Below are 144,179 nucleotides of genomic sequence, written 5' to 3'. Positions count from 1 at the left end.
TTGAAGAAAAAAATCATTATGAATACATTGTAGCTTTGAAAGTTTCTGGAGTAATTATGTTTGTTTAATGTATTAACATAATGCTTCCTAAATGAGTTTATGTACAAGAAACTCCCCCCACCCATTCTGAGCCTCCATGTGGAATACATTTTGGGAAATTCTATCTTAGAACAAGAAAAGACAGCTCATTAGAGGTTGAGATTTTTATCTTGTTGTGGATGATGATTGTGCAAATCATTTATCCTTTGCCTTTCCCCAAATCCATATACTCCTTTATTCCTCTATAGGCTATATCATCTGGGCCCCACCACCCTCTGGTTGGATTTTGATAAAATGGCAGTGTACGAGATCATACAGTCAGAGTATGTCTTCCCCACTGTCTTTGTTTCGACATTTAGGGTGATCTAGAAGTGAATGCATCCTTCCAGGATGATTGTTCCCCCACTGTGAGCACCCTCCCACTCTTTCAGCTCTCCCAGGTTCCAACAACATGTACCTTCCCTTCTCCTGTCAGGTCTCAGGGTGGTGATGACTTCCCCTGGTACTGTCCCCGGGATCCTCAACTTTGCCTATAGGTTTCTTTGATCAAAACCAAGTCTCTGCAGAGTCCTTTAATTTGCCAGAAACATGCCTTCTGTTTTCTGTGAGCCCTCTGACTACTTCATTGTTGGCTTCCCCAGTCTGGAATGTGCAAGATGAAATGGAGCCCCTTCCTGGTAGAGTCAAAACCTCACACGGTGGTGAATTTCCTGAATTCCATCAACATCTATGCCAGTTAGTGCAAAAATAAACCCCAGAACCAATGTCAAGTGCTCTTAAAAGCTATCCATCTTTCTAGCTCTCAGTTGGGAGTTGAACTATATACAAGATAGTTTTAATTTACTCCTCACACAGATTTTGAGCTCCAAGGAAAATGCAAACTTATTCCTCAGGGCCATCAATCCTCATTTTAATACAGTTTAGGACATGGTGGGCACTCATTGTACGTTAATGCAATTCATGCCTTCATTTAGATGATGGCCGCAGCTGTGGAGAGCAGAGGAAGTAGAGGTACTATCCATTATCATCAGACTGAAGGATAGCATTAGGCGGCACTGTGAACAAAGGCAAAGAGAGATGCATTTGTGAAAAGAAAATACCAAAACCCAGATGGAATGTTTAGCATCCTTCTGTGATATAAAGTTCAGACTAACATATTTACTTTTTATTATGCCAAAATTTAGGATCTGTTCAGTGTTGGTAGAATAATACCTAATATTACCTAGAAGCATATGCCCTGTAAGTAGGGATGATGATGTACTGCATGGATGGGTGGTTTTCTAACTAGCTTTTGTAAGTTTATTTGCCTTGGAAATCAATGGAGATGGGACACAGCAAATCAAAAAATGTTACAAAATAAAATTACCTAAAATGCATTGAGAGAAAACTTCCCACTTTAATGATGAAATTTTTTAAAAAATCCAGTGTGTTTGTGGAGGTCTGCAGTGAACACCATGAGCTGTAAGAGGTCATAACAAGGGGAAGAGCAGACTGTGGTCTCTCCATAGCGTTGGTTCTTAGGATTTCAGGCTAAACCAATTTCGACAGGTAAACTTGTAATGAAAATAACGATAAACTAGTTCTTCTGTTCCTTTTAATAATTATTTATTTCAGTAATCATTTGTTTAGCTGACCGTCTCCTCACAGTATCAGTTCCTTGAAAGCTTGTCTCTGATCTTTTATCTTGTCTTATGAGCTAACTTTTCTCTGGATGACTGAGAGTGGAAACAACTAATCTTCCTGGGAAAGCCCAGCCCCAGCTTTTCATCTCCTTCAGAAAAATGATATCAGGACACACAAGACATTCCCCGGTGTAGGTGTCTTGAGTTATGCAGTCTGTAGGAAATCAACAATCAAGGTTTGGCAGTACGCAGCCTGGTCTGCAGGTGGCCATCCCTCCAGGGGTTCCTACTCCAGAGTGAGCTTGGATCTAGGCTCACACCATTCTCAAGTCACACTTTGAGGTCCAGTCCCATTATCTCTTCAGTGTTGTCTACTTTTTAACATAGGTAGCTTTTGAACTGTTTGGCAATGAATAGTCACAGAATCTCAAAACTCTTTATTTGCTTGAATCAGTGGTCAATTCTGGTGGTTTTCTCAGAGTAAACTGTGAAAGTCTCCAAGTCTCCAACTCTTGCCAGTTGGAAGATGCCGCAGTCTGGCTGGGCAAAATAAGTGTGTGTGTGGGGGGGGGGGCGGGGGGTGACAAGCAACTTGTGAAGTTGAAACAGGGGAGCCGCCTCTCTGCCGGACCGCAGAGGTATATATGCTTAACTAATTACACACAGCTTAACTTAATTAACATCATCTAGATACAGCAGTCAGCCAATAAGGAATCCTCATCATCTTAATGGCTTGCTGGCATTACTTCTCAAACCACTCCTCCTGGCAAAGTGTAAGGCGCCATCTTGACTTTTCTGTGGCCCTCAACATCTCCCCCCTTTTATTTTTAAACAACAAGTATGTGGCTTAGGGACCATGCCTGTTTTAGGTTGTCTAATCCTACATATGGTCCTTACCTGTCATTGGATGATCTGACCTCAAATTGTCAGCCTCCTGTCTTAGGTTGATACCATTGTAATTGGATCTTGCCCGTCATTGACTACTGGCCAAACACACTCAGCCACACTTGTGAATAATGACCATAGTGGTTTTTACACCATAAACAATCTGCTACAAGCAGAAGGGGAGGACACAAAATGCCACGATATCAAGCCAATTGATGGCTCCAAGTAAGAAGCCCTTGGAAAAACTGTACCACAGATGACACCATCAGCAAAGATACCCTGGCACCATTACAATTTGTTGTCTCAATAGATTACATCACAGTCCAGGTAAGTTCACAGTCCAGGTAAGTTCAAAGCTCAATAGATTAATTAAATCACAGTCCAGGTAAGTTCTGCAGGCAACTAGCTTAAGCTGTAGCAACAGAAACAGCAACAGCTATGATGATCCGACGTCTCTTCCGGTTCTCAGCAACACTGGAAATCCCTCCACCCTCGTCCTCACCGGCACTGGGACGAAGGCAGGAACTCCAGCAATGATGCAAATAGGGAAAAACTGACAACTCATTAGTTATTAGCATTGGAAATGACCAAACTTCAGGGATGCTGGGCGTGTCCTCTGCTGCTGGCTGCAGTGTCCCCTGGCAGCCCCATGGCGGGGGGCGGGGAAAAGCCCGGTGGTCATGGCCACTGCCACTTGGAAAGTCCCCATTGTGCTGTGAACAGCTCGTGCACGCTGCAACCGCCGCGCCACTTCATGCACCCTCCAGTGATGAAAAGGGATTAATAGCAGCCTCCAGTTGTAATTCCTTCCCTGATAATCTTTCCTCCTCTGAACTTTCTTCCTTTTTCTGACTAGAGTTCCTGGGCTTTTGTCAACGTATGCCCCAACTGTTCTTGGCTTTACTGGGGTGCCTCCTTCCCTCAGCAATTTACCTAACACTCCTTCCATATTTCCGTAACAAAGATAAGACAATAACACACCAAGACAAAACAAGACACAAACATACTATATCAATCTTCTCCATTTTCCTGAGATGGCCATCCTTCCTCTCGCCCTAAGTGCTTCCAGGAACCAGCAGCTTTGCTCCTGTCCCATCTATCTCCAGGGACAGGCAGCCTACCTTGTCACTCACCCCCGAGCATCCCTGGGCTCCCCATATGGGCCACCATCTGCCGCAGTCTGGCTGGGCAAAATAACTGGGGCGGGGGGGGGGTGACAAGCAACTTGTGAAGATTGAAACAGTGGGAGCCGCCTCTCTGCTGGACTGCAGAGGTATATATGCTTAACTAATTACACACAGCTTAACTTAATTAACATCATCTGGATACAGCAGTCAGCCAATAAGGAATTCTCGTCACCTTAATGGCTTGCTGGAGTTACTTCTCAAACCACTCCTCTTGGCAAAGTGCCAGGCGCCATCTTGACTTGTCCGTGGCCCTCAACAGAAAGAAGATTTGCTTTTATTTCTAGTATCTCTATTAAGAATTAAAAAATTCATTCGACAAGCTTCAGGCAGAATATAAATCAAGGGTACTTTGAGTTTCCTATACTGGTTTCTGCATTTGATACATCAAAGGAGTTAATGAGAAAGCTAAGTAGATCATGGAAAATCATGGTGGACTAACATCTTTAGTCACAGCAATGTCTTTACTAGAACACATCAACATAGCCACTTGTACTTGGGTACCAGTTATATGATTATTTATTGGGTTCATATGCCCTTCAGGCTGCATTGGAAAGTAGGGTCAAAACTAATTTACATTCACTGGGGATGAGTAGTTGTATTCAATCAGAGTCTTGCCCAAGGGCTATGTTAATTGCTGTTTGGCAGACTATAATCCATAGGATTTTAGTTATCTTGATATTGCACAGAACATCACACAAATTCACTTCAGCCTCATTATTTTGGGTCCTCATATCAGATACAGAAAGTGCTTACTTGAATTACTTGCTGACACTGACAGATCCAATACAGAGCTAGGAAGGGTGGTGAGTATCAGAAGCATGAAAGTTTCCCTGGGGAAGCCCTTAGTGTTTCCTTACACTGGAACATCTTGAAAGGATGACTCTTCCATACCTTGGGCATGCCCTACCAATCTTGCAGCTTTATACTGCAAGATCTGTTACCTTCTGAGGGCTGCCCTGGCTGAAAGCATCCTTGGTCCAGCTTGGGGCAAGTCAAAATGCCAGAAAGCCAATGGTCCTGGAAGCAACTCTTAACTAGAGATGGATGGGAGTGAGTGGATAAATGCCTCTAGATTCCTTTCCTTTGGAGGGAACCAGGTATTGTTGTAGACTGACCATTGCTGCAGAAGTATAGAAAGCAAATACCCACCACGGCTAGATAAAGAAGTATTGATGGAAGAGATAGAGAAATCTCTTGAAAGTTTAGATTTTGGCAAGGACAAAGAGAAGGGCAGGCATTAGAAAGGGGGAATGTTGTAAGCAAGGATCTAGAGGTATAATAGCTTTATTTTATTCCAAGCAGGATAATTCATCCTTCTTATTTCTTATGTTTGCCAGGGGTTTGATGGGTTATTTGCCTACTTTATAAAGGGAGAAGTAGAAGATTACTTTGAATGAGGCAGAAGCATTTGAGAAGAGGAACATTCAGAACGTATTAGAAACAAAGCCCAGAAAAATGAAATCCAGAAATAAGAGTTCAAAATATATTGGTGGGATTTGAATAGTGGGAATGAGAAATACAAGATCTTAGAAGCTGATTTGAAAGACTGACTAGCAAAGGCTGGAGTGCAAAGACTTTATAAGGTCAAAGACCAGTTGAGAAATCCTTGCAAATAAGTCAGATAAGGTACAATATGACATGGCCCCACCAGGATGAAGGCCACGTGGGACAGGGAGGAATGCTTAGACAGAAAAATGTCAAGAATATGCAGAGGGAAGAGGGATAAATCAAGGGTGATCTCAAGGTTTCCTTCCTGGTGATAGATGAGTGGGAAGACATCCAAAGAAAGAAGGAATGGCTAGTCGGGAAGATGGAAGAAATTATCATCTCCCACCATATCTCTTTTCCTTTTTTGGTAAACCATTGCAGACTTAGAGCTTCTGAAACTGAGTTTTTTGTGGACTGGATTTGCTAAGGGACAAAAACGTTGAACCAGATTTTATGCTGTCCGAAGCTCTTGCCTTTTTCAGTCCTCTTGTATCATACTATTTAATTGAGGGGAGACCATATTCTCCAATCCTCTTTCCAATTTGCTTTTCTTTTGGAGCATCTTTTTCTTACAACACCAGAGATTGTAGACATGCTAAACTTGGAATTTCCCAACTTCCATCAGAGTAAGTCATATCTTTAATGTTTCTTAACTATAGTGTTGGGGCATTTAATTATATTATGCAAAATTAGTAAACAGTTATTTTAAGATGGGGTTAATTAGAGTGACTCTGAAAAGTGTGGTATTTATTGGTATTTATTTCAGAGCCAAGGGAGACAGTGTGCTAGTTTTTCAGGTTAAAAGAGGAGTGGCACCTAGAAAATGACATAACAGGGAGGACAGATGGTGTTTAAGTTTCAGTAAGATAGTTTCACTGATTTCTCATGGAACTGATTGATGTCCCAACTGAGAGATAAACATGTATACTCTCCTTTTTCCTTTATCTATCACAGAGTCCTATTCCTGCTCCTCACCTCTTCTAGACTTTTTGCTCTTGCTCACATGGTCAGAGGTCTACTGAAAGAGGAGCTGATCAGTCCCAACCTGGTGAAAATGACTGTGGATAAGGAGCTGGGGAGTATAGAGAGATGACCACTGGAAAAGTCCAGAACAAGATTCATCTCTCTGTGTTTCCTCTGGCTAAAACCCTCTGAGATGTGATCACCATGTGCCAGGGGTCTCGTGGTTACTGTGTGCTTTGTGGAATGCAATACGTGTTACTCTCTTAAATTGTGCAAGTGTCTCTGTAGAAGTAAGGTACCAGTTGTAACATATTTTAAAATCTTTCTCTCATTCTTTATTTCAGTGTAACTCTCTCTTTATATGTCCTTTCTTATTTTTTTAAGAGAGAGAGAGAGAGAGAGAGAGAGAGAGAGAGAGAGAGAAAATTTTAATATTTATTTTTTAGTTTTTTAGTTTTCGGCGGACACAACATCTTTGTTTGTGTGTGGTGCTTAGGATTGACCCCGGGCCGCACGCATGCCAGGCGAGCGGGCTGCCGCTTGAGCCACATCCCCAGCCTGACCTTTCTTATTTTTAAGGAATTCCGAAGTGAAGATATTTAAATGCTTGATACGAGGTGGTTTATGGTCTATGAAATCTGCCTGAATTCTAGATATTCATCTTTAACAGCCAGGCTGTTGTTCCAGAGACCACTTGGCAGAGATGTCAGCTGGGTCTGATTAAACAGTCTGGAGTCGGGTTGCATCTCAAGAGCATCACCAGCATGGAGTTTCTTTTTTTCTCTCTTTGGCCACTGTAGGTATTCATGAAAGGCTTATATTGGTTTAGTCATGTACGGTTCCCCTGGTAATTTGCTTCAGAGAAAGTGGTTACTGTTGGTTCAGAACTCTTGTGACTATTTTAAAATATGGATCCCCATCATAAATATTTAATTTACAGGGAATAATGGAAGACAAAAGCCGTAATTCCTCATGGACACCTTCCCCTCTCCACTTCCCTCCCCCTGCCCCAGTACTTTGGATCAAACCCAGAGACTCTCTGCCACTATGCCACATCTTTAGCACTTTTTATTATTTTTTAAATTTTGAGACAGGGTCTCACTAAATTGCCCAGGCTGGCCTCAAACTTGTCTTCCTTCTGCCTCAGCCTCCTGAATGACTAGGATTGCAAGTTTATGTCACTGAGTCTGGACACCTTTCCCTTCTTTATCCTCAATTCCAGCTTATGATTGGCCTTTCTTCCTCCCTTAAGACTGAGGGGATGACATCATATTGGGTTGTATATCCTCCCTCGGATCTTCACTCTAGGAATCATTTCTCTACCTTCCAGAAACTATATGTACTCCTATTGTCTGATATATTTTTGATTGTGAGCTGGCTTCTCAGTTATTTTGAAATCTACACATATTTATCATTTATCTGCTTCTTGTCCTCCTTTTTCTTTTTAATCCACAGGATTTATTCTTGCTTCCAAGTCATTCCTCTGGGTTTGCACATACACATATCATCTCCATTGCCCACTGTTAGTGGCCTTTTGTCAAGTTGTCAACTGACTATTTGCAGTTCATTAAAAGGGATATCAGTTACTTTTTGTGAGTTCAGCATCTCCTCACTTCAGTTGCCACCTGCCTGGTAGAGCTGTCTAATCCCATTATCTCTTCTCCTTGGTACCCAGCTCCCAGCAATAGAGTTGGAACCCCTGTTGGTTCAGATGAGGGCATGTGAACAAAGCCACGCCAATCATAAATCCTTTTGGGGATTTTTGTGGGGACTTTCGGGAAAGTGGCTCTTTTAGATTTCTTCTGGGATTTTTTTGTGTAAACAGGGAAAAACTTGGGACTGACAAGGGCTATCTTTGCCATCACATGGGAGTGTTTCCTAAGAATGAAGCCAGCACACAAAAAAGCAGAGCCGGGAGAGAGAGCACAAGAGTAGACATGTGCTTGTGCCACGTTGAGTCCTTGAGGTGTTTGCACCAGGCTTCTAGCTTTTTCAGATATGTGGGCCAATATATTTCCTATCTGCGTTTCAGATTGAGTTGAGTTTTGTTCACAGGATCTGAAAGTTATCAAACTAAAACACCAACCCCAAATGCCATTTGTAAGTCAAGAATATCACCTTCAATAAGAGAAGTTCTTACCAGATTATGACTGGAAAATATAATGTCAAAAATGTGATCGACATCCTTATCCAAAGTACATGTATGAGGACACAAATTGGGTGTCAAAATACTTTATATACAGAGATATGAAAAATTGTGGTGTATATGTGTAATAAGAATTGAAATGCATTCCGCTGTCATTTATTTTTTTTTAAATCAATAAAAAAAATCAATTAATGAACTATGAATGAGAGAGGCTAGATTCTGATCATCTGGAAAGTGAGGAAAAGAAACAAAATGGCCTCAGTTATATTATGTCTGTCCCTGGTTGTATCATGTCTCATGGTGTCTCCTTCAAAGAGGTCCCTCGCATTCCTCTTTTTTGGTCATGTTACCTCACCACTTTTTCTAAAGCTCTGGGACTGCCCCCTTCAGACCTCTTTATCACCACCAATCTGGCAGAGCAAGACAGGCTGTTCTTTCTTTATATTTCTTCCAAACCCTAAAAGAATATCCTTCTCCAAGTTTGGACACCACTACAGATAATAGAACCTAACTTAACTAACTGAGCTTAGTCGGCTGTTCTCATAGTCCACAAGCCCAGACCCTCCCTCTTGGCCCCCAGGGGGAGACGAAGCTTGACCTCTCCAAGCATGTCCTTCTATCAGGGGCCAAGCGAAGAGATGCAATTTCTAGCTCCTTCAGTCTAAGGCTCACCTTATGTTCTATTCCAGAACTAACCTGTTTTCAAGCTAGTGAATGGTGAAGATGCGTTCTCCATGTGAGGAAAGCACAATTCGCTCACAAGAATATGGTGCTGCTTGCTGGCTCCAATGGAATAATGACAGCATACATTGCCAGCAATTCGGTCAGCCTTCAACAACACCTCGTGTAGGACAGAGCTGGTCCAGTCCTGTTTTATCCATGCCTCTCTTCCAGCAAGAGAAGTTCACCACTTAAACCTGAGTCTGCCTAGTTAGCACATACTCATTAACATTGCCTAGAATTCTCTTTCAATCCTGGCTCTGCTGCTAAAGAAGTGAATCACTTTTCAAAAGTAGCTTAACCACTTGAAGACCTGTTTTCTTCAAATCTAAAATGGTAAAAAGGATAGTAGCGCTCTCCTCAAAGACATGCCCAAAGATGGACCAAGGCACCAAATGTCAGGTTGTTAGCCCAATATCTAACTTGCAGGTTCCTGGTAATGGCAGCCTCTGCTGTTGGCTTGATTATCACTTCAGTAAGCTTTTTCTTACCAAAGAATGAATCCAGATCTTTCAAAAAACAAGAGACAATTGCAGGCAAAGTGCAATAGACAGTCTTCCTGAAAACACGTCTCTTAACCCGTAAAAGGGGGAGAACACTAGTGTTTGCAAAGACTTCTAATTATACTCAGTGGTTTATATTGCCTGGAGTATTTAGCATCCAGGCTAAAATATCTGTGTTTAGTTAGTTCAATGAGGACTTCAAAGTTTACCCAAGAAAAATTTGGTAGGAACTTGCTTTATTTTCTGAGAGTAAGGGATCCTTCTAAAAACAAGAAAACTACCTTCTTTAAAGACTAAAACAACCTTCTACCACTTGAGAAACAGATTGCTTCTTGCAATTTTTAAGGCATTTCTCCAGCTTCTATCCATCCCAGATTCAAAAGTCTTTCCTAAGGTAGTCTATCCCATTAAATTTAAATAATTATTGGCATGGAAACATAATGGCAAACAGTCATTTTATGTTGGAAGGCTGGAGATAGTTTTCAGGGAGAGCCTGTTTATTACTCACTGATTCTGCACTTTGTGAAGTGGTTTACAGTTTATATGGGAAATAAAGGAAGCACTATCAGTGCACTTGTGAAGCTCATGGTCTAGCTGGCAGGCAAGTGTCAAGTAAATAAGTATGTGCATATGAATTGCTGTGAAGTGACAGAGAATCCCAGGGAATGCTGGGGTGGGGTATTTAATATGGTAGACAAGGAAAAGTTCTCTAAGGAAGACACATTTAATGTGGTCCCTGAAGGAGTAAAAGGAGCTGGGAAAAAAATACAGCAGGTTCCCAGATGTGGAAGAGATTCAGCCCTTTCAAGGAGGTGAAGGGAAACTGCTTATGGAGAGAGAGTCAAAGTGGCAGGGAGGTAGTCAGGAGTCAAATCATACACTCTCGGATGACTGAATTTTTTTTTTTTCTAAATCCATTTAGAAGCCATTGAAGAATTTTACACAGTTCAGATACTTCATCAGTGTAATGTTTTAAAAAGACTACTCTGGATTCTGCATGGAGAATAGATTGCAGGAGTTAAAATTGTAAAGGAGGCCAGACAAGAGGATTTTATAAGAGGTTCTTGGTTCAAGTAAAAGATGATGGTGACTTGAATGGGGTGGTAAAATGTGGACCAATCTGAGAAACGTAGGAGTGAAAACAGACAATTCTTATTAACTGATATGCTCAGAGAGTGAGGGAAGGGGGTTGTGAATGATGCCTAAGTCTCTGGCCTATGCCACTGGGTGAGTGATGATACCATCTACTGAGAAGATGGGGAGGAAGTGATTTTAAGTAAGTAGCATGGAAATCAAGCATTTAGTTTACAACATGACAACTTTGTGGTGCTAGGAGGATTTCTACACAGAGATAACACAGAAGCAAGCGAATGTATCAGGAAGATACACAACCAACATATGGGTTGTATTTGAAGCCATGCAGCTAGATGAGATGAACTACAAGGTAGAGAAGAGGCCTGGGATCAAGCTTGGGAAATACAATAACCAAGGAAGAGGGAAGAGAAGAGAACTGGCAAAAGATTGTGAAGGAGCCAACAAAGAGGAGGGAGAAAAAACTTGGGAAAAGTGGGTTCAGTAAGGCCAGGAAGGGCATATCTACAGGAGGAGGGCTTCCCTCTGAGAGACCTAGAAGTAGACCAGAGAACTTTAGGATTGCTACATAGGAGAGAAGTAATATCTTTTCCTTAATCATTACTAAGTTCATCACTGAGACCCCTATAACGAAAGATGGATTAATAAGAGGAAAACATACAGATTTGTATAAGTTTTCCATGACAAGGGAACCTTCAGAAATAAATACCTAAAGAAACAGGAAAGCCACATATTAATACTGGGTTGGATGAAGAGTGGGCAGTCATGCAGAAGTATGGACAAACAGGATGTGATCTAATGTTAATAAACTGGAGGGAACCTAGCAAAATCTCTGTCCCTGTGTCTTCAGAGATACAGATGTTAATGAAGACTGTGTGACCTACTTTAGGGAGAAGAGCAGGAGAAGCTCAAAAGGTCATCTCTCTGATTCTATGGATTTCTCAGGATCCTTCAGCTTTCCAAAATGCCATATTTTGGAGTATCTTGTTCTGAGTTCTGTCAGCTACATGGAGGGGATGGCTTATCTTGAAAGGAGTCCTTTTGGTGGAATAGAGGGGTTGGCTGTTAGATTGGGCTCTGAGTGGATGAGAGAGGAGGGAGTGGAGACAGCATACATGAAGAACTGTTTCAGGGACTTGGTCATGGAAAGTGGGGTAAAACAGTAGCCACTGGGAAGGAATATGGACCCTGGAGTTTCTGGTTTTCTCAGATAGGAAGTACTAGGCAATATTTATTTACTGATGGAAATTAACTGTTGTATCAGTAGGGAAAAGGAAGATGATGAATCAGGAGCATGGGGACAACCAAAGGCTCTAAGTTCAGAAGAAAGAATAGACTCAAGGGTTGTGTTTTTCAATGTTCACGTGCACATGCATATAAACCCTGGAAAGCTTGTGAAATGAACTTCCGGACTCCGTAGTTCTGGAAATTATTTAGTTTCTGAGGTGATGCTTCTGCTGCTGCTGCTGATCCATGGACCATGTTGAGTTGCAAGGATAGAGCAAATGAACATTGCTCTAACTGAAGAAATGGCAATTCTCCATTTACAAGAGGAGGAAGCCAAAGATGGGCAGCCGCAGAAGCAGGGAGGTACAGCTAGCTCATAATTTCTAGTAAACCAGGAGAGGGAGGAAGGAGGAAGAGAGAAGAGAAAAAGAAAAGGGACATGAAAGCCATCTCAGAGCATGGATAAGTAATCCCTAAAGAAACGGCTAGATTTGTGAACAGAGTTGAGAACTCATTGGAGGTTCACAAATATGACTTAGTGTGAAATCAGTCTACAATGTTTAGCAGTTTGGGTGCCTTCAGAAAGTAAAACGATGGTTGGATTTCTCTATTGTTGAAGTTCTGCCAATTGTGCATTGACAGAGGCAGCAAGGGATTAAAGAAGGGAAGGTCTTTTAAAAATTTATTGTAATGGTGACAATGGAATCTAAGCTGGACAAGAGTGGAAGTGAATTTATTGTTCTTGCCAAAAATGTGTCAGTTTTGAGATAGGAATGTTAATTTTTTTGAGGAGGCATATCAAGGTCATTTTTTTGAAAAAAAAAACTGGTTCATTATATCATGCTATTATCTTCAGAAAGCACTCACCTAATTAAAAAAAAATGAGAGGTGTAGAATGGCTGTAGTATTTCTGTTAATACACATGGGTGTATTAGTTAAGAATATATTTAGCTATAAGAACAGGTTACTCAACGAAGAGTAGCCCAAATAGCCTTAACTGTTTTTGTTTTTTTTTTTAAGAGAGAGAGAAGAGAGAAGGAATTTTTTTAATATTTATTTTTCAGTTTCCGGTGGACTCAACATCTTTATTTTTTATTTTTATGTGGTGCTGAGGATCGAACCCAGCGCCCTGTGCGTGCCAGGTGAGTGCGCTACTGCTTGAGCCACATCCCCAGCCCTAGCCTTAGCTATTAACAATGGCATCTTGGGCCTGATCTCTTTGCATCCTTTCTTGTCCTCAGACTTATTGCCTTCTGTTTATAATATGGCTGCTGCTGCTCCAGATAGCCCTTTTACATTCAAGTAAGAGCAGAAGGTAAGGGGAATGTTGCTAACCATGATTGTCCCTTTTTATCATAAATGCAAAAGCTTTCCCAGAAATCACTAGCAGACTTACATTTACATTTCATTGGCCAGAATTTCATCACTTGTTCATTCTGTTATGGAGGTGGGTGAAGTGAATATTAATTTTTTTCCATTCTTAATGATAGGGAAGGACAAAGGAGAAAGGGGGTGGGAGAAAGGGGTAAGTATGAGTAGGCCCCCCTGTAATATCCATTTTAGTCAGAGCTGACCAAAGAGTTTAAGAATCTTTGTTTTAGAGCAATCAGTTCACCAACAACATGCTCTTATAATAAATGTATGTGCTTAATCACAAAGAACTGTCTTCTCTTCCAGTAGTTCTCCCACTCTCTGCTAGCATGAAGGCCTGCGTTTGAGAAGGCAGGTGGAATATACTGAGAACTCTAGTCCCTTAGCTTATATGACTTTCACCTGGCTCATGCTCCCAGGTTAATCTAGTGGTTGGGGGAAAGATAAACTGCAGAGAAATAACTATGTTTAATTCTAGGAGAGTAGGTCAACTCTGGATTATCTATGGATGGACAATTAGTTTAAAGTGCATCCATATTGAGAGGGGAAACCACTTCCTTCAGCTAAGTTCTGTGTTTTCATCCCCAAGAGTACTTCACGGGGGGGCGGGGGGTTCAGCAGAAGACAGAGGAAGTTCTATTACAGCTTGACGAGGCTACTTCAAAGCTCTATTCTGTAATTCAGAGGCAGACAAATGCCCTTAATCCAAAGTCATGAATCATATAAAATTCTAAGGAAATCACCAGAAAAGTCCAATACACAAACCCCATGGTAGTATTAGCAGGCTTTTGGTCTAAATTCTCTTACAGGCAGAACATGAGGCTCATTGCAAACTGGGCCCTGACAGCCTCCCTTGCTGCACCTCTGCTTCCTGAGCTCTGCCTCCAGCAGTTCCTGAAATGAACTGTGTCACTTCACTGCGACACAGTATCTCCTCTGCATACACTATTATGCTTGGATGCTATATCATGCAGGGTCCCAACAGCAAACAGACAGTGCACCCAGGAAGGTGGTAGAAGACAGCTGAATGAAGGGACTCCTCATAGAGCTGTGGGCAGGAGTGAGGAAGCCAAAATGGGAAGTAACTACCTTGGGGCCAGAAACAGCAGGAAGCTACGGAACCTTCCGATAAATTTTCTTCTCCTGCTGGAAGTTGGGGAGGGAATCATAGTCTTGGAGAAGAAAACAGAGAAAAAGCCAGAGAATAGGGAGGATATAATCCATAAATCTAAACTCTCAGGACACAGAGCAGGTATTGTAGCAGAACACCTCCAGATCCAAATGCCTGCCTCCCAGTTGTTGGCTACGCAAACTTGCTTCACCTATGAGACCTGTGGAGTTTGTTCACCAGGCTCCCTTCTTCAGTAGTCTTCAAGCCCTCTTTCATATCTGCCTACACTTGGCCACATTCCTGCACACTTACCACTTAACATGATGTTCATTACTTAATAGGTCAGAGTCCCACTAAGTTGTAAGATTGTTAAGGTCAGAGATGACACCATTATTTTTGGGGGGGAGGGGGTGGTACCAGGGATTGAACTCAGGGGCACACTACCACTGAGCCACATCCCCAGCCCTGTCTTGTCTCTTATTTAGAGACAGGGTACCACTGAGTTGCTTAGTGCCTTGCTTTTGCTGAGGCTGGCTTTGAACTCTCCATCCTCCTTCCTCAGCCTCCTGAGCCACTGGGATTACAGGATTGAGCCACTGTAACCGGCCATTATTCAGTTTTGAGTATTCATTTTTGTCTTTTCAACCCCTGGCCTATTGTCTGGTTTAATAGATATTTGATAAAAGTTTGCTGAATTAGGAAAGATGGAAGACTACTTCCATGAAAGAGGCTTACCAATTAAAACTTCACTGTTAGCACTGCTTTCCAAAGAACAGATTTCACATGTGTTTAGACTACAATTCAAACATCATGCATGTAATTTGTAAATCCCAGGCTTCACACAGTGGCATGTGCCATAGTTGTAGTAACAGCTCAAATCTCAATACTCCAAGGTCCCTGGCTAGCTAACTGATCTCCTTCTATGACCCTCTCTCCTCTGACAGTAGAGACTCTCCAGGTGTGCCTTCAGGGATACTCTGAATGTTCCCAGTTCCTCCTTGCTCCTTCTCTAGGCTTCAAGGGTCCAAAATGGAGTCACCATCCCACCCTAGAAGTCCCAGGTTGGGATACTGCCTTGTAGATGACACAGCTCGGCTGGACCTCTGCTCCTGCCTCCTCTACTGTTTTGATCTTTCTTCTGTCCCTTGGCCACCCACTGGATACTGCCCTTGCTGCTGCCATTTTCCTCTAGACTGACTATATTGCAGCATTGCAAGAAGCTAATCAAGCTTCATCCTGCTGCTGTACTGCTGGCCCTTCTCAGCCTGCCCTAGAGACCACTGGTCTGCATCTGTCTCCAGGCTGCTGTTCACACAGCTGCTGACTTCTAACCCACCAGTTATCATTGCTCCCCGGGCACTGTGCAGCAAGTGATGGAACTCTCTAGAGAAGTGCTTTTCAGCTTTGCCTGACCATCCCTTCAGAAGGGCTTCCCATGTCAGAGCTTTGGAACCTCCAAGGACTATGTTCCTCATCCTTCTCCTTTGCAAAGCTCCTAGGCATTCTGGGGTCATGATGGCTGTATCTGCTCTGAATCCCCACCCAGAACTAAAGTGTCAGCCTCAGTTGCTCAGTTGGCCACACCTGACAGGGTTTTTTTCTTCATGGTTATTTTTCTCCAAGGTTCAGGTTCCATTTCTGATTGGTTCTTTCTTCTTTTTGTGATATCTCGTCCATCCACAGGGTTGGTAATGTCTGAAGCCACGTCGTACAGAGGACTCAAGTTTGATGTAGGTCTACAATGTTCTGTAGAAACCAAGGGAAATTAGTGGTCATGTATTTTTAAATATCTTTGAATACCCTAGGATAAATGAACAGGCTCATTGGATATCCAGAACAGGAGGCTTTCTGCTTAGAAAATCTAAAACACTTTTACAAAGTGGTGTTGTTTAACCTCACACTGGACTGGACCAGTCTCATACCCAGTCCAGACAAGATACCCAGTGACCTCTGGCAGGGATAGCACATTTTAATCCTACACATGTAAGATTAGTGATTTTATTTTGTCAGCACAGTGGGCCATTGCCAGGCCTGCTGTAGATTCAGTGATGCAGCAAGTTGATGGGACTCAGAAGTGGGTCTAGTGCTGCCAGCAATTCCTTATATGGTAATTTCATTGCATTTGCCTGTGTCCCTGACTCATCCCAGGGCACTCCTGTGTAATAGCTGAAGAGCCTGTGGGTCTAGGGCCTCCAACGTGGCTGAGGCCTTCCTCCAGCAGACCACTGAATATTGTGGAAGGAACCAGAGAATGACAACCTCTCATTTTGCTCTTTAATCTCATGAATGTTGTTCACAATGCTTGTTTGCAGATTTGAAAGGAAATGGAAATGAAAACCAAGTTAAACTGAGACAGATTTGTCTTTTTTTTGCCCCTCTTCAAAACCAGCTCAGCCTTTCTGGTCTGACTTGACTTTGTCAGTTCCAATTAACTTCCATAAGGTTCCCTAAGCTCTGGGGTGCGTTATCAATATGAAAGAGATCATAAATATTCAGATATTTGGGTGCTTCTGAGAAAGACAGGGTTCAGGGTTCAGCATGAAGCAGTAGAGACCACAGGACCTGGAGTGGCCAAGTCCCAAACCTCACCACATTTCATTTCCGTGACATGGAATGGGGAGCAGCATCTGCCCTTGTTCCACATTTCTGGCTTAGGATGACTGGTGGTCAATAAGGGAAAGGCGAGGCTTTGCAAAATACAGACACAGTGTAATGATTATGCGAGGACATAAACAGCAAAAGAAAAAAACTTTGGGGCCTTAATAGAGGCATTAATGAGCAACAGTGACCACCTCTCAGTCTTAGCCAAGATTGACAACTTAGGGGAGGAGCTAAGGAGGTGGGCTTGGTAGTGAGAAGGGTGAGTCAGAATCCAGCATGGATACTTCTTAGTTATAGGTCTATGGGTAAATGAATGAAGTCCTCAAATCCTCTGTTTTTTCATTAATTAAAAAAAAAAATCTCTGCCTGGAAATATTCATGTTTAATTAATTATACTGATGACAGAAAATACTCAAGAAATAACAGGTATCCAATGAACGATTTGGGAGGGGAAATACGCAGTCAGCAGCATTTCCCATGTACACATTGTCCATAATCCTTAATGACGGGAAGAAGGACTTAAAAGGTCTGTGAAGTAGAAACTTCTCTTTTGCGGCAAGATAAGATGAATAAACACATACTGATGACTCCCAAAGAAAATGCACATAAAGCAAACGTGCTGTAAGCACAGGTTCAGGAGCTACACCATCCAGATTCAAATCTCAGCCCTTTCTCCTGCTGCATGTACAATTTTGAGCAAATTACTTACCCTTCTGTATGTTTATCTCTAAATTGGAAATGATAATCATATCTTTTCTAGGGTGTCATTTATGTGATTGCATGATTTATTACAACCAAGAGGGGGCTGGGGTTATGGCTCTGCGGTAGAGCGCTGGCCTCGCACGTGCAAGGCCCTGGATTCAATCCTCAGCACCACATAAAAATAAATAAATAAATAAATAAATTTTAAAATTAAAAAAATACAATCAAGAAACTTTGAACAGTACCTGGCATTTACTAAATGCTATGTATGTGTTTGCTATTATTGTTGCTATTACAACTGTTGTCACCATTATCAAACTTACTTATCTCTCTCCATGACCAGACAGTGCCTTGAACATATGGGGCATGCAATAAACATCTGTTGAACTGTTTTTTGAAAGAAGGAAGATGAGTGTGGTGAGCCGCTTCTGCAGATTATGGTCGCCATTGCAGGATGGCGCTGGCTCCACTGTGGTCTGTAACAAACAACTCCTTGTTTGTGAGAGTTGGTGCATGGTTTTTCAGCACCCTGTGAGAAAGTTCCACGTGGCAGCTTCGCATTGGGGCTTGGGATGCTTTATTAAGGCTGGGAGGGGCATCCTACCAGGAATTAGAAGAAATATCAAGGGCCTGAATAAACTGCTGAAAGAAGATTCCTGAGTTGCGTCTTCCTTGCGGGCAAGGGGTCGCGACAGATGAGCAGAGTAAGATGGTAAATGATGGTTTCTATTATATATGAGACTAATTTTGACCTCAAGAACTAGAGCAAATGGGGGCAGAAGTTGTGGGAAGAGGAGACCCCACTGCTGAGACCCTTAACTCAGCCAGTTACCTCCACTTCCAGCTGCTTTTTATGTCACGGTGTCACTTTGAACATTTTTTTTTTTTTTTTAAATCACTGAACCAGACGAATCAAGAAAGCAATACGCACTTACTTACTGTCTAGTTCGGGGGGGAGCCAGACCCATCATATGCTGCCCTTTCCCAGCAGGTGTGGGGGGAGTGATGTGTGAATTGCCCTCTGAGCTGAAAACCAAGCAATCTACATGCTGTCTAGAGACCTTTCTTCTGTCCCTCTCCCTACTTTTTATTTCCTACTGTCCCTTTGTGCACCGATTATGCTATGCATTTTCTTTTTATGTTTTTATGGCTGCCGAGGTTACTTTCAGAGGGATACCATAAGACAGCGGAGAAATGAATGCATCAAGGGACGTCAAGCAGAAAAATCCATCTGACCTGGTGACAGTTGGTAAGCATTAGAGAAAAATCTCATCTACTTGAGAACCATAACTTTGGCAATTTCATTTCGGCTTACTTCACTGCCCTTCCCAAAGCTCCGGTTCAATCAGAGAGAGAGGTGGAAAAAGCAACTTCACTGAATTTGGCCAGAATGAGAACTTTGAAGCCCACTGCTAGGCCGTCCAGAGGAAAGCAACTGTGAGAAGAAGATCTTATTGTTGTTGCTCCAAATCCGACTTCCTGACACTCTATTCCATTTTAATGAAAACTTGAAGCCTCGTCTTACATTTTCCTTTTTAGTTGGTGGATGGAAAGCATTGCTCCATAAGAGGGCACACATTTATTTTTGCCTTTTTGTACTTCCAGATACTTGGCTAGGTGCTTCATCTCAATCACTGACCATTGTTTTATGATGGACGCTATACCCCAGCTCATCTTGAGATGGAATGTGCTCTTCCAAATGGGCAGGGCTGGAGAGGAAAATCTTGAGAGAGGAAAAGTGGAATTTGTCAGTGATGTAAAGCAGACAGGAAAGGGAGGGAGAAACTCTGGTCATTCACAAGAGGATACTAGGATGATGAAAAGCAAGCCCGACAGCTTCAGTCAGCGACGGGGGTCATCAGCCTGCAATTCAGTGATCTTGTCTCTAATCTTGGGCAGATAGAACCAGCAGGCTGCTCTGGGCTGTGCATTATCCTGTGCTTTGAAGGTTGTGATAGACACTGGGAATTTCATCAGATAGCCACAAAGCCTCTCCCTCGGGAAGATCTTTGGCATGGGGTTTTTGTTCTTTATATCTTCAGCCTTCCACCTGCCCTAAATTTAACCCTTCCAAACAGGCTTGAAGAATGGTTCTACCCTTCTTAATCTAATCAAGCCAACTTAAGACTCAAATTTAGAATAAAATAATTCCATTTGTAAGAGAAATTCCATATTAACTTCACTCTCCTATGAGGTCACCATAATTCTGAGGTATTGCACTTTTCTAACTGGACTGCATGTTAGTCTGTTTTAAGTTCTTATAACACAATACCTGAGGCTAGGAGCTTTGTAAAAAAAAAAAGAAAAAAAAAGTTCTGGAAGTTCTCCCACATTTGGTGATGGGCTTTGTACTCGCAGAGTCCTGAGGCAAATGAGGACCAGAGGCACAGTGTATTCATCAGTTTTATTGTCCTACAACAAAATATCTGAGGCAAGTGATTTTATAAGAGAAGAGGTTTACTTAGCTCACACTTTTGGAGGCTGAAAGTCCAAAGAGATGCAGACTGTGGCTCTGGCAAGAGCCTCATGGTAAATGGTGGATGGTGCAGTGTGTGTGTAGCTTCTTCATATCGTGTCCAGGAAGCCAAGAGAATGGGAGGGGTCAGTTTTGATTTTCCATCGCAGCCCTCTCTTGAGAACTCAAAGGGTCACAGTAGAACTACCTCCAAGGACTTAAGGACTGACCACTGGAGTCCACCTCTTCAAGTTACCATAGCACTTCCCACTCAGACCCTACCTCTAATGCTAATGGATACCTGGGGGACACTCCAATCATGCCAAACCATAGCACATGACAAGAGACAAGGTGAACACGTGTGTGTCTTTTCTGGTCTCTTTTCCTCTCCTGATAAAGCCACTAGTATTCAGTCATGGGGGCTCTGCCCCATGACCTCAGGTAATTCACCTCCCCAAAGCACCACAGTTGGGACAAGTTTCCACCCTCTTAGTACCTCTCAATAGGGATGAAATTTCAACCCATGAACCCTTGAGCTACACACTCAAACCATTCCAAACCATAGTGGGTTTCTAAAAGGGACTTTAAAATTTTTTTTAAAAAATATTTCAAATAATCTGTGAAGCAACATCTAATTTTGGGGGGGGGGGGGAACTAAGACATAATCCAGTTGTTTTATTTTATAAAAATATGCTTTAGTTGTAGAAGATCGAACCCAGTGTCTCACCCATGCTGTACCACCGAGCCACAACCCCAGCCCCCAGTACTGTTTCATTTTTCATGTGTGGTTTCAACCTAAAAGTTAGTCAATTACTGATCATGGAGTTGTGTACCCATTAGGTGCTTGGGCCTATTTTAGTTATTTTGTTATGCCAAAGAGTTTCAATATTTTTTCTTCACAAGAAGTTTAAAACTTAGTTGAGGAAACAATATAATCTCAAATGGCAATTAGTGAGAAGACAATGTGATAATTAACTATATTTTATGGTGACAAAACAAAGTGCTAAAGAGTCAGTTTCAGAGAAGAGAGTAGGGTAGAATGAGGTGTTAATTGCATGGTATAATTAGAAAGGCAGAAGCACTTACGGATGATTATGGTACAACTTTGTTGATAATGACTGAGGAGGCAGCTCTTAGGCAACATTTAAAAATCTTGTTCTTGGTTGTATTGCACTGCTCTGGGATTCATTTATGATGGTTGACATCAGATCTATTGGTTACTCTAGTGTCTGGGGAGAAAAGTACCCGCAGAGTGCTGCTGTACTGTGTTGGGCTTGATTTCAGGTTTACCCACAGGAAGAGGCGTTCTAATTTAAGCTTTTACCAGGCAGTATTTACCCTGCTGACTGAACTCATTCTTTTCTCTTAAAAATGTTTCCTAGTTTTTCCTAAAATGTCTAACAAGGTTCATAAAGACTAATGACAGAAGGATTTTAGAGTGTAGACTTCATTCTGTGATTTCACTTACCGTCCACCATATTCTTACTGTATGTGGCATGAAGCTGAGCTCTCCATCTCACACACTCCAAAGCCCTGAGGGGTGTTAACATTTCCTTATGAGTAGTGAGAACCCTCTTTGGGTCTTTTTTGCCTTCTGTTTAATGGGGAAGCTAAAGAAAACAAAGACAGCACTATGAGTGGCATTGTGTGAGCAGCTGTTTTTGGACCTCCTGCAGAATTCACATTAGTAAATGCCTAACCCACCCACACCGCCACCAAGGACTTATCTCACACTCCTACTTTCTTAGATGGGAGAAATTCTCTGAAGCATCCAATGGGGTTTCTGTAAAAGTCATAGTTAATATTTAATTACCAATTTGTAAACTGATTAGAAACAGATGCTTGCATACTTTTCATTAATTAAAAAATTCAGTGCATTGTAGTGATACATAATGGTGGGGTTCATCTTGACATATTCATAAATGCAAATAACATAGTTTTCTCCATTTCAACCCCCAATACTATCTCCTTTCCTCCTTTCCTACTTCCCCTGATCCTGTTCCTCTACTCTATTGCTCTTCCTTCTATTTATTTTTTAATTGGTACATTATAGGTACATATAAAATTGTAACGCATTGTGATACATTAATACATGTACACAGCATAATTTGGTCAAGTTTACGCCCCAGTTTTTGCCCTTTCTCTGCCCTCTTCCCTCCTTCTTTTTCCCTTATATTTTTTATAAGATCCCCCTTTTTTTGTTGTTGTTGTTCCTTTTTTTCCCCTCTAGCTTTCACATATAAAGGAAAAAATTCAACCCTTGACTTTGTGAGTCTGGTTATTTCACTTAGCATGATGTTCTCCAGTTTTATCCATTTACTGGCAAATGACATAATTTCATTCTTCCTAGGACCGAGTAGAACTCCATCATCTATCTATATCACATTTTCCTTATACATTCTTCTATAAATGGGCGCCTTGGTTGGTTCCTTACTTGATTATGGTGGATTGTGCTGCTATAAACATAGGTATGCATGTATCACTACCTCATGCTGATTTTAGTTCTTTAGCATAAATATCAAGGAATGGGATAACTGGGTGATATGGTGGTTCCATTCCTACTCTTTTAAGGAATTTCCATACTATTTTCCAAAGTGGTTGTATTAGTTTTCAGTCCCCACAACAATGTGTAAGCATACCTTTGACCCCACATCCTCACCAGCAATTATCATTATTTGTTTTCTTCATGATTGCCATTCTGACTGGAGTGAAATAGAATCTCACCATAGTTTTGATTTGCATCTCCCTGATTGCTAAGGATGTTGAACAGTTTTTCATACTTTTGTTAACCACTTGTATTTCTTCTTTTGAGAAATATCTCTTTAGATATTTTACCTATTTATTAAGTGGATTGTTAGGGGTTTTTAGTGTGAAGTGTTTTGGGATCTTTATATATTCTGATCAATCTCTTGACTGAGGAGTAGCAGGCAAAGACTTTCTCCCATTCTGTAGGTTCAATCTTCACATTCTTGATTATTTGCTTTGCTGTGCAGGAGCTTTTTAATTTAATGCTTGCTATTCCACTTATTGATTTTTGATTTTATTTTTTGAGCCTCAGGAGTCTTATTAAAGAAGTTAGAGTTTGTCCCAATATGTTAGAACATTGCCCTTACATTTTCTTCTAGCAGTTTCAGTGTTTCTGGTCTAATTCCTAGATTTGGATCCACTTTGGGTTGATTTGTGTGTAAGATGAGTGGTAAAGATTTAGTTTCTTTCTTCTACATATGGCTACCCAGATTTCCCAAAGCCATTTGTTAAAGAAGTTATTTTTACTCCAACTCATGCTTTTGTCAACTTTATCAAGGATGAGTTCACTGTATTTATGTGAATTTCTCTCCACATCTTCTAATCTGTTCCTTTGGTCTTCACATCTATTTTTTATGCCAATACTATGCTGATAATCCATTTGGTTCTGAGCGTTTCTTTGTTGAAATGTTTTTTATTACTATTTTAATCTCATTGCTTGATATAAGTCTGTTTAGGTTTTCTGTATTATCCTGGTTCCATTTGAGTAGGTCATAATTGTCTAAAAATTGTCAATATTGCCTAGACTTTTCAATTTATTGTAATATAAGTCTTCAAAATCATCCTTTTTGACCTTCTAGACTTGATCAATGCCTGTGGTGATATCTCCTTTTTCATCTCTAATTTTGTTGATTTGGTCTTTTTTTAAATTCTTAATTTCTTGAATTTTGGCTCTGATCTTAATTATTTCCTGTTCTCTGCTGGTTTGAGGATTAGTTTGTTTCTGCTTTTCTGGGGCCTTGAGATACTGCATTGGGTTATTTATTTGTGATCTTCCTGTTTTTTTTTTTTTTAAATATAGGCACTTAATGCAATTAACCTTCTGCTCAGAACTGCTTCATTGTGTCTCAGAGATTTTGAAATGTTATATTACTATTCTTGTTTGATTCTAGGAAAATTTTAAGTTTCTTATCTCTTTATTCTATAATCCATTCCTCATTGAAAAGAGTATTTTTCAATTGCCATGTGTTTTATGGCTTCTATAATTTTTCTTGCTATTGATTCCTAATTCCATTCCATTATAAGATGCACAGGAGCATATCTTTTTAAATATTTGCTAAAAACTTACTTTATGGCCTATAATATGGTCTATTCTGGAACATTTTCCATGAGCTGAGGAGAAGAAAGTAAATTCAGTTGTTTTTGGATTAAATATTCTATAGCTGTCCGTTGGGTCCACTTGATTTATAGTATTATTTAGGCTTAAAGTGTCTTTATTGATTTTATGTCTGAATTACCTGCCTATTGGTGAGAGAAGTATGTTAAAATAACCCACTATTATTATATTAGACTCTATCTATGATTTAATGTGAAGAAGTGTTTATTTTTGTATAATAAGCTATAGCAATATTTGGGGCATAAATATTTACTATCATTATATCTTCTTGTTGGATTGTTTTTTTTTTCAGCATGAAGTGATCTTTTTAAAATTTTTGCTTGAAATAACTATTACTGCTTGTTTTTGGACTTCATTTGCATAGAATATCTTTTTCTGTCATTTAATTTTCAGCCTGTGCATGTATCTGCATATAAGATGGGGCTCCTGGAAACAGCATATAGTTGGATCTTGTTTCTAAAATTCATTCTGATGATCTGTGCTTTTTAATTGAACAGTTGAGACCATTTACATCCAGTGTAGATAGATGTTTGTTATTTATTTATTTTTTGCCAGTTTGGTTTGTTTCCTATCTTTAATTTGACCTTAATTATCATTTACTTGACTTGCCTTTCCAGAGAACTTTATTCATTTGAGAGCTTTGTGGTTTGTTTTGGGTTCCTCTATGTGCAGTGTATTTTTAAGTATTTTTTTATAGTGCTGGCTTAGTGATCATGAATTCTTTTGGTTTATCTTCATAATAGAAAGTTTTTATTTCTTCAATTTTGAAAGATAGCTTTTCTAGATATAGCAATCTTAGCTGGCAATTGTATTGTTTCAGACTTGGAATATCTTATTCCCAGTCCTCCTTGATTTTAGAGTGTGATTTGAAAAGTCAGAAGTGAGCCTTATTGATTTACTTTTAAATGTGACCTGACATGTTTCTCTTTCAGTTTTTAATAATTTCTTATTTTTTATATTAGGCATATTGGTAATGATGTGTCTTGGGCAGATTCTTTTTAAAAATTTTATCCATTTGGGTTTCTATAGCTTATATGGTTTTATTCCTTGGAAACTTTAAAACATACAGATTATTTGATGGGCATCCATGGAACATCAGCATTTTTTGAACCATGTGATGGGAACCCTGCTTTAGGTTCATTGAGGGAATGTCTGCATTGTCTGAAAAGAGAAAAAAATGAGACTTATTCCTATGTGGGAAGAAGAGAAAGTGAGCCTAAATAGGAAAATCAGACAAATTTCCTCTATTCTCACAACATTTATGACACCAAAGTTATGTTTTTGGAGGGGAAGCAGACCCACTCCAATGAGTTCTCCAGTTCTCCAGTCAACATTTGTGCCCTACAATTCAAAGATGACTCTATCTACCTGAAGTTAGTGTATACTTCACAGGTCAAGTGCTTAGTACCACCTCATATGTCAATTGTATATTGGTAACCTCAGGTTATCTACAATTCTTTCCCACTTGAATGAATTGGGTGACTAACTACTTTATATACAAACAGAGATATGAAAAATTGGAGTATATATGTGTAATAAGAATTGTAATGCAAAGAAACAAAACAAATAAAATAAAATAAAATACATGTATAAAGACATGAATAGGCATGAAAAAATTGAGGGTTTCCATGACCATCTCCTGAAGCTTAATAATTTGCTATAGCAACTCATAAAATTCAGGGACACATACAAAGCACACACTTATGTTTGCTGGTTTATTATAAAGGGATACAAATGAACAATCATATGAACAGAAGGGTTCTGAGCACAGGAGCTTCTCTCCCTGTTGAGTTGGAGTGTATTACCTTCCCAACACATGGATTTGTCCATTAACATGGAAGCTCTTTGAACCCCACAGGTTGGGAGTTTTTGTGCAGGCTTCATCACAAGGCCTGGCCAATGTTACCTGAGTCCCCAGCTATTCTCTCCTTCATGGAGAATTGGGGTGGAAACTGAAAGTTAGGAGTTTCTAATCATAGTTTTTTAATCTTTCTGGTTGTAAGCCCCCAACCTGAAGCTACCAAGAGGCCCATTCAGAATTCCCCAAATAGAACAAAAAATGGCCTTGGAACAAAAAATTCCAAGGAGTTTAAGATCTCTGTGTTTGTGACCAGGGTCAAAGACCGAATATTAACACAAAAGATGCTCCTAGCATCTCTCTCACTACTATAACAAGGATTGTAAGAATTCTGTGTCAGGAACCTAGAGCAGAAAGCAAATGTATATTTTTAATTATGTCATTGGGCCTGAGATGACAGAATCTCAAATAGAAATAACTCTGGAATTGGGAGCGAAACATAGGCTTGAGGGTCTTGGCCAAAGCCCCCTAACTAAGTGTGGTGGGATATGGAGGAGAGGTTTAAGGGACTTTCTTTGGTACCAGTTGTTTTGTATATCCTTAAAGGCCTGTGAAAGAAGGAAAGAAAACCATCCCTACTAGGTTTAACTACCATTTTTCTTGGCAATATCAACCTGGGGGTCTTCTAAGAACATTGATGAAGCTCTGATAACCAAACTTCTCATCAACCTTGGTGGACTGGTGTTGAAAGATTTATTTGATTTAGAAAAACTGAAAAATACAACTGGCATTGTATTCCAGAATCCCCAGGACAATTATACCTCTTAAAATTCCAAAAGAAGAGGACTGAGAGACAGACCTATTTCAATCTGGATGTGGATATCTCTGATCCTATTTGAGTACTGGCTTTACTGGCAAAGAAAATTCAAGAGATAAAAATGCAAACGACGTATTATGTAAGCAACATTTCCATTTGGTAAATTGGAAAAAAAGAAGTATCTTAACTAAACAGGTATTTATTGAAATCAATCACTATTTCTAAATAAAAGCAACCAGCAACATTCTGATTACTCTCTGAAATTTCAGTCATTGAATATGGGCATTTACAAGTCTTTAAAGTGGCCCCGAGCTCTCTTACTTGTAGTCAATGCTCTCATGGCAAGCATCTTAGAATGAACTGACAACCCATTTCAATAATTGAATAATCAAATAAATACAGAAATAGAAGAGTTGAGTTGTAATTACAGGTACCATGTTTTATATTTAGAAACAAAATCAAGTTCTAATTTTATGATTTAGAAAAAATATTTGGAAACAATTTCTTTTTGCATATTTCAAACATTTTAACAGGCCCTTGGAAATCTAGAAGACCCCAGGTGATCATACTTATGGTACCTAGTGGATTAAAGTACCTATCCAAATGGAGAGCTAGTCATCCTCCTGCTCTTTATAAAAATAGCAGAGTTTATAAGGTGAGCTGACCTTAAACCAGTGTTAAATTCCATAACTCAACATTAAACAACCCTTTCATTTCCAGATAAAATGAAAATGTATTCTATTTCAGTGGGAGGAATGTGGATGATTTTGTCTCTAACGTGTTCATAAGGAGGTAGAAAAAATGTTTTTATCCTGGCACAAATTAAGTCAAACCAGTGGCTGGTTATTTATGGCTTTCAAATGTAAATGCATTATTTTTTGACCAGGCATATTTTATAAGAGTATGAAATCTATCCTTTTTAATTGGAAAGTTTAAGGTAGTTTAAAACAGTGAAAGACTAGTAAGAATACTGATCACACTGAAAAACAAAATGAACTTGTTTTATTCCTCTCACTAAGAAATTGTGTGTCATTGCATCTCCTTCCCCATCTAAGTCTTCTATTTTGCTTGTATATGAATGATTTGGAGAAGATAGATTTTCCTTCAATTTTGTCTTTTTCAAAGCACTTCTGTGATTTTTGCTATATTCACATGACATTAGGCCAGGACATTAGTAATATTTTCCTTTACACAAATTAAATTCTTTTTTATGCATTTTTAAAATTTGTTTTAATTAGTTACACATGATAGTACAATGACCTTGACATATCATACATTTGAATCAGATGGGATATAATTTCTCATTTTTCTGAGTATACAGGTTGCAGAATCACATTGGTCATGCAGTCACATATATACACACAGTAATAATAATGTCTGTCTCATTCTACTATCCTTCCTATCTCCCTAACCCCTCCCCTCTCCTCTCATCACTTCTTTCTACCTAATCTAGGGTAACACTATTCTTTTTTTTCCCTCACATCTTCATACATGTATTTTGTATAACAATGAGGGTCTCCTTCCACCATCCATGCAATTCCCTTTCTCCATCCCTTTCCTTTCCACCCCTCTTCCCTATGTAGAGGTAATCTTCTTCCCATGCTCTTCCTCTCTTCCCCATTTTGAGCCACCCCCTTATATCATAGAAGACATTCAGCATTTGTTTTTTGGGGATTGGCTAACTTCACTTAGCATAATCTGCTCTAATGCCACCCATTTCCCTGCAAATGCCATGATCTTATTATTTTTTAGTGCTGAGTAATATTCCATTGTGTATATATGCTACATTTTTTTTTATCCATTCATCTATTGAAGGTCATCTAGTTTGGCTCTACAGAATTAAATTCTTTACTTCATAAATATACTGAAGGGGATTCTGCTTCTGATCAAAATGGAATAACAGGGAACAGATTAACTCTTCAAATGGAAAGAACTGAAACCATGAACAAAATATAGGAAGTAAGCATTTTTAAGACATTGGACACCAGGTATGAAGGTTAGTGAATACCTGAAAGAGAAAAACAAAAAACCAATAATCAAATGAGGTGAACCCTACAGTATCTCTAGTTTATTGTATAGAAATAGTTTCCATGTGTGACCCAGGGAGAGGTAACTCCAGCAAAGCTTGGCAATCTCCCTGAGTTGAGAAAATGAAACTTGGAGTCAGGACAGTCCAAAGTTCTGGAGAGGAAACAGATAAACAGTGAGAAAACTCTAGAGACCTGAAGAGGACTTTCAGCTGAGTATTGGTCAGTGTATGCACTGAAGGAAACTCCTTGGTGTGGTTTGAATGTATCCCTCGACCCCCACCAAAAAGGGTTGTGTCTTAGTGACTTAATTCCCCAATTCATATATGGATATTTGAAGATGAGCCCTTTAAGAGATAATTAGAATTAAGGAAGGCCATGAGAATGGGCACCATGATGACATTCGTGGCTTTATAAAAAGAAATGAGAGCCAAGCTAGGACAGTTGCTCTGACTCAGCATGTGATTTCTTATGCCATGTCATCATGCAGAAAAAAGGCCATCACTAGGTGCTGAGCAGGTGCCAGTACCATGCTCTTGGACTTTCTAAACATTAGAACTGCATAACAAATAAACTTCTTTATAAATTATCTATTTCCATGTATTGTTATAGTAATAGAAAATGATAGAATACACTACTCAAGGATAAGGAAAGAACCACCTAAAAATATTAGAGATCACAAAGGAATGGGAATAGTGACTATTCCCACCAGCCAGATCTCACAATATATAAAGCACCAGATATATAGAAGGGTTTTGCCAAAACAGTAGGGCAGAATTAGCCTTTGACTAAATTCTGCTCTTATCTCTCACCTAACAAAAGTTCTAGCTTGAAGGTAACACCCAGCAGGATTAAACTGTTTCCAAGAAATTTAACTGCATCCAGGAAGATAGCTAGAGAATATTTATTTGACTCTCAAAATATCCACCACCCAACAAAGTAAAATCTGACTTTCTGGTACCTAATCAGGACTTACCAGAAGCATGAGGAGAAAAATGAATCAACTAAAACTTACCTAGAACTGACACAAATTATAGAATTTGTCACAAAGGGCATTAAATCAGTTGTTATAATCCTATTATAGATATTCACAATTCCAGAGGAAAGAATAAAGATTGTTAGTACAGAAATGCAAGATGAAAAGATGCAAATAAAATCTGAGAGATTAAAAACTGCAAAGTTTGAGGTGAAAGCACATTGGATATTATCATTGTCAGATTACACACTACCAAAGAAATGGTAAATGAGCCCGAAGACAGAGAAATAGAAACTATCCAAAATGAAGCACATAGAAAAAAAATAAGAATTAAAATAATCAACAAATCTTCAGTGAATTGTGGGGAAACTTCAGGCAGTCTAAGAAACACGTAACTGTAGTCGTCAAAGGGGCAAGAAAGGAGACAAAAAAAATATTTCAAAGAACAATGGCTGAAATGTGTCCAAATTATATGAAAACTATAAAGCCACACATGCAAGGAGCCCAAAGAATCCAAAGAAGGTGAAATTACACCAAGATACATATTAGTCAAAATGTTCAAAACCAGTGATAAAGTAAAATCTTCTGAAAAGTCAGGGAATTAAAACACACTACATACAGAGGAACCAGGATAAGGATGACTACAGATTTCTCATAGAAAGTAGTGCAAGTGAGAAGACAGTGGAGAAAAATCCTTTAAATACTAAAAGAAAGACTGCCTACTTAGAATTCTATACACGACAAAACTGTCTTTTAAAAACAAGGGCAATATAAAGACCTTTTTTCCAAAGGTGGAAAGAATTCATCACCAGTAGACTCACACACTACAAAACATACTAAAGGATGTCTCTTAGATAGAAGGAAAAGATGTCAGACACAAATGTGGATCTACACAAAGTAATGAAATGCATAAGAAACGGTAATTACATAGAGAGAGATAAAATTCTTAATATTTAAATAGGTTTAATAAATAATTGACTAAACAAAATAGTGTTGTATGAGATTTTTAATACAAATAGAGGTACAATATATGATAACAGAAAGTTTTGGTTAGTGATATGGTGCATATAGAATGATAGTCCCATATGATCATATCAGCTAGGGCATTGAAGCCATCTTACTTTATGTAAGTACACTTTGGTGTTTGCAAAATGACAAAATTGCCTACATTTCTGTAGGCATTCAATACATTTGAATATACATTCATACATATCACAGGACATATTAAGTGATGCATGACTGCATGTCAATTTTAAACATTCATACAAGGAAGTAACAGAGCTTCAAAGTTATGAAACCCAAATTGATGGAACTACAAAGAAAAATAGACAAACTCACAATATGGATATTTCACCATTCTTCTTTCAATAATGATAGGTCAAGCAGGTAGAAAGTCAGCAAGAAAATTTGAACACCACCCTTAAACTACTTGACCAGATCATTCTACCATCTATAGCAGAATACATATTCTTCCCAAGGGTATATAGAACATTTGCTAAGATAAACCATATTCTGGGCTATGAAACAAGTCTCAATAAATTTTAAAAAACCACACATGATATTTTCTCTGGTTACAAAGAATTAAAGACAAAATACAATCTTCAAATATTTGGAAATTAACACCTATGCATTAGCCATGGGTCAAAGCAGAATTTAAAAAGGAAATTGAAAGAGTAATTTGAATTGAATAAAAATGAAAACACAGCTATCAAAATTTTGGGGATTCCACTAAAGCACCAAACCCTTCTGTCAAACCAATGACTTTAACTTGCATCTAAGAAACTAGAAAAAATAAAGTTAAAAAAAAAATAAGAGAATTAGGGCGGGGCTATGGCTCAGCAGTAGTGTGCTTGCCTGGCATGTGTGAGGCACTGGGTTCAATTCTCAGCACCACAAATAAGTAAATAAAATAAAGGTCTATCAACAACTAAAAAAATATTTTTTTTTTTAAAAAGAGAGGAATTAAAACTGATATATATGCAGAAGATAGGGTTGGACTTTATTTAGTCAACAATTAGCTGTGTGACCTGGGCAAGGGCTGTTTTCTCTGGTCTTGCCTTGACAGATGATTATAAGAAATAATTGCTAGGATTACTACAAGGGGTTATGACTCAGTGGTAGGGCACTGGCCTAGCATGTGTGAGGCACTGGGTTGAATCCCAGCACCACACACACAAAATAAATAAAAATAGATTTATTATGTCCATCTACAACTAAAAGTATTTTTAAAAAATCACAAGGGGGGTGCTGGGGATGTGGCTCAAGCGGTACCTTGCTTACCTGGCATGCGCGGGGTGCTGGGTTCGATCCTCAGCACCACATTTTTTTTAATTTAAAAATAAAAAATAAAGATGTTGTGTCCTCCGAAAAACTAAAAAATAAATATTAAAAAATTCTCTCTCTCTCTCTTTTAAAAAAAAAATCACAAGGGGAGCTTCTCAGAAATACTAAATTTCCAAGCTCTGTCCCAGATCAAGAGAATCAAAATTTATGGATAGAGCCTGAGAACTTGTCTATTTCAACACAAAAGTGATGGAAATGTCCTAAGAGAGGTAGTACCAGTGTCCCTCCTGGAAACATCCTGTTCATTGAAATAACTACTGAGAGGATGCAAGTGGGAAGTCTCAGTGCTGGGTGGAAAGGCTCTCAGCTTCAGAATAATCCCTGCACCCCTCTCACTCGAGCTGCACAGGGTCTAGGGATAGTAGCAATAGCAATGATGAGGATGGATTAATGATAGCCATCTTGCATTCCCCTTATAGAGCAATTTACACTCACAGATTTATCATCCCTTCCTGGGTAGGTGAAGGAGTCTGACTGTGACCTGAAGGTTGGTGTGCAGCCCTTCCAGAACTGTGGGAAATGAAGATGTGATTTAATTTGTCTCATTTGCATTTCATTGCTGCCTATTTCTGTTCCATAATTTATTTCTTTAATGTGTAAATGGCTTTATTTATGTCTCTGAACCACCCCCAACAAATTTATTCTGATGTCTTTTCAGACTATTCTCTAAAATAAATTTCATTTGAAAATAAGTACTCTTCCAAGTCTTCTGTTTTAGGCCTATCCTCTCCTTGTAGAAATTAGACTTCTTTAAGTGTTTTAGAATTTCAGTTTGCAAGTACATTTTGAGCATCCCTTTCAAAGATTTCCCTCCCTAAGAGTTTGATGGTGTCTCTACCTGGTCAGCTCTCCTACTCCTAACCCCGGACTAGGTTTACAACTGGACTTGGGACTTACTGCCCCTAGGAGACACTGAAGGGTATAACAGATCCATTGTGGTGTCTACACACAGTTGGCTCAGTTCCTAGGAATCTTTGTTCTTGTTTCCCCAGGCTCCCAGCTTCCTCTGAAGTCGTCGTAATCCCAGTAAAGTGGACGGCCCGGTTGGCCTCTGGCATCAAACAGGGGCTTGGCTCTACTTTAAGGCTCACTACATCTAGAATTCCTTGTCCCACAGGGAACAAGCTCTCAGTCACCACTGCCTACTTTCAGAGCCCAGAAAACCTACAGTTTATATTTTCCTTTGTTTCTGGTCCACAGAGATATTTCTCTTGTACTGGAGCCTCATTAGATCTTCCTGCTTTTCTGTTTTTAATATCTCATCTGTCATTTCTATGTGTTCAGAGCAGAAAGGTAAACACACCACCTTTTGGTTATTAGAAAAGTCTGAATTAATTAATTCATTTGAAACTGGTAAATAAGTGACATTTCTTCCAGGTCCAAGTCTCCAGGGTAGGATTCACATCCCCTATAATAATATAAGAAATTCTTCTGAAAAACACTTACAGTTGACTCTTATTTATTCTTCCACTTGACAGATCCTAAGCATTGATATCATCTACTAATACTTGTAGTATGTTATACAAGTTTATACTTATTGATTTGTTAGAAATGCTTTATTTGTACATGTCCAGTTCTCCAAATAATCTGCTAACTACTGCAGGAACAATGACTTGTCATTAAAATATTCCCCAAATCATATGTTCTCTGGTAGCCACACACAATAAACCTCAATAGAAGTATCAATTATCTGACTGATTTGCTCAGTGTATCCGAATTTCCTTAATTACTCAAGTGCATGATAATACTTAATAAAAATATTTATATATTCAAAGGTAATGTTGAAATACAAGAGTGAACAGCTATACACAACATACAAATATGTAGATATTTGACATTTTCAGGGGTTATTGTTTTCCTTGTACGTGCTTTGAGAGTTAGTGCCAATTGACCTTTCAACTTGGAAAACACGGTACACTTGTCTACTGTCCGTTTCTTGTTAATATGGAGACACAAATATTCCCCTGAATGGGCCTCCAGCCTGCCCATCAGGAAATCAGCTCCCTGTGACCAGAGAGCATGAGTACATTCTTCCTGGGAGCAGGTGTTAACCCACCCCAGTTTGTTAAGAGCCTGCAGGGCCCCTACCTTTGGGAGATAAAGAGGCAGGCTGTGTGGGGTCCCCTCTTCTCCCCCACAGAGCCATTTGTTGCTGAAGATACACCCCCTCTAGGAATCTTTCAATGCTCTTTAAATTGTGGGCATGCACAATGCACCTGACCTTGTTCAAAGACAGGGGCTGCACTGCCCCCAGGCAAAGAGTAAAGAAATACAGAAAAATACATCTCTTTCCAGCTCTTTTGCTCTGTTGTATGGAAAGGCTCCTGTGTCTGTCAACCAAAACACTTATTAGTTCTCCTTTTTTTTTCTTCTTTTCACTCTGGTAAATTAACTAATGCACACCATCAGTTGTTCACGATTTGGCAATTGGAATCTTTCCTTTGATAAGATGCAACCAGTGGGAAAAATGCAAAACTTTGTAACCTCTACATTTTAGATCATCTGTTCTCTCCCGAGAAGAATGTTCTTTGTGCCCCTCATTGAATCAGGAATGGACTTTGTGCAAAGCATGTTTTATCCTGTAGAAAGGATAAAACCCTTTGGAGGGTGGCATTTACTCAAAGGGAACAGATGTCTGCAGGGTGTTCTCACTGTGGTGGGGATAGCTGATGACAAGGTGTGACATCTGCAGAAGAAATACAGGCAAGCACTTTCGACACCCAGTAATGCCCAACAGAAGGCAGGCTCACCCACAACACAATGGTAGGTATCTGACTCATGCCTGCAAGGCAGTTTACTCAGAACTCTCCCTACCCAATGGCACCAGCATTTTAATTAGCAGATGAGAATGGGGAAGCGAAATCTGTGTGAGGTCATCACTGCCCCCATGCACTCACACTTACATGTGCAATTCCTGGCTTGGAGTGGCCAAGGCTGAAATAAAAGGAACCCACGGTAAGAAATGTGTGCCCATGGATCTGTGTAGAAAATGAGGGAGACTTAACAAAAATGTAATTTGCTAAACGATTGAAAGGTTATCCCTATACTTTGGTTTTCCTTTCAAGTTTTAGATTGAGGCTTACAAAGACAAACTAGATAGCAACCACATTCCTAAATCCCTGAGAAATGGACTTAAAACTAATTGGCAGATTTTAAAAACATGTCTGAGTCAGGCGTTGAACACTAGGAAAATGCTTTTAATGTTTTTTCTTCTTAAGTGAGCACTCAAAGGTAGAATCTATTAACAAGAGTAGTCAATATTGTTAAATTTGTTTGCCAAAAGGATTAGATTCTAAAAAGAGGGACATCCTGAAAGGTAGAGGAACCAGGGTGGGGCCTGACTTGGGGAAAAAGAGGGCTTGGAAGAGTTTAGCAAAAACTGTCATCCAGTCTCTCAAGGTGGGAAGCAGAGAGTAGGAGATTTATTAGAGTCTGAATTACATTTTCCCCCTCCAAAGGTATGTTGAAGTCTGAACCCTGGTACTCCTGAATGTAAGATGGGGTGGTTATTTGAAGATAAGGTGTTTGTGTTCAATTATGATGAGGTCATATGAAATTAGGGTGGGCTCTAATCAAATGATAATTGTCCTTATAAGAGGAGAAAATAGGAGGAGACAAAAGACATTCAAGGAGAATCCTATTGAACAATGAGGCAGAGAGAGGAGTGATACATCTGTGTTGAGAACCACAGCCGAAGGGGCCCCAGCAAACTTTCAGACTGCCAGCTGATGATTGGCTCACAGCGGCCCCAGCAACATCTAGCTGATTGGCTCCTCTGCGGTGATGCTCAATGGGCTGTTTCCCTGCCCTTTCAGGCCACGAAGCTGCTCATTGGGAGACTTTTTTGGCTCCGCCCATGAGACCCAGCCAATCAGCCTCAAGAGCAGGAGGATTGTGGGAGGTGGAGAGGCTGGTGGTGGAGGGAGTGGTTTGTGGGAAGCCAGTGGTGGCAGTTGGGCTCTGAGGGTTTTTTCCTGAGGAGTTGTTTTGTTTGGCGTGTGTGGTTCTAAAAATAAAGTTAGTTTCTTTTGACAAGTGGCTCCTGAATTGTGCCCAGCCAGACTGCAGCACATCTGTAAGCTGAGAGCAACAAGAATTGTGGGCATCTGGAGTCTGGAACTATGTATGGAGTGGACCCTCCTCAGAGCCCACAGGACACCTTGATTGAGAAAAAATCAATTTCTGCCATTTTAAGCTTCCAAATTTGTGGCCAGCCCTAGGACACAGTACACAGACTTGGTTTCTGATAGCTGAGCAAGGAATAAGAACTGAGACCTCAGCTTTGGAATATAGATTTTCACATATCCTCTTGTTATTCTGCCTGGTGGTCTTCACCTACCTTTTATTTCTTCAGAGAAGCCAAGTGATGAGTACATGGAATGGGTGGTCCTCATATTATTCTAAGTTTGTGTATTCTGAATTTTTAAGATGTAAAGGTAAATATCCTTAGAGAAATGAGAATCATTGTATTCATGCAACAAGAACAGACTGTTAGAAAATCAGAGGACTAAAAAGAGCTCTTGGGAATAAAAACTAGGTTGGCAGGAATTTTTAAAATCCTTGTAATGATTAAAAGATCGAGTTGAAGGAGTCTCCTGGAAATTAATATGAAGAGAGAAGTTCCAGCTTCTCTAGTGGACACAATCAAATCAATATGAGAGAAGCTCATTGAGATTGGTGACTAAAGGAGGGTGCTAAAGGAAAAGAGGGGTGAAAGAAGACAGGACAGAAAAGATAAGAAAATTAGTTTCAAAAGTTCAGTTGGCAAACCATAAAGGAAGAATATAGATGATAGGAAAAATTTAAATCAACAACCAAATTAAGGAAAGTGGATTTCCATACTGAGAACCTCCGCATTGCCACAAGACAGAGTTCAATGAGTGGAAAAAGATAAATAACAAAGCATCATTATGATGATGGTTTTAAAATATGTTCTTGATTCTTTGACAATTCTATCAAAGAAGGAATCTCATAATTTCCCTTGAATTTGTAAGTTTTAGCAAAAATGATAATACACGACTCCTAAAGCTAGGTCACAAAAAGTAATATGACACAGATGTCTTCTACCTCACATGTTTTTCTCTGCTCACCTTGGTAGCCATCCATTATGCTGAAGAAGCTGTAAGAGAGGAAGGAGGTGATTTCTTCTCTTACCCATTCTAAGGGTCATTTCTAACAAATCCTACAATAAAGGGAGGTCAACCAAGAGATAATCATAACAAATTTATCTTATCACAGTTTTGTGTGACATGACCCAAAGACCCAGGGCAAGCTGTCTGTTTTATGCTTAGATTCAAATTAAGAATGAACAGCTCCTCCATAAATAAATGGGCAAAGGAACTGAACAAACACGTCACAGAAGAAGAAACATAAATGGTCAACAAGTAAATGAAAAAAAATGTTCAACATCTCTAGCAATTAGAGAAATGCAAATCAAAACTACACTATGATTTAATCTCATTCCAGTTAGAATGGCAATCATCAAGAATATAAGCAACAATAAATGTTGGCAAGAATGTGGGGGAAAAGGTACACTCATACATTGCTGGTGGGACTGCAAATTGGTACAACCACTCTGGAAAGCAGTATGGAGATTCCTAAGAAAACTTGGAATGGAACCATCATTTGACCCAGTCATCTCACTCCTAGGTTTATACCCAAAGGATTTAAAATCAGCATACTACAATGAAACAGGCATAATCAATGTTTATAGCAGCTCAATTCACAACAGCTAAACTATGGAACCAACATAGATGCCCTTTAACAGAGGAATAGATAAAGAAAATGGAATATTACTCAGCCTTAAAGAAGAATGGCATTTGCCAGTAAATGGATGGAACTGGAGAATATTATGCTAAGCAAAAGAAGCCAATCCCAAAGAACCAAAGGTCAAATATTTTCTCTGATACACAGATGCTAATTCATAATAAAGTGGGGGCAGGGGAGGATAGAGGTATTTTGGACTAAACAGAGGGAAGTGAGTGGAGGGGAGGGGGCATGGAATGATAGTAGAATGAATTGGACATTATTACCCTATTTGCATACATGATCATATGACCTGTGTAACTCTATATCATGTACAACCAGCCGAATGAGAAGTTATACCACATTTATGTATAATGTGCCCAAATGCATTCTACTGTCATGTATAAATAATTAGAACAAATAAAAAAATATATTTAAAAAGAAAAGAATTGATAGCTATGGGGAACTGATTGAACAAAAAGGGTAGGCTGAGGGGAGGGGGGAACACAGATTCTTCTTGGCTTTTCTGGTATTGGGCTCAGAACCTTTCTGGAATGAGGGTCTTCTTGTTATGGAGCCAGGGCCTTTCAAGAAACTGAAGTAGCCTGAAGACCCCCTATTCAAACCCTGAGTCTTTTGGTCAAGTCAGAAAGATTTCAGACATGTACTCAGAGTAACAGGAATGAGTTTATTGAAAAGATAGGAACGGGAGTGAGGACACTCCCAGAGGAGAGAGTGGGTCCTCTCAGAGAGGAGAGGGACAGTGTACCTTCCCTGCACTCCAGTTTTATTGGGAATCCCAGAGAAATTTCTAGAGAGTCCTGCCCAGGTCCGCTTCTTAACTTTCGACTGACAGCAGGGTGACATCAGACTTTCCAGTCTCCATTGTCTTGGCAATTCTAGGTTACCTTGGCCCATGCTGGTTCCAGTTAGATTCTTAGTCATGTATTTTTATAGATTTTATGGTTAGAAGGAACTTTCCTTATCTTTCAGAGTTTCAGGATCTGGTCATAAAAGTCTCCTGGGTTCCTCCCATCCACATCATTTAGGCCTACATTTCTCCTGCAGTTAACAGGTAATTTCCTGAGGAATGTGACGTGACGTATCCTGTCCACTGAGGCCAGGCAGGGCTGCAGGTAAATTGCTTCTTGGAAAAGAAAGTATGTGGGGGTCAGCAGAGTGGGCCTATTTTACAGAATTCTTTTCTTTTTTTAAAAATTAATTTCTTAAATTTACATATGACAGCAGAACACATTACAATTCATATTATACATATAGAGCACAATTTTTCCCATCTCTGGTTGTATGCAAAGTATATTCGCACCAATTCATGTCTTCATACATGTACTTTGGATAATGATGTCCATCTCATTCCACCATCATTTCTAACCCCATGCCCCCTCCCTTCCTCTCCCACCCCTCTGCCCTATCTAAAGTTCGTCTATTCCTCCCATGTTCCCCCTCCCTAATCCACTATGAATCAGCCTCCTTATATCAGAGAAAACATCCGGCATTATTTTCTTAGCCTTATGTTCCTGCTATCCTCATCTGTCTATTCCCTAACATTTGACCTATCACGTAAGGTAGGACAGAGAATATCTTAATGGCCAGTCATTGCACAGAGAGGCAGGGGAAAGATAGAGTAATTATTTTAGGCTTTATGGCTTGCTTTGGGGAAAAGAGATTCTAGTTTCTATGATCTGCTTTGGGAAGAGGAATTATGGATTCTAGGACTCAGTTTGGAGGAAAATGAGGGGTGAGAGACAGGAGGGAAGAGGGAGGGCAGACAGACCTTTGTTCTGAGGCTGCCTCTGAGGCCTTCCTATGTCATTTAGAGCCACATAGCCACATGGAAAGAGCCGGTGAGGTATTCTGGCTGTATTCCCCACTGAGGTGGCAGCAGGCATCCAGCATCGCTGAGTGAATGGGAACAAGCAGGCCTTCAGAGGATTCTAGCCCCTAGTCCTCTTTCCAGATGCCCCAACTAATGCCAAGAGGAGCAGAGACATGTTTTCATCCCTTAGCCTTGCTCTGGTATCAGATTATTTTTGCATAGATTCCAATGGAAAAAAGTGCAAAATTGGGGAAAAGAGAGGAATAGGGGACACCCTGAAAGGTTTCTACCTGTTCCAAAAAAATAGAATAAATAGGTCCTATAGAAAGCCCAGCAATATCTGCTACTTTGTCCCTTTAGCCTTTGTACTTAATATTGGGTCCCTGTATGGAGACTTATTTGAAGAACTTTGAGGATAATGGTCAACTTGTAATTTTTCTAAGAACTGATGTTTAAATTTCTGAATTTTTCTAGGTCTTGTTTTTAAAAATCCATCTGCCATTTTGGTATTTTTTATTTCTCCCCAGAAAGTGAACTATTATTTTTTTTCTCCTTATATTGCTTTATTTCAAAACCACTGGGGATTTCCTTTGGTTTGTAAAAATATTTGCTTTGTACTTTGTGACTTAAGCAAACTGATGAAATAAGTACTTTGCCTGTTTCTATATTCTTCCCAAATTATGATTTTTAAAACATGTTCAACCGCAGATTTCTTGGCTCCTTTCTGCCCCTCAGATTAGGTAAAGTTTTGTCTAAACTTGAGTTTTAAGAATGTGCCCTTTCTGAGAGAAGCTGACTGCTTCTGAGGAAACCTAGCGATTCTGTGGTGGGAAGAATAGATAGTGTCAAAATACTCCCTTTCTCATGGGATTGCCACGCATCTCCTTCCCCCAGAGGTATCACAAATATTATCTAAAATCTGTCAATAAGGGAAAAAACTGGACAACATATCATTGTAGTGCCATACAGGAGCAAAACTACAGGAGGGTTATCCCAGGAATTGTACTTGGTTTCCTTTAGTATTATTGATTAAAGTTCCCATGTTAACCAGTAGTAATAATAATTGTAATGCAAAAAAATGTACTTGGTTTCATTTAATATTATTGATTAAAGTCCCTATGTTAACCAGTAGATTCTTGTCAAGTAGAGCTGGGAATAACTTATGTTCATTAGAAATGATAACTCTTAACTGTAAGGTTTATAATTTATGAATCAGTTTTGTACCCAGCATTCTTATCTTGGTGTTTCTTCATTAAATATATATATATATATATATATATATATATATATATATATATATATATATATATATATACACACACACACACACACACACACACACACTCCCACTACTCTTGGGGTTGTTTTTGTTTTATTTTTAAATTTTTTAAATGTATTTTTATATTGTTTTCTTATGAGCTAATGAATTAAATAAGATCTTTGACACAATTTCATTTTACATTGCATAAGGGTCGTGATTTTTAGCCCTTTGTGAATTATAGTTTAGCAAGAACCTGCAATAATCAAGTCCAAGAAAGATCAATGAACTATCATTGGGAGGCCGAACACACAAGTTTGCTGGGTACAGCAAGTATTTGATAAAATAAACATTTTCCTTTTAAGGGAACTTCAGGGGAAGAGTAGCTTTAAGAAGAGAGATAAAGAAGACATCCATAGAGGTTATCATCATCATTTTAAGAGCTCAGTCTTAAAGTACCTCCATATGTGGGACCAGGGATTGAATTTATGTTGACATCTCAAATTCCAATTGATTCACTCGGAGTTTGATCCCCTCTTCCCTCATTTTCATATTTGTAAGTCCCCTCCCCCCAGATGAAAAATCTGGCCAATAAATAAGCATATGTTGTTTAATGTTTCCTTGTCTCCCAGGATTGTGTCTTTTGTAGTCCAACGTTGTATCTGTCTTATACAGATATTGTCCAGTTTGGGGATGCTTCAATTCAGAAGGTAAATTCAGTCTCAGCTACTCCATCTTAGCTGGAGGCAGAAATCTACTAATGCTATTTTGATGAATTATTTAATGTGTTGTTATGAATATCTTTTACATGAGCATATTATGTAATAAAGTAATTTTAATGTTTACTCCCTCAAGCATACCTTCTGAAACCTCTCAAATTCCCCTGTTAACACTTTCTATTTCATATTCATTCGTTAGATTATTTGATTAATGATTTTTTTCTCTCACTGCACTGATATCTCAGTGAGATATGGCATCAACTATGTCTTTGCTTTCCTCGCCATTGTCTTTCCAGCTTGTAGTATGTACTTTTTGTTCAATAGATATTAAATAAACAAATGAATTTGTGCTGTTGGCAAAACTCACCACTATTCTGTTAACATAGAATTCTTGGGAACTTCAACACTTCCAGATTTGATTATTCTATGTACTTTCACAGTATCAGTCCAGGGCTGCCCTACATTTGCCTGATCTACCAGTTAGGCAAAATGTCAGCAAAGAGGCACTTTTGTATTGGATTGGCCAGACTATGCCTTATGCCCTCTGACCAGAGAAAGGATTGATTGTGGGATCCTGGAAGATGGACCCTAGAGGCCTGTGATATTCATGAACTTCTCAAGATAGGGGAGCCAGACCCTGCAGAGAAGTCACCAAGAAGAGATATATTGCTAGATAACTGTACAATCTTAAGAGAAATCAGGGTGGTTTTTTTTCTTTGACATAATCTCTCATTGAGAAAAATGGGAAGGAGCATGTAGTTATGATTAGACCCAGTGTGTGGTATAAGGTAAGGCTTATTTAAGTCCTTAAAAGACCACCAGAGACACCAATGGATCAAGTAAAGCTAAACCTGTTAGGTCTACTGCAATATGAAAACCAGCATAGTCTCGCCATCTCAAAATTGAAAAATTAAGGAAGGATACAGAGACTGAACATACAACAAACACTGGCCAGATCATAGGTGACCTAATATGACCCACAACTTCCTTAGCAAGCAGACTCTGAGGCCAAGCCCCAATTTTTATAGCAATTGATCCAAAATATCCAGGACTTAGTCAATGGCTGCTAACTCCCCCATTTCCCCCACTTCTAACACAGAACCAAACAAAGAAAATCAAATAAGTTCCCCAACTCAATCACATATATGTCTTCCTTCTAGTGAGTCCAGTCCTTTTAGTTAGTCTAGTTGGTTACTTTCACTCCCCATGCCAACAACTTCCAACCAGAACATATTTAAAGTCCCCCAGCCTCACTTAAAACAAAACCAAAAACAAAACCAAAACCAAAACATTGTCCACCTTTGCCACTCCCTGCCAGCCTTTAGTTTCTGCCAAATGTCAGTGATGGTGGCTGACATCCTTATCCTGAATTGAAAGCTGTGAATGAACAACCTCTTTTTGTCTGAGTTGTTTACATTTATTTCTATAAGTATTTATAATAAAGTTTTTAGATCCAGGACAGGTGATTTCAGGCAGGTGTTACAAAGCAGGGGCTGTTTGGCCAGTTGATGACCTACTACTTTTAGATCGGAAGGCACTGCAAGACAAGAACCTTGAAGTCTCACTTGAGGAGTTGCTAGCCTTAAATGCAAGGAGTTAATGGGTGCACAGTTTTATTTTCAAGAGCAGGTACTTCGTGGAGCAAAAGAAACCCTAGTCTCTCGGTTTCAGTCTTATTTAACGTAAGAAGAGGAAAACGTGTGCCTAGTCCCAAAATTGATAATACAAGGACAGGGAATTATGTTGGTTTTAACTCATCAGATTGGAGTAGATGTCAGCAAGATGGTTAGTAGGATAGGATTCTCCAAGGCTCATTCCCCACTCAGAAACATTAATTTAAATACAAAAAATTACCTTCACAGAAACTAAGTGAACCAGGTGAGAGATTACAGCACCTAGATGTCACAAATCTTGGAACTGATAAGAAGAAAAAAAATCATTTCTAATCTATCTTGATTTTTTTCTTTTTTTAATTCAACCTAGACAACATGATCAGTCATTTGAATAATGCTCTCATTATCACAAACAACTTTACTAGCTACCATCTTTTTGTACTAACTCAAAGTGCTAAGCCTGAATTAATTGTATGATTTGTGATAAAAGTCATTTTTTTGTTTCTTGTCTCAACTATTGTTGTTGATGGTTATGAAGATCATTGAGGAGGGGGTAGTAGTCAAGTTAGGTTCAAAAAAATCAAGCCCATGATCCCATGATTGGTTTACAGTGTTTATTACGACACAGCAGACAACAGTGAGAATTTAAATTTTATTCTTAAATTCAAATTTTATACAAGACACAAAAATTTGTATTTCTGGGACACTTTGGACCTGTATAACCAACTATAGACTGAGTAATCTTGCCTGGACACCCAAAATCCTCAATCTGCACTTGTCTAAAATTGAAAATTTAAAATTGAAATTACAATTGTCTTAAAATTGAAATTACAATTACCCTGCTTCACCAAAGGTTAATCAAACAATTATTCAGATTGGCCTCATGTTTCTTGTCAGCACAATGTCCCAGGCAATGCTTTCCATGATTCAGAATAAACCCTATGTCTTAGTCTGTTTTTGGTGCTATAACAGAACACCTGAGACTGAGTAATTGACAAAACAGAGATTTCTTACTGTTCGAGAAGCCTGGAAGTTTCAGATCAAGGGACTGACATTTGGTGAGGGCCTTCATGTTATGTCATCCCATGGCAGGAGGCAGAAGGGAAAGAGAGAGAGAGAGAGAGAGAGAGAGAGAGAGAGAGAGAGAGAGAGAGAGAGAGGAAGGGAGCCAGACTCCCCCATTATAACAAACCATTTTCCAACAGAATGGCATTAATCTGTTTATGTGGGCAGTGTCCACACTGCCTTTTTACCTCTTAAAGATATTGATTCTTTTAATTTTGCTACACTAGGGATGATGTTTTCAACTCAAACTTTTGGGGACACATTCCAGCCATAGCACCTCCTTTGCCTTCTGACTGAGGAAATTTATTCTGATGGTGGAATTATCAGCATCAGCAGTGGGGACGAAGAGAGAAATGATGAAATGATGGAAATCCAGGGTTTTGTAATGGACTTCCATCCCAACTTTCTTGGCCCTGAGTACAGAAATAAATCATAGGGAAAATCCACCCAGCACTTGATTATTTCAGATACAGTGACAGAAACTGGGAAAAATAAAGACAGTAAGACTCTTGGACCTCCTGGGAGCCATTCTTTATGTCCTATTTAGTTTACATATTTCTTCCCATCTTCTCAATTTTCTTCTCCTTAAGTCCCAATATTTTCATTGTCAGTGATCATTAGGAGACAAGCTCATTTATTGGAAGTGTTACTATGACAAACTCATGGTATCTGTGTTTATGCAAAGGGTGCTCCCCATTAGAAACAAGGTATAAAACTGATGTCTTAAAGCAACTGAGGGGTCTTTGCTGGCAGTCAGGGTTACTGTTTTCTAGCAGAAAAGCTGGTAGAGAAAATTGAGTTCTTATAATAAATTCCATAACAGCAGCTTAGCCGTAAATGATTTTTTAAAAGTCACTTGACTGTGCAAACTGGTTAGAGCAGAAATATTTTAATGATATTTCAAGAGCTTAATGTCAACCATCAGTGTCCAATAAATGAAAATTACTTTAAGTGATACATCTGGAAATATGATATTTTTTTGAGCCCAAATCTCTCAAGCTTTGCATAAAATCTGGATTTTTATTTTTACTCTGTGTCTGTTATATAAACTTCTTGTATTTATTAGAGATAAAGAAGATAAATTAGATGCTACTTAAAATATTGAAAAATGAGTAAAATGTTAAGACATGTTAAATTTATTGTTTGATCATTGAGGGAGAGCAAGCAAGCAAATAATTTATTTAAAAGAAACAATTTTACCTAAAGAAAGGATAATATTTTAATAAGCAGAAGGGGGAGAGGGAATACATTATGAGATGGAAGCAATGTTATTGGGATGAAAAATGTAATGTGCCAAAGTCACTACTTTGAAGGGGAACACACTGATCCGAATATAAAATTTTGTTACATTCCTGCAAAATCCTAACTTTATCTTCATTCTTATCTGTTCATGTACGTAACTGATATTTATTGAGTATCCACTCTGTGTATCAGCATCATAGGAGGAGCATTGGTGATATTTCAGTAAATAAGACAAGCCTACACTGAGTGGAATTTTCATTAATTAACTTATGCATTCATATGTTAGGTAAAATGAGGTTTAGCCTTGTGTGCCAGAAAACTTGAAATAACAAGGTTTAACAATTGTCTCATGGAAATAGAGATTTTTCAGACCTGAAAGAGTGACTCGATTATCATGAAAAACTTCAAGTTCTTTGTCTTTTTGCTCTGCCATTCTTAATCTTTGTATATATTTAGGCTTTTGAATCTCTTTCTTTCACTTGTTATAATGTGTTGAGATGTAGACTGTTGTTTGGATCAACAATGCACCCTTTTTATTATTGAGCAGTATTCCATTCTATGGATGCTACACTTTGTTTATTCCCCAGCTAAAGAAGTTTCAGGTTGTTTCAAGACTTTGGTAAAATTGTTATAAGAATTTGTTTATAGCTTTCTGTGTGAACATAAGCTTTTCATTTCACTTGGGTAAATATCTAGGAGTGAGATTAATACATTATATGATTAGGTGTATATTGAACTTTATAAAAGCTACAAAACAATTTTTATCATGGCCATACCATTTTGTGTCCCTCCAGCAATGTACAAAAATTTTAGTTGCTCTTTATCCTCAATAGCACCTGATATCACTGTTGCTTTATTATTTTTAAAATATATTATTATTTTTTCCTAAAGTAACGATTGTATAGTAGTATCTCATGGTGGTTTTAATTAGCGTTTCACTAATGACTAAAGATACTGAGCATCATCATTTTGTGTGCTATTTATCATCTCTGTGTCTTTTATGGAGAAGTATCTGTTCAATTCTTTTGTCACTTAAAAAAATTTTGTTGTTTTCTTATTGTTAAGATTTGAGAGTTCTTTGAATATATTAGCTACAAGTCCTATGCCAGATATATGATTTACAAATACTTTGTCCCAGTCTGTGCCTGTCTTTTCATTTTCTTAACAGTGTTATTTGCAGAGAAAATAGTTTAATTCTTTAATTTTGACAAAGCCTAATTTTATTTATTTTTTTCTTGCAGGTTGTGATTTTTTACTTTGTGTATTAAAATTATCAGTCCTGGAATTTTAAGTGTTAAAAGTTGCTTTAAAAATAAAAACAATAAATTCCTCCTATCAATAACAGATTATCTACACATAATACATTAGCTTTATCTCCTAAATGTGAAATCAAGTAGAAAGATATTAGATGATTTTTGCAGGAAGAACCAAAATAGAGTTAAGAAACAATGAAACAAGTATCTAATGATGATAATTTTTACAACAGAGAAATAATTTTTTTTTTTTTGGATCTTGTTCAATAGAAACGTGTAAACACATGAAACCCCTATGCTTTGTGAGGGTTTGAAATACCCATTCATTTATTCACCCATGCATTTACTATAAAATTTTTACAGAGTGCCTACTATGAGCCTGTTACTATGTTCTATATGAGAATACATAGATGAATATGATGGGAGATAAAACTTCCAATAAATAAATCAAAAGATCATAACAATTCAGTAAGAATTAGGATTGACATATGTTCAAAGTAAACTCTGCTTCTTTTTGTACATATAATGGTTCTATGACACTTATCTCAGTTTGAAATTTTTTTTCTTTGCATGACTACTTGATTTAATGTCTGTCTCTCTCAGGGTGCACTCCGGGAGAACAAATACAATATATGTTTTCATCACTGTGCCTGGTACATAGAAGAAGCTGGATTAACATTCAATGAATAGATATAGTGCCTGCTCTTGAAGTACAGCTCCGAGGAACTGATAATTCGACCCCTGGCAGTTTTGAAGACTTCATTATAATGGTGACATTTGAAGTGATTCTTGAAGCTGAAGTAGGAACTTGCCTTTGAGGGGAGGGGAGAGTTGAGGGGGAAGAGAAGGCAACATTCCAACACTGGGAGGTCTTAGACACAGACTGCGAAGGTCCACCTCCCTGGTAAAAGCTGCCTATGAGGACAGGGGCAGGATGAGGCCCACAGGGAAGGCTGAACTCAGACCAGGAAGGAAAGGCCTTCGGTTTCAACTTCATTATGTGGGGGACTGACAGATTTTAATGATGTAATCACATTAGCAATTCTCAAATAGAGATGGCAGTATGGAGAGAAGAATGTAGCTGTTGCTACAGCTCTGATAACACAGGATAAGTCAACAGAGATGTTGAGGGATAGACCTGAAAGCTATTCCAGAAGATAGAATTATGGGACTTAGTGATTAATAAGATATGAAGGGTAAAGTAGAAGGATGACTTAACACCTTAGCTTTACTGATGATGCCTGAGGAATACTCTATGGTAATTAACATTGTTTATGATATCACATGTTCTTTAGAAAATTCAACAAAATATAAAGAAGAAAACAGGATGCTACTAATTATCCCAACACACAGAGTAACCACTGTTGATATTTCATATGCATATCATTCTATCTTTTTAAAATACATTTTTTGGAGAGAGAGAGAGAGAGAGAGAGAGAGAGAGAGAGTCTAAGGATTCCATTTCTACCCAGCACTATGGTCTTGTGAACTGCTTTAATATGCTGAACTTCATTTTGAATTCAAATATTAAGTTTTAACTAAACTATGCACGAAATCATTCTTTTTTAAAAAAATCAAATGAAGTAGGTTCGTGGTGGAGAACTGAAGAAGGCAATTTCTTCTCTGGAAAGGAAGCTAAATGAGTGGCAGCCATGACACCCTGGACATGCCCTCATTAGTAACAGATACTAACCTGCAGAGGTTATCTACCCAGATACTGGGGGACACAGCCAGGGTCAGTTTGATTAATTCATATTTAATCTATTAAAAGTGCTGAGCCCGGTAGGAAGACAAACACCAGAGCATCTCCATCTTGTTTGTCCAAAGGTCCTAAAGGAGTGCTAATTATTTTTGTTCACTTGAACCCTGAGCTTGTGTAAATTTGTGCGCATAAACAAACTGGGAGGAAAAAAACTCGAAGGTTCAGGAGCTGTTGATTCAAATTACCTTATTCTAACCCCTTCCAAATAAAAGGATGCTTTAGGGGGGAAAAATAAAGAATGGTTTGATGTTGAAATAGATTTTAATAGATTGAAGAGGATAGGCAGGGAGATTCAAAGAGGCCTGGAGAAGAGGGGTGGGGGTTGGGGGGAGACCTCTAAGACCCATGTAGCCATTGGGGCGGGCATAGCTAAGGTAGCCTAGCAAGCCAGTTACTAGGCTAAGGGTTGTGGGGCGGCTAATCCCGAGCTCCCCCGTGGAGTCCTTCCTTCAGATTTCCTGGGAGACCCTCCCTTGTCACCCCAGCTCCCCATCAACTTCTGGCTTAGCTCAGATGGACGAAGACAGAGATGAATTCTGCTTGCACTTCATGGCTCCCAATTGAAAACTCCAAGAGCATCAAACATGATTTACAAGGAAGAGAAAAATCAGTATCCTGAGAAGGGTGGGCTGGGTTGGGGGCGTTACTTGGGGAAAGGGCTTGGCAGAACGCAGGAGAATTATTCCCTGGGCGATTCCCACCAAAAACCATAATTAAATTCCCATTTCCAAACAAACATCTGCCTCCCCATCCCTGTATCCACTGTCCCTCAGTCTGGGTCCTCAATTGTAAATGTCAAGCAGCTTCTGCACGCCCTGGCGTTTGAAACTCCACTTGCTCTTCAATTCCAGCTCAAGTTCAGCGGGTGTCGAAGGGGAAGGGTAGAGCGTGAGATTTGGCTTGGTCCCTTCGGTTTTACCAGGCTTCCCGACCCGCAGCTGCTGGGCAGGGTGAGTTGGGCGGCTCAGAGAGAGGCACCTGGGAGCGGGTGTCGCGCACAGGAAGGAATCTGCAACCTGAGCAAACACTGCTGGCTCTGGACGCTCACTGTGAACAGGCTTCCCGGGCAGGTCCCAAATCCCACACCTTTTCCGTTCACCCAATCTGCCAGAGAGCGGCGCCGGGGCGCCCCACCTGCGCGGGGCGGACGTCTCCTGCTGGCGGGGAGTTTACAGACTTGGCGCTTAGGCTGACTCTCTCGGAGTTGGGGCGCGCGCGCCAGACCAATGAGCGCGCACCGCGGAGGGCTCGGCTCCTCCTGCGCGCACTGATTGGCTCCACGACCCGAGAGGCCGGGCTGGCCGGCCGCAGCAGCGGGCGCCCGCGAGTGCGGGGCGCGAGTGGGAGTGGCGCGCGCGCCCCCCGTCGGCCCCCGCCCCCTGTCCCTCCCCGCCGCGATCTCTCCTTCCCTCCTCCTTCCCTCCCTCCCTCGCTCCCTCCCTGCGCTCCCGGGCTCCGGCCGCGCGCTGGCGGGGCTCCGCATTGCACACTCTGGGGGCGCCGCAGTGTTCGTGGGATGGGGCAGCTGGCTGCCGCTGGCGCCCGGAATCCGCGCGCAGCCCGGGTGAGTAGAGACGGGCTTCCCCGAGGAGCACAAAAGGAGACGCAGTTGGTGGTAGCGGGCCCCCAGCTGATGCCTGGCCTGGGCCAAGCCTGGGAGTGGGCTGAGTCGCTGGAACTACCTAGCGCTAGGACAGCCTTCACCCCCGCCCCAAGGCCAGCGGAGCTGTGGTGACGGCCTCTACACCCAGCTCTCATGCTTTCCTTCGGAGTGGGCAGAAAGCGCTGCGCGTGTGTCTAGAGGGGCGTGTGTGTGCCTGTGTTTTGTGCTGGAGCGCGGTGGGGTAAGATGGAAACGTCAGGAGCTGCCAAGTTCAAGGCTGGAGGAATCTTCTCCAGGAGTAATTCAGTACCTTCTCAGGGCCAAGCGTGCCTACACCAGGAACTCCAGCTGGAGAGAGTTCCCTGGTAGCTAGCGAAGTGGCAGCACCCCACATGTTGCTGCGGGGGGTGGTGTTAGTGGGTGGGAGAGAAGCCGGCTGCGGGGACGTGCACTGTGCTGGGCCACCTCCCAGTTGCTGTGAAAGGGTGCTAGGCCCTTGGACAACCCACTCCTAGGATCCTGGGCGGAGACTGTCCACCTAAAGTAGGGACTTCATCTGGGCTTCACTTGGTGACCGGTTTTCTCTTGGTAACAGCAGTTCGGTTGATTCATTTTTGACCAAGCCATCAATTTCAACACAAAACTCTCTATTTTCCATCTAACTCATTCTGACCCCCCACTGCAGTCTCACCACTTCTGCCAGCAACCCCTCCAGACCCTTAACCCCCATAGAACCTACTCTTTACTGCGTGATTCAAACTTGATATTTGGACACGATTGTATCTTGCATGGTCCCAGGTATCTTTAAGTGTCACAATCACTTGCCATCCTAATGTACTCCAGAGACTTGTTTTAATTTCGGGGCATTGGGGAGGTGGAAATAGATCTTTGATAGCGACTTGTTGGTGGAACAGCATTGACCTCCCAGAGCACATGACAAAAACAATGTTAAGCTTCTCCCTTAGGTAACCTACCCAAGGTGTGACCTCCAAAATTCAATTTTCTTTGTGGGAGGCAAGGGAGTTTAGATTCTCTAGGGGGAAGCTTATTTCTTGTTAAATTGACTTGCGGTGACATACACTCTGTTCTGCTCTGCTCTGGCCAGCCATTGCAGATGCCATGATATTATTAGAGCAATTCCCTTAAAGCCATTACATTTTCTTTCCAGTGAAAGGAACTCCAAGTAGCTGTTTAAAATTTCACATCTGCACCTTATTTCTCTGGAAGACATGAATGGTTACTGTATATGTGCTCACGTGTACCAAGTTTGCAAAAGATATTTGTGCAATCGTCCATGAAATGGCTTAATGCACATTTATGTTAAACCCATTTAAATGTAAAACATCTATCTGTTTTCAATTTTAGTTTCCACCTCAACCAAAGTCACCAGAATGAAACAAGACTTAAAAGAGGCTTCCTTGTTGAAACAGAGGTTTACTGCACTCTAGTCTTGAGAGCAAACAGTAAGCTTTTTGAGCTCATAGATTATATAAAACCTACTGAAAATTGAACATTGGTTTCTTGGGTTAAAAATATCAGAAATGCTTCCAGACCAAAAAAGGTAGACCCAGTTCATGGGGCTATATTTTGAATTTGTCTATAGTCTTTGTAAGGTGAATGTTTATAGCAGAGAATGTATAAATTGGACTGATTCTAGGCAAGTAATGCCAAGTAAAACACCATACAATGTATTGTATTATACTGTACAGTTTACATCACACCCATTTTACAGATGGAACAACTGAGGTTCTCAGAGGTTAAGTTTTCCAAGGTGAATGGCGGAGTTCAAATTCAAGTTGTCCCTAAATCCTCCCTCCCTTCTTCCTTATTCCCTCTCCCCTTCCCTCCTTTTCTTGCTTCATGCTGGGTGATATCTTTGGTGTTTGCCCACTTCTAATTCTACATCTCATTTTACTATTCAATCCATAGCTTCAGGGACCATAATGTACCACCCCTGAAAGGCTCTGCTGTCTGCTAAATATCACTTAGATCCCACCAAGGTGTGGGCTGATAAAGATTTAAAGAGAGAGCTAATAATGATTTTAAGGAACCACCCTTTTCATTTTATTATTTTTAGTAGTATGTTGTTAAAGATACAAGCCATCATAACTTTGAAGAAGGATGTCCTAGTGGTAGTGTTTCAGGAAAATCAAGTGACCAATAGTGGCAAGAATGTTCCAGAAATATGTAAATTTTCTACTTTATAAGCAGAAATTCCTCATAAATTCTATAGACAATTAACAGTGAAGTCTTAAATGATTATTTCATTAGTGCTATTTTTATTTGAAAAAGAATTGACAAAACAGATGACTTAAACCTCTAAAGAAAAAGTCCTGAAATCCTTATTAACTAGTGTACAAATGTAGGAGAAGACATTGGTTAAAGAGAAATCATATTTTCACTTGCATAGGTAGCAATAAGAAACTTATAGATACCTGCCTATCTGATTATTTATAAAAGCCCAGAAATAGCGAATCTTTTCTTGGAAAATTATTGCTCACATTATTTATTTGTGGCATTGCATAATATTTATTAAGATGAACAGTGTTAATTTTGTTTGCATTAATGTGGGTAGGTGTTGAATTTACTAGTAATGTCTTGGTTAAGTATTTGGGCTTTGGTTTCAAGTAATGCCTTAACACATGTTATGGAACTTCAGAAAATGAACCTCTGTGTTTCAGTTTCTTATGTGTAGCACATGAATAATGCACCTACCTTATGCAATTGTTCAATTTACTTATGCAACAAATATTTAGTGATTTCCTAGTTTGTACTGCTCTTTCTATATGCTGGGGATACATGAGTTTACAAGTCTTACCACTCGAGATCTGATGACGTAATGCGTACTTAGCATGGGACATGACACTTTATAAGTGGACCATGTTTTTTAGTTGTTGTTATCACACATTCATTCATGAAGTGTTCACTGAGTACATAACAGATATAACACAGATTGGAGCATATAGTGATGAATGATATACATTTCAATTTAATTTAGTTCAGTGTTCTAATGGATAGAGAGGACTCCAAAGAAAGACATCAAGTGCATAATCATTCCCTAAAAGGGAATTCAGTGCTGACACTTGGAGCAGGGAAGAGGGCTGGAAAGATATACTTAAAAAGCCGAATTGCTCATTAGAAAGTGGGAATATATAAATTCACTTATGGGAAACCATCTATGATAAGAAAAATGAAGGCCTTGTACTCAAGTTCTTTAAAACATTAAATAGGGGAAAAATACAGGAAAGAAAAATATTTGAAGGGTTATGTTACTAAATTGAGCCCATAAAGGGTGATAGATCCTGTGCACACTAGACATGAAGTAGCCAAAGATGAATCTTTACAATACATTTCTAAAACAATAGTGAAAGACAAATACTGGGAAATCAGAATTTTGGAAGCAGTTGGCTTTCATCACACCTAACATGCACTCAGAGATAAGAAGTGATAAAATAGAGTATAAATGAATTCTTTGCTTCTATTTTTGCTGAGTAATATTCCTGTAGTAAGGCTTTCTCAAGCAGTACACACGCTGGAGATAATATATCAAGAAGTGCTTAGGGTACTCCAGACCTAATCAGCACACTAGATACAAATAAATCACCAAGACTGTATGGCCCTTGTCCAAGTATGTTGAGGAAACTTGGTGTGTGACAGTTTTAGGGGGCATTTATGGAACATTGGCTGGTGTCCTATGGGGTGCCTGTCAAGGAAAGGGTTTCAGGAAAGACCCCGGGACCATCGAACCAGATCCACATGATTGGGAGATTAGTATTCAAAGCAAATGGATAGTAACAAATAATGATTTATATTAGAGAAAGGAAGAATAATGTATTAGAGCTAACGGAGGAACATGCGTTTGTTGTTAAGTGTTGTAGAACATGTAATTTTTTAATCTTTCAGGAAGCCTAATGAAGTAACCGAGTCCCAGTTTCCCCTGTATTCACAGTCTTTTGAATGGGAAGCTGGCCAAGGAACCAAAGTGTAGATCAATAGGTGCTTCTGAGTGGACAAATAGGCTCTTTCAGGAGGTAGTTTGGAGATCATCTTATTTAACACTTGTACAAATGTTTATAGATAATAGGTGTTATGGGGAGCTGCCTCAGAAACACTCTAAATCTGAATTCAAACAAAAGAGAGCTTTATTTACCTGGCCAGGGGCTGTCTCCCCCCTGTAGAGACTGATGCTCTGTGGGAGAACAGCCCTTTCCTGGCCTGTGTCTTGACAACATCAACTCAGGGACTTTTCTGAGCGTCATGCAAGCAAGCAAGTTACAGTGGCTAAAAAAAGCAGTTAGCTTAATCGCATCTAGGTCCGAACAAGTGTTAGACAACCATATCCTGAGTTTCAGCTGAGCAGGGGCGATAATCTATTTTAAAGTCATGAAAACCCATAAATGTACTCAGACCTGAGATGTAGCTCACTAGGACCACCACTATATCCTGAGTTGGGTACATTCTGTGGGATACAAAGTACAGAAAAACAATTTTTAAAAAGAAGACAGCTTTCATTTCTCTTTCTCAGAAATGGGTCATGCAGTTCCCTCTTCACAGGAGCAGTAGCAGAAAAACTGGGATAGAGTCTAGAACAGCTAAGATGAAGTCCCTATGGCCACACTCGTATAGCCACAGTGACTCTGTTCCTACTGTCCCAGTACTAGGGACTTATTTGATGCTTGCAGTTATCTCATTTACTTATCATTTTACTACTGATCAAGCTAATACAATTGTTCACAACTATATTTGATTTAACCTTGTCTATATCTATATTAACCTATCAGCCTATATTTATCTATAACTATATTGGGCATACTGACTTATCACCTTTCACTGTTCCATATCCTATGTCTCACAGTTACATGATTTTATTACTATTACTTAGGATCATTCCTGACGAACTTATCTATGAATTTATGTCTTATTGTTGCTTATCCTTATTATCTTACCTTATTCCTATAATCTATAACCTATGTATGACTTATTGATTATATCGACCCGTTCACACAACAACAGGCAGTTCTTATGGTAAGTAAAAACCAAGCTGCTAAAGTTGAACTATGGGAATAACTTGAAAGACCACCTAAATGGAAAGAAAAATAATAGAAGATTAAAGTCAAAGTGGAAGATTGAAGATAAGTGGACTTGGAAAAAAGCAATCCCCAAGCACACTTCCAGGAGGTGGTTTTAAATTCTGTTCCCATCAGTGGCTAACATAACTGGCTAGTATCTCAGTTCTTTAAAAAAAAAAAAAAATTCCCCACCACGTTTAAGTCAATGTTAAGAGTAGGATATACAACTCTGTATTTATGTGATACATAAAAATATATAGTTAAGTTTATATAAATCCACTGTTTCTGTTCATTTGTCTGTATGGAGAGAAATACATCAAAATACTAACAGTGAATATCTCTGGCTATTACGTATTGCAGGTGATTTTTGTTGTCTTTTTTTTTTTTTACTTCAGTATAATCCAGATTTTCTAATATACTGCATATGTATTGCTTTTATGATAAAAAATGTTATGAAATATAGGTTTATTATTCTAACTCAAGATGTAGTGTGATCTTACCATAAAGAAAAGCTTATTTGATGATGATCATTTCTGTCTCCTGAAGATCTGTAGTTGAAATTTTTGCCTGTTATTTTCCCCCTTGAATTTTCTTTCTCTAGAAGGCAGTATATTGAAGTGTTTTTTTTTTTTTTTAAAAAAAACATTTGGAATTATGGAAAAGTGTGAACACCATTGCTTTTGTAGATAGTGAGAACTGGGAAATCTAAAGTGATTCCATTTTTTTTTTTTTTTTGCCATAACTATTAGGCTGTGAAGAACCGAGTTATGGAAGCATCGCTGATTCCTATCTAGAACTGAGGTGTCTTGAGGACTGGGCACTGTCAATAGTACCTTGGTGCCTGGTACAGTGAAGTCTACCAGTGAACACTGTTGAATGTTCTGAATTGAATGAAAGGACTGAAAACTCTCATAGATGCACAAAAATTTGGAATAAGAAGAGTGCTTATGTCTCATTGTACCCTCTGAGGTCCTAAGATTCACTCATCTTAGTTTATCCTTGTTCCTGTAGGTCATCCTGACATTCCTGTGTCATATAACCCTGGGCCATGAACGTCGTTTATGGTAGTCATCTAGGATCTACCAGCTTATTCCCAACTTTTATTCCAGTTCCCGTCACTCGCATCCCTCTCTTACTTCATTTTATATCTGTGTTTTGGTGCTGATATTTTCCTTGATTCTGGATTTTACCTCTGAGTCTTTGGCTTGGGTTCATCTTTTTTTCCTCACCATGGATGATCCCAGTTAGCTTTGGTGAACTTGAGTCTTTGCAAGGGACCATTTTATATCCAAAACTATTAAAAATTAATAATTAAACATTTCTACAATCTGACTGTTGGTGCCCTCCCATTCATATGTTAGAACTCAATACCTAATGTGATAGTGTAGAGAGATGTGACATTTGGGGCACAGTCCTCATGAGTGGAGTTAGTGCCCTTATAAAGGAGGTTGAAGGAAGCTTCATGCCCCTTCTGCCATGTGAGGAGGAAGCGACAAGACCCCATCTAAGAAGCAGAGAGTAAGAGCCTCCACCAGACACAAATCTGTTGGTACCGGGTTCTTGGACTTCCCAGCCTCCAGAACTGTAAGCAATAAATTTCTGTTGTTTGTAAATGACCCAGTCTAAAGTATTTTGTAAGGTAGCTTGAAGAGATTAAGACAGATACTAACACTTGATCCTCATAAGGGATCTAGGATCCTTGTATATTGTTCTATAACACCAAATTGATAAGGTACTGTGAGCAAAATACTGGAAATAATCTTAGCAGAAAAACAAAATACTTATCTTGTTCTTATATAATATCTGATGTGTATGCTCTATCATGAAACTCTTGTGTCATTTCTCCAGAAAGACAGACATGAAGGAATCCGGTAAGAACACTCCAATGATCAAGTTAGTGTCAAGTTGTGAGTGAGGACCTGGGGGAAGTAGTTGTTATCTGATGACAGAATGTAAAGATAAGAACTCTAGCTTGGAAACACAAAGGCTGAAGGGACAGGATCCTACTACCTAGAGAGGATCTTCTTAAGTTCAATTAACCTGATTCTAAGACTACATTGGACCACCCCAAAGGCTAACTAAACCAAAAGGTCATGGGTCAGTTGTTTCTCTTGGAGAGAGGCCTTGAATGGTTCACATAGCACAGTTCAGGAGTGAGGAATAGATCCACACTGGACAGAGGTAGGGGCATCTAGCTTAGAAGACTCATGCCAGCAGGTGCCAAAGTATCTTATAACAACATCATAGGTAAAGTTTCCAGGGCTCACCCAAGGGAGGTTCCCAATTTCGAGAATCATTCCTCAGAGAAGCACCAAACATGGTGTCCCATCAGGTAATTTTAGTTTTTCTCTTAGTCTGCCAATTAGGGGTCATAGTAGTAACTGGTTTCTAGGACATTTAATCTCCATCACGTTGACATTTTACCCTTATCAGGTTACTACAACAAAAGGCTTAGACAGATATCAGAAGTCAAATTCTAATGTACACAGTTACAAATAGAGTGAATTTGAGCTGTTTATCATGGAAATTAAAAAAACCAACAATAACTAGAACTAGAATACAATTATTGTTATTTGAAAACAAGGGATATTAGTTAGAAAGTGCCTAGCTCAGGGACTATGTAATTTCACCATCTTGTGTCCTGCAGTCCCACCTGCTCATCCTGGCTTTCTTTTGCTAAGAGGATGCAGAGTGAAATTTAAGAGCTTGAAAAAAGTTTAGTTGTATGTATGGATAATTATAGCGTGATGGGTTGTTAGGCAAAATGGATATTGGGTGTAAAATCTTTATCTTTGATAGAACTTTTAGAAACTATGGATATAAGAATTCTTTTTTGGTACTAGGGAGTGAACCCAGGGGTGCTTAACCACTGAGCCACATACCTGGCCCTTTTATCTTTTTATTTTGAGATAAGGTCTCACTAATTTGCTTAGGGCCTTGCTAAGTTGTTGAGGCTGGCTTTGAACTTGTGAACCTCCTGCCTCAGCCTCCTGAGCTGCTGGGATGACAAGTGTGCACCGGCACACCTGTCAAGAATTCTTATATCTAAGACTGTTCAACTATTTCTGCCCCCCTGCTTTGAAGTCATGATTGCTACTTATCAAAAGAAGTATCTTTAATTATTCCAAATTATTGAATAACAATGCAATTAATGTGTTTGAGTAGTGAGTTTGAGGTGAATATTTTAAAAAATATACTGGATGTCTTAATGCCCTGAAAAAGCAAGAGAAATGAAGACTGCATTTTTTTCATTTCATTTTTTTTTGTCTTTTTCAGTAGCAAATAATATAATAAATTAGCAAGTGTGCACCTTATTTAGATTTCCACCCTAGACGTTTAGAAATACTTGTTCCTTTATGCCATTGAAGCAATTTAGGCAATGTATACATTTAATTACACTTATAATCATAGCATTTATTATCCTCCACTTTTAATTTCCATGGCTTTTCATCTATAGCATTCTACCTGCTTATGGGATATTGTGTTAATTTTCCATGGCAGGTAGGCAGTAAAGGTGAGGGGGTCTAGGCTCTCCTCTGTTGTAATTCTGACTCTACCAATTGCAAACTGTGTGATCTTGGGCAAGTTATTTAGTTTCCTCCAGTTTAAGCAGTCGGCTGACCTTTAGCCAGTTGCTCACCCACTGGTTGGGCATCATTTGCCTTTACTATAAAATCAAGGGGCTGCACTAATTAAACTTTCAATCCCCAGATGAGTAGGAACCAACATATATTTTTTGACATTTAAAATTGCCATTACTGCTGATCTAATAAAATGGTTTTGATTAACTGAAAGTGTAGCATAATTTGGATATATGGACCAAACAAAGTTAAACATACAAGAATTCTTGGCTTCTAAGGAGCATAAGATCTGTACTAAATAATTTAAAAGATCTAGCATTTTCCTGGAATTTGTTCTTTTCTCATTATATAGAGACATTCACTGTTCTTTGACTTGATTATTCATGTGGAATTTACTTAGTTTCTTAGAATTTTTCTATCTTGGAGAGAAAAAAAAATCCACTTTCAAGTGTTCTAAAAATGTTGCCACTTAAAAATACTGACTTTAATAGAAGTAATATTTTGCATTTATGTAGTAGCTTTCCATAGAAGATCAAAGGAATGGTATTAGAAATACATGGGTTTTCTTTTATGTATAACTTCATAGAAAATTTTTCTTTTATCAAATTCTTTTAATTCAGATTCCCAGTCACCCAACTGAGTGAGTTCACAGAAACTTCTGCAGCAGTCCTGACTCGCTCACAGTCAGCTGTGTCCTCAGTCAGGAGTGGCCTTCCATCCATTATTTCTCAGGTTACAAACCTTTTTATCCTTCAAGGCATCATTCAATGCAATCTCCTCAAAGAAGCCCTTTCTCCCAATTTCCCCATCAGAGTAAATTTTACTCTTTTACTTATACATGAATTTTGTACCGACATATTCTTTTCATACATTCTTGCTTCTTATTTATATAATGACTTATTTCTCTGGGATGTTTGGCATGAGCTTATTATCTTACACAGTTTGAACTCTCAATAAATACATTGCATAGTATGACAGTGTTCATAGAGAAAAGCTATAAAGATCCAGGGGCAATCACAAAGGACTGGTTTAGTTGGAAAGGGTAGGTTTTGTACTATGTGACCATTGACACCTAATTTTGGTCTCTGGATATCCTTGAAGAACAAATAAACACCACAAGTTCTGAAGGTCCTCCTTGGGACCTTCTCTGCCTTTGTGCCCTAGGAATTCCTCCTAGGTATTGAGGGTGGTATGAAGCAGACACTAAATCCTGAGTGGCCAATGACATAGACATCTTCACAGGTAGAAATAAAAATCTGGAAGCCTCACATCTTTATACTAAGCAGACAGTGGTTCTATAAGTGCATAGGCAATTTCTATTAAAAGTTCAAGGAAGAAAATAATCATTCCCCTTCCCATCATTTAGATTTAATTATTCTTGGGTCATTTCTTTACAACTTTCTTACTGCTATACTTTCCCTAGGTCACATGATGGCTGCTGAGTTATGCATATAGAATGTATTAAGTGTGTTGGATCCTTATTTTAATAGAATAAAATAGAGGGAAATATATTAAACTTGCTATATGTAGATAAAGATGCACATGGTCCTTCTATGCTATTGCAAAACTTTTCATGAACCATCTCCCATATGGCTTCCTATTCATAGATGGGAAAAATGCCCAAAGGGCTGGTACTTTTTAAACAGAGGACCAGACTAGGTTAGATTTGTTTAATCTCTAATGACCAATGTTCTTCCTGTTCATTGCCATGGGTTGGAATCCCATCCAACTGACTCAGAGTATTGTTTCAGGGAGCACTAGGTGAGATGTGGTTAGATGGGCATCAACTACACCGAGTTCTGAGGAATGATACAAGGTTCAACTCCTCCTATTGCCAGTGTTGTTATTTTATCATTATTGTTGTTGTTGTTGTTGTTATGATTTTGGTATAAGTAAACCAGGCAAATGAAAACCAACATGGTATGACAGATTATAGCACAAAGGCTATTCAGAGGCTCAAATTTTAAGTGAAGGGCATTGCATTTAATAGGATGGAATGACATTTTAAAGAAATGTACTGTCTGTAATGGTACTTTCTTCTTAGTTTGGGAGTGACATAGGAGAGACCCTAGCTAGAAGGGGCAGTTTTCAGCTAGGCTATGTAAATTAAAGGAATGTAGCATGCTAGAACATCTACAAGACATTGCAGGCAAGCATGCAAACTTATCTTCTCTAACTCCTGGGCAGTACAGACATTTTCTTGTGGACTTGAAAGCAGTATACTGATTGAACATGGAAAATGGAAGGGGAAAGAGTGTGGAGAAGAAGGAGCCACAGCCATATCAATGTTTATAGCGGCACAATTCACAATAGCTAAACTATGGAACCAACCTAGATGCCCTTCAGTGGATGAATGGATTAAAAAAATGTGGCATATATACACAATGGAATTTTACTCAGCATTAAAAGAGAGCAAAATCATGGCATTTGCAGGTAAACAGATAGCGTTGGAGAAGATAATGCTAAGTGAAGTTAGCCAATCCCAAAAAAGCAAATGCCGGATGTTTTCTCTGATATAAGGAGGCTGACTCATATTGGGATAGGGAGGGGGAGCATGGGAGGAAGAGATGAATTCCAGATAGGGCAGAGGGGTGGGAGGGAAAGGGAGGGGGCAGGGGATTAGCAAAGATGGTGGAATGTGATAAACATCATTATCCAAAGTGCATATATGAAGACAAGAATTGGTGTCAAATGTATTTTATATACAACCAGAGAATGAAAAAATTGTGCTGTATATGTGTAATAAGAATTGTAATGCATTCCACTGTCATTTATTTTTTAAAAAATCAATAATAAAAAAAAAGCCTCACTGCAGATGAGTAGCAGAAAGGCACCATGTGTAAGGGGCAAGGAGCCAGTGGCCCTGCCTGGTGGCACTGCTAAAAAAAAAAAAAAATAAATAAATAATAATAATAATAGTGAATAAATAAATAAAAAGAAGGAGCTGAAGGACTTAGAATAGGGAAGGCATCATCTACTTTATAATCAATTTAAGAAAACTTCCTCCTTTTGACTGATTCCACTCCTATCAAGGGAATCCAGTTCCTGCTACTTCCACCATTAAAGCCATTCTCCTGGCAAGTCATTGTCTCAACTCCAGTGGAGGAGATTAGTGTCAAGTCTTCCCAGAGGAAAGAGCATGCTCATTAATAAATGAATTCAAGCTGAATAATATACGGATTAAGTAAGCAAGAAAAAGTTGAGGGAATGTGAGTCCAAGCAAAAGCACTGAGATGGAGACACAGAGATAACAACTTCTACCTGGTGAGATTCTGGTATTTTTGCTTATTTCTCACTTTTATCTAAACTCACATAACCCTATTTGCCAATTAGTTGTAGAATTTTTGGCTAAGCCAGTTAATTTCTTTGAACTTCAGTTTTCTCATTTGCAAAATGACTGTACAAGTTCAGCACTGCCTGAGATGATTTGAAGGAGAGATCCAGTTGCTGGTGCCAGGGAGAGGAAATGTACAATGGTAGGTATGGAGTTTCTGTTTGGGGTGGTAAAAATGTTCCAAAATTAGATTGTGGTACTTCTCTGTGAGTATACTAAAAACCATTGAATTGTATACTTTAAAAGTGTGATTTTTATTGAGTGTGAATTATCTTTCAACAAATCTCATTTAAAACAAACAAACTAAAAGATAAGTATGCTTGGGAAGCAATGGGTTAAATAGTGTTTGCATTTTTTAAACTGCAGGACTTTCCAGAACTTTTAGTAAATTAATGTCCACTCCATATGTCTGAAAGAAATATAATCAGTGAATTCCAAACCTATCCTACACTGATGCTCATTATGAGGGCTCCACATAACACCCTGGACTTGCTGATGTCTGAGGTCCTTCTGCTTTTAATATTTTTTAAGATGTTGATGGACCTTTATTTTATTCATTTTTTTTTATATGTGGTGCTGAGAATCAAATCCAGTGCCTCACACATGCTAGGCAAGCACTCTACCACTGAGCCACAACCTCAGCCCCTTGGTCCTTCTGATTTTAAAGTCCATGAATCTACAGTTACAGAGTTTGTCTCTCTTTCTGTTTTTTTTTTTTTATTATTTTTTTTTCCTAACTAGCTTCTTAGCCTCTTACCTAGAAGAGTTTGTGTTGTGTGTAAACCTTTTGATCAAAAATGTACTGTCGGAAAACCCCTGCTTCTACTGTAAGAGAAATGTAGGATGAGAGTGCAAAGCTGCAAACTATGCATTTCCTGTATACTTTTACATTTTAGACTAGATTAAGTCATGGGCAGTCAAAATACAAGTAATGAATTTCCCAAGTGCAGGTGTGCACACACATGTACACACATGCACATACACAAATACCCTAAACTAAAATACTGAAATATTTATATTAATAGAGGAGATAATATTCTAGAAAATAACAATTTATAAAAGATGCAAATTTTAGTCTGACAGAGGCTTTTCTGAGGAAAGCAGTGCAATTAATCACAGAGCTGCAACCTAAAGATGAATCTGAATATATACAAATTTTTGTCACACCAATGCAAATCTTGGACATTTCATTTGACTTGTTCCAGATCTACCCATGCCTTGGTGAGCAGCAGGTGAAAGCTGGGGTATTTTGCAGGTATGGATGGGAGAAGGGAGGCAGATATGGATGTCCAAGGCAGAGTGGGGCTAGTTCTAGATGGTGCCTCCATCAACTGAAATAGCTCGTCTTTCAGGAGTGTTGGGGCGGGTGACTGTGGGTGGTTCATCTGTAATCCACTGGGCAGAAGGATTCACACTGACTCTTTCATATTTTATCATTACATTTCGTGAATTCTCTGGAATTAGAATGATCTAAATCTCAACAGTTAATCTACAGGTAACCTAGAGCAGGTGTATTCTAATAGGTATGTAGGCTGTGAGGTTTCCTTTAAATGTTTTTAAAGGAATAATTTGTTAGATAATGTTAGCACACAAAAGCTAAAATCTGTTATTGATTTCCTTTTTATGATTAAGTTTACATGTTGCATTTTCTCAAATATTGGTTATATATCCTCTTCCCTTATTTAAAATTTTTAAGGATCTTTGTTGCAATTTGAATATGAATCAGTCTTACCTTTGATGAATGTTAATATTCCTGTTTGTTTTTTCTGACCTTATTTTTAAAAAATAAAAATAGATCTCCCATATGGTCTAGTTATCCCACTTCTGGGTATATGTTCAAAGAAAATGAAACCAAAGCGAGACCTACACACCCATGTTTAATGTAGCACTATTCACAATATCTAAGACATGGAATCAGCCTAGGTGTCTGTCAACAGATGAATGGATATAAATAATGTGTTATATAAACAAATGGAGTATTATTCAGTCATAAAGGAGAAGGAAATCCGGTCCTTTGCAACTGAATGGATGGAACATTGGGTTAAGTTACATAAGTCCCCTACAGAAAGCAAATACCACATATTCTCTCATGTAGAAGCTAAAACAGCTGATCTGAAAGAAGAATAATGATAACTAGAGATTGGGAAGGGTTGTGTGTGTGTAAGGAGTGGGTTGGAGAAAGGGAGATTGAATTGGATCAGTGTATTCTGTGTGCATGTATGGAAAAATCACACCAAATCCCATGTATAATTAATAAATGCTAATAAAAATAAACAAATTCTGTAAAAACAAAGCTAAATTAAATATACTATTTAAAGCAGTCAAAAACCTGGGAATTAGTTGTATCCACTTAATTAAATATACTTTAAAATTCCAAGTTGCACTGTGAAATTTGATGAATAATTGATAACTATGTTTTTCCCAAGTGATACAAGATGTTATAATATTGACTTGATTCTGAGACCTCATGGTTCCTTGGCTTCCTTGGGTTGTCTTGGAGAAGATTCCATGTTGCACTGTGTGCCAGTTTTTGAATATTTGACTCCATTTTCAGAAGGCACTTTTTCTATTCCTTGAACATATAAATGATGCTTTATTTGAACACCCATCACAGGCCCTGGGACAGGGGAGATGCTTGGTAGATATTTGATGAGCAGGCTTTCCTATTCAATCAGTGTTTGCTGAGTAAAAGAAGAAATTAGTTAATGAGCAGTGTTTTTTATAATTATCCTCACTTTCATGCCAATAATGTGACCATTACCTGGCTACGTTAAAAGTAAAATTCTTGTTAACTCACAAGCTAATGCTAATTAGCGTCTAATGTTTATTTTCTTATTTTTAAAGATGCACAAAGTTAAAGGAATTATACACGGAAACTTTGGTATAGATTTCACAACCTCATACAGATGCATGTGATTGATTTTTGAACAGCAGCAGCTCCATGAGCTTTGGAAGAGACCCGAGGCCTCTCACATGGGACTAAGATGCTCTGTATGGGAGGAACATAAGTGCTGTACCATAAGTACATGGCCCTTTGCAAACCCACTTGGTAGGGTTTGTTTCCGCATGTTACAGCATTTGCACTCTGGAATGTTCAGTCATTTCATGGATGAAAGATTTCCGTAAGGCCTTCTGCATAACCTTCAAGCCATCTTATGTGGAAAAGAATTTAGTTTGCATTTGGTTGTACTTAATCACTGATGTTTTATAGGCAACACTCAGGATGTATAGAAAGATTGAGGTTTCCCCAGCCATTCGTCAAGCTTAGTGACCAGTAAGCCTCTGTTGTTGAAGACTAGTTGTTTAGGCGATGACAGAGTGTCTTAGTTAGTTTAGGCTGGTATAGAACAAATCACCGTAGACAGGTGCCTCAAATAATGACATTTATTGCTCATAGTTCTGGAGGCTGGAGAGTCTGAGTGTTTCTTTCTCACTTTCCTTAAGGCTGAGTTCTGGAGGCTGGCAGGTCTGGTGTCAGCAAGGGCCTGCCTCTTCTTGGGTTGCAAAGGGCCATGTACTTAGGGTATCCTCACATGGCAGAGAAAAAGAGAGAAGCAAGTTTTTTTTTTTTTTTTATGTCTCTTCTTCTAAGGGCACTAATTCCATTCATGAGGATCCCACCCTCAGGCCCTAATTACTTACCTAAGGCCCCATCTCCAAATACTATCACATTGGGATTTAGAGTTTGAATATATGAATGGCAGGGGGATGACATTCAGTCAATAGCACAGATACACACCTTTCTCCTTTGGGATAGGGGAAAGGACATGTTCCTTGTCTCTCTGTTGCATTCCCCTGATTTCCCCAGATTCCTTTCCATTTAACTAAGTCGTCATCATCATCAATTCTTGGCAAAGTTGAGTTGATTTGTAAAATCACCTGCCTATTTTAATAATCTAATGGCAAAAGAATTTAAATTTCTTATTTTGGAACTTGACATTGAAATTCACCTCATTTGCTTTAATTTTATTTTAAAATTAACAATACTGAGATATTCTTTCCCATATTTCTTTTGAGCAGGTATTTGTGTTATTTTTCTGTTAGTATTTAAGAAACTGACTCATAGGTGATTTTGAGATTCTTCACACATGAACCCAGATTATAAGTTTGAGTAGCTTTAAAATTAAAAAAAAAATCTACGTCTTTTAATATTGCATCAACACAGTCTGTATTTAGCCTTTCCATCAATGTAAATGACCACTGTTTTGTATTCCGCAATGCAAATAGCAATAATCAGGCAACAAGCACTTTTTTCTGGGCCTCACCCAGGGATACAAAGAGGATGTGTAGGACATGCTTTGCATCCATCAAGAAACATGGAATTGACTTCTCTCCTTGTATCTCTAAGTATTTGAGGGCCAACTTGTGCCAATCATCATTCCAGGTAGAAATAAAATAGTGAATGAAAGAAGCAAAAATCCATGGGGAGAAATCAGAGGACGAAACTTACAAAAATCCTTGTTTTCATAAAGAGGATGGGAAATGACAGTGTCATCTAGAAGGGTAGAAGCAGAAAATAAGGAAATAAATATGGAAAATATATAGCATGTCAAGTGGTGATAGGTGCTATGGAGACACTAACATGAGAAGCAGGAGAGGAAGTATTAGGAATGGCTGGGAGTCAGCTGGTACCTTTAAATATGACGACGATGGAAAACTGCCCTGTGAAGGTGACACCTGATGAATACCTGAACCCAGTGAGGGAGAGCGTTCTGGGCATCTCTGTGGGAAGAAACTTCTGGGCAGATATGCAAAGGTGCTATGGTAGCATCATGCTAGGAGACCACTGGCAGGAGCAGAGTAAACCAGAGGGAGAGCAGTGCAAGGTCTGTCCATCCTGCAGTGCTTAAGAGCTTACTCAGCCTCTCTCTCTCTCTCTCTTTTTGTTTCTTTGAATGAGTTCAGGGGCTTTGGAAGACTTAGCACTGAGGAATGCCCTGATAAAATGCATGATTTAAAAGATCACTAGCTAGTATGAAAATAAATATTAGGTGGGTAAGGTTGGAAGTAGGGAGGGTATTATTGCAACAATTCAGATGATGTTGGCTTCAATGGCTGCAGTCGAGTTGGTGTAAAGGATATTCTTTGAATGTTTGGAAAGTGTAGAGAAGATACAGTTTTCTGAAGTACGGGATGTAGGATGAATAAGAAAACAGTGTCAACCATGATTCCAAGGTTTAGGGGTCTGATCACTCAAGGTGAAGCTGCTATTTATTTACTGAGATGCAGTGACTAAAGAGGAGCAGATTTGGAGGAGTATCAGACAACCTTTGGATATCATAACTTTGGGGTGCCTATTAGGTTTTCAGATGGAACTATGAATATGAGTTTAGGAGGCAGAGCTGGGCTGAAGGTGCAGTTTTGGAAGCTCAGTTAATCTCTGTAAAAGCCATGCAATGGGTAAATCAACAAGAGTGAGGTCAGATCTTTATGTCAGAAAGAGATGAGAACAATTAAATTGAATGGTCCCTCATTAGAGCGCAGAAGGAAATAGGAATTTGTAGACTAGAAGAGATGAAGACCTTCATGGAAAATGGGGGACTAGAACTGGTCCTTGCAGATGGTTAGGATTTGGAGGGACAGACAGAATGAGAAGACATTTTGGTGATGAGGTACTAGAATTAAACACACTGCCTCCCCTTGGTAGGAAGGTAGGAAGGGAAAACATACCAATGTCATGGTAGACTTTTATCACGAGTGGAAGGTGTATGAAATGGAGTCTCTGCTGGGCCAATTTCCTAGGCTCCTGATATGCAAATAGTAAAAAAAACTTGGGTCCTATTAAAATCCTTAACATTTCCCGGCACTTTGCTAACAGCCTTTCCTTCTTATTTTTGCAGCTGGTTCTGCCTTATATTTTGTAGAAACTTGAAACTGACATGTGGGGAATTTTAAGTACATGTGTTATCAAAACAGATGTTTCACAGGCTTTATAGACTATCAGGAGGTCATCTCATCTTTCAGACAGCCGCCTGGAATTTGAATGTAGTTCCTCTCATAATTTCATGTTCTTCAAAGCAACTATGTGGAAATTTTTAAATTTATTAGCAACTTTCTCTTGTTCTTAGATTTTAGAGAGATGGCAATTTTAGTAAACCTGAAAAAAAATTATATGGCATGTTACCTAGAGGCAGATTATTGAATAACTCTACTGGCCTGGTGACAAATATAAGGCACATAAATATTTTAACACTTTGCTTGAAATTTTGAAATTAAAATTTTAAAAACAGAAAAAGAATTCTACATTCCTTTTTTTTGGATGCAAAGTGATAAAGAAAAAAATTAGTGTCATAAAATAATACAAAGGATACTGACTTCAGAACAAATAGAGAAACTTTGCTTCTTGTTTTCTCTTTTTCCTCTACTTTTTACTAAATCTACATGAGAACCAAGTCTTTTTCTGTGCTACGGAACAATTTCTCAGAAAGCAAAAGCTAAGGACTTTGGTGAACCTCCTTGCGGGGTGGGGGTAAGGGCAACTTAGGTGTTTCTTTGCTCACTTTCCTTAAGGAACTCAAACAAAACAAAGCAAAAAACAAATAAAGCAATGTGGAGGGTCATTGTTTGGAATGACCGGATATAAGATTCCACAGCTCCATATTTCCTTAGGGTTTCAAGGAGGTACAGAGTAAACTCCAGCAGGATTTGACAGTTGATCTCCTATTAGTTGATTCCTATAGGTGCTGGTCAGAGAGCTACAATCAGTGAGTGGCACAGGGATAGAGAAAGAACATGTGGACCCTCTTGCACCATCCTATAGAACTTTCTATTCTATTCTTTGGGACAGATACAGTCTATATATTGCAATGACCAATATAGTAAGCACTAGCCACCTTTGCTACTGAGTATTGCCGTTGAGGAACTGGATTTAAAACTTATTTCATTTTAATTTAAATTTAAGTAGTGGAGGCATCTCGTATCCATTAGAGACAGCACAACCTAAAATGACAGCACACCTTTGATGGTCCTGTGTCCCAGGTTGGCAGATACCCACACTGCCCCTGCTGCTTCCTCTCTGCTACCCTGAGCACCCATAAGCAGACCTTTCCTGTCAGGATGTGGTGCCCTTGGTTATTTCCAGTAACTGGATGTCATGTAGGACTTGGCAAAATCCTTCATCAGCACCTGTGGAGTCCCATAGGTGTTACCTGGGATGGAGAAATTGGTGAGTAGTTGGAATGTGGGGAGAAGAATACAAAAAGGTAGCCTTATGTTCAAAGAGATGAGCTCATTTTTATGGTCTTAAAGACCCCTTCCTCACAGAGATATTAAAAAGTGGTATGCTTTTTTTTTTTTTTAATGTACTGACTTAGAAAGAGAATAATTCTGGGGAATAAATTTTAGAGGTAACATTGAGAGATACTCATTTTACTTGTTTCTTGACAAAGGACCTTATTTTGTCCCTTGAGGAGAATTGCCTGTTCACAAGACACACTTATTATTTCAGTTGTTTATTGTTTTTTAAAACTTAAGGATGGATGACTGACGGCTGACCAGGTGCCTTCACAGAGATACAGAAGGTGTAGCGTTGCTGTGGGATGGGGATTATTAAAGAGAGCGATAAATAGCACAGGATGTTAACATGACTAGATAGGGTCACTGGGAGCCAGTGGGGGGTTGGGCATGTGACCAGGACATACAGTGAACCCCATCTCAGAATGCCCAAATAGAATATTGAATGTACCAACAAAACTATATACTCCAGGGTCATGGTGGATGTAAGAAGATAGAGAAAGGAGGTCTCTGCCTCTTAATCAGGTGTAGGTCTGAGGGGGCAGTCATGCCACTACTGTGATGAGCTGTCTACCTCCTGTGTCCAGCCATCCCAATAGCATTCCTTGAGGAAAGTGTTTAAAAAGAAGTGTTGATTGATATTTCTGTGGTCATTCTGCCACTCTTACTCATCAAACTAAATGAAGCTTATGTGTCAGGGACTATGCTTCACTTGCCATCCAAATGGGGAGGAAAAAAGTGCGTACCATGAAGAAGAAAACCAACAATAAGACATGCGACGAGATGGATCCCCAATGAACACAGCAGACAGTAAATGCCATATCTGGTAGTTGTCTTCAGATGCATAAAGGGCTGTCAGGTGGAAGAGGTGGAAGACTTCTCTCTGGGGCTCCCAAAGGCAAAACTGGAAGTATTTTTCTTTAATTAAAGAAGTTGTTTTTGATGACCTATTTATGCAGGATACTCTGGGGAGGTAGAATGATTTAGGAGAGGACAGAGTGTAGGATATGAAGATGTGACTCGCTGCATAGTAGAGGAGGTTCCTTTCAGTCAATAGAAGGGAAAGCTTCAGAAAATAGGCTGCTGTGAGGAGGTATTCAAAGAGACTCTGCATACTGACTGAGAGAGAAGGGGACACATGCTTGGAGAGCAGGGGTCATCCCAAATCTGCTGGCCACCTACTTTAGTGAATGAAATTTTATTAAAACACAGTCATGCCCATTTGTTTAAATATTGTACACCGCTGCTTTGGCCCCACGATGGTGCAGGTGAGTGTTTGTGATGGACATTGCATGAAACATAAAGCCCCAACTATTATTATCTAGCATTTCTAGAAAAAGTTTGTCCAGTCCTAAGGAAACTGGATACAGTGACTTGTAAAGTCCTTTCTGATTCTCTGATTGTAAGGGATTCAGAAAGAAAATAAGACTAAAGCCTCGTGGGAAGTCTGGAGAAGGCTCCTTGTAGGAGATGGGACTTTTGGCTGGATCTTGAAGGAAATATGTGCTAGTCTGGCCCAGGAGGCCATTCCACAGGAGACCACTTGGGCAATCCTAATTCTCAGGAGGATTGTCACTGTTCCTGGAATGCAGTTCACAGGCTCATCCCACACTCATTCGTTCATTCGGTGTGCCTCCAGCATATTGTTGGCTAATGTAGACATTAATCCAAAATGTTTCTTTGCCTACTCTTGGTAAAGTAAGCTCCAATTCTGGCATGAACTGTTGGTATTTCAATAATAACTTTGCTAGTGTGGAAATGCTCATTAAGTCCAACGTTTATAATTGAGTTTTATGGAGTTATTTTATTTTAAGTATAACCGTCTCACCTAGACACAACTTAGAATTTATTCACGTGTTCGCCTTAATTGTAGGATGTAAGAAATGATTGTTCCAAAATGGAAACCTCGCTGTACTTGGAGGAGACGTCACTTGCAGTGCTGAGGATAGGAGGCACATTACTATTCATGCCTTTTTAATTGATTAGCCTTTAAGGCTTCTGAAAGCCTTTAAAAGTTGTTTTGTCAACATTAGACCAGCTGCTGTGTAATTATGGTAGCTCTTCTTGCAGTTAAATTCTTTTAATAACGTGTTCAATCTGCCGATGCCAAAGTGCTTTGAACCTGTGATATATACTATGGAGAGCTTTTGTTTTTACTTACAGATGGTCTGTGCCATTTTCTGGGCAACTCCGTAGAATTTTCACAGAAACTTTAAAGATGAATTACTTCAAAATGAGAAGCAAATGAATTCGAACATCAGGTTACTCCTCCCCCTGAAAAAATCGTTCATATGTGACTTGAATTTTGAACTTGGCTCATAACAACCTAAATATGTTCATTAAACTTTTTTTTCCACCTTGAAACCTTTTTAAGGCTCTTGTTTCTGGCTTTTCTGCTTGTAAATCATAATTTTGTTGCACTCCACAGATGATGATGAAAGTGGAGGGGCTTGTGATGAAGATTGTTGCTTTATGAGGAGCCTCATAGGGGGGTTTGGCCTTCTGAGCTGAGGGCTTAAATTCCCCTTAGAAAACCACATTTGAATTTTGTGGAGTATTTTGCTGTATTTTAAGAGAGTTCTGTGCTGAAGTGTGATGTGAATGATGTAACTAGGGATGAGGGCTCTGTTAGAAAGATGCAAACAAAAGGTCCTGTCTCTTCTCCCAGATACACCTTTGCCTGCATCTTGCGCAGAATTCTGTGGCAGAATTCTGGTGGACAAGGAGGATAAGAGATGGCACAATGAGCAAGGTGGCTGTAGAGGTTGTCCCTGGTAGCTCAGGTCACTTTCGTAGGCCATTTTCTTAGCATTGTAAGAGAGAAAGGCAAAAGCATTTAAGATAGAGGCCCAGAGCATCAACACCTGGTGGAACAAGCCACTAGGCAGGGCTACAGCAGCTTTTTATGGTAGCTTTATCCACTTTGTATTACAGATCGCACCTGTTGTTGGAAAACCACAAGGTGAATCCCTCAGCTCCCTGGGCTCACCTTTTCTCGCTACTTTGTGGTGTAAGGGGTTTGGGAGTACAGTTGACCTTTTACCTTTTGAAAATGCTAATTAGCTTTAAGCTTGAATAGAAGTTCAAGAATATTAATGACCCAGAAAATCTAGAGAAGAAGCTAACCTTGACAGTATTGGCTTATATAATGGCAGGGCTAGCTGAAAATTCTGTGTGCACTCATGATGGGCACATGTTCTTGCCTTGGCAGTTCTTCAAGTGTTAATTCTAATTGCTTTCACAAGATCTGGTCTTATGACTATTCTTGTCACATAAACATTAGCATTTTATATGCCTTATCAAAGTATTTTATATAGTTTTAGAAAATTATAAGCTTTTAAACTATCTCTGATACTCTCAATAATCTCATTATCTCAAGACTACATTGACTTAGGGAGAGGCAATATTAATTGACCCTTTGGTGTTAAGATGAAAGCCTACATGTGTGCATATGTGTGTATATCCGTACATATAATTAATCAGTTCTGAAAGAACCCCACGACCAGCAAGACAAAGGGATTGCATTTACTCAGATGGCCAAATGTCACCAAGGTCACTCCTTCTCAAATCAGATGTCCCTCTAAGTCTCTGATTACATTTGAAGGTACCAAGGCATAAACTTTATTTTTCTTATCAAGTATTTAGATTCTTGTTTATAAGCAACAAACATCCAACTCAGATTAGCTTAGGAAAAATTATTTAAAGGATTATTTCATGCATGGGGTAGAATATATCTTTCTTGCCTTTAACTTACTCTCCATGGACTCTAAGGATTGGTGTTTGCATTCTGGGTCTGTGGGATTAGCCAAGGGGAACTTTTTGTGACGAGAGACTGTGCCACCTGTGCCTTAGGTTATTAGCTGCAGAATAATTGAAGAGAGAGACCAATAAACAGGACTAAGGCTGAACAGCAGAGACCAACATTAAATTACCCATCTCTTTTATTTTGCCTCTCAGCTTGCTGGTTTTATTCTTGCTTAGTGAGGATCAGGTGGAAATGAGGTGGGACTGGTGGGCTCCAATGCTCCTAGCTTGTCTACATGTCATGGTTTAGGCCACCACGGAGGACTGATTTGTGCTTTCTCCAGTCTCAGATTCAGTAGTCCTTGGGGAGAGAGCTCATTGGTCCAGCTGGGCACAGATATCAACCTGGGTCAATCTGTGGCTGGTGGTGGGACCACATTGTATGAGCCTGTCTTTGATGGCTCCTTTTCTTATGTACTACAGAAGAAGAACCATTGTGGGCTGGAGCAATATGAAACATGAGATGTTTTCCTTCCTTAAACGGGGGAATATCCCTTCTCTCTTCCCAAGCATGACTAGTCTCTTCCAGATTATCTTCTTTTTCCCCATTACCTCTACCTTGGGTGATATATATAACATTGTATATATATGTATATACATAAATATATGTGTGTATATGTATATGTGTACATGTATATATATATATATATATATATATATATATATATATATATTTTTTTTTTTTTTTTTTTTTCTCTCCTTGTTTGGAAAAAAGTTTGAGGCAAGACATATTGTAGATAGGAGGAGAATTCCTGACTTGGTGAATGAAAGCGGATCCCTGATCTTTTCCCCTTTTTGTAATGCAGAGGGAAGTGGTGGCTCAGAAGAAGGCAGATGAAAAGGTCAAATGCTAAAGCTCACCATCTGCTTTTGGCCCAGGAGATGATGCCCTTTACTAAAGGCTAAATGTTTTCTCAGGATGAATGGATCAGTCATGAGTGCAGAATTTCATGACTTGTGTAGGAGATATTTGATCATTTTTGTGTGTGTGACTTGTAATCGTTGGAGAAAATGTGCTTCTGATTATTCGGCTTCCTGATTTGTTTTCATTATCCAAATTCATTTGCATGTACTTTTAGACTGGGAAAGTTTTCCAAAACCCATTTAACATGCAACTCTTACAAATTTTTGTGGTATTCTATATGTGTTCACTTAAATAGGATTCATTCTCCTCACCTCCGAGTTAACGGTGCTAAGTTGCTTATATTCTGCTTCTGACAGCCCTTCAGTAGAAATGCACCCCTGAAGGAGTTGCAGTAGATTTCTAAACAAATTGTTCTTTCAACTCCTGCCTACTTTTCTCATCCTGATTGGCATTTAACCATTGAATTAGACTTTTTTTCCTATTAAAGAGAGCTTTATGATCTTGAACTTCAAGTGCTTGTGTCTGTGTCTGATGTGCTTACATTATGATTGACGCTGAGTAAGCACTTTTCTTGCAGGAAAAGTATTGCATGTTAGGATGGAAGGAGGATTTCAACATGCAGTTACCTGACATTCTTTTCCAGGTTTCCATTTAATAGACCGGGCATATCAGTAACAATCTCACCTGGCATATGTTAACATGCTTACTTTATTTTTCCCATCAGTAGGGATCATATTCCCTGGGAGCTGTTACTCTAGGCTTGTTGACTGATATGGCCATAAATATATCCCTGAAGGCTAAAACTGTACCTTTTTCAGCACAGATGGAATAAAATAAATGTCCTACTGTTGTAGTATTACAAATTGAAATCAGGCTACTGTTTGAAATTTAAGGTAGCAATAATTCAATTTCTACTCTTTTTTTCTAATTTGAAGAATAAAACAAAATTTTAATCAATTTTTACTGATTGTATTTTCACATGGTTTATTTTTTTTGCCCTCTAAATCATGTAATGTGTTACATTTCAAAAACTATGCCACCTTTAGAAGTTCTTAACTTTAGTTCTTGGTAGCAAATATATAAAATAGGGTTTCTGGACCTATAAATGGATTTTGATTATATCCTTGCATTAGAGAGACCATATATTATACTTCCTATCTCCTCCTGCTATATTATAATATTCATTCATTCAACCAACAAACATCAATTATTCTATCTGTGGAAATTTAAGACTCAAGAGATACACACATGTTACAAAGCAACAATATAGAGTTATAGGTATCATGACAAGGTACAGTGGGACATGGAACTGAGGCCTGGCCAATTTGGTTCAGGGATGGCTTTAACTACGTGATAGTTGAAGTGGGCCATCTTTATTGAATGCATGTGTGCAGAGAAGGCAAGAGGGCAGAGGAAGGCTGTGGACCAAGACAGAAGGAGGCCCAAAGCGGCATGGTTAGTGGGTCATTTGAATGAGATTAGGGCTCAGGCTGTCAGGACCAAACCTAATCAGAGAGGAATTGATGTATTGGGCTAGACTATGCATTTTATTCTAAGTCTTGAGTATTTTCCTTTGTTGTTGTGGTTGTTGTTGCCATTTTGTTATGTGTCCTCAAATTTCAGGGGGCCGTGAGTACTCCTGTGATTGTTAACATGGGGAAGTATCAGAATCTTGTAGGGGGAGGAAAAGGCTATATTAACAATTTAAAATTCTCAAAGTGGTTGTGTTAAGTCCCTACATCTACTGCACTGAGAATTACTTCTTCTAGGCTGTAGAAGCCACTGAAGAGTTTTTGAAAAGTGGGAGCTGATATTATCTTTAATATCAGTGACCTCATTAGAGTACTATCCTGATTCATTATTCTTTAAGTGCAGTAATTTAAAAACTTTGTTACTTGCCTCCTCTATCTCTAGGCTTCCAGGATTCTCATATAAATTTTTCAGTATTAAGTAAGAAAATCCATTTGTTACACTGTTGGTAAGAATGCATTTTAACCACTAATAGGAAAGAAGTATTTGAGGAAATAAAATGGAAAACAGAATAGAAAGTTGAAGCTATTATTTGTAGTTTCACATCTTCATTGCATGACTTTGATTTTTTTTCTGGGGCTGTTGTGGGCATTTCCAGGCCAATTCAGAGAGGCAATTGTATGAAAATATGTCAGGTATAGTACCTGACACATAATATGAACATATGATTGTTGTTGTCTGTATTAGTTAGTTTTTTATTATTATAACGAAATACCCAAGACTGGATTATTTATATAGAAAAGAGGTTTTTTTAGCTCACAATTCTGGAGGGTCAAGGATATAGAGCTGCCATCAGCTCATTTCTGGTAAGGACCTCATGGCAGATGCATCACCATGGTAGGGGTATGTGCAAGAAGGAATTGAATGGTGAAATAGGAAGCTAGAACCCCCATTGAATTCTCATGGAAACTACATTAATCAATTCTAAATGCCCCCATTGATCTATGACTTTCCATTGGGCCCTACTTCTTTTTTTTTTTCTTTAACATTTTTATGAGTGCATTGTAGTTTTACTTAATAGTGGGGTTCATTTTGACATAATTATACATGCGTGGAATATAATTTTCTTTATTTTGGTCCCATGTTTCTTCTTTCCCTTTCTCCTCCCTCCCCCAACCCCTTTCCTGATGGTCTACCATTTATTTATTTATTTTTAAATTGGTGTTTTACACACACATACACACACACACACACACACACGTATGGAATTCACCATAGTATATTCTCATATATATATATATGTCTGTATATATATATATATATATATATATATATATATACACACACATAGCATAATTTTATCAATTTCATTCTGCAGTTCCTCCCTTTTCTTGTCTCTCCTCCCTCTCCTTCAATTCCCTTCCTGTGCTCCACTGATTTCCCCTCTATTTTCATTGGTTTCACCCTCCACCCCTTTTCCCTTATTTAATTCTAGCTCTGTATATGACAGAAAACATTTGACCCTTGACTTTCTGAGTTTGGCTTATTTCACTTTGCATGATGTTCGCCAGTTGTATCCATTTAACATCAAATGCCATAGTTTAATTTTCTTTCTGGTGCATGTGTATGTGTGTGTGTGTGTGTGTGTGTGTGTGTGTGTGTGTGTATGTGTAGTCTCACATTTTCTTTATCCATTCATTTGTTGACTGACAGGTACCTGGGTTAGTTCCATAACTTGACTATCATGAATTGTACTGCTATTAACATTGGTATGCCTGAATCACTATAGGATGCTGATTTTACTTCTTTTGGATAAATACCAAGGAGTGGGATGGCTGAGTCATATAGTGGTTCCATTCCTAGACTTTTGAGAAATATCCATACTGCTTTCCAAAGTGGTTGTGCTAATTTGCAGTCCCACCCAAAATTCATGAATGTACCTCTTCCCCGACATTCTCTAGGCTCCACATCTTAAGTTTCCACCCCTCCTTAACATCACCACACTGGGGACTATGCTTCCAATGCATGGGTTTTCAGGGGCACATGCTCACACCATATGCGAACATGGCAGTGCCCTGTCCTTCCCCTTTAAACTGTAGCTTTGTTATTGAAATCAGAACCCATCAGATTTTCTGCCAGTGGCTAATGTAAAAAAAAATAGTGAAAACCCCAAGAAAGTAATTATTCAGATGTTAGACCCATTTAATGTTAGAATGAGATGGGAATTTAATGATTACCTAATGCCCCGGATCTCCCACTTCACGGATAGGGAAACAGGCCCAGAGAGGATAAGGGGCTTGAAATCACAAACGTAATGTCAGAAAAGAACCAAGCTCAGGTCCTTTAACATTCTAGTCTTGCAGACATGTAGATGATGCTTTTGCAGTTTTTTTTTTTCTTTTTCCTATAGTTAGTACCAAATTTTCTAATAAGCACATTTGAAAATATGCCTCCATAAACTGTCTCCTCTGTCTGATTTTTGAATTAACTAGTGATATCAGCATCCACTGATTCCTGAGAGAGTCATTTCAATGTTGCTTTTGTTTCTCTCTGAAATTCAATTTACTCTTTGGTATTGTCGATTTTACTTTGAAAGTGTCTTTGCTTTTATTTTCATTCTTAATTTAATCTTTCCTCCTTTTTAATTTTTTTTTTTAACTATGGACAATTGAAGTAGTTTTTAAATTGAGGTCTCCCATCTGCAATCCATTCTTAGCAGCGCTACTGGAATTTTCTTTGTAGCACATAAATCTATATGATAGGTCCAGCAGTCTTCAATGGCTTTTAATTCTGTTAAACCCTCTGCTTTGCTTGGCCCTTCACAATATGTTCTTACTGTCCCTCTTTTACATTTTACTTATATATTTTATCTCCCCCCCCCCGCTTTTTTTTAACCAGTCTTAATCCCAGCAGCCCATTCAACATTTCTATCTTTTTCATTTGGTTTCCTGGGATGCCCTACATCATTAAGCACTTATCAATGCCCATGTTGTGGGGAAGGAAAAGATAAGTTTGCATCTATCCTTCATGATTCTTAATTGGGATGTCCCCCTGTAACAAAAGAGATTAATAAGTGAAAAGCAAACAGGTGTTTGTTGAAGAGTGTACCTCATATACACATGATGCTATGGTTTGGATCTGTAACAACCCCCAAAGCTTATGTGTTGTTAGTGTGGTCCTCAATGCAGCAAGGTTCAGAGGTGGAACTTCAGGCAATGATGGGTCATGAGAGCTTTGACTTCATTACTGGATTCATCCATCAATAGCTGGAGGGACTAGTGGGAGGTGGGGCTTAGTTGGAGGAAGTAGGTCACTGGGGCTGGGCCCTGGGAGGATTCTTCTTCTTCCCAGCCCTTTCTTGCCCCCACACCAAGTTCTCTTTTTACTTCCCAGGTGCTAGAAGCTGAGCAGCTTTCCTCTGCCATACTCTTCCACCATGACATTCCGCCTCTGCTCAGGCTTAAAGAAATGGAGCCAGACACCCATGGACTGAATCCTCTGAGTAAATTCTTTCTCCTCTAAGGTTGTTCTTGTCGGGTACTTTGATTTAGCAATGAAAAGCTAACACACGTGGTAAATAACCACAGGAAGAGCAAATCCTGTCAAATAATATCTGCAATGAAGCACAAGGAGAAGGGCCTTAGGGGTGCCACATGTGGGGGTGGGGTATTACCAGGGTAAGATTGGTTAGGCAGGTGTAAGTCAGCACCTTCTCCTTTCATAAGCTCTAGTGTTTTAGAGCCATCCTTTTCTTCCTGGTTCCAGGGGGAATAAAAGATGGGACAGAGAATGGAAGCTGTTATTTGTGGTTTCACATCTTTGATTTCTGCTCCTTGTGTCTTTTCTGAGATCCCTTTGAGAGACTTCCTTAATAGATGTAAATTTCTCTTACAAAAGGTAACTTCTGCTATTTTTGGAGCTTCTGTATCTGCAGTCTTTCAAAATAACCTTTATGCCCAAGAGGCCAGCTTTGGGATGAAGTGCTCTGGTCGTCTCCCCACTCCTGTTATTGGGTGGCGGATTCTGGCACATTAGACCTGCACCGCTGTCTTCCCGAGGATTCTCTTCCTTTCTTGGTCGAGATAAACAACCACCCTCTGTTACCCTCATAGCACTTGGTGTGTACTTCTCCTTAGCCTTCAGTGATGGAGTCTGATGTGCATTACAATTACTTAGGTTTAAAACCTGGCTGTCTTATTAAAAAAAAAAATTCTCATTTGTAGAATTTGAATATTTTTTGAATTTTCAATTGACATGATAATGATACATGTGGATGGGGTGCAGTGTGATTTTGACACATATACAAGGTACAGTGATTAAGCCAGGGTGATCAGCATATCTGTCACCTCAAGTGTTTCACTTTGTTAACTCCTTGAGTTGCATCTGTTTCATTTTTGGGTCCTTGGAACCTATGATAAACTGAATAACAATCTCCCAAAAGTGTCCATGTCTCAATCCTGGAATGTCTGATTATGTTATCGACAAAAAGGAGTTTCAGGGCTAGAGTTGTAGCTTAATGGTAGAACACTTGCGTTATAAGTGTGAGGCACTGGGTTCGATCCTAGCACCACATAAAAACAAATAAAGGCATGGAGTCTATACACAACTAAAAAAAAAAAAAATTTTTTTTTTAAAGGAGTTTCATAGATGTGTTGAAGTTAAGGATCCTGAGATGAGGCCATTTTCCTGATTATCCTGATGGGCCCATTGTAATCACTCAGGTGTTTATAAGAGAGCCAGGAGAGGCAGGGGCAGAGAATGTGACGTGAGAAGAGAAGCAGGGGAAGAAGGAGGTACTGAGCAGAGGTAGAGGTTGGCATGCTATGCTCCAAAGATGGCAGAAGGAGCCATGAGCCAAGAAGTGCAGAGAGAGGCTAGAAAAAGCCAGGAAATGGCCTCTTCCTTGAGCCCCCAGAAGGAGCACAGGCTGCCGACGTCCCCACTCCAGACTTCCCATCTCCAGAATAGTGGGACGACAAATTTGTGTCATTTTAAGCCACTGAATTGTAGTGATTTTGCTGCAGCAGCAGCAGGACACTGATATAATGTAGCAGAAGAAAAACATCCTTTCTCCTGCCCATCTCTGGTTCGTACAAGCTGATTTGATAAATTTCACATGACATGGAGGGTTTCTTAATGAAGACTCAAAGAAATGACTACACTTGAGTATTTTTATGCTAAGCTTGATGAAGAGTGGACGGCCATGGAGAAATATGATTGGACCAAAGGGTGTGATCCAATGGCAATCTACTGGGGAAACAAGGTGGCCCGTAGGTCTGGATTCTTCTCCATGTGTCCCTGTGTCTGCAGAGAGAAGGATGTTCCTTTCTTCTCAGTATAGGAAGGCAGATGTCGCATGAGGGTCTTATGGCTTAGCTTCAGGGGAAGGTTGGAAAATCCTTCCTGGGTCTTATGTCCTGCTTCAGAGAAGGATGAGGGATGGTCAGAGACACTGTTTTGCTTTCGTCATTTTTCCCGGATTCCCTTTGGTTTAAAATATTTGTGGTGCTAAGGTGCCATATTTTGGGGTAGTATGTTCTGAGCCTTGCTTCTGACCCACACTGGACACATTTGGACTCAGTGTATTTGCATCTTATATGGAATACTCAGAGAATTGTCCTGATTTACTCTGACAACCAGTGTCCCTCATCATGACCATAGCTTACCTTAATCGAACCTCTTGCTTTGGGTCAGTCACTGTGGTCAGCACTTTCTGTGATCCTCGGAATCACGCCATGGCTAGGACTACTTGGCAGATGAGGAAACTGATGCACAGAGTGATTTAATAATTCACCTCAAATCACACCATCCAGGAGGCGATGGCGATGCCCTGGGACTTGGAAGCGAGCAGCCTGGCTCCCGGGTCTGTGCCCAAAGCACTCCATCCTGACTCGTCGTGGACGCACATCACACATATAGAACTGGTGCGCGCCATCCCAGTGTGATAAGGCATGCAGAAAATGGCAAGAGCTGGATTTGAATATTGATGCTTTCCATAGTGAATTAGCTCTGTAAATGTGGGCAGTCAGCTGGCCTAGAGCTCTGTGCCTGACTTTGTTAAATCTTTGTTTTTGTGCTTACTGAATGGGGTTAGAATGAAGATCTAATGATAAATCATGTGTGAATATTTTTGAGAAATATGTGTGCTGTTTATTATTATATATTGGTTGCTTGTATATCTTCCAAGCATTCTCCAGACTTGGCTGATTAGCTATGATGTCTGACTCATTTGGTGAGTAGAGGCTTAGTAGTACTTGATACGTGTATTTAATAGACATGTTCTTTTGTCCCCTTGTTTATTATTCTTACATTTTAGATCATTAATACTAAAAACCAGAGAGTCTACAGTTTAGCTTTTTGCATGGAACTTCACCCCCATTCCTTTAAAATGAGCCCTTTTTCTTTCATCTTGTAGCCCACAGGAGGTAGGACATATAGAAGACTTGCAATGACTTCAGCAGGTTTTCGGTGAACAATTAATCTCTTGTGAATGCTAGTTATTTGTGGTGGAAAATCTTAGGTCAGTGATGAGTTGCAATCCCAGAGATTCCTGACTCAAGACAACAGGAAGTTTAAAAAGAAAACCTCAGTGAAGTCAATACGGTTGTCTTTCTGCCTGTCCTGCATTAGTCTGTAATGTCACTTGTTCCTTTAAGATGCTTTGATTGCTAATTCTCTGGCCTTTGATTTTGAGATTAATTGAAGTCACCAGAATGATGGAGGGCTGAGGCCTGACCTGGCCTGACCTGAATCACTTGGTGAATTCTCAACTTTTTGAAAATTAAGGAGTCTTGGTTGAGATGACACCTGACTTTTTATAGCACCTTATTTTGATTTATCATTTCTTTTGTTTACCTGCCAGAGATTCTAGCCCCTAACAGGGGTCCACAGAGCCCATGTGTCTCATGTATGTCCAGAGTGAGCCACACTAACCCAAATGGTGCGACATCCAGAAGTAAAACTGGCATAGGTATCCTTGTGTACCCTTTTTTGTTCCTCTCTCTGTTTCCTTGGGATGGGTTCATAGACATAGAATTCCTGAACAAAAAGCATGTACCTGGAAGATTTAAACAGAAGGAAACAACAAAAAACTTGGTTGATATTAATAGATGGTTTTTCTCTAAAGCAGAACTAATTTTCACTCCCTCCAGTATCATATCAGGATGCAGGTATTGCTGCAGCTCTGTCAATGCTCACGTGTTCTGTAAGCATTTGTGGAATTCCCACGGGTCTTCCAGGTCCAGTCCACACATTTTTCAAAAGGTTTCAGAAACACCCCAGATACTTCTAAGTGTAGGCTTAAATTAATAGGAGAACGAAAAAGATTACAAAGTTTTTTTTTTCTTTTTCTCAGTCCATCTCTATGATCTGAATATGTCTGGTGAGCCCCTTAAAATAGATGAGTCTCATTGGGTCATGCCTATTTTTTTCTTTATGGGACCTGCTATTCTTAATGAGCAGCCCCTTCACACACCATCTTGAAGACTGAAGACTCAGCCCCAGTAGTTCACAGTGGTGCCAACCCTGGGCTTGGTGCTGCCCAGTATCCTCCCAGTTCTGCAGGTGCTTTGGTCTTCCAGCTGGGCAGCATTTTCTTATTGTCAAAGGCCTCAATAATGTTATCTTATTTAACTATTGCAATGACCTAATTCTCTTTTTATAAAGAAAGGGAAAGAAACTCAAATAACAAGTAGCTTTTCTCTAGGGTTGCACAGCTAATAGTATGTGTTAAGAGCTGTCTCAAGACTAGTCTCTGCCTTCAAGTTCCTGAGTTTCTAATGCTGTGTCATAACCTACCTTTGGGATCTCTCTAGTACTTCTCTTATTTTAATGCACAAATGGATCCAGTTATTAGATTGTTATTAGGGTTATTTTTTTTAGTGTCTATGGGGTTTCACTGTACCCTTCTATTGCTCATTTTCTTCTCTATGTACTCATCCAGAATTCTAAAAGTCTAGAAGAATATTTCTCAACTTTTTAAAATTTTTGCCCTTCTCTACCAAAGAAAGATTGAATTTACATTCTTCCTAATGTAATACTAAGAAATAAAATCTTTTGGGGGAAGGATTGAGATTTAGAAGACCACAAACTATTGTATTGTGTAAGTATTTTTTCTTTGTCCTCTATATTAGTCAGTTTCTATTACTGTAACAAAATACCTGAGGTTTAATGACTTTATTAAGAAAAAAGTTTGATTTAGCTCACAGTTCTAGTAAAAGGACACAACATTAGCATTGGCTCTGCTCTGCTCTGGTAAAGTCCTCATGATAGATGACATCACAGTGGCAGGAATGTTGGCAAGAGGAAGAGATTACATCACCAGACAGCTTGCTTTTTTTTTTTTTTTTTTCAATCACAACCCTCTCCACAAAAGCTAAGGATCCCATGGTGACTACCTTAATTTCTTTTTGAGGATAGCAGTTACTTTACACTAGGCCCCATCTCTTAAAGATCTCACTACTTCTCACATCATCACATTGAGGACCAAATCTGCAGCACATGAGCCCTTAGGATATGAACCCTGTTAAAACCATAACACCCCTAACAACAGCCAATTTTAAACTTCTTGGGGACTCAAATATGCTGTTAGTGGACACACCAATTTAGATGACCCTTATTCTGGCTATCAGGGTAGAGGAGAGATTTCTGATTAATAGAACTGGTGTGTGTGTGTGTGTGTGTGTGTGTGTGTGTGTGTGTGTGTGTATGATGGGACACATATGAAACTGGCATTATTCTTTAGCTGGATGCTGTTAGCTACAAACTACTTCCAAAGGAGCTATGTTTCAGTGTGAATTCCTAAGTATTTAAATATGCATTCGGATAAGCCAGTCCCCCCAAAACCCAAATGTCGAATGCTGTCTCTGATATGTGGATACTAACTCATAATGTGGGAGAGTAGGGAGGTGAAGTATAGAAATTCACTGGATTAGACAAAGGGGAACAAAGGGAAGGGAGATTGGATGGGAATAGGAAAGACAATAGAATGAATTGGATATAACTTTCCTATGTTCATATATGAATTCACGACCAGTGTAACTCCACATCATGTTCAGCCATAAGAATGGGATCAAATTGTAAAGGGTTGTACCCCATGTATGTATAATATGTAGAAATAGACCCTACTGCCATGAGTATTTAAAAACAACAAATTTTTAAAAAATGAAAAAGAAAATAAATAAATATGGATTCTGCATGATTGAACCACATGGAATATCAAATTTGCCTTTGTTCTCCAAGATGATAACTTCTGATGATCCACTGCCTGCCTCTCTATGAGCTTGTATGGGCTCATGTCTATTTGTGCTCCCAGCTCTGCACCGAACTTTTTGATTTATTAGTTTCAGATTCATGGTGGTTACATATGTTTCCATGTATAATTTTAGAGAAATAAATGCTGGCGTGCTCAGAGGCAGGAAGCCACTGCATTGGTAGATAAGGGCCATCCTATGCTGGACTTGACAGTCTGCCACCAACTCTGACATCCCCTGACCCTTGGCAAGGAAAGAATGTAAATGAGCGAGAATAAAGAGCCCCAGGTAGCTTCTGTTTGTTTTTACAAGGGAGCCAGATCCAAGTGATTTGAGAGAATGCCAGACTTTAAAAACGCAGAACCAAAGAGAAAGATGGCAGGGAGGGGCACAGGCCCTGGGGTGGTGCTGGGGAAGGACAGGCTGCCTGGCGCAACACAGGGGTTTCACTCTTTACTGTGGGGAGAATTTTCAAGAATAACATGGTAATTTCTGTATTGAAGTCAAGCGGGATTTTAAGTCATTTATTAGGACTCATACAGTGCTTATTTATAGAAAGTCAGAATAAAAGTAAATGAACCATGAATGCTAACATGCATCTAGCAAATTTAATAAGATTTAAAAGTTAAATAAACCAATGGAGCCTGCAGATTTTCTCCAGGCGCCCTTATAAGTTTAACTTTGTTTCCCTTTTTCCTCTTTGTTTTATACAATGTGTTGTGTGGATCCTTTTAGCCTTAGCTTTTAGAATTTTAAAATGATCTAAAAGCCTTTCTCTTAACAGAATATTTGATTTTTAAACGTTCAGTGAATGGTGGCTTTTTGTCTACCCTACTGAAGAAGGAAAGTTTCTAATTTTTTTTTTCCTTCCCAGGTACTAAACTTTCAATAGGAAAAAAGTAAATCATATTAGTTATTGTTGCAAAACAAATTGCTACAAATAAAACAAATGTTTATTTTCTCATTTTCTGGGGCGTGTTGCTTAGATGGGTCCTCTGCTTCAGGATCTCTTAGAGCTATAATCAGTTGTTACCAGGGCTGGGATCTTTACAGAAGGTTTAACTGGGGAAAGATCTGCTTACAAGCTGTCATGATGCATGATCACTTGTTACATGGGCAGTTTCTTGAGGTTTTTGGATTGAAGTTCTCAGTTCCTAGTTGCTTTAGAAGGGACCCTCAGATCCCTGTTACATGGGCTTCACCAGTCTTGCAATTTGCTTGTTCAAAACCAGCAGGAGATATGGTCTGCAGAATTTTCTATTGATTAGAAAGTCTCAGAGTCACCTTTGTAAGTGGGCAGGAGGTTATAAGAAGTGTTAAGACCAGATTGGGAAGCACTTTAGAAATTTATGCCAAAGATATGTCTGACCCATGCTACCAAGCCTTTAGGATCTTAGATTCTCTGAGAGAAGAAACTTTGTTTTGTTTTGTTCTGAGTTAGAATGATTTCATGTGGTGGCTAGCATTTTCTGCTAACCCAGATTCTGCAGTCCTGGGTCAGCACTGTGCAGGGGAAGACCACTCTGTAAATAAATGCATGCAGAGAACAACTTCTTCGAAGAATCTTATGTAAGAGAAAGAAAATACCCCAGAGCTCTTGCATATCAATGGGGGGGGGGAACCCCAAACCAAAAAAACACCTTCATCTTTCTCTTCTCATTTTCAAAGCTGTATCAGAAGAAATACATTCTGATCTGGAGATTTTCAGGTTTTTTTTTTTTTTTTTTTCCTGTCATTAATTCCCTACTGGGCACTTCAGTACAAGATATCCAAAAAGCCTTTTTTGAATAGCAGGCATTCTGAATACAAATACAGCCCTGACTGCATAACGCATTTCAGTCAATGACAGATGGCATACATGGCAGTGTGGTTCCATAAAGTGATATTGCCTAGTGACACTGTAACTGTCTTAGTTTGTGTAAATGCACACAATGATGTTCTCATAACAACAAATCACCTAATGATGCATTTCTCAGAATGCATCCCTGTCATTAAGTTGTGTTTGTATAAGAAAGATACCATCTCTTCTTTCAGGGAACTTATGGTCTTGTGGAAAAGATACAAGACAGAATTATCAAGTGTAGCAAAAGACCTGGGAAATAGTTTCACAGAAGATATTTGGGGTTGTGGTAGGATATGTTTGCAGCACTATGGTAGAGCTCTTGCCTGCATGTAAAAGGCCCTGGGTTCAATCCCCAGCATTACCAAAACACACGCCTACACACAGAGACATACACACCAGCACACACACACACATGAACACAAAGGCCTTAATTCAGAGCCCAGATTTCAGGTGGGTGAGTATTAGATGACATTCAAGGAGGACTTCTTGGAAGAGGGGAGACTGGGCTCAATTAGTGGGAGTTAGCATTTGAAGAAATAGGGCAGGCTTTGCAGGGAGTGGTGGGTCATTTATGTAAAGGCTCGGAGGTGGGGGAAAGTTTGGGACCTCAGGAAACTGCAAGGTGTTGGTATGGATAGAGTTTAAGGACCCTTTTGGGAGGTGGTAAAAGACGAGGCTAGCAAGATAGGGAGGAGAGAAATCATTATCAGATGATTGTTATTTCAAGAAGTTTGAACTTTATCTTGAAAGAAATAGGGATAATCCAACCAGACTTGTGTTTTAGAAGTAAAGGATTGAAGTGTTGGGAGATAAGAGGCCAGAGAGCATGCAGAGGAAGGGATGGGAAGTCTCAAACATGGCAAAGCTAGGTGGAGACTTGTTGAGATGCAGTGATTGCACTGCTGTGGAGGGGGACGTGGAGGGAGAATGGGGCTCCACCCGAATTTTTGATGTAGGTGGCTTGGTGGGTAGTGGGTGATTATCAACATGCAAACCACTGGTGAACCCCTGGCTTTGAGTTCAGTTTTGGAATCATTCCTTGTCAGGGCCTTGGGGGACATCTCAGTAGAGGTGAGCAGTATTCCAGGGTTCACAGGCTGGAAGCCTGGAAGAGAGGTCTCGCCTGGTGACTTATGGTGTTGTCCACCCTCAGGCGGTGGTTAAAGTTGTGCACATGGTGGAGGTCGCCAAGGGAAAGTACGCAGATCCTGAAGAGAGAAAGAAAGAGTCCAGGAGGGGTTCTCTTTTTTTTTTAAATGTTCTAAGCACTTTATTTATTTATTTATTTAAGAGAAAGAGAGACAGAGAGAGGGAATTTTTTAATACTTATTTTTTAGTTATTGGCAGACACAACATCTTTGTTTGTATGTGGTGCTGAGGATCGAACCCGGGCTGCACGCATGCCAGGCGAGCGCGCTACCTCTTGAGCCACATCCCCAGCCCCAGGAGGGGTTCTCTTGATCCTTGTAATTAGAGAAAGAGGGGATCATAGGAGATTAGGTGAAGGAATGATGGGGTCATCAAGGGTCCTGGGGTTGCAGGCCATGGAGGCCAAAACAACTTAGTGCAAGCTAAAAGATACTTTGAAAGATGTCCCAAACCAAGATACCCAGCATCTTGGAACTAGGAACCTGGAAGTCTCTAGAAGTCCTCAGACCTCTCTGCAGAGCTGCTTTGTCTATCTAAACTTCATCTTCCACTGCCATTGTGCGCAGTGACCAACTCACAGATCCTGAGCACAGGTCAGCTGATCCAATTAGCCAATGTCTAACTGTGTTGCCACAGGGTGCTCCCCTATGGAGGATGTCAGCAGTCTGACTGGCTGCCCCTCAACCCAATTTAAGTTTTCTGGGAGAGTTAGTCTAGTTTTTTTTCCATCTTAGGAAGGTGCCCCTGGGGCCATACTGTATCAAGATTGCTGAAAAGGAGCCACTCTGACGGGAGCCAGCACTTGGAGGAAGAGGGGTGTAGTGAGATCATGTCTACTGGGAGCTGCCAAAAAGACAGGAAGGCAGCTGGGGGTGGGGGATGCCAGAAAGCCAGACAGGGAGAGTTTCAAAGAGGAGGAAGTGGGCCACGATGTCAGATGCTACCCACCCCACAGAAGGGTCGACTTGTAAGAGGAGGAGGGACTGTGAATCCATGACTTTGAATAGCTAAGTCTGTGAGAACAAGAGGGAAATTGTCTGTTGCTTCTACTTAGATGGGTAAGGCGTAACTATGCGCTTTGTGTGTGTGTGTGTGTGTGTGTGTGTGTGTGTGTGTGTGTGTGTGGTGTAGGAAGAGGAGGGTAAAGCCATTAAACTGGAATTGTAGAAAATGTAGCGAAAAGAGAGCATAACTGATGGGTGAGACTCTTGAGGAAGTGGAGAGATCTTCGGCAGATAGGAAGGTGGCCATTGCTGTCACTGAGACTGGAGGGAAACGGCACAGATGGTTCTAATTTGGGCATTGAGGGAAGAGGGTGGATTGCCGAGAAATGAAGTCCAGGTTCTGGTACCAGGAATTATCACTATTTACAAGACCCCAGGATCTTCTCTGATTCTTTAAATATATTGAATAAGTGCTTAGAGGAGCAACTTGAGTATCTTTTCCAACAAAAGTCGTGGAATTGGCCAGGAGAGCATCAGTTGGGTTTCAGTCATTTGGGTCTCCAGAGTCTTTGTCCTAAGTAAATGTCTTTTCAATGTGGTCTCAATGTGTTCTCCCTAAATTTGTATGTTGGAGCTTGATGTCCAGAATACTGGGGCCTTTAGGAGGTGATGAGGTTGAGAGAATCAGTGACCTTACCAAAGCAGTGCAGCGGAGGCTTGCCCTTTTTGCCTCTGTCTCTTGCTCTTCCCTGCCTCCCGCCATGTGAGAATGCAGTGGAGCGCCATCTTGGAAGCAGAGAGCAGGCCTCACTAGCTGATGTCTTGATCTTGAACTTTCTAGACCCTGGAATGTGAGCAATAAAGTCCTGTTGTTTATAAATAACCAGTGTGTGTGGGTAGGGGGAACAACAGTGTTGTGGGACAGCAGCACTAAGACCCTTCCTAAGCAAGCCCGGAGCATCCTGTGAGGAGCAAACATGAACATGGGAGTGCACCTGATGAAAACGTGGGTGGTGGGGGCAGGCCTGGTGGCAACTGACATGTCAGAGGACTTGGTTTGTCTTTCTCCTGTCCCTTCATCATAGTTACCTTTTCAAGGAGACTGACTCTTGGTAACATAAGAATAGTGCAGGGCTGGTGACCGGTCTTAAAGGGTCACTGGTAAAGAAGCATAGGTGAGGATGTCCAGCCTTGGGTAGACTTACCCTCTCACCCATTAGAGAATCTGGAAGGTTTTCTCCCTTTCATCTTCAGCCAGGCTAACTGAGATTTACCAGGATAGGGTTCAAGGGAAATTCAGGTATACTAAGGAAAAGAAAATAGACTTAAATTGCATTAAATATCCTAAAAAAAAAAAAAATATGTCCAGGAAATCTCCTCACTGAGTTCATCAAAAAGAGGTTGGAATGACATTAAGTTTATTGAAATTAAATTTTTATGCTCTGCCTTCCCCCATCCTCCTCACACTTCAAACTAAACAATAAACAGTTATTTTTCTTTTTTATGTTTGGGAAGCAAAAACTATGATGGGTGGGAATTTCTTCAAACACTCACCAGTGTTTTTTGAGTGCCTTGTATGTGTCAAGAATCATGCATTCCAAACCCATGCCTGGCACTTAGAAGGTGTCAGGAGGCACGGGTCAGCTGATCCAATTAGCTGATGTCTAACTGTGTTGCCACAGGGTGCCCAAGGCAAGACCTTCTTGTAGCAGAGGGCTCTGTGAGAGTAGTTTTGTCTGCTCTGCCAGAATTTGCTATAGTGTTCAAAATACTAGTGGATCCTAATTTTAGGTCTAGAATTTCTCTTCTCAATCCCAAAGAGGAATGTTAGATCGTCTAGGGAGCTGAAACAAGTTCCTGCCCCTCCAGAGAGGCTCCAGGAATTCCACATCCTGAGGAGAAGTGTCCTTGGACTTCATGAGACAGAATAAGCTCTCAGAGGGGCTGAGCATTTCAAGGACTTGGCTTTCTTGGGTTGTTTATTGAAGTAGGCTCTTGTTCTAGGTAGGGGGACAAATTCCGGGGCTGTGCCTTGAAAATGGATTTGATCGCCTCCCCGCAAGGTAAAGTTTCCATGTTGAGGCTTTGGCAGGCATGAGCTGCCCACCACAGCCTGTCCTCCTTAATTCCAAATACGTTAATGCATCTTTCCTGATAAGACATTAAACCTGATAAAGGCCCTTTTCTCTGTTGAGTCTGTAATCATCTACTTTGCTCATGCTGTCACATTTTTGTCACTCTGAAGTCTCTGTTTGAATCATTCTCTTTCACTAAATTTCCCTAGAAGATTAGTTATCCAAATTGATTCAAAACCCATGAGTTGAAGTAATAGTTCCTGTGTCGTCTTAAACACTGAGGGGACAATTCATGGGGACAGCTTAATCTGGAGTGCTGTGTGTACTTCATTCTCACTTGTTAATTAACACACTCTCTTGGGAATTGAGACACTAGAACTGGACTCCTGACTGCAGGTGACTCTAGGATATCCTTAATTATCAGAAACTGGTCTAATAATGAACTTGTGGGAACATCTGAAGGATTTGGTTTAGTTAAGAATATTATCCGTCTCTCTGAGCCAATGAGTGTGGTGTCAAGAACAGATAAGATTAATTCATTGTAATGAACCACAGAAGTAGTTTCCTCTGAAGAAGGGGCAATGGAATGAACTTTGGGGAATGCTGGAGATGTAGATGGATCACTCTGGGTGGGTGTTACACAGGGGGCAGGGGGAGGTCCCTTCATCCATTTTGTGCTTCTATAACAGAATATCACAGCTTGGCCCATATAGAAGGAACAGAAACATATTGGTTCATAGTTCTGGAGCCTGGGAAGTTCAAGGTCAAGGGACTGGCATCTGGTGAGAGCCTCTTCTTGTGTCCTCTCATGGTGGATGGGCAAAGAGAGTAGGAGGGAGAGACAAAGGGGGCTTGACTTCTCCTTTTATTAGGAACCCACTCAGGTGACAGTGAACCTTCTCCCACAATAACTACGTTAATCCATTGACGAGGGCTGCACTGTCAAGGCCAAATCTTCTCTTTCAGGTCTCAACTTTTAATGCTGTCATGATGGCAATTAAATTTCAACATGAATTTGGGTGGGGTCAAATGCGCAAACTATAGCAAGGAACATACAAATGTAAAATGGATTTTTACATGAAAGAGAAACAGCAACATCACAATCTAGGAGTTTGTACCATGGCTTTCAAAGAATCTGGGCTTTGTTATGGATCCTCGGTGTAAAGCTTTGAAGAGTTTTAAGGTCACGGATGAAGTTGCACTATCAGATTTGTGCTTTGAGGAGGTCTCTCTGGTTGTTGGAGGAGAAAAGGATGGGAATAGCTGCGAGGCTGATGTCCAACATAAAGAGACAGCAGGCCTTGTATTAGAGCAGGGAGGAAGCGCACAGGTGGAGGAATGGGCATGGGAGGAGGCCATGTTGAAGGTGACTCCCAGGAATCCCACAGCCGCAGTAGTATAGATGGAAGGCCATTGACTGGGGATCCAGAATTCAGCAGGAGACTTAAGTTTCAATGCCTGTGAGCCATCCTAGAGATGGCAGGTAGGTAATTAAATAGGTGAGTCTAGACTGAGAAAATAGGTCTGGGCCGAGCTTATAAAACTGGGAGTTGCCAGCTTGGTGTTTGAAGCCACGAGAATGCATGAGATCACTTTGGAGGAGAGTGTAGGGTCAGAAGGAAAGGGATCTGTACTGTTACCCTGAAGATTTGCTACATTTAGAGGTCAGACAGGGGAGGAGCTGGAACAGGAGTTCTTTAAAAGAGTGCAATAGAAGTAGAGTGACAGCAGAGACTTCTCGGTTCAGGCATCCAAGGGAAGAGTATTGTGAGAAGCAGAAATGGTCAACTGTGGTGAGTGCCACCGAGCCAGGTAAGTTGAGGACTGAAATCCACAGTGGTATGTAATAGTATAGAGGCCATTGGTCATGACAGTGAGACTGGGTTTTGTGGAGGGATAGTGGAAAAACCGTATGAAATAAGGCAAAGACATTCTTCTCCCTGACACCACCCCATGGGATTTTGATTGCTTTAGCATTGATTCTTTATGTTGCATTTAATTGTGTCTCATTTAAATTGAAATTTAAGTCTATGGTGCAGTATAATAAAAGGAATTAATTGGGGTCCTTAATTCTTTAGCTGTTTTAGTGAGAGAAAGTGAATTTAGAAATGCTATGAGAAATTGGTTTTTGAGTCCATATTTACTCAGTAGGATACTTGAAAGGCTCCTTTCATGGGCCATTCATGCCCCTATGCAGAAATGGACTGCAGGATACTTGGTCAGTGTGGCTTTAAAGAGTGAAATAATAACAGTGAACTTCTTGGAAAATTTCTAGAATTTCTCTAGCTGATATTGAGGCCAAGTGTCCCCCTAGACTTAATGACCAGCATCTTTTCTTGAATTTATTATAGAAATCCTGATCATGGAAAGAAACCAGGGTAAGAGTGCTCATATCACATTATTACAGAAGTCAAACACACTGTGTTGGTGACTTCCATATACAGATTGAGAAAAAAAAAAAAAGAAAGAGAAATAAAAAATAAAAATGTCTCCAAATTTCCTCAGGTCTTCAGTCTAAAAGTTGTTTTGTAAATATAACACACCTTATAGCTTTAGCCAGTATGTATTCAATGTCTGTGCCGAGTTTCAGAGTAGATGTGTGACTTTCTTACATTCTGAGTTGCAGTGTCATCTAACCCTAGTTTCCAAGTGCTCCATGATCCTGGGAATGATGCCATTGATTTGAGTGTTACCCAGATAGAGCCCAGCAAGTTGTGGGTACCCAGGTGACATTAAATGTTGAATAATGTTAGAAGGAAAATCTCTCCCTGACAAACTCATTTATTTTTTCTGATTCTCAACCTCTTAAGAGAAATGATCTGCATTAAATTTCATATTTCACTTAGGAGGCTCTGCAGAGACTCAGAAAGGCACATGTCCAGAGCAACTCTTTATGCTGGTGTCAAGGGGGAGCATTAGTGTCCTGCTTAATCAGAAAGCAGCACACATTAGGCTTTTCCTTTTAGAGGTTATTGTCATTAGGCTGGAATTTTATTTTCAGCATAGTGATAATTACAAATATTATAATAGACTAATAGGAAAAATAGTGTTTTAAAATTTTTATTATTATTGTTTTTTTTTTTTAATGTAAGGAAATATGCTGGGATGACCAGGAGAGAAAGTAGTTTAGGAAAATATCTCATTCCCATGGTTTGCCGTTTACATGGTCTTGGCAGTAAGTCGGGGTTTCAAGGGAGACAGGATGTCCAGTTTGGTCCAGGTGAACTGGAATCTTCAAGGATCTAAGAGACTTGGGGGAGTGTCCATGACCTATCAGACCTCATGTTTTACTCTGGGTTAGAATCCCAGGGATTTTGCACATCTTTCTTAGATGCGGGGTGGGAGTCTTAACTGGATTTATGTTGGAAGTGGTGAAACCAGGAATTACCTTGGTTTCTTGAGGATTTTTCATCAGACTGAAAAGAATCTTTCAAGTAAGTGCCATTGTGTGTGCCCACATGGATGGCCCTGTGACTTTTGACATACAAATGGTATCAAACTACATTGATCCGGGTCTTGGGGAGGCTAAGTCCTAGAGCTGTTAGAGGTAGATGTGGGGAGAAACAGGAGCACGAGATTTATTTTCCTCCCAAGATTAGTTGATGATAATAACGGTACCTACTATTTATTGATCAATTGTGCAGAAAATGTAGTTCTGCTCTCTGTGTTGGCGTGATAAAAATAAAGCTCAGAAAATTCGTGTGTTCTTTGACCCTGGGGTTCCCAATGGCTTAAAACAAAATTTAGAAAGTATCTTTTTGAAAATAGAATGAGGAAAATGCTTGGAGTTCTTCTGCCATGCTGTATACTCTGGTTTCCAGGCTGTTGGCTCTGTGCTTTCTTGTGGACCATGACTATAACTGATCCCAAAACATTTGGAATTCCCTTCCAAGAGTTATGAAGGGACTGTGTTGCTATTATTATTGCTGTCTGTCTGTTGTAATTTTTGTTATTATTATTCATGTCACTGTAGAGAGACAAGGAACCCAGTTTGAGAAGAGAAGTGGAAGTGGGCCCTCCAACAAGAGAGTATGGCTGCATTGAAGGGAAGTCTAGGGCCTGAGATACAGGGAGAGATACATAGGATGTGACTAATAAGAACAGTGTCATAAATACACAAAGCACTCAGAATTGGAAGTCTAGTTCCCCAAAAAAGCGCCAGCATTGCAAAATTCCAAGAGCAGCATTTTTTTCTTAGTACTTCAGCCAAGTGTTATTTTAGCCTGAGAGGAGGCAGCTGAACTAGAGATAGTGAACACACCTAAACAAACGTGGCCGGGTGGGAACTGCAAAAATACAAAAGGGTTGCATGCTGGCATGGAAACTGCTCAGAGCTGAAACAACAGAAGCTGAAGCTGAGCAGAGTCAGCCTGGGGTGTGTGGTTTGCCCCGGGGTCTGTTTTGAAGGCCTTGGGAAAATAGCCGACAATACATTCTCCACATTTGCAATCTAAAACCAGCACAAAAGAAACAACTCTAATGTGGCAATATTGAATCACACAGCACATTCTATCTGTATGCCCTGTATTTCTTCCAAATACTATTAAAAATAAATAGACAGTGGTCTCTCACTCTATCCGGGCCCAGCCCTTTTTGCACCATGGCTTACTGAGTTCTTCTCAGCAGGTGAGGCTTTTCTGGTCTGGAAAAACCACACTGGTTGGGTGTTCTAGAGGAGGGATTCAAGATCAAAGGTGTGAGTCAGATAATCCTAAACCCTCACCTGTAAGATGCTACTAATAATAACTCCTTTGTATTGTTGTTATAAGAATTAAATGCAATTAATTGTATTAATGTAATGTAAAATGCATTATTATTATTAGATGTTATACCTGTGTAAACAGTCTAATAATATATTACTGGATGCTCACGATGTCCTATCCACTGCTGGCTTTATAAGCAGCATCTCATTCGGTATAAGCAACTTAATCCAAGGTCACCCAGTATATAATCAGTGGAACTGAGATTCGAGATCCTTAGAACTGACAGCAGGGTTCATGTGTAACCATTGCTCCTGGCTCTTATTTTAGAATTTAGGCAGAATTCTGTTATTTGGCAGTAGCAGTACTGACTAAATTCATTTAATTAAATACAGAGCAGTCTAAGCATGTAGGCGCTCTCTTGGTTTCATACAACTGTCCACAGTGCCATCCCCAAACACTGTGCCTTCCCGTCTTTGTTTTTCTCCCTGGTTCTAGGAGATGGCATTAAATCAGACTTTCCTGAACATGGTTATGCATATATGAGCATCTCACTACAGGATTCCACTGTCTTGACAGAGTTTTAGACCGCTGCTGCTGAGAAAATTGATGACTGCTGGTTTAGAACTTCGTCTAACAAGAAAGATGAAGAGTCCATTCTACTTTGAATTAGGCAAGTGTTTTTTCCTGTGGTGAAGTAGATTCTCTATTCCTTCTCTTCCCTTACCTTTTTTCCCCCCCTGCCCTTTTGTCCTTTTTTTTTTTTTTTTTTTTTTTTTTTTTTTTTTTTTTTTAAAGCAAATGTGCTGAATACTGTGCTTTCTCAGGCCCTTTGGCAGGTTTTGGTGCAAGGAGACTATTCAGGGACCTGCCTGCTATGCTTAATGACTTGAGAAAAATCACAATTGCTGAGTGAATTGTGAAGTTGAAGTGGGCACCATGCACAAGAGATGCTTATCAGGCCTGAAGTGGCACTGTAGGACACAAGAGTACTTCTCCCAGAAGTGGGCTCTAATCTGGAAGGCATAGGCCCAGGAAGAATAAGAGTAGAAAAGCAGAGCAAAGAAGCTGTGCTAGGCTCTCTGATCCCTCCAATCTGCATACTATCATTGCTTTTTACTGGCTTTGCTTTGATTCTTGCTCTTGAGCCCCTTTGGCCTCATTTATTTATCACACACACATTAAAGGTGTCCCATGTACCAGGCAAGGGATGGAATCATGAGACAAACACAGTTCACATCCATATTTTTGTTGCTTCTTTTTTCCTATGCATCCCCTAAAGGTGGAAATGCCCAGTTTCCAGCCTTAGAAATGACTTTCCTAGCTCTCATTCATAGTAAGGATCAAGGAAGCATGTACAATCAAATTTTTAACAATAGAGCTTGTCCCACCATTTACTTTGATTCTCCTGTTTTTAAGTGGTTAATTTAGCAGCACTATTTTATCTTATTCTAATATTCCTTAATTTATTAATAAATGCATTTGGAATGCCTGTTATCAGCAAGGCATGATGTAATCCACATTCTTGATGAGTGATTATTTTCATTTGCACGGATCTTTTCAGTGAGAGTTTGCAGAAGTTGAAAGGGGAGTCTGTGCTCAGCAACTCGGCTGGTAGTAAATGAACCAACCGCCTTGTTTATGCTCCTCCTGTGACACAGGTCCTCTGCTCACCCACTCTATAGTTGTCACACAAGACCACCTTTGACTAGCCCTGCAGGGTCTGCATCCCTCAAGCCTTTTCTTCCTCAATTTCCAGGTACTTTCACCTACCTTTGCATTGTTTGTTTGTCTTGCATTGTCTTACTGCCCCATCCCAGGAATTGTCTGTCCGTAATTCTGTTTTCTCTATAGTATTTAGACAAGTGTCTTGACCAGAATATAGATACACAACAGGTACTGGTTATGTGATTAACTGATATTTGACTGGGAGTGATTCTGTTTGAGGATGCCAAGAATTAGCAAGCATTTAATGATCATCTGGGCTATTTAAAGATGCTCATTCTCTGAATGGACTAAAACTGTTCTCTAAGGGATTCTTAGGTGCTTTATAAACCAAAGTTTGTGTTGGCCCAAGCAGACTGGAGGGCATTACGTCTGTCATATAAGGTCTCCTTCAACTCCATAGCAGAATAAATGTCATTCAGCATAAGGCTAGATTTTTATTCATAAGAGCATATATAAATTGAGGGCATGGAGGACTCAGACCAGAGAGAAGGAAGGGGAAGGTGGATGAAGCTGAGATGTTCACAGCACAAAGACTCTACATTAGCCCCTGTCTCCTTCGGTCTTTATGTACAAAACTGGTGAACTAATGTTGAACAGTTTAATTTTTGAGATTAATTTTTTAAAGCTTACAAAGGGATGCCTGATACCTGGGGTAGAATGGACTTTCGTTTTAAAATTGATATTTGAAAAAAAAAAATCCCTCTGGATTAGCTTGCTTTAAATTCAACCTAAATCAGCAGCAGGAGAATTTATTTTCATGATCATAATTGAACTTGTTTGTTCTTTCCATCTGTGACTGTTTCATGAGAGGCCTTGGGCTGGAGGGAACCTTGCTCTGGGGTCAGCTCTGTTCCATGTCACCTGTGCTCTTTCAGATGTGCTGTAGCCTCTTGGGATTTGTTACTTCTTTTAGAAAAGCTGCCTTTTTACCTATCTCATGGTAAGGCAATTGATAAACAAAGTCCATAATAGCTAGTAGCTGTGATTCTGATTTTATTTACTTGTTCAACAAATATTTATCCAGTATAACCTACTAAGTGCCAGGTGTTGTTCTAAGCACTAGGTAGAGAACAGTGAACAAACGGACTCTGCCCTTGAGAGGCTCACGACTGCCTGGTGCGTGGGGGTGCATAGGATCCAGTAAGCAAAATAAACTGGTAAGTGATATTGGATTTGAGAGAGTGAGAAGTGCTGTGGAGAACTCCACAGACCTAGAGCAGGCGAGGCGGAGACTCACACTTTGACATCGGGAGTTCAGGGGAGGCTTCACTCAGAGGGTGACTCTGAGTGAACACATGATGGAGGTGAGGATGCAAACCCCACAGATCTCTGGGGAGAGAGCATTCCTGGCAGAGGAAAGAGCAAGTAAGTGCAGATGCCCCCAGAAAGGAGCTTAGTGGTAGATTTCAGAAATAGCAAGCAGTGGAGTCGTCCTGTGAGAGGGTAAGAGATGTGGTCAGAAAGGTAATGGGGCCTCGATGAGGTAGTGTCTTGCAGGCCTTTGTAGTTCCTCTTGATTTTACTCCGAGAAAGAGACAGACACAGGAGGGTTCCAAGTGGAGGGAGGACATGACATGATATGTTTTTTAAGAAGAATTACCCTACTTGAAATGCTGAGAAGAGATTGTAGAGAGGCAAAGGATGGGAATGGGAGCCCAGGTGGGAGACTGTTGCAATGTTCCACATAAGAATTGCTGCCGGCAGAAAAGTAGTGAAAAGTGCTCAGATTCTGGATGTAGTTTGAAAAATTTGCAGATGGAGAAGGTGTGCGTAGGAGACAGAGTGGAGTAAAGAATACTCCCAATGTTTTGATCTGAACAACTGGAGGGATGGAGTTGCTGTTAACTCAGGAAGGATACCCTGCGAATATGACAGACACTTAGAGATGGATCAGTCCTTTCATGTTGGGCATTTTACATTTCCATGTGCATCATATCTCCAGGAAGAAATGTTGAGTAGCAGTTGGATACAGAAATATGCAACTTAATGAAGAGATCTGGGAGGAAAATATACAATGTACTTGACAGTCATGAGCATATAGATAGTATTTAAAGACAATGGCCTGGATGATATCACCAAGTTGTGAGTGAGAAAGAAAGAAGGTATAGTAGTCAGTTTTCCATGCTAAAACAAAATACACGAGGCTGATAACATATACAAAAAAGAGGTTTGCCGCAGTCTGGCTGGGTACAATTCAGGAGTCACTTGTCAAAAGAAACGAACTTTATTTTTAGAACACACACACCACACCACACAGCTCCTCAGGAAAAACCCTCAGAGCCCAACTGTCACCACCGGCTTCCCACAAGCCTCTCAACCTCCCCCACTCCTCCTGCTCTTGAGGCCAATTGGCTGGGTTGCGTGGGCAGAGCCAAAAAAAGTCCCCCAATGAGCAGCTTTGTGGTCTGAAAGGGCAGGGAAACAGCCCAATGAGCATCACCGCAGAGGAGCCAATAGAAGTTTGCTGGGGGCCGCTGTGAGCCAATCATCAGCTGGCAGCTGGAAGTTTGCTGGCAGTTGGAAGTTTGCTGGGGCCCCTTCGGCTGTGGCTCTCAACAGAGGTTTATTTAGCTCACAGTTTTGGAGGCTGAAAGTCCAAATAGCATGAAGCTAGTTTTGTTGCATACCTCCTTGACTGTATCACATCATGGGGGATGGCATTATGGCAGAAGCACATTAAGAAAGAGACATCACATGGCCAGGCAGGAAGCCCAAGATTGTGGGGGGACAGTCTTGCTCTTTGATAACAACTCACTCTGGCGAAAACTATCTCAGGGTCCCACAAGAACTATCTTAATCTCTTCTGAGAGCAGTGTCTCCAGGGCCTCCACTAGGCTCCACTTCATAAAAATACCTCCACTTCTCACATCTCCCAATGCACTCAAACCACATTCAAACCATAGCAGAAGGTATAGAAGAAGTTCAATAACTGACCTTTTGGGTTCTCAATATTATAGTCTGGGATATAAGGAGGAAATAACAAAAGAAAAAAACCAGCAAATCTTGAAAAAGGACAGTCAGTATAAAGAGATGTCCCAGAAGCCAAGTAAGAAAAACATAGGAAGGAGATGTGATGGGTTGTATCAGATGCTGTGAATGGATCAAGTGAGATATCAAGGGAGAACTGGCCTTGACTCAGCATCCTGGAGAACATTGGTGGTCTAAATGAGCACTGTTTGGGTGCAATGGTAGGACAAGTGCTTTTTTGAAGGAAGTTTAAATTGTATAAAAGGGAAGGAACTGAAGATATGAAAAAAATTCTTGAAAAGTTTTTCTACAAAAGGAAGAAGAAACAGAATGCTACATGTAGGGGAACTTTAGCAAAAAGCCTGATTTATTGTTGTTGCTTTTTGTTTGTTTGTTTGTAGGATTAGGGATTGAACCCAAGGCCTCCTGCATGCCAGACAAATGCTCTACCTCCGAACAACATCCCCAGCCCTAGTTTTTGCTTTTTATATGGGCAAAACAACAGTATTTTGGTTTGCTGCTGGTAGTGATCTAGTAAAGAGTAAAGAATTAATGATGTTAAGAGGAGAATTGCTATAGTGCTCTGTTACACAGGTGAGAGGGAATGGGACCTGATTTTAGGAAATGGAGTTTCATCCTCCATACCAGAAAGGAGGTTGCGTGTGTGGGCTAGGTTCTGGCAGCTAAGCAGAGATGTGGTGGTGAGAGGGAATGGAAGTTCTTTTCTATTTCTTCATATTTCTTAGTGAAATCAGAGCTGACTTGAGAGAGTGGTGTTTGAGTAGAGTAGTAGTTTGGGGGAAAAAGAAAAGAAAGATGTAGCATCCCTATTCAGAATAGAAGTGTGAATGGACTGCTGTTTGCCTCTGCAGACATTCGTATTCCTAACGGTGGGGTTTGTATTAACATTAGCCTGCATTTGTCAATGTTCTTCCCTTTAGCAAGTGCCTTCTCTTGTGTTGATAGCCTCAACAGCCCTATGAGGTCACAGAGAGAGTAGGACATTCTAAAAGCACATTGCTTGAAATCCCAGTGTTGGTCTCAAAACCTGTTCTTTGTTGCAGTATAAAAGTCTTTCCTTCTATTAATAATCTCTTTCTAAATGACTCCTAATTACTGATGATTTTCAGGTATGACAGTACTCACAGATTTCTATTTCCCTTCTGTGTTTTATTGCTCTGAATAGTCCTAGAGAGAAAAGATCAGATTAAGTATTCTTTGTCCATTACTATTAAGTGTTCAGTTTCATCATTTTTAGTTATAGGGCAGTATATAGCAAATTTAATGGTGAGAAAATCCTTGCAGAGCATAAAAATGAAACCTGCTTAATAGGAAAAACATAGCCTTATTAATGGAACTTCTGGTTGCTTTCCAGACCATAAATACGTTTTTAGAAACACTTTAGTTAACATGAGAAGTTATAATTTTCTTAAGTGCAAAGTATTATTATAAATAGGAATGAGGTATATGGAATTTTTCTTCTTACTTTGCAGTACATCTCATACTATGCTAATTGTGCATATGCATAAAATATGGGGTTAAAATATCTCTCATTTTCCCTTAGGTATGATTAGAATTTCTGAGGTAGGATTGATTATTTCCCTATTGTATTAGAAGTGGTTTAATCAATTTCAACTGCTACATCTCCTCCTCAAAATGCTAATTCTTAAAATGAACTCTTTGACAAATTCTGCCCTCAGAATATTTGCTCATTTTTATTCACCCTCTTTGAGACCTGATTCTGTGCCTTAAATCATGCTGTGAAGCTCTCATTGACAGCAGTCAGCATCCAGTTTGGTATTATTGTCTATACAGTAAATCACTGGAGTTTCTAAATCTTTCAACAACTTGATTCAAATCTTGTGTAAGATTTAGTTAGATTTAGTGCTACAACAACTGAGCACAGATTTCACTCATGCATGAAAACTATAGGCTTTGCAATAACTTTAGAATGTCTATGAAAGGAGTGAATATTCAAATTGATAGCTAGCCTATTCTGATTATGTTAGCTCATTAATTTAACAGAAATTTATGAAGATATTGTGGACAGCCCTTCTCTAGAATTCTTTAAGATAGACTAGGTTTTCTTATAGTGTTACTACATAGGATGTAAGGAAAGAGGTTTGAACTAGGATCTTTGATGATCCTTTTAATAGTCTTCAAGAAGAATGGTAAGAATAACAACTTTGAATGTTACCATCTGTCTTATAAAGAAAAATATTCACACAAGTACTTTTTTAAATAAGAAAATATTCCAATAAGGTATTTTGTGGTAAAATATATATAACATAAAACTTACCATTTTAACCATTTTAAAGTATGTATTTCAGCGGCATTAATTAAGTTCATGATGTTGTCAGCTATCCCCACTATTTTCAAAACCAGTCATTATCCCAAGCCCAATAAGTGCTTTTTAAATGATATAAAAATATTAAAAGTTTACTGTACCAGTTGACTCAACTTGACTAATGCATTGGGTTTTAAAAGGTCAGTAAATGGGTTTCAGGTCACAAGCAATCCAAAATGAGGGTTCAGTTTGCAATATTCTCATTTCTTACAGGCTAACCTCAACCACATCTTTTGACTCATTGATTATTATTAAAATCTGTTTTCTCAGGTAAGGTGATTGCTTTCACAAGCCTTCTTGTAATCCATTTATCAAAGTACCACAAAATTAAACTGGACATTTGTTAGTTTCAGATCAAAGAGAGTTGATGATCATGTGTGTTGCCACATGTACGGTCCAAAGATTAAAGTCGGCTCAGTTGAAAGAGACTCCAAATAACAGTGACTAAAGGAAACAGCACATGAACGAGAATGAGAGGAACTTTCTCTTACCAAGTCATTATGGGTCAAAGCCTTCCATGAACTATGTAAGAACCATAGAGAGGAACCAGTTTGGTAAAGTCCAATGAACTGAGTATACTTCCAGTAAATGAATAGCTTTTCAGTTTAAAGAATTGGCACATTTGCTTTTAGATAACCGTGGTGATGATTCCTAGTAACTGATGATATATCAGTAAATAATAAAATGGAGTTTCCCCAGAAGTGAGGTGCAAATGATGACCTACACCTCTTTTTCTTCTATAAAATTCATATTCATCCCTAAGGATCTAGATTAGATGTAGTTTCTTTTATGAATCCTTCCCCAACTCCCATAGATGGTCATTGAATGTTCCTTTATGGTCAAATAATACTTTACAAAAATTCCAGATTATAGTAATTGTCATATTAAATTCTCTTTTTTTCCTGCACTTATAAGCCTTTCAAAGGGTAAGGGCTATGTCTTATTGCTGCTTGTATTTCCAGTGTAGTTCCTAACACACAATGAAAGCCCATTTAATATTTATTGAATGAATGAATGGAAAAATGAATGAATTCATACATCTAAGCACTCACACTGGAGTTTTCATTTTTCAACAGTGTCTCAATTATAAGATGTTCATATTTTATTTACTAAGGCAAAAATCAGCAAAGGCACATGGAGTCTGAGTTTATGTGTTGAGGTGGCAGACGCTTCCATTTGTGACATTATCTGAAGGCAAAGTATTCTGATCATGAACTCCTAGGCATTTGCCAGTGACCTAATGAAACTCAAGGTGGCACTCCCAATAGGAATTCCTGGATGTCTGTGTTTGTTTGTCTTAGGAATTGAGGACCCACTACTAGGGGACATGTCTCCTCCAAATCCTCTGTATTAGAATGTGGAATGTCCTCCACCTGCTTTGTTCCTTTGCAGAGATCCCCTGTTGTCTAGACATGGGCATTGTCTAGGGAAACATCCCACTTGGGTTGGTTTTTGTCCACTGGTGCTGGTCTTGGCACTACAGCTGGCACCACAGAGAAGATAGCACAGAGACCAGCTTGTCTCAAGGTGTCACCATGGATCTCTGGACTAGCCAATATGGCACCTCCATCGCTCCTCACCAGGCTGTGTTCATGTGCAAACATAATATCTTTCTACTTTCAAGAGGTTTCATGAGACCCATTCTTTCATTTTCTCTTTTCCCTTTGTTTCCCTTTTGATTTCACCTTCACCCTGAAGGAAAATCCATGAAGTTCTAGGTGGTGGAGTTCAAATGATTAAGGATGGAGCATTCAGAAGTGCCTGATATGATTACTGTGCACAAACCCAGCCTATCTCACAGACCCTATTCTCCTAGTCCCTCCATGTAGCGTGCAGTATACAGAAAAGCATTCAAAAGGCATATTATTTCCACTAGGACCTAAGAGGACAAACGCAGCAAGGACATACTAAATTTATCTGAATTTAACACTATTAGCCAGAAACAAGTCATGGTATGCTGAAGAAATCAGCAATTTGGAAAACTAGCAACCAACTCCTAATATTAATCTTGTCTGCATAAGGCTACCTTGGTGACTTTTTTTGTTAAGAATTCAGGGATTTAACTGGTCTCCTACGGCAGGCAGTTGGGAAGATTTATTTTCTTGAACTGAAATGACCAGTGAATTCACTGAAAGCAATTAGACTGGTTTTGTACAGATCCTGAAATTTTCCTTTCCCATGATTACCAGAGAAATCAAGCCTTGCTTGTTTGTGCCCTTTTGAGAACAGAACCTCTGTTCTGTTGACTTTTCTCTGGCTCTGGGGAAAACACACACACACACACACACACACACACACACACACACACACACATTTGTCTACTTGTTTTGAAGAATGGGGTGGGGCTGGGGCATCCTTTCCAGGAATTGACAGTTAAGAAGTGCTTGGGTCTAGAAGGTGGCCACTATTCTTCATAGGTACATCTTGGCCAAAGATCAGCAATCCTGCCCCCCAACAAACCTATAAATACCAATATAATTGCCTATGTTTTCCAAAATGAATATGTCTTTAAATTTAAGTCATATACTTTAATTTTTTGAACCATCTGTAAAACAATGAATAGTAGGAGGACAAGTTACCCCTTCTTTTAGAAGGAAGACTAACCTGAACTTAGTTATAAGGAAAGGAGAATCTGGAGAAGTAATGGTAGGATATAAGTTTTTGCCTCCTGTAGCACTTCGACTGAGAGTATTTCTGTTTCCGCTACCCACAGCTGCCTGAGCATTTTCCTGTCTTTGTGAGATGATTTTCAAACTTCTCATCCACTGCATGCTTTAAATTTTAATACTGTTATCGACACGGAAGGTCCTGGTTTTTTGCTTCTTACTGATCTTGTCCTCTTGCCTTCTGCTGCTGGAAACTTACTGAAAGAAGTCTGATTGCAATGCACAGCTTTCAGCAGTGGGGGGAAAATGGGTCCTGGATTGTCAGACTCAGAAATGTGGACCTGTTACCTGCTTCCCAGATGGAGATGTGAGAGCACTGCTTATAGACTCATCCCAGCTGCTGGAAGCAGCAGTGAGCAAGGGTGATATTGGCAGTGAAGAACTACGCCCTCTTCTTTAGCAAAGAGCGACGACTTAGAAAATAGACATATTAGAACAAACATGAAGGTTAATGGGATTTTTGAAAAGGGAAAGAATTGATATAAGGTATATTGTAGTCAACACTGAATAGGAGGCTCTGGAAGACCCCAACAAATGCCCCCTTTCTAGGTGTCAGCCTGTAGCCAAGCAGCAAATGGCTGCATGCAATCCTCATATATACTATTTTTTGAGTATAAACAATAAAATAAATTGAGAACATGGGAAGATGGGTTTCATCAAGACTTGGAGTGTCCTCCAATCACCTTTGCAGGGAGTGCATAAGTCAGGGCTCACCCTCCAGCCTTTCTGCTTCCTAGTAATGAAAACATAATGTTCTGCCCTCATCCCATCCTCACGGCAGGACTGCATTTCACCTGGAAAGGCCAGGGGCTGTGGTTCTGTGGATGAGACCAGGTGCAGGCTCTCCACCAACATGGTGGTATGCTTTTCCAAAACCCCTTCCTTAGATTGAGGTTCTCAATTTTGGATTAATTCTTGGTTCCCATATAAACATCTGAATAAAATGTTTCAAGTGAATAGCATAAGGGCGGAGGGGATATTGGGATTGCATATGGATAGTCGGATGGTGAAGATAATGTTTTAATAATTCCAGTTTTTTGAATTTAGTCCTCTTGATGCTTCTGTGTCAGGCCAGATCATTTTGAATAACAGAGGTTCTTGGCTGGGTTCCAGGTAGAAGGAAGCAAGCTGGCATTTAATTCCATTCCCTTTCTCACCCTGCCCTTTATTAAAGTAGCACTGACTAGTATGAGGTAATTTCACTGATTCATTCTTTTATTTATGTAGTAAATATGCACATAAGGTTTACTGCATGGAAGGCACTGGCTTAGGTGCTGGAGATGCGAAAACAAATAGGACAGGTTGCCAGTTGCCTGACTGGTCAGGTGGCGAGCAGTGGGTGAACAATTTTGAGGGAGTGAAGGTGCTCTGAGAGAGGTGTTAATGAAGCCAAGAAGTGAGCAGACTCAGTGGGAAAGAACTGGGGAAGAGTTCTAAATGGGGGATCGTTTGCACTGAGACTGAAGAATGAATGTCCACTAGGCAGACAATGCACTTGAGACACTCCTAGCAAGGGGAACAGCAGGTCAGACAATAGAGAGTATGTGAGAAATTGTACAGGGAGCTAGAACTATGAAAGGTGAAATAAACTGAGAAAAATGGCAAGATGTGCTTTATCAAGACTTGGAGCATCTTCCCAATGGCCTTTGCAAGTAATGCCCCAAACCAAGGTTCAGTAGGCAGTCATTTAGACCCATGGAAGGTTTATGAATTACCTTGATGGTACACTAAGCAGTTTGGATTCCTTCTAAATAGTTGATAGGTAGCATTGAAGGGCTTGAACTTGAGAATCACATATCCCCATATTTTCATTTTGGAAAGTATATTGTGACTCTGTTGTAAATGACTGACTCTATCTTAGATCATTTAATGTCAAAAGGGGACTTTTTTTTCCCCCTCACATAAATGGAAACATTTAGAGGTGTCCTGGCTCAGGTAGAGTAGGACCTAGGGGTTAAAGTGGTATCATCAGAACTTGATTTCCATGTGTCTGTCTAGGCTTTTCTTTCCACAAGTCTCTAAGTCTTTCTTCCCCTCTGATTCTCCCTCAGCACCTGTTTTCTGTGAATTGGCCTAATTCTTAGATGTGCTTCCTCAGTGATAAAGATGGCCACTGACTTCCTCAGTTATTTCCTATACGGTAACAACAGAAGGAAAGAGGATCTTTCTCACCATCTCCAGGACAGAAGTGCTGGGGGGATTCTCTGGTTGGCTTTGATTGACCACATGCTCATTCCTGAACCAATCTTTGTATCTAAGGAGCTGGAAGTTCCATCTAGGTCTGGGCCAGACGCCACCCACTTGGCACAGTGTTCTAATAGCTGCAAAGAAAAGCACTGGGAAAACTCAAAAATTGTGGTTACCATATTCCACTGCAGAGGGTGGGATTGAGGGGAGGAAGGAGTAAAAGTGAAATATTCTCTTTCTTCTAAAATTTCTAAATAATGGCTTAACTTTCATTTATATAGTTAAATATGTTTAGCTACCTTTCCTTTGCTTTTTTTCCCCCGTCTAAAGCTGATCTTCAAGGACAGAGAGCATTAAGTGGATTTGTACAGAAATAGAAGATAATGTAAATTGATACTTGCAGTGTACCACAGATACACAAGGGCACAGCATTCTGAACCATTCACTTGAATTAAAAAACATACTGCTTTTGTATGAAGACAGATGGATATGTTATGGAATAGAATTCAATTAACACATTTTAAAAGCAAACACACAAACAGAAGGCGTCAAGGAAACTTCCGCATCAAGGAAACTTCTGCTTTTACTTTGGGCTGAGTCTCTGGCCCTCTTGGGTAGGCGTTTACCCTCCTCTGCATTTGTGGATAGTTAGGAGAAGAAGAGGAAGACGACCTGGGAGCGCTGGAATCCATCATTAAGCAAAGCCACCCAGTGATGTCTTTATGCAAAAATATGTGCCAGGAGGAGATTATCTAGGAATTAGTTAATGCTGTGAAACTTTCACACCTCAACAGTGAGGCTGGGGGTGGGTAGGTGGAGAGTGCTGGGAGCCTGGAGGGGGGTCATGTAATTCTGTTTAAGTGCTTGGATTCTTTTTTACAAGATGATCAGCTACTTTACAAACCTGTTCTTTACATACCCTAAGCTTCACTGGAGTTGACTACCTTTCCTCAGCTTTCTGTTGGTATTTTATAATCTGGTCAAGTAAGCCTGATTTTAGTTACATTCAAGTTAATGGTACTATGATTTACATTACAAGAAAGATTAGAAATTCTCAACATTCTGGTCAAATTCACCCTTTTTTAGTGCTGGGCACATTATCTCATTCCTTCCCTGGGAGGATAAGGAAAGTTCTTGCCCAACCGAATGAGTTAGTACTGTACTGCACACTTTGTTGAATTTTACAGTGGGCATTTTCAGATAGTTATAATGCAGGATTTACAGATCAATTATGTCATAGTTTTAGGGGAAGGGAGGGTGACTAGGAGGTTAAAAAAAAGAGAGAAGAAAAACCTAAACCTTTTAATGACATGAAATTGTAGCCCCTTTGTGACTTTTGAGGAAGCACTTTTCTTAATTTCCACTTGGATAACAATCTCCCTAACCTTTTCTTGGGAAGCTCATTCATGGCAGAAATACCTTCCTGAATTTTCCTGAGAAGGTCAGGCCAGTCATACAGGGTGAGGAGGTTTGGAGGGTACCCTGTTTCATCCAGTTGATGTGATAATGCTTCTCCAAGTTTACTGAAATCAAAACACCTGAATAAATCAAATTTGTTGTGACATAAAAATACTATAGTTATGGCCAGGCCTGGAACTGGCTTTAGGGAGAATGGCCTACTTAAGCATTTAGAGGATGAGAACCAAATTAGAAAAATATGAAGAGGATAAACAGAAGCCAAAATGACCCCATTCCTTAATGAAGGGCCTAAGGGAACAACTGTGATTGTCTGCTTCTTGGCTTACAGACTGAAACCACAGACATTTTCATGATAATGGCTATATTTGAATAGAAGCAAAGGTCACTGGTCACCGGGATTAAGAGTTTTGACCTGTCACTGCAATGGCACTTAGGTTTGGTCTCTTTATCTTATTTTTGTTCTGCAAGGTCTTTTGTGCAGCTTGGCCAGCCCTTGAGTGGAGGTGGATGGCTTCATGTTTCTAATGGGACTGCCCAGACAAGGAACCCAAGACCTCTCTGTCTTGGAGCTGCAGTACAGGGGATTCCCTCAGATGTGACTATAATGATTTTGCATCCAATTACCTGCCAGTAGACATTCTTTCCAGGTATTTCACTCACAATTTGGATCCTGAGTGATTTCAAAGTGTTGTGTATTGACCTTGAAAGAATCCTTAGCCAGTGTTGAAATTCTTTGGCTTTCCAGTGGTTGATCCTTCAGCCCTGCCTTTCAGTTTGGCTCTCTTGCCTCTTATCCTCCATATTTTACCTCTTCTCTGCTTTGAATGATCTCTTGTCCATTTGTTGGAAAAGGAGTAGTGGGTGCTCTTGTTCTCCGGGAGAGACCTGCACACATGCCGCAGCTGGGACACTGAGGGCTTGCGGGTTCTCTTGCTTTGGGGAGTTTAGGGGCCCTGGCTTGCACTGGTTCCAGTGCTTCCTGTGGTTTCATTTCATTGCAGGTTTGCATGTGGATGATTCTAACTTTGCTTAGGGGTGCTACTTAAAGATAGTTGACTTTCTGACTTTCTGAAAAATATCATGGGACCATGCCACTTGGTATTGCTGCAGCAGGGTCCACTCCTTCAGTCACGCAGGCTAGGTCCCTATTGCTTGTTCCAAGACATGCTAGCTTACATTTTATCTTTTTTTAATTGTTATGTATGCATTGTTTTTTAATTTGTATATATATATATATATATATATATATATATATATATATATATATATATGACAGTAGAGGATATTTTGACATACATACATGGAGCGTAACCTCTAATTAGGATCCCATTTTTCCTACCTTACATTTGAAACCTTAGGATATGAAGTTCTAGGCTAGCGAAATCTATTTTCTTAATATTACAATCTATTAAGTCACAGAATAGTGTAGACAGTTAATTGAATGGAAATGTTGCTAGATATAATTTATGGTTGATGAACAGGTTAAAACATGCTCAGTGGGTATGACTGGGCTCATTTGTAAATTTTTCTTTGAAGAACATAAATAATGAAAAAACCTTATTGAGCTCCTACTCTACAATGGATAATGTTCTAAGTGCTTTTTATGTATCTCCTCTAACATTCCTAACAAACCTGGATGGTGAGAATTAGTATCCCATTTACAGAGGAAGGAACAGAAACACTTGCCCGAGGCAGAATCACTGTCATTAGAGAGGTACATCTGACTTCAAAGCCAAAGCGATGCTACGCAGCTGTGGATTCTCAGAGAAGAATCTTGGAGGTCATAATTATTCACCTACCACCAGCAGGAGAAAACACAGCATTCTCTTGGATGCAGATCATCTTTTTTCATGGAATGATGGAGTCTTGCTCTTTGCCAGGTGCCGAAATGGAGCCTGGAGTTGCAAAGGTAGGACTTGGTGCTTACCCAGAGCATCTCACAGTTGAACGAGGGAACCACTGGTTCAATAGCACTGTCTGTCCTGGTGTAGAAAGTTCATAAAACCACACTTGAGCTTTGTCTCATTCCAATCCTTCACCGTTTTCCCCCTGCTTATGGAGAAAACTTATTGTCCTGAAGTAACTCACTGTAGAGGATGGCATAGACCATTATAGATTTTTTTTTTTTTTTTTAATGTTTGCAGGGCTTAAAAAAATAAAAGAACTATTTGGTTCTGGGAGCTGTGTGCTTTTTGTATCCAAGTCAGATTCCACAAAAGGAGATAAAATAGCATAATTATATTTCACACTTACATGGCTCCTTACAACCTATAAAATGCTTTCCATGTACATTATTTGGAAGATAGTCGATCCCTCTATTATAGCAGTGACTGAGGCCACTCAAGAATGTGTGGCTGGCCAAGTGAAGCTTTCTGAACGCAGAGAGGTGTGCTGAATAGAAGAAAATGTGTTTATATGTATCCCAAGTCGAGAACAAGCAAGGTGCCCTCAGCTGACCACGTTTGGCTGACCATGACCAAGAAATGAAGTAGCCAGGGAAGCTGGGGAAGGCAGATGTCTTGATCAGCTCAGGCTGCCATGACAAAATGCAGCAGACTGGTCGGCTTGAATAACAGACATTTTCTCATAGTCCTAAAGGCAGTAGCAAGGTGCCAGTCAGTTTGGATCCTGCTCTGTTTGCAGATGTCTGTCCACTTGCTGTATCTTCATGTGGTCGGGGAAGGTGGTGGGGAGGAAGATAATTCTCTGGTGTCTCTTCTACAGAGACACGAATCCTGTTCTGAGGGCCCTACCTTCCTGGGGGCATCTAAACCTAATGCCTCCCCTTGTCGTGCTGGGGATTAGGGCTTCAACATTGTGAAGAAATAATTGAGTCTACAGTAGCAGGTGTGATGATGAGGATTTAGATGTTAGAAGGAGATCTCATGCTAGAGCGGTTGAGTGTGGACATATGAACGTGGCAATGAGGGGCACAGTTACTGTGGTTGTAGAAAACCCTCTCTGGGTGGTCATGTGAACTGTAAGAGGATGGTGGCATTTGTGAGTGCTTGGCATACCTTCGGTTTTCTCTCAGCTCTATGGCAATTCACGTACGCTCCCCGAGGCAAAGAAGTGGCAATCACCTTATATTGGATGTTATTGCCATTCACATAAGCAGGATGCTCCAGTATGGAGGTGTCATGTTATTTTATGTCATTTATTTATTTTTGAGGCTATTGGAAGGTACCAGTTATCTATTCTTTTGAAATTCCTTTGTTCCAATTTTGATTCCCCTGGGAAAGTTCCTTGTTGGTTGAGAGGACATTGCTTTCTGTGTGACCCCACTGGAAAATAATAGTGCTCACACCTTGGCTCAGGTGCATGCTGAAAAGTGCACATGGGGGTCTTGTGTTCTTTCAAAATGCCCACCTGAATGTGGAGAGTCCCGCCGAAGCCCTTCTTTACTTCTGAAGTTAGAATGATTCAGTGGCAACTATAAAAGCCTGTTTTCGTGGTAATTATAATCAGACATCTGAATACATTTATGCATCTATAGCTTTTCAGTTTCCCACGTAAATAGATGCCATCAGAAGTATTTTGAGGGCTGATTTAGCTTGTAGAGCTTCCATTTAAAACCCATTCTTGTGTTTCCAGCATTTTCAGCAGCAAGGCTCAGGAAGTCCGTCTGGTCGAAAATGACGATGCGTGAGCGTGTTCATTCAGAGCTCTTTACTGTGTGAAGATGACAGTGTTATTTTCATCTCACAACTACAGAAGCATACATTTTGAAAATAAATAGCCTCAGTGTTGCTCTTTGTGGGTATTAGAAGGGGCTAAATAGCCAATTTATCAAGTCTTAAGGCCCACTGAGTTCGTGGACAGAAGGAATGGAGGGAGAGTGGATGGGCAGAGAAGCCATGTGGTCCTGCCCGCTGTAGGCGGTGGCAGGCTGCAGGTCTGGCTGCGTTCTAGAGCTGCCTTTTTGGACATGGCATTACTTGAACTTCAAAGGGTATTATGCACAACTCTGAGGAAGATTAAGAGATCTGGTTTGCTCTGTACTGTGAGAGAAGAAGAGATTAGCTTTCCCCAGCTAGCAAGCATGGATACATTTTTAAAAAGCATTTTAACCAGTTCTGCTGGAATCTATTCCAGCTGTTAGCTCCTGGGGTTTAACACACTGACGACTAAGGGTATGGGTATAACATATTCTGTCCTTTCTGGTGGACTTTGAAAACCCTGGTGCCAAGTTAGACTGGCAGGGCTGCTCCAGACCTGATGGAGGGAGGGAGACACTATACAAAGCTGGCTTGCAAATTGGATGGCTTGACAGTGTAAAATAGAAATGCCGGAGTCAGCTTCCACTGTCAGGTTTCTATCACTGAACACCTTCTGTTTGCAAAGTGGGAACCAAATGTTTTCTCTCCAGCTTCTACCTCACAGCGATGTCATCTTCTCTCACTGTCCAGTTTGTGGAGGAAATCAGCCAATGTTCTGGTTTTCTGTGGATGGAGGTGACTTCAGAGCCCTTGTTTTCTTTTTAAATTTATTTATTTATTTATTTTTTAAATACACAACAATAGTGGAATGCATTACACTCCTTATTACACATATACAGCACAATTTTTCGTAACTCTGTATATAAAGTATGCCCACACCAAATTATGCCATTATACATGTACTCTTTTTTTGCATTACAATTCTTAATACACATATATACCACAATTTTTCATATCTATTTGCAAATAAGGTATGCTGACACCCAATTCAAATCTTCATACATGTTTCTTGTATAATGATGACCATCACATTCCACCAACCTTGCCAATCCCCTTCTCCCTCCCTTTCCCTCCCACCCCTCCTCCTCATCTGGAAATAATATTCCTCCCATGCTCTCCCTCCCTACCCCACTTTGAGTCACCCCCCTTATACCAGAGAAAATACTCAGCATTTGTTTTTTTTTTTTTGTATTGGCTAACTTCACTTAGTATTATCTTCTCGCCATCCATTTACCTGCAAATGCCATGATTTTGTTCTTTTTTAGTGCTGAATAATATTCCATTGTGTATAAATGCCACATTTTTTTAATCCATTTATCCACTGAAGGACATCTAGGTTGAGAGCCCTTGGTTTCTTATGCTCAGTTTTAGTAAATTGACACTAGTTGTCAACAGATGACCACTAAAATTCTGTAAAGATTAGTAACATAGCGGTCATTTGTCTGTGTCAGGCACCTGAGTTATGGGCTTTCATTCTCTGCTTCAATTAAACCTCACACAAAACAATATGAAGGACACTTTCTTAACTTGACATCTATTCTAAATATATTTTAAAACTAATTTTTATATTTCATAATTTTGAATTCTCTCTGGGTAATAAAAGTTGTCTTTTTTGATTATGTAAAATAAAATCATCTGATTTCCATTTGTCTATGATGATTTTGAATAACATTTGAATATACATCCTTTTCTATATTTTTCTCTGGTGTATGTTACACAAGAATTGTTTTACTACTTAGATCATGTTTTTTTATATTTGTCATAGATATCTTTAAAAATCACATTGTTGCTGGGCACAGTGGTGCATGCCTGTAATCTCAGCAGCTGGGGAGGCGGAGGCAGGAGGATCACAAGTTTGAGGAAAGCTTTGGAAACTTAGTGAGACCCTAAGCAATTTAGTGAGATCCTGTCTCAAAGTAAAAAAGGGCTTGGATGTAGCTCAATGGTAAAGTGCCTCTGGGTTCTATCTCCAATATCTAAAACAAAACAAAACAGATTATTTCTTCCCTTAATATCTATCCCCATCCTCCTTCACCATGAACCAGTATTGAACAACTGGTTTAATACTTCTCCCATGTTTAAGTGACCATCTACACATGTGTATATTTGTTTTGTATAAAAAGGCACCATTCAAAACAGTCTTGGCAGTGTGCTTAGGATCCATGATCCACTGAATGGGGGACAAGACATCCTAAAGATAGTGGGGTTATTGCAATGTGTATTCCTTGTGCATTACTTTTCTTATTCAGCACTACCTTATGGACTTCCCTTCTTGGGATGGTATAGAGCCAATTTACTCTAGTGGCCTTAAAACAGGTTGTGAGTAGAAGCCAGCTCTATTTTGTTTTTCTATGTATAGTCAGCAGTATGTGAGCCATAGTGGATCACAGTACCCACTTTGTCATATTGAAGCTCTGAATTTTTGTTAGTTCTAGAAACTGTAACAAAATACTATAGACTAAGTAACTTATAAATAGCAGCAGCTAATTTTTTATAGTTCTGAAAGCTGGAAAATCCAAAGTCAAGGTGGTAGCAGCTTGAGTGTCTGGTAAGGGCCCATCTCCTGAGATATAGTGCCTGCTAGCCATGCCTCTGAGGCTCAGTGTCTCTCTGAGGTTTCTTTTATGAGTCATAATTCTGTTCATGAGAGTAGAGCCCTTACATCCTAACTACTTTCCAAAAGCTCACTTTCTAATTCAGCATATTGAGGATTGGTCTTCAACATATGAATTTTGGGGGAGATGACAACATTCAGACCATAGTGCTTTTATTGGCACCAGAATTTATTTCTGGGATCATCAGTCTGTTCAGTTATTTATTAGCATGCCATATTTTGATTCTAATGAATTTAAATCTGGAATTCTTCTTTTTCTTATTGTAAAGAAAATTTTGTAAAAAAAATTCTTGTGATTTTTTTTGGCATTTAATTTTACCTAAAAATATGTTATCCTCACTTTTTAAAGTGTTCTAATTAAATACACATCATTTTTGAGTCTTTCTAATTAAATATATGTGAATTTTGAATTTATATACTTGTCTCTTTTTATTTTATTTTTAATGTTATTATACTATGATTATTTTTCCAATGTTTGTTATAGAGAAAAGCTCTTAACTTTTCCAGTCACCCGATCAAATTCATTCATTGACTCTAGTATTTATTTTAAAACAAGCTGGGACTTTTGGCAGTATAAACATATCATTAGAAAGTATGGAAAATGTTGTCTTCTCAGTTACTTTATTTATGTTGACTACTTATTTTCCTGTTGAATTGTGATAACAGCAATTATCCTATCTTATTCCTGACGTTTATATGGAGAGATGCTTTGCAATTGATTTTCTGTGGTTAGGTATTTTCACATTTCAAGAGGTTGATTTTTTAGTAGTTTAACTTTTATTAAGATGGCTATTACCTTTCACCAAATGCTTTCTAGAACCTATTGACGCAACCAACTGCTTTTATTTCACATGGTTTTTTGCCATCATGAGTGTTGCTCATTCATTTGCTGACGTGGAAACTCCATGTGGTTTTGGCAATGCTCATTTAATATACTTTAGGGTTTTATTTGGTAGGGTTTTATTTAGAATTTTTGCAAATATTTGTAAGTAAGATAGCTCGGTAGTTTTTCTATATTGTAATACTTTGATCAGTTTTGATTTTAGAGTTAAACCATTTTCATAGACTGGACTTAGGGGTTTTCCCCTATGATTCTGTAGTATTGCATAATTAAAATAATATATTTCTATTGTTTATAAGTTGTATGCATTTCGTGAAACTATCTATTTCTGCCTTCTTTTTTAATGGCAGAAACATACTCATTTTCCCCATCGCTCCTATACTAGTCAGTCTGTTCAGTTTCCCACTTGTTGAGTCATTTATGCTAATGTGTATCTGTACAAATTCGTACTAAGGATTTCAGAGTGATTTTGCTTCTCTCCCCTCCCCCTCCTGCTTTCAGCCCTGCTTTCATGCAACGTCTACATTTTCTACATTTTCTTTGACTGACAGTACACTGGCAGTTTATCTCTTTCTTTAGGAATCTTTAACATTTAATTCACATGTTCTCAGTCACAGTATCATTATCCATTTAGGTTTCATAATATATTTGGAAGGTTCACTTCTCACGACTGTCTTTGTTCTCCTTTCCCCTCTTTCTCTTTGACTCTCTTGAGTTGGAGGAGTGGCAGGAGGGGAGAGGGGGAGAGGGAATCAGTGGTTGCTTCCTTTGTAGACAAACTGTCATAATAAATGAAGTGCTAAGAATAGAACCTGACACTGGAAAAAAAAATGTTATCTAAGTATTAACTCAGTTATATTACTGGAGATGTTAAGTTACCTTCAATATTTCCTTTTACGCTGAGAATTGAATGATATCTTGTATGGGGGTAGGAATCTGGGAATGCAGTTCTTTCCTCTCAGCCGTGTGCAAACGAAGTGGATGCCAATCTGATTTCTCTCCCATTGTAGGTAACTTATCGTTTTTATCTAGCAGCATTCAAGATTTTTTCATTAAAATCAGAACTAAGATTGCTGTTGTCACTTATTAACAGACTTTTGGAGGTTTTATAAAATATAAAAAATTAAAAAGTCAGTATTGAAAAAGTAGATAAAATTTTGTCTTTGTGCTGATCCAAAGACTCCACTAAGGAAGAAAGAAAAAACTAACTTGAATTAAACAGGGAATATACTAAGATGATAAACATACAAAGACCATAGCCTTTCTTTTTTTCTACCAAGTGCCATAACTACTCCCCGTTTTGGGGGGGCGGGGTTGGCTACCTTACCCAGGCTGGCCTCGAATTTGTGATCCTCCTGCCTCAGCCTCCCATGTAGCTGGGATCACAGGTACGTGCTGCCACCACACCCAGATTTATATTCCATCTTAGCCTGCAACTGGGAGAGCTATTTCATTTTCATTCTTGCAAAGTAGGGACATTTTCTTCTCTTATTTCTTTAGTCATTGTCTCTTTCATCTACTTCCTTATTCTCTGTCATTTCCATGTTCCTTTTATTTGTACAACAATGATATAGCCATTGTCTTTTCTTGGGAAAATTTGCCCTTTTATTATGAAGTTTAATATTTCCTTGTTTAATCTTGGAAGGTCACTCTTATGCAATATAATGGGGCACAGAGGATGGCTCTGTGTATCTTGTTTTTTTTTTTTTTTTCTTTTCTTTTCTTTTTTTTTTTTTTTTTTTCCTGTGGCAGCCTTAAAAAAGTGCTCCAGGTGGATATTCAGGGGGTGCTGCTCTCCTTTTGTCGGAAGTCACCTTTGCTGCTGAGGAGGCTTAGGTGTCAGAGGAGCTTTCCCAGGAACCTTGATGGAGGACAGATAGCAGGCTTTGTCCACCCCAGCCCCAGCCTGCTCTCGTGGAGTTGTTCCAATGGCTTGTCCTGATTCTGAGGGTGAAGAAGGTAGTGAGTGGGCCACACCAAAAGGAGGGACTCAGGTACCAGAGAGTAACAAGCAGAAGACAAGTGGTGCTAGTTAAACTGAATGGAGAGAAAACATGATAATGAGAGAGAGAGGGGGAGGGGAGGGAGGAGTATAGAGTAAGCATATTGCAATCAAAAAGCTTTTCTAGAATTTAAACAAAGAACTTAAAAAAAAAAAAACTTTTAGTATATGAAAACAATACCCCCAAAATTACTAACTGTGACTGCTTCCAGAGAGGGTCAGTGGTGTGGCTGGGGGACCAGGGTGAGAAGATGACTCCATACATATAGTTGTAGATGGACACAATACCTCTATTTTATTTATTTATTTTTTATGTGGTGCTGAGGATTGAACCCAGTGCCTCATACATGCAGGCATGCTGCAGGACTGAGCCACGACCCCAGCCCTAATGACTTCCTTTTGATTGACATCTGCACTGTCAAAATGACAGTCACATATGTATGTAGTTATGTGTTTGAATGGAGAGTTGAATAAGGCATTTAAAAAAATCAAGCAGTGGCAATTTTGTTAGGTGAAAATTTTCTCTTTATGAAGTATTCTTTTATTTTTCTTATCATCTAATGAAACCAAAATAGTGTTAGTAGTAACTGTGATTTTTGTCATAAGATAAAAAAGAATGAACAAAAATAAAAAGCATTTTACTGTAATATTATAGTGTTGCGTTCTTCTGGGATACTGTTGAAGATCTGTCACTGCTTGTAATTATAATTGTTCTGAGAACCACTCCCAGAGCTTGATACTTAATATTATACCAAAGAAACATAGGTGTTATTATGTTACAGTTTGTGTATCATACTATATCAACACTGATATTTAAACATGATTGATTTTCCTGGTAATTCTATGAACTATGAATTTTACTTTATACACTTAAAAAATGCTTTATTGGGAAAGGGTCCATAGCTTTCTTCAAACTGCCAAAGGGATCCATGCCCTGCAAAAGGTCAAACACGTATGGGATGTAGGGAGTGTGGGGTGAACTGCCAGCCCAGAAGATCAAGTGAAAAAACATTTCAAAATACAAGCAAGGTGCACGCCTATGATCCCAGTGGCTCTGGAGGCTGAGGCAGGAGGATCACAGTTCAAAGCCAGCCTCAATAAAAGCAAGGCATTAAGCAACTCAGTGAGACCCTGTCTCTAAATAAAGTACAAAATGGGGCTGGGGATGTAGCTCAGTAGTTAAGTGTCCCTGAGTTCAATTCCCATACCAAAAATAAAGTACAGAGGAAAAAACATTATGTGTGTGTGTATATATATATATATATATATATATATATATATAAAACTAAAAACAGAACAAAAATTGTACACTGTTAATTATAAATCATAAACTCTAAATATAAAATTATGAATATTTATGTATTACAATAAACGTAAATCGATAATTCATTAGAGGGATGTTAAGAGATGTAAAGAACAGTCCAAAATTTCCAAATGGAAAGAATAGACTTCTTCATACTGAAAGCGTTATGAACATTAGCTGGAGATATCATTTGGCTTTTGCCTTTTTATTTTATTTTTCTTTATTTGTGCGTTCTTTAGAGAAAAATTAACACTGCATGGGCAAAGCTTTGCTGGATCCCTGTTTGTCTTCAGGTTTAGTCTACAGGTGCAGGAACACACAGTCTAGGCCCCTGGGATGCCAGGCAAGTCCTTACCATACAGGTGGAGAGGCCAGTGGGGCTGTCATGGGGGAAGCTGACTGGGCAGGTGTCCTGAAAGTGTCCAGGTCCTCCAGGCACAGCCTAGCTGAAGACTCCCTGTGGTGGAGATGTGGGAAGTCCCAGCATAAGGCCTGCTGTGTCCTTGGTGCTGCGTGGGGGGCAGGGGGGATGGCAGACAGCAACAGCAGCAGCATGTCCTCTGAGCACTTCTTGCTCCTGCCTCCACCCTCACCTGGCTCTTCACATTCTTACTGGGGATAAGAAAGAAATGGATTTGAAAACCCTAGTGATTGATAGGTCTGACTCTCAGATGCCTGTTTATGTAGCAAACAGAGAGCGCAACATCAGTGTTTGAGACTCGTGATTATATGTAAGGAGATCACAAGAGGAGGGGGTCGGGGTGTGTGTGTGTGTGTGCACCCGTGACCATGCGCAGGCACACACGTTGGTGTGTACATTGCTCAGTTTCTTTCAGGAGGATAAGAGAGGAGCAAATGCGTAAACAAATCTTTAAGCTCTGGGATTATGTATTCATGTAGCTTTTTGGGGGGAGAAAACTACACATGGTACTATTGTAATTGTGTTATTTTATTTTAGTAATGGTGTTATTCTGTTAGTAATTGTGTTATATTTATGATTAAATATATTCAAACTCTCTGGTAACAGAATTGTTTATGGTGTTTGCTACTTGATTATGAGAGCATTTTACAAAAGGGTCAGGGCAGGTTTTCGTGTTTTGGAAAGAGTGGAGAGTGCAGATAGTTTGCTTTTGGATGTTAGTGTTTGCGCTAAAATTTGGGACCTTCACAGCACATGAAAATAAAATAAGTAATAATTCTGAAATCGCACTGGATGTTTATGAGATAGGTTTCTGTTTACATCCTCACTCTGGGGATTTAACTAAATAGGGATTTATTTTTCTCAATAATAAGGAAAGTAGGTCCCAGGTAGATGTGAGAGCTCTGAGAGACCAGTCTCATTTCATCTTTAAATACGTTATGCTCCTCAAAATGACAGCCACACATTTTGGCTTCTTGTCTGTGTTTTAGACAATAGGAAGGGTAAAAAGGCTAAGAAGGGAATACATAGGCCAAATCTGATAATTTCTTAGCAGCCCAATCAGTAGCTCCCACCAATCTCATTGGATAGGAGTGTGTTGGAATTGCCTCTTAGGGAATTCTGGGAAGTGTATGTTAGGTCTGGCAGGTTGCCACCTTAAATTAAATGGTTCTGCTTGTAGTAAAGGAGGGTTGGTTGGATTTGGGATGGGCAGCCAGTGATGCCTGGCACAGAAAATCCACCATGCCCCTGTTGTTCCAGCTGACTTTGGCTCACCTGTAAGGCATTCATCTAGTCGTGTCTTCCACAAAGCCCCTAGGAGCCCCAGGAGGAGATAATTTCCAGTTCTTGAGAATCAATGATGTTCTTTAGCTATACATCCAATATCCCATCTAACTTACCTGTGTCATTTGGAAATCCCTGCTTAGTATAAGTGCTACTACATTACATTGGTAAACACCTTAGAGTAGGTGTAAAGTATTCTGAGCTCCTAACACATGCTTGGCCCATAGTAGATGCTTAGTTAAAGTTTGTTAAACTGAATTGAAACCCAGTTAAACTTACTAAAACACAAAGATCTCAGAGCACTTTTAGCTTAAAATTTTAACCTTTTTCTTGAGTTATAACATATACATCGACAAGTGCCTCTGTTGGATATAATTTTAGATATTTTTAATCTTCTGAAAAATGCTGTTGTTGGCACCAGCACATGTGAATATTTGTGCGAGTGCACATGTGTATATGTGTACTTGCTTTCTGTGATTTGTGTCTGGGTGCAGTCGTTAAATGTACTAGTTATTTTCTGTGGCACAAAGTGCTTTTGACAATCATGAATTAAGTAGGAATTAGGCATGGTGGTCTCAGACACAGCGTTCTAGTGCTATGACTATGGTGCACCTTAACGCCCACAGATGTTGGATGATAAACAAGATTGTTTACTTGAAAAGTAACTCTTTCTTCTCCAGAGAAGGGCCCTATATTAATTCCTGGTGCAGTAAATTCTCCATTCCTGAATACAACAGTTACTATTATGGTATTATGTAAAAATGTGGATGTGTAACCGATGTGATTCTGAAATCTTTGTAATGTTTTGAATAACCAATAAAAAAAAAAAAAAAAAAAAAAAAGAATTCTCCATTCCTCAAGTCAACAGAAAAGGGCGGGGGGGGGGGCGGAGTGCAGATTGTCTAAAGGTCATTGATTCTTCATGTTGGAATTGAATTATAAGGTATTTGGGATGTTGGCAGGAAACCAGTTTTTGGTGTGGGTAAAGCAAGGCCATTGTTAAGGCAAGTCAATATTTCATGAATTTGAATTATCAGGTCCCATCTACACCCTATTGGGGCAGATGATGTGTAATACATTTATGTTAAGAAGGGCCAAGACATTGCAAAACATTTATATATCTATGGCCATCCTCAAGTTTTATCTTTATTTTCAGATTAGGTCAGAAGAAAGGTGCATATTTGGCCTCATTAGCTTTAGAAATGCAAAGTCTCTGGGGATCCAAGATGGTGGGCCAGAGCAACATCCTGTGTTGTTCCATGACCTGGGACTCAAGTAGTGAGAATACTGCTTCTCTGTGAGCGATATCCCTGCTCCCATGCAAGAATCATAGCCACCATGCGCATGCAGGCCTCCAGACCTCAGCCGTCTGAGTAGGTCTCCCAACTACTTGCCCACGCAGTACCATTGGGTGCCGGAGTAAGACCATCCGCAAGACCATTCCTGGCAGCAGCACCTGCACGGAACTTTCAGCCACCCACCTGAGCAGAAATCACAGACACTGCCCCCATGCAGGACACCCGACAGCTTCATATGAGCAGGAACTCTGGCTGCCACTTCAGTGTGGACCCCATCTACCAAAGTGGGGCTCCCCTGGTTGCCTCCATCTTGGGACTTTGAAGTAGCGGAGATAGTTCCCTGTGCACAGTAGCCTGCCTGCACCTGAGAACTTCACACAGGCTCTGAAGTCAGCCAACAGCCACACACTGCCCACCACGGAGCTCCTCTCTGAACTCATCATCCAACACCATCACCTGGCCCCCCCACCCGACCCAACACCCCACTCCTGAAAGCAACCACCACCACCTTGGATCACCTTCCTCATCATCCTAAGTGGGGGCAACTCTCAGTTTGGAACTCCGGCTGGCCAGGTTCCCAGTTTCTAACTGCACCTTCTCCCCAGCAGCTGTTAACCCAGCATAGTTAGTGCCCAACACAAAGCAGCTCTCAGAGGGGCAGGTGCACAGTGTGCCAAAAGCCCCATGCTCAGGAGCCCTGGAGAGAAATGTCTCTCCTTAGGAAGTAGTAAGGGAGAGGGTGAGTGTGATACAGTTTAGAGACAAACACAGAGACCAGAAACTGGGAGGTCTTCAGGCAAGATAAGGAGAAGGACCAGGTGCTCACATCACATGAGTGGGCCCCAAAAGAGATCCTTGAGATGTAGTCTCTCTTCAGGGATCAGCGGGTCCCACACCCCACTTCCAGGAGCCCACCAACCAGGACCAACCCTCCCACCCTGGTAACCTTCACCATCCTGAGGGCAGAGATTCCAGCTAATAACAGATGACCCCACCTATTGGATGAGAAGGGAAGCAGGAAAGATACTCATCTCCAACCAAAACAATCCCTGTTTCTTCAAGGTTTTTTTTTTTCTCTTCTCCCTCTCTATTTTTCTGCCCTCACACCCCCAACATATGTGAAAATAAGCACTTTTCATGAATTAGGATTTTGAGGACTGGGATGTCTGAATAGTATATTACAGTTGTGTTGTACATTCTTTTTTTCCCCACCAATTTTTACTATTTTAACATTTTTTTAATTTCTCTTAATAGATAGGGGTGTTTGTTTTATGTACTCGACTGTCTTTCCACTTAATTGTCTACACAAAATTACTTTCTCCTCCTGCTTCTAATCTTCCTCTTTGGATTTCTTTTTCACACTTCCTAAGATATAATAATTCTGTATCCTCAACTCCATACTCCTCAGCCTATCATCCTACTCCTCACCCTTGGTTCTTGGTCCACCACCAGAAACTGTAAACCCTTTTACAAACCTACTGAATATATTGTAGATAATAATTGAATTCACCATTTCTGTACATTGTGACCAAACTGTAAATGTCTTAAAAGCAAATATTTGTTTTTAGGTGGTATATTGTTTATATTGGGATTTGTTACCATTGCTCTTCACCTCAAAGGAGAGGTATTGGAACCATACAGGGGCACTATAAGCTTATAGGGTAAAAATGGCAATGCCTAGGATCCACAGTGCTAGTAGGGAAGACACACATACAAGCAATATGAAAAGACAAGGGAAGAAAGTGCCTCAAAACAAATCAAGATACCACATTATTAGAATCCGTGGCCAGCACAGCAGAAGAAATGACAGAGAAGGAGTTCAGGATGTACATGATTAAAATGTTCTGAGAATTACAGGATGATATAAGAGAGCAAATACAGGCAGCAAAAGATCATTTTGACAAAGAGCTATGTAAACAAATATAGGAAGCAAAAGATTACTTCAGTAGGGAGATAGAGATTCTTAAAAAAAAATTAAAAAATAAAAAACCCAGAAATCCTTGAAATGAAAGAAACAATAAAAAAATTTTTTTCAATTGAAAGCATCACCAAAAGATGAGACCACTTGGAAGATAGGACCTCAGAAAATGAAGACAAAATATATAATTCTGAAAGAATATAGACCACACAGTGAAAATTGTAAGAAACCATGAACAGAACATTCAAGAAATATGGGATAGCATAAAAAGACAATTTAAGAGTTATTGGAATAGAGGAAGGCATAGGGTTCCAAACCAAAGGAATGAGCAATCTAGTCAATGAAATGATATTAGAAAATTTTCCAAACATGAAGAATGAATTGGAAAACCACATTTAAGAAGCTTGCAGGACACCAAATGTACAAAATCACAACAGATCCACACCAAGGCACATTATAATGAAAATGCCTAACATACAAAATAAGGACAGAATATTAAAAGCCACAAGAGAAAGGAATCAGATTACATATCAGGGTAAACCAACTAGATTATGTGCAGATTTTTCAACCCAGACCCTGAAAGTTAGAATATCCTGGAACAATATATATCAAGTTCTGAAAGAAAATGGATGCCAACCAAGAATCTTGTATCCACCAAAATTAACCTATAGATTTGATGATGAAATTAAAACCTTCCATCATAAACAAAAGTTAAAAGAATTTATAACTCGAAAGCCTTCATTACAGAATATCCTCAGCAAAATATTCCCTGAAGAGGAATTGAAAAATAACAATGAAAATTAGCAAATGGAGGTATTAAACTAAAGGAAAAACTAATCAAAGGAGAAACCGAGTCAAGTTAAATACCAAAAAATGAACAAAAATGGCTGGGAATACAAACCATGTCTCAATAATAACCCTGAATGTTAATGGCCTAAATTCACCAATCATAAGACATGGACTGGCAGATTGGATTTTAACAAAAGACCTAACAATATGCTGCTTCCAAGAGATTCATCTAATAGGAAAAGACATCCTCAGACTGAAGGTAAAAGGTTGGGAAAAATCATACCACCTCACATGGACTGCGGAAGCAAGCAGGGGTTTTTGTCCTTATATCAAATAAAGTAGACTTCAAGCTAAAGTTCATCAAAAGGGATAAAGAAGGATATTTCATACTGCTTAAGGGAACTATTCATCAACAAGACATAACAATAATAAATTTATATGCCCCCAAATAATGGAGCATCTATGTTCATCAAACAAACTCTTCTCGAGTTCCAGAGTCACGTAGACCACCAAACAATAATTCTGGGTGAATTTAACAAACCTTTTTCACCACTGGATAGATCTCCCAAACTATAAATTGTACTCAATAGTATAATCAATAAGTTAGACTTAACTGAAATATATAAAATGTTTCATCCTTCAACAAGTGAATACACTTTCTTCTCAACAACATGGATCCTTCTTTAAAATAGACCATATATTATACCACAAGAAAATCTTGGCAAAAATAAAAAAGTAGAGATATTGCCCTGCATTCTATCAGATCATAATGGAATGAAATTAGAAACCAATGATAATATAAAAAATAAAGGCTACTTCAACATCTGGAGACTAAATAATATGCTACTGAATGAACAATGAGTTGCAAAAGACATAAAGGATTCGATTAAAAAATTCTTAGAGGTGAATGAGAACAGATACAAATATTGAAATCTCTGGGACACTATGAAGGCAGTACTTAGAGGAAAGTTCATTGCATGGAGTTCATTCCTTAAAAGAAGAAAAAGTCAACAAATAAATGACTTAACATAACATCTCAAAGTCCTAGGAAAAGAAGAATAAATCAACACCAAAACGAGGGGAATAATGAAAATCAAAACTGAAATCAATGAAATTGAAACAAAAAAAAATTGAAAAAATTGATAAAACAAAAATTATTTCTTTGAAAAAATAAAAAAATTGACAGACCCTTAGCTATACTAATGAAGAGAAGGAGAGAGAAAACCCAAATCACTAATATACATGATGAAAAAGGAAATATCACAACAGTACAGAAGTATAGAAGATAATTAGAAATTATTTTGAAAACTTGTGCTCCAATAAAATAAAAAATATTGAAGGCATTGACCAATTTTTAGAGTCATATGATTTTCCCAAATTGAATCAGGATGATATATACAATTTAACCACATCAATTTCAAGTGATGAAATAGAAGATGTCATCAGAAGCCTACCAACCAAGAAAAGCCCAGGATTGGATGGATACATATATAAGTTCTACAACACCTTTAAAGAAGAACTAATACTAATACTCTTTAACTTATTTCAAGAAATAGAAAAAGAGGGAGCACCTCCAAACTCACTCTATAAGGCCAATATCACCCTGATTCCAAAACCAGACAAAGACACATCAAATAAAGAAAACTTCAGATCAATATCTCTAATGAACATAGATGCAAAAATTCTCCAATAAAATTCTGGCAAATCAAATACAAAAACATATCAAAAAGATAGTGCACCATGATCAAGTGGGATTCATCCCAGTAATGCAAGATTGATTCAACATATGGAAATCAATAAATGTAATTCATCATATCAATAGACTTAAAGAACCATATGATCATCTCAATAGATGCAGAAAAAGTATTTGACAAAATGCACCCTTTCATGTTCAAAACACTAGGAAAACTAGGGATAACAGGAACATATCTCAACATTATAAAAGATATCCATACTAAGCCCCAGGCCAACATCATTCTAAATGGAGAAAAATTGAAAGCATTCTCTCTAAAAACTGGAACAAGATAGGGATGCCCTCCTTCACCACTTCTGTTTAACATGGTTTTGAAACATTGGCCAGAGCAATTAGAGAGATGAAAGAAATCAAAGGGGATACAGATAGGAAAAAAAGAACTCATATCAGCATTACTTGCCAATGATATAATTCTATACCTAGAAGACCCAAAAATTTTCACCAGAAAACTTCTAGAACTAGCAAGTGAACTCAGCAAAGTAGTAGGATACAAAATCAACATCCATAAATCAAAGGCATTTCTGTATATCAATGACAAATCCTCAGAAAGGGAAATGAGGAAAACTACCCAATTTACAATAGCCTCAAAAAAAATAAAATACTTGGGAAACAACCTAACAAAAGAGGTGAAAGGTCTCTACAGTGAAAGCTACAGAATGCTGAAGAAAGAAATTAAAAGAAGACCTTAGAAGATGGAAAGGTCTACCTTGCTCTGGATACGCAGAATTAATATTGTCAAAATGACCATACCATATTACCAAAAGCACTATACAGATTTAATGCAATTCCAATCAAAATCTCAATGATGTTCCTCATAGAAATAGAAAAGGCAGTCATGAAATTCATTTGTAAAAATAAGAGATACAGAATAGCTAGAGCAATCCTTAGCAAGAAGAGTTAAATAGGTGGCATCACTATACTAGATTTTAAACTATGCTAGAGAGCAAAGTAACAAAACCAGCATGGTATTGGCACCAAAATAGACTGCTAGACCAATAGTACAGAATACAGGACACAGAGACTAATCCACATATTTAAAATTATCTTATATTAAATAAAGGCACCAGAAACATTCACTGGAGAAAAGATAACCTCTTCAACAAATGGTGCTTGGAAAATTGGAAATCTATATGCAACAAAATGAAATTAAACCCCTATCTCTCACCATGAACAAATCTCAACTCAAAGTGGATTAAAAGGACCTAGGAATTAAACCAGAGACCCTGCATCTAATAGAAGAAAAAGTAGGCCCAAATCTCCATCATGTCAGATTAGGCCCCTACTTTCTTAATAAGATTCCTATAGTGTAAGAATTAATAAATGGAATGGATTCAAATTAAAAAGCTTCCTCTTATCAATAGAAACAATCAGTGAGGTAAATAGAGAGCCTACAGCTTGGGAGCAAATTTTTACCACTTGCACATCAGATACAGCACTAATCTCTAGTGTTTATAAAGAACTCAAAAAAGCTGAACATAAAAAAAAAATAACCCAATCAATAAATGGGCCATGGAACTGAACAGAGACTTCTCAGAAAGTGCTATGTAATCAGTCAACATATATATGAAAACATATTCAACATCTCTAGCATTTGGAGAGATGCAAATCAAAACTACTCTATGATTTTATCTCACTCCAGTCAGAATGGCAACTATTAAGAATACAAACAACAGTAAGTGTTGGCGAGGATGTGGGGAAAAAGGCACACTCATACATTGCTGGTGGGACTGCAAATTGGTGCATTCAATAAGGAAAGCAGCATGGAGATTCTTTGGAAAACTGGGACGGAACCACCTTTTGGCCCAGCTATCTCACTCCTCAGTCTATACCCAAAGGACTTAAAAATAGCATACTGCAGGGACACAGCCACATCAATGTTTATTGCAATACAATTCACAATAGCTAAACTGTGGAACCAACCTAGATGCCCTTCAGTAGATGAATGGATAAAGAAAATGTGGTATATGCACACAATGGAATATTACTCAGCAATAAAAGAGAATGAAATCTTGGCAATTGCAGGTAAACAGATGGAGTTGGAGAATATAATGCTAAGTGAAGTTACCCAATCCCCAAAAAACAAATGTGAATGTTTTCTCTGATATAAGGAGGCTGATTCATAGTGGGGTTGGGATGGGGAGCATGGGAGGAATAGAGGAACTCTAGATAGGGTAAAGAGGTAGGAGGGAAGGGAGGGGCATGGGGATAGAAAAAGTTGGTGGAATGAGATGGACATCATCACCCTAAGTACATGCATGTAAACTTTGTATACAACCAGAGATATGAAAATTGTGCTCTATATGTATAATATTAATTGTAATGCATTCTGCTGTCATATATAACAAATTAGAATTAAAAAATTAAAAATAAAAGAGAAATGTAAAGTCTCAGGCCCCACCTCAGATCAACGGAATCTTAAACTCTGAGAGTGAGCCCAGGCAATCTGTGTCTTAAGGTCTATTATGCAGGGTCAAATCTGAGAACCAGTGGCAGGGCTTATGGCTGTAAAGTGAAGGTTTTCTCAAAGTGTCTTGCATAAGGCTCTTAGACTTCAGCACCTAGTATAAATGTCTACTCTGATAAGCAGGCATGAAATCTTTTTCCACATAACAAGAATGACATCACCCATTATGTTTCCATTTCTGCGTTTTCTTTCAGGAAACTTGGAGCTGTGCTTATTGCTCAATCACAGTCAATACATTTGCCTTGGTTTTTTATTTCCCCTTTCTTTCCATGAATTTTATTTGCTTGTTTTATTTAACAGCCTTACTATGAATCTTTTATTATAGGCTTTCTCAAATCCATTTTGCTAGTAAGTGGATTGGCAGTGTAGGGTGGGATATAATTTGAAATAAATTGACTCACTCAGGAAGTGATTGACAGTAGAAGTGTTTGACTAAGAAATGTGCTAGATAGTAGGAGAAAGTGGCCTGGAATTAAACATATCCTGCAGAAAACACTACACTTGCCCTTGGGTACTTGTACATTATAAGAAAATGCAAATAGCATGGAAAGATTTGAAATATACTCATAAACTCAACCTCCTCTTTCCAGTTACCTCAGTACTGGGCACATCTCTATGCTCTGATTTAGCACAATATTATACAGGAAAATAAATGAACAGAATAAATCAGCCTAAATTTTCTCATGAGCAGGGGAAAAAAAAAATGAAAACTGGTGTGTGTGTGTGGGGGGGTGCAATGCGGGGATGGTAGGGGGAGAAAAGGAATTAGGAAAAGAATTTCATCTTTCTACTGTTATTGATTTATCACACCAGTTTTTATGGCTCTAATTCTTTCAGTTGCTCATCTCCCACCTCATTTCTCTGAGATTTGCACTTTCCATTTGTTCTTGAAATCAGTTAACAGTTAATCTATTCCCTGGCATTAGCACTTCCCTTGGGGATTTACCAATTGATTGGCCTTTTAATCCAGTTGTTAAAATTCTCCCAGTACTCCCTGACACAAAGCAGTTTCAATTTGTGTGTTTTAAAGTGTTAGCCAGGGTCATTAGGAAGGTGAAGTTCACATCTACTTTGTGGAACCAGGACGGTACCTGGCCATGGATTTGCTGCGTGACTGCTGGGTTGGGAGAGATTTGGAACATTGCCAAGTCCGCTCTCATTTCAGGTCCCATCTACCTGCTGCATTCCACAGCTTGCTGAGAACACACCATGCATGCAAGCTCTGCCAGTTACTGCAGAAGTGCATAAGTTAGGATGGGGGCCAAGAAATGGCCAGTAGCATCTTTACAACATATACATGGGTATTCTGCAATACCACAGTCCAGGGCCAAGTTTCCCTAGAAGCTAGTTGCTATTGTATTTGTGCATCTTTATAAATTTATATCAGTAAAAATATTTACAAGTAAGTAATGGAATTTTGATAAGGCAGATGTTCAGTTAGGAAAATTACAATGTACTTTTGATTTTCTTCCCTCAAATTAATTTGTGTTTTATGCCACTATTCAGAAAAAGAAATTTCAAACTATGGAAATAATCTACAATTTTGAAGTGATTTATTAAAGCATTTACTGAAACATTTATTAAAAGTTTATTAATATTTTAAAAATTCTCATTATTCACATTTCTTGCATTCTTATTTACTTTCTATAATTTTGTGATGATAACAATATTCATCCATTAAAATCCTTCTTTGGAAATAGCCCAATTATAGTTTAAAGTTAAATTTTTAATAATAGTAGTTTTTGTTTATTTGTGTTATATTTTTGTTTGTTTTAAAGATGTTACTTTTTTTTGAGAAATCAATGTTTGCCTTTAGTAGAGAATAAATGTATTAATGAAACCTTACTACTCACATAATGCAATCATACTTTTTACATTTCTGTCTTTCTTATTAAATTCTGATTTCTGTGGAGATTAAGGGCTGATTCTTATTCAAATATGATCTTCCATAACATGGCACAGGGCTTGGGCCATGTTGGATTCTCAAAAACTCTTTGTTGAGTAAGACAATGAATTTGTTGCCTCCTCGGTGGGGCTAATGCAGTCTGCAAGAGCACAGGGTCATGAAATACCCAATGAACTGAAAGGACAAAATCAGAACTGTGATGACTTGACATGCACAGCCCAGCCTGTTGGAGTGCATGCCACAGGGGTCCCCATGAGGCTATGGAAGCCCATCAGAGTGGTGGACCCCAGCAAGTAGGCATGAGCCAAACAGTGGGTGTAGTTTGCTTGCCTTCCTGTTGGGTTTCCTTTTCATTTTGAATTGGTTTATAGCACTTGAAACACAACGATCCTATAATGAAAAAATCTAAACACAATAATTTCACAATTAAAAATAAGCTAAATTTCTGAGGTTTGTTAAAAACTCAACAGACCCACCTGCCTACCCCTCCTGGCAGAGTTCATGCCACAGAGCATGGTACCATTGCTGAGTAGTGACTGCCACTTGTATCTGGATGCACATTCTAGATTGGATATCGTCGCTGTCTTATGGACATCGACACCTTGTGGGATGCAAGCTGGGTGGGACAAATGTATAGAAGCCTACAGCTTTGTGTAAGATGTGGAGGAATCTGTGCTCTGTAGCCAAGGAGATCCCTTGAACTAGCTGTGTGAAAACAGAAATGGGGGGAAACAAGGCCAGTCCCAGACCTCTGTCCCAGGAGAGAAAGCAGATGGGGAATGAACATTCTCAACACAGGTGTTTACAGCACGTAAGTGTGGTGTCTGCAAGTGAACCGTCAGCAGGAGGGTGCTAGGAGGAAACTGGTAGAGGCAAATGAGAAGGAGGGTGCAGCAGATACAGATGGAATAACTGCCTATTTGACCTATTAGGGGAAACATTTTGGAGGGATAAGAGCTGGAGCTGGGGGAGCAAAGGGAGCTGTCAGACTGTAGTGTAGGCCTTGGCAGTGTGAAGGAGGGAATGAAGGGAGCGAGAAGGGAGATGGCTGGGTAGAAAGATCTACCCTGAAAATTCAAAGACACAGCTAACCTTAAACCAAAGTTGCCTGTCAAAAGAGCCCCATGTCATCCCCAAATAAACCTGCTTTAGTATCCCTGCCATACTCAGTCATTGTCTTGGAGCAGTCTGCAGGTAGTGTGGCATACGTGTAAAGTGGTGATGGATTTTAGAGCACAGTAGCTAGGGCCATGGGCTAATCACGCTCCCCACAGTTGGAATTCTGAAAAGCTGATTCAGGCTGCAGCAACTCATCCCTTGTGCCTCAAGGGCACTTGACCACTAAGGCACATCCCCAGTCCTATTTTGTATTTTTTTTAAGAGACGGGGGTCGCACTGAGTTGCTTAGCACCTTGCTTTTACTAAGGCTGGCTTTGAACTTGTGATCCTCCTGCCTCAGCCTCCAGAGCCACTGGGATAACAGGCATGCACCACCATTCCCGGCACCTTCGTAGGTCTTGATGACCTTTCCAGTAGTGTGACCCAAATACTTTTTCCCCAAGGGCCTAAACCTTGTGGCCATGCCCTTCTCAGGCTAGAATTTGGTGTATATCTGTTGGCAGTTGTAGTGGAGGCACCTGAGTTAATTGCCTAGGATTCCTATGTCTTCCCATCTTTGTCTTCAGTGTGTAAAAGCATTCCCAACTTATCCTACTAATTGGGGTCAGTAATTCCTGCAATATTTCATTCTGTTGTTCACTGGGCATAAAGAGTCCATGGTACCCTGGTGGCAGATATAGTTTGAAGCTCAATAAGACCCTTGCTGTGAACTTTGGCAGGAGTAGAGCCCCTGGGGACCAGGCCTTTCAACTTTACAGAACCCAAAGTTTTATATACAGAAAGTACACAATCCCCTGGTGGGCCATCAGAAATGACAGGAGACTCCATTCTTGCTTATATGCTTTGGACTTGGGGCTCACATATTCTTCCTGGGTGGGACACAGCATCATAGGAGGATTTGGATATTGTGCACACATAGCTTCCTGAAGGGTAGCATCTCATTCTTTCAGAAGATTGCTCCTGAACAAGGGTTTTGGCTGACATTTAGAAGGCTGTTCTAGCATTCTGTGAGGCCATCTGCTTCTGGGTGGCACAGTTTTAGATATAACACTGGATCCCACAGTGTTGGGCCTAATCCTGCCCCTCTTTTTAGTGAAGTGGGTCCTAGGCAGATGCTTGGTATGGTGTACAGGATTCCATGCTTATGGTTCAGGCATTCCAGAAACCCCCAGATGGTGCTGGCTGAGGCCCTACTGCATATGAATGCCTTGCCATGTTACTGAGGCCTGCTAAAGTCAGAATGCTTGCTCATGTGTTAGCAAGTAACATGCCCAGGCTTAATAACATGTCAAGCCATTGTTACCATGTGAACATTCTCTCTTTTGCAGGACTTAGTAATATGCCAAGAGCTGTTTTTCAAATGGGAATTCTTCTCTGCTGCAATTGGCACGACCTTGCTCCAGAATCTTAGGAGCCTACTTTGGGATTCTCCCATTGCACTGTAGTAGTAATGGTAATGGTAAAGAATTTAAGCTATATCCTGTGAGCAGTAGGAATCATTGGAGATTTCTTTCTTTTTTTCTTTTTTTTTAAAGAGAGAAAGATAGAGAGAATTTTTTAATGTTTATTTTTTAGTTTTCGGCGGACACAACATCTTTGTATGTAGTGCTGAGGATCGAACCCGGGCCGCATGCATGACAGGAGAGCGCACTACCGCTTGAGCCACATCCCCAGCCCTTTTGGAGATTTCTAACTGTAGAGCTACATTATTAGATCTCTATTTTCAAAAACTATAATACAGAAAAATTCTAAAGAAAAGAAACTGTAACCGATGTGAATCTGCAATCTGTATTTGGGGTAAAAATGGGAGTTCATAATCCACTTGAATCTAATGTATGAAATATGATATGTCAAAAGCTTTGTAATGTTTTGAACAACCAATACAAAAAAGAAAAGAAACTGTAGGTAGTGAGGACAGTTGAGAATCAATTGCAATAGTCCAAGCAAAAATTAAGGATGGGAACTGAAGTTCTGGCCACATGATAAAAATAAAGGACTGATTTAAAAAGTATTTAGAGGGTAATATCAGTAGAACAGGAGCAATTATATGTTAGCAGGGAGAAGCTGTCCAGTTCTGGGACTTGGGGATCTGCTGGGCTTGGAAAGGAACTTACTTGTTATGTTTTTGCAGTTGCATTTTATAGTAAAGAGTTCCCAAGGATCATACCACTAAAAGAAATTTGAAATGTGCTGAGTCAAAAATATTAATAAGCTATATTTAATCAACTGGATCTTGAACTGAGCCCTAATATTAATTTATATTGAATCAATTTTTCTTCCAAAACTACTGAGCTAGGATAAACCAGAAATATATTGAACCACAATATCAAATATTGTTCTCATCTGTAAACCTAGAAACTAGGGCAGAACCCAATACCTAATAGACACAGTAAATATTTATTTAATGAATGAACTCTCCTGACTAAACCTACAATTAATCTTGAGTTTGTGATGTATTTTGGCCATGAGCATCGAGTTACCACTGGGAGATGTCAAACCTGCAGAGTAATAAACATTGGAGGAGAAGTGCCTTCTTCACAAGCCTTAGGGTAAGTGGAGACTGGCTGGCTGCATTCAGTTTACAGGCAACTTGGGTGTTTCCTGAGGTCCTCTTCCTTACCTCTTGATTACAAGCAGGAAGAAACCAAATACTCTCATCACTTTGTGACACAATTCCAAAGAAGGGAAACCCTCAGCATTCTTACTTGTCTAGCCAGTGCAAAGCAAGATCCTATTATTACTCTCCATTCTGCCATTTTAGGAGTTTTTTCCCCTAAGAAAACAATGGGGAATAGACTCCATGGTGTAGTAACAAGGATGCTTCTCGCAATATTATCTACAGCACAAAAAGTTGGAGCCATCTGAAATGGACAATAACCTGGTTTGGAATAACAAGGCATGGACTTTAGAACTACCTGCATCTTGTAGTCAAGACAAACTGGATTAGACAGAGGACAGCTTCCCACATGTAAACAGAAATGCATCTCTCAAGACTCACACCCTGTCTCACATCCCTGTGCACCATCTTCTGCTTGACTTCAATGGCCCGGGAAGGGACTGAAAGATCATGGAAGGCCTGAGTAGGGGCAGGGAGCCAGGTGTCCTCCTCCAAGAGGCAGCTCTTTTATTCACCCTAGTTTCTAAATGACCCAAGACTTGACAGCGTAGTGTATAAATCTGATTGCCTCAATTCAGGTTTCCACTCCATCCGCCACACCACCTGCATGTCAACTGACTGTCCTTCCTCTTCCTTGGTTTGCTCATCTGTAAAACTCGAGATTAGAAATAATAAACTTTCTCCTAGGAAATTGATAGAATCAAATGTAAAATGTTTAGAATGATTCTTTTTATATAATAACGTTTTCAGTCATCAACTGAAGCTAAAGGTGAGGTTAGAGTGGGTCTCGGTGGCGGTCCTTAAACTCTGACACCTAGCTCCGTTTCCTTCCTTTTCAGATCCTTTGACCCAGCAGCACTGATCAAGCCTGAAGCATTTCCCATAGAAGTAGTCCTGTCATATTTTCTGATTTAATTAACACGACATGTTGGTATTCCCCTGGGTAATGACCAATCTACTTCACTCTAGTCCTAATTGATTCTGAAGTCACAACTCTTAAGTGGCTTCCTTATTCATTTATCATTTATTCAGGACTGCACTATGCAATACTGTAGCCACTGGCCACATGTGACTGTTCAACTTAAATTACAATTAAGTACAATTAAATTTAGTTCTTCAGTCACGCATTACAGTTGCTCTTCAGCCATGTGTGCTGACGTGGAGAGTGCTGACACAGAATGTGTCTGTCTCTGCAGGAAGTCCTATTGGGCAGTGCTGACTTAGACCCTGGATTCTGCTGCCCTTGTGGACACAACTCAATGGAACACTTATCATTCATCCCTACTATGCACTTGCAGAGACAGACTGGCTGGAAACTTCTGGGCCCTGTAAGCATAAAAGCAGGCATTTTAGCAACCAGTCATCTCATATCAAATCCCAGTCTTTCAAAACCTTTGATCCAGGTCCTTTTGCCTCTTGAAAAGGCAATTCTCTGCCACATGCATTCAGGAGCAGGAGAAAGACTTTGCAGCATGCAGTGTAATTGCATAAACTGCATGATGCTGGTATGAGAACTAATTTATCCTGACTTTACAGAAAGAAATCAAGATGAATGTATCATTACCTTTCCTTTGTATTCCTGACTGTATTACTTGTATTTGTTCTCTTTGCCTTACTCTTAGCCCTGTCTTTTTTCCTTCTGTGAATAACATCAGAGCAAGTGACTCGAAAGAAAGACAAGATGGAAAATTTGCCACCATTAAAGAGGGGCATCAGGGGAGTCACAATGGAGGCTCAGGTTTCAGAGTCATTGTTTCTCACAGTGGAGTCAGTGTGGGGTCCATGTGAGTGGAAGGCATCTTGGTGTCCCTGCATATGAGGGGACTGAACTCCAAGGAAGTTGAGTTCCTCAAGTGCCTGTGGCTGTTTATAGCCGAGCTTGAGTTCAGGTTCAAGTCTGCAGTCTGCAAAGGCTGTCTCTTTCCCACACTCTCAAAGCACTGGCCTGCTTCCTTTCTCAAAAATCCACCCATCCCTCTGAGAAATGGCTTTGAGTGTGCATTGCCCCCGAAGAGGCCTCTAGGCATTTTCTCTTTTGTTGTCATAAAAATAAGTGTGTTAGTTGGGAAAGGTGGAGTGTACTTCACCCTGGAGCATTTCAAGGGAAATATGGGACCAGGGCTTCATCCAGAGGGTGAGAACCACTTTAGGGGACTGATTATCAAAGAAGAGAGGAGAATCCTGACACATATAGGGCCTGAGCCTGTAGAAAGCAGGAAGGCTGTGGTGGTAGTTTTGCCTACTCCTTTCCCCAGTGACTGGAGAGAGTCAGAGGAAGAAGAGATGGAGGAAACTCAGAGGCATAAATGACTCTGTGTTGGTCTGCTCAGTAGTCTGAGAATGGGGTTGCATTTGGGTTCTTTCTTTCCGCCAACAACTTGAAAAATTTTATAAAGTTTCCTAAGCTTTGCTGCAAATTTAGAATCACCTGGAAGTGTTTTAAAATCCCGGTACCAGGGTCAACCCCATACCAATAAAATTGTGAAGGGTGAAAGCAAGCGTCAGTGTTTTAGAGATCCCCAGTCGAGTCCAACAGTCCAACATGCAGCAAGTTTGGAAACCTCTCTGTTTTATTTTTGGATACCCTTCTCTTCCTCGTCTCCCCCTCTCTCTTCCTCATCCTTTGCCCTGGCTCTCCCCCTAGGCAGCTTTCACACACTTAACTCTTGTTCCCCACTTTCTTTCTAGGAAGTGCCAGCAAAGCCCCCTTTCTGTCCAGCTCTAACAAGAACAATAGGAAACCAGGTCAAGGTGAAGTTCAATGGTCCCCTCCCTCCAGTAGGAGGCAGTGCCCAGGTCTCTGTGTCCTTCTGGTACCTACTGACTGCCGTGAACTCTTACCTGGGTCTGGCCCTTCCTGTACCTCCCCATCCCTGAGACATATTCCTTCTAGATCAAAGTTTCCCAAAGCCATGACACTCACTCTCAGCCAAGTGAGTCCTCTGGCATTTGCCAGTTCTGTAGGATGTTTGAAAATGTGTTTTTATTTCTTGGTGTTTCCTCATCTGTAAAGTGGGATGATAATTACCCTACTGTATCAGGATGTAGTGGAGATTGAAGACTGCACTCCTCTTGTACTTACTGGGTTGAGCCAAATGAAATTACCATATTTATAGGTCAAAAACAATGAAATAGTGGCTATTTCATGTCATCAATTCTATAGTAAGTACTCAATAAATGTTAGTGTCATTGCTGCTATTTTCCACTTTATTTAATTAATGTATAAGATTTTAATGTAATATATTTATATTTGGCAATTCTTATTGAATTTGAAAACTATATATCAGCTTTATGCATAAGGACTCTTCTGGCATCTGTCTGTGCATATGTAAGTACTTTCTTAATTGGTATTAATCGTTAATGCTGAGGATGGGAGAGTTTCTGTCTGCAAGATTTTATTATTCCCCCTTTTAGGGAGAAAACATTTTTTCAAATGTGAGAAATTCTCCCTAGATCCTCCCTAAACTTCCTCACTTAATACACCCACTGTGTTTTTATCCTAAGCCCAGGATGCAGATCTTAGCTTGGGATCAGCTAGAAAACCTGACAGAAATACATCTCCAGCTTTTGATTTCTCTTCATAGATCTTGGTACTTTGTGGCACTTTTTAAAAGACCTTTCTGGACTGGGAAGCAAGAGGTTCCCAGGCAGTGTCTTGACCCACGTGAATAACCAGATGTTTTGCTAGACCACCTCCAGGCAACTTGGAGAATTATATTTCCTCTCAAGTATGTGGTAGGCATTTTCCCCGGTGATTTATGTGTGCTGTCTCCATTAATCCTCATAAGAGCAGTATGAGCTAGTAATGATTTCCCCATTTTGCAGATAAGCATATCAAGGCACAGAGAGGTTAAGAAAGCTAGTATCAAGGTCAAGATTGTAGCCTGGGCAGGATAACTGTAGAGCCCATACTCTCAGACCTGCACCATACCACTGTCCATGCACTGTCCCTTGTGTCCTCACAATAATCCCAGGAGGTGAGTAGAGGAGTATGGGGTCTGTATGCTCTGGAGCCCTGTGGGGCTCCTCATTGTTCCTGGTCAGTCCTGCTCTGGCTGTGGGGTGTGGCTGCATTACTGCCCTTAGAGGGCTTCCTGGTCTTCCCAGGCTCTGCATGACAAAGGTGATAAGATGAAGCCGTTTTTCTGAGCTTTCTCAGAATAGCTGGAAAACATGTTATCTAAATCTAAGCTCTCTCTCTTGACCTTGCTTGACCCAGGGCCCCTCACTCTTCTCCTCTGAGTGGTTCTGGTGATTTGCCCACAGCTGTGCTGGAGGAGGTTGGGGAGGAGGGTGCTTGCTTTCTCCAGCTCCAGTTCCACACCCTACCTTAGGTAGTATGCCATCTTTCTCTCTCTTTTCTTTTCTTTCTATGAAAGTAGAGTGGCAGCTTGTGTTTTTGTTTATTAACTTAACTCTTCTCAGAGAAAAGCAAGTATATTATTATTAATCATAAAAATTGCTCTTGCATTATTCTGGCCAGGGTTGACTGACTGATCCGGGTTTTTAGAGTACAGCCCTCTTCAAGGAAAAGACTAGAAAACTGCAATCAAATAATTAGGAGCAGGGCTTGTGCAGTCAGGTACTCTGAGGGCTATGCTTCACTAACAGTGATATATGTACCTCTGGCAATGACACTTTTGAATTTTCCCCTATTATTTGGATATTTAATATTTATTCATTTATTTAAAATTGTATGTGCTTATAGTGTACAATATGATGTTTCCAGGTATATATACATTGTGAAGTTATTTGATCAAGCTAAGGACCATATTTGTTACCTCACATAATTATCATTTTGGGGGTTGAGAATATTTACACTCTATTATCTGAGCATTATATTAAATGTTATCCTTAATTGTAGATGGACACAAAACCTCAATGTTTTTATTGAATTATTTTTATGTGGTGCTGAGGATTGAACCCAGTGCCTCACACATGCTAGGTGAGTGCTATACCACTTAGCCACAACCGCAGCCCTATCTGAGCAGTTTTTAAGTATACAATATAGTAGCATTAACCAGAGTTACCATGCTAAACAACAGATCTGCAGAACTTACTCTTCCTTTCTGATTTAACTTTGTACCCCTTGACCAGCATCTCTCCATCCACCCCACCCTCATCTGCCAAGAGCCTCAGCATCCACCATTTTTCCTATGCTATAGAATTCAGAGTTTTTAGATTCCACATAGAACGAGACCATGTGATATTGGCGTTTCTGTGCCTGGCTTATTTCTCTTCCCACCAGGTCTTCCAGGTTCACCCATATTGTCACAACTGAATTTTAACACCTCATTTCCAGGGTGGGCTTATTCAATCACTGAAAGGAACCTAGAAGCTTATTGGGATCTACAGGGTATAAGGGATCCTAGGTTGTTTTGACAGTGGAGAGAGGAATGGCAGCACAGATAACCAACTGTCTCCAAGGGGAAACCAGGTAAAGGGTATGTCACAAGCAGCTGAAGGAGCAGCTGGATGGTCCCACCAGTTCCCAGCCTCTCTCCCTCCTCTCTTCAGCATCATGGGCAGCTGCATCTCTGTGGGATGTGGAGGTCAGGGAATCCCGTTGACCCAAGCCTCCCACAGAAGGAGTGATCTTCAATAACCTTCCAGGGGTAGTCCTTCTTCCTTGCTTACAGAGGATGCATTCTGAGACTCCCACCAGGTCCCTGAAACCGTGACAGTACCGAACCCTATAATCTAATGCTTTTTTCCATCTTCAGTAAGCATTTATCACCCACTGTGGCCATAGCATTTATAGTTTGAGGTGCTACCGCAAAATGAGCACTGATTTCTTTGCCTTCTTCACAATTTCACTGATTGAAGATTTGTTTTCACTGTAGATCTTAGCAACCTCAGCATGTCATTTTTTTCTTTCCCTATTAAGTTGAGAACTTTTCACTTAAAGTACTTTACAACTTCTCTTTGGTTTATCTGAATTACCAGCATCACTATCTGGCACTTAGGGTCTATCATTAAGTAAAATAAGGGTTACTTGAACATAAACACTGTGATACCTGGACAATCAATCTGATAACTGAGCTGGCTACTGTGATGGTTAATCTTGGTTGTCAATTTGAACTGGATTGAAAGACTCCTAGAAGGTTGGCAAAGCATGTTTCCAGGTATGTCTGTGAGGGTGTTTCCAGAGATGACCGGCATGTCAGTCAGCAGGCTAAATGGGGAAGGTCCAACTTGGATGTGATCAGCATTATCCAATGGGCTAGGAGCCCAGATGGAACAAAAAGTGGCAAGTGGGAGAGTAGGAAACTCACAGGCACAGGAAGCTCAACTCTTCTTGAGCACTTGTTTGTTTAGGTGGGTAACATACAGTGTGGATATACTGGACAAGAGGATGGTTCATGTTCCACATGGGAAGGGGCAGGGTGGTACCAGAGATTTTATCGCACTACTGAGAACAATGTGAAATTGAAAACTGTGAATTGTTTCCAGAATTTTCCATTGAATATATTTGGACTGTTGTTGACTATAGAAAACCAAAAATGTAGGAAGTAAAACTGTGGACAAGGGGGTGCTACTATATTATGGTTTTAAAAGAAAACAGATATGAACCTGAATACATTTCTACTTGGTGATGATATTACTCTGGGTGGGGAGAACTTTGATAAATGGGATGTAGATTTGGAGTAGTTTTTGTTGTTATTGTTGTTGTTTGTTTGTTTTTATCATCCTTTATATCACAAACTGAGAGTACTACCTACCCTCTTTATTGAACTTAAACAAGGCTTAGAACTAAGAATATTTCCTCTGTGGCATAGCAGGCCAGGGTAGAAAATATCCTAGATGGGGTGGTTGGGAAACAAAGCCACATTTGAGACTCTATTGGTTCGCCAACATTTTGGCTGGGGACAGATACCATACATACTCTGTGCCTCAATTTATTCATGCATAAAATGGCATGATTTGGATTGATACTGAGTTTCCCAATGATCTCTTTTTTACTCAGAAAAGTAAACTAGTTAATTGATTTTTTTTTTTAAACAAAGTTCTTTGGGAAGGGTGTATACCCATCCAAGTAAGTGAAAAGTGCTGGGTTAAGCAAAACCACAGAGGTAGCTTCACTGCAGTACTTTTCAGAGTTTTGAATGTGCTGGTGTGCATTGTTACTCACAAAAGATGACTATGAATGCTCAGCATTTCCCATGGACAGGCTTGAATAAGCTTGATTTGGGAAACATAGGCCACAACCATTTTCTGATCCAGGCCAGCCCTGAGAGTCTATTACTTGAAGACACAAGATGATTAGCCACTTAGTTTTGCCTGCTCTCTATAGGGACATGGAGATGTTTCACTGTACTCTGGATTGATCTATTCTTTTGGTAGGCTGTGCTATGATCTACCAAAGATCCCTGGGAAAAGTCATAATGCCAGTTTTTCTTTCTTTCTTTCTTTCTTTCTTTCTTTCTTTCTTTCTTTCTGGGGGTGGGGGTGGGGGTACTAGGGATTGAACTCAGGGGCACTCAACCTCTGAGTCACATCCCAGCTCTATATTTGTATTTTACTTAGAGAAGAGTCTCACTGAGTTGCGTAGCATCTTGCTTTTGCTGAGGCTGGCTTTGAACTCATGATTCTCCTGCCTTAGCCTCACGCCGCTGGGATTATAACCATGTACCACTGTGCCAGGCTAATGTCAGTTTTTTTTGTGAGAAAAAGATCACACAGCTACCTCTTCAGTGTCTGCTTAGTTCCTAAAGACTTTTCTTAATTGTTGCCTTGGATTCTAAGAATTCAAGTTAAAATAAGTCAGTTCCCTGAGGCTAGACACCAAGAATCTTTAAAAGATGTCACCCTTTCAAGATAACTTCTTATGTTCCCCTCAATAACCCCCTTATTCTTCCTTTGTCTGAATCCCTGTAGCAAGCATACATATGTGTGTCAGTGTGTATAAAATACATAAATATCTCTATTTTAGAAAACAAATATAATATTGTGATTATTTCTATTTACAATTAGTTTATTTAGCACACCTGCTATCACATGCCTCCTGTGTACTTGGTGCTGAGAAACCTAAATATAAATCAGATAATGTCTATAAAATTCATGCCTTTGAGGAGCTCATAATCTAGTCACCTTAATAATCATAGTGCAAGTTACTAATAATAGTAATTAATGAAAATTGCATATACTATAGTATTTTATATCATATAGGATAAATATTAAAAGTCCCATTTTGAGATGTATGCAAGATCACAGTCCTAACAGTGGCAGAGCTAGGACTTGAATTCAAATCTACCAAAATATAAAGCTATAAAGCAAGACCTCTCAATACCACAGAAAGGATACAGCAGGAACAGAGAAAGTGGATTGTAATTGATTTTGTGGGAAGGTAGAGGATAGGAGGGCAAGGCTTTCAAAAGGATGTGGCTTGCGAATTGAGCGTTAAGTAGAACGGAAGTTCACCAAGGGGAACATCAGCAGCCAAGGCGTGGAGTGAGAAGCATGTGGTGCCTTAGAAACCCAACCTTGTGGTTCTATCATTTGAGCATGTCATGTTAAGGGAGGAGAGGTAGGGGGCAGGTCACAGGAAGCCTTGAAGATTCCCTCTCTCCTCAGCTCTGATGCCTCTCATTGCCATTGGAGCACGTACCTTCCCCTCCTCCCAAGGTCCATACTCAGAGACAATATTGGAGTCTTAGGATTTTCCTGAAGCCAGAATTGGGTTCCAGTTATCAATCTGGTAAGCACCAATGGATCATTTTGAATCAGAAGCAATCCACAACTAGCACTTATCCCCTACATTGTGTGCCATCCCTGTCTCTCTTATTTCTTCCTTTCCTTCTTCTTCTAGACAAGCTGCCCTGGTTGAATGTGAAAAGACTATGGATGTCTTGTTGGGTTCCACTTTCTGTTTTCTCCAACCCCAGAGGCCCATAGGGTTCATGAGGTTGTGTTACCTGGTTTCTCTTTCTGGTATCTTATAGTTTACCCATTCTCACAACCAACCTCAAACATGTCCACTCTTGACTAAATAGCTCCAACTCATCTCTTCCCTGTATACTCACAAGTCAACATTTCCTTCTGTGTGCTCAGCACCCCTTCATGGGGACTTTTAAGAACAACATTAATGATTTTCCCTATAGCACTCAAGAATTTGTGTATTAAGCTGGAAATACTAACAATAGCAGGTAACAGATAGCATTACCTATGCCTGCCTCATGGAGAATGATGGA

Source organism: Callospermophilus lateralis, chromosome 9 (genome assembly GCF_048772815.1).
Source record: "Callospermophilus lateralis isolate mCalLat2 chromosome 9, mCalLat2.hap1, whole genome shotgun sequence".
NCBI classification, from domain to species: Eukaryota; Metazoa; Chordata; class Mammalia; order Rodentia; family Sciuridae; genus Callospermophilus; species Callospermophilus lateralis.
The sequence above is the reverse complement of the archived record's forward strand: the minus strand, read 5'-3'. Positions refer to the sequence as shown.